This window comes from Xenopus tropicalis, chromosome 3 (assembly GCF_000004195.4).
Source record: "Xenopus tropicalis strain Nigerian chromosome 3, UCB_Xtro_10.0, whole genome shotgun sequence".
NCBI classification, from domain to species: domain Eukaryota; kingdom Metazoa; phylum Chordata; class Amphibia; order Anura; family Pipidae; genus Xenopus; species Xenopus tropicalis.
This window is the reverse complement of record NC_030679.2, coordinates 76,644,401-76,769,185: the sequence shown is the minus strand read 5'-3', so window position 1 is coordinate 76,769,185 and position 124,785 is coordinate 76,644,401. Positions and strand designations below refer to the sequence as shown.

The following is a 124,785-nucleotide window of genomic DNA, read 5'->3' as shown; positions in this document are numbered from 1 at the left end:
AGGAAAAGTGAAAATGTACAAACTCATGGCTGTAGGTCACTATCCATTTCTGTCCTAACTTTGTGAAAACCTAGAACTGGAGGTGAGGGGGGAAGGAGGTGGTAATTTATTGGCTATTAGTGATGAGAACATTTTTTTTGCCAGACATGGATTCGCAGTGAGTTTCTGCTTTTCGCCATTGTGAAGTGTTTCGCAAAACTTTTGTGAAAATTTGCTACGGAAAAATTAGTTGCACGTCAAATTGGGCACGGTTGCGTCAAAAAAAGTGCGGGCAACAAAAAGAATTGTGCGACAAATGCATTTTAGAAATTTTTTTTTTGCAGTTTCGTGAATTTTCTTGCCGTTTTGCGAATTTTATGGTGAAGAGAAACGGTACAGATTCGCTCATCACTATAGGATATGCTAACTAGTGTATGTGGCCAAAGGCTAATTACACAGAACTGGATAAATCCAGACCCCCATACTTTCCCACTAAATTTCATAAAATTTGGGGCCCATGGTTAGAGATATATCCCCTAGACCAATTGCTCAGCGACAGAATAACAGTGTTGCACTACCTTTTACTCTGCTTTTCTTTAGGGATGTCATTGTTAGCTACTGTTCCCTACAATATGTCTCTACTCTTTTATGTTAACTAACATAATCACTGTTCTTTTTTCTGTGTGCTATTAGTTATTACCTTATGACTGTACTATGTAAATTCACTGACATTGTGAATGCTTCATGTAATACACCATACTCAATAAAAACTACCTGAATTTAAAAAAGAAAAAAATACACCATTAAATATTTTAAGGTCTATTCTTACAATACACAGCATAACATCGTACAGCTAGTGGTCTCATGAGCAACAAAGGAGGGCCAACAACTGATTTTAATGGCAACCCCTTCCCCCCTCCACTGACATATTCCACCCCCACTGAATTTTAAATGTGTTTTTTCCTAGCAATGAACATTATCAATATTATACTATTATTAGCAAATAAGTAAAATAGCCAATGCTGTCATTAATGTAGTTCTGTAACAACCAATAAATCAACAAAATCAGTGAAAACTTATAGCAAAATATGTTGTCCTTAGCATTAGTCATTGTGTCTGTTACACTAAGCTGCAACCTGTGCGTGCCAAATAATTGCTTACTCACAGGGGGAGGAGTTGCTGTAATTAACAGTTGGTACGTTTTGTCTCCTGGCAACCATTGCTAGGATGATATTTTCATGTAACCCCAAAGGAGTCTCAGAGGACCAATAATAAACACTTTTTAAAATATTACCAAATAGATATATTTTGTGTGTGTCGTGTATCATGAAGATATCCTGATCAATTTATATATATATATATATATATATATATATATATATTATATATATATATATATATATATATATATATATATATGCCCATATCCGAATAGAAACTTGCTTTTTAGAGAACATTATCTTGGTCCTGTCACCTCAAAATATTAAGTGAATATGATGTTATTCAACTTACCTAAAATGGTGACCTTCCTATGTTGAGGCCTCCTCTCACATACAGTGGCTTGCAAAAGTATTCGGCCCCCTTGAACTTTTCCACATTTTGTCACATTACAGCCACAAACATGAATCAATTTTATTGGAATTCCACGTGAAAGACCAATACAAAGTGGTGTACACATGAGAAGTGGAACAAAAATCATACATGATTCCAAACATTTTTTACAAATAAATAACTGCAAAGTGGGGTGTGCGTAATTATTCAGCCCCCTTTGGTCTGAGTGCAGTCAGTTGCCCATAGACATTGCCTGATGAGTGCTAATGACTAAATAGAGTGCACCTGTGTGTAATCTAATGTCAGTACAAATACAGCTGCTCTGTGACGGCTTCAGAGGTTGTCTAAGAGAATATTGGGAGCAACAACACCATGAAGTCCAAAGAACACACCAGACAGGTCAGGGATAAAGTTATTGAGAAATTTAAAGCAGGCTTAGGCTACAAAAAGATTTCCAAAGCCTTGAACATCCCACGGAGCACTGTTCAAGCGATCATTCAGAAATGGAAGGAGTATGGCACAACTGTAACCCTACCAAGACAAGGCCGTCCACCTAAACTCACAGGCCGAACAAGGAGAGCGCTGATCAGAAATGCAGCCAAGAGGCCCATGGTGACTCTGGACGAGCTGCAGAGATCTACAGCTCAGGTGGGGGAATCTGTCCATAGGACAACTATTAGTCGTGCACTGCACAAAGTTGGCCTTTATGGAAGAGTGGCAAGAAGAAAGCCATTGTTAACAGAAAACCATAAGAAGTCCCGTTTGCAGTTTGCCACAAGCCATGTGGGGGACACAGCAAACATGTGGAAGAAGGTGCTCTGGTCAGATGAGACCAAAATGGAACTTTTTGGCCAAAATGCAAAACGCTATGTGTGGCAGAAAACTAACACTGCACATCACTCTGAACACACCATCCCCACTGTCAAATATGGTGGTGGCAGCATCATGCTCTGGGGGTGCTTCTCTTCAGCAGGGACAGGGAAGCTGGTCAGAGTTGATGGGAAGATGGATGGAGCCAAATACAGGGCAATCTTGGAAGAAAACCTCTTGGAATCTGCAAAAGACATGAGACTGGGGCGGAGGTTCACCTTCCAGCAGGACAACGACCCTAAACATAAAGCCATGGCAACAACGGAATGGTTTAAAACAAAACATATCCATGTGTTAGAATGGCCCAGTCAAAGTCCAGATCTAAATCCAATCGAGAATCTGTGGCAAGAAAACTGCTGTTCCCAAACGCTGTCCATCTAATCTGACTGAGCTGGAGCTGTTTTGCAAAGAAGAATGGGCAAGGATTTCAGTCTCTAGATATGCAAAGCTGGTAGAGACATACCCTAAAAGCCTGGCAGCTGGAATTGCAGCAAAAGGTGGTTCTACAAAGTATTGACTCAGGGGGCTGAATAATTACGCACACTCCACTTTGCAGTTATTTATTTGTAAAAAATGTTTGGAATCATGTATGATTTTCGTTCCACTTCTCACGTGTACACCACTTTGTATTGGTCTTTCACGTGGAATTCCAATAAAATTGATTCATGTTTGTGGCTGTAATGTGACAAAATGTGGAAAAGTTCAAGGGGGCCGAATACTTTTGCAAGCCACTGTAAATATCTGGAAAACAGTGTTTTGGTGGCAGTAAAAATGGGGTTAAATTAAAATTACATACATACACAAAATTAATTACACCCAGGGTCACTCAAAGGAACTCAATACATTTATGATAGAGCTAACCTCAAGCAGGTCAACCTGAATATACCAAGGCAGGTAATAAGGAAATAATCTGTGTTTACTGAACATATGTGAGGTCCAGAGGTGCCACCGTAGACCAACAGCCATTACAGTGGATAAGATGTAATAATCACTGGGGGGAATGTTAGGCATCCCCCAATGATTAAGATTACTTACCGATACCTCAGGCTGGTGCTCCTGTTAGCAGAAAATCGTACTATCCCGGGGTACATGCAGGTGATCAATCCTCTTCCTTTCTTTTCCTTTTGCTATGATCCCGGGTCCATGCATGTGCAGTAGAGTCAAAAACCTGCCTTTTTTTTTTGTGTGAGTTTTCACTCTACCGTGCATGCTCAGCTGGCAAAAAGGAAGAAGGGGGTTGCTGGCCTGCCGATCCCAGGCCAGTGCAGTCTTTTGCTAACTGGAGCACCATCCCAGGGCATCAGGTAAGCAAATACAATCACTGGGAGATGCCTAACATTTTTTCGCACCCCCCAGTGATTCTATCTTTCCTTTTCATTTAAAACACATTGCTTTGATAAAGTAAACCTTATCTAGTTTAGCATTGTTCTATGATACACTATAAATGGGGTTGCTGAATGGCTGGTATTTCACCCTCAATGCCCTCAAATTAATAAAGACTGGAAATTTTCACCCTAGTGAACTGTGGCAGGAACTAATTTCTGCATTTGATAAATATACCCACTTTAATTTTTAGATTGTACATTGTAATCAGCAGAAGCCTCTTTAAAACCTGTATAAGTTGGTATTTTTATATGCGAATATGTGTTTGATGTATATTTCTTTTTCTAATGTTAAAATACTTCATAATTCTTGCTGGTTTTTGGTTTCACTCATTCTTACTAAATAGGTTTGAGCTCATTTAGTAGTGTTTTGTTTAAAGCTGGCCACACACGTGGCGATTTTCAATCTCCACAGACGTTCAGGGCTGAATCATCGGATATGGAGGTAGAAACAATAGGATTTCTACCTCCTTCGGCCGATTCAGCCCTGAACATAGATTTTGTTTGGACGCCTTCAATGGCGCCCGATCGGCGAGCCTCCTGCGATATCGGTCGCCTCTCCGAGTTGCCATACACGCACGAGGTTTCGTACAATATTATCGGTGCGTGTATGGCCAGCTTTACAGGTCTTCTGACTAGTTCACTGTGCAAAGGCCCTTGGTTCCCACATGCTCGGCTGCTACTGTATCTTTAAGTGTTGCCGTTCTGCTCTGCCATACACTCTGCCAAATAAAAAATAATCGACAAACCATCAGCAATGCCCATTTCAAGCTGGAAGATAAACTGGCAACAGTCAAAAATACTTGTAATATACTGATTAGCACAGCTAACAAACACCACCAATACATCTATCTCCTCACAAAACACATTAAGGATATAGATGACAAAGGAAGGAGAAACAACTTGTGGATATGAGGTATCTCCAAACGTATTGCAAACAAGGCTTTACAAGAAATGGGAAAGATCACTAGTATTAAGTCCTTCCTAAAGTCCTTCCTGTCTTCTGTTTGAATTATGCACAGATGCTCCTATTGACGTAGGGGATCCCCAGAGCTGGTGTCTGGTCAGGAGGTGGTAGTAGCTTTAGGGATCCTCTGCGTCATTAGGTGCAGAGCTGTGTACAATTCAGTACAGAAGATAATAGGACTGAGCAGTATCAGGCACAACTATATACAATCCCATCAAAATCCCATCAAAGATTACAAATTTAGCTCTCTGTCAAGGATTTACCTATCTTAATACCTTAAAGGAGAAGGAAAGGCTAATAAAGAGTTAATCTCAAGCTGCAGGCATACCTTCAGTTGTCTCAATAGTGCCCTTAAGTCTCCCCATATTTCACCTGTTCAGAAGATCAGAAGCCAAACAGGAAGAAAAAACGCTGAGCTGTGTAAAGAAAGTTCCCATAATGCCTCGCTCCTGCACAGACACCCAGACCAAGTGAACATGCTCAGTTAGTTAGACTATGAGTCAGCTTCCTGCTGATTGGCTCAGATCCACATTCCTGTGGGGGGAGCATTCTTGAGGGAGGAGGGAGCAGGAGAGAGCAAAGAGCAGAGAGCTGCGTGTCTGTGGCACATGAATTACAGATACAAGAAATCTTTTGACAGAGAAGTCAGTGCAGCGTTTCTGTGAGTGCTTATGGCTGTATTTACATTTACCTTTCTGATAAAGCTTACTTAGTTTTTACCTTTCTTTCTCCTTTCAGGTAGAATAAATGTTTATGGGGCACCCAGATTGCGGTTTGACAAGATTGCAGTTTACAAAGATGACACATATTCATTATCCACTGTCCATATCTCACTAAAGTTAATTTAAAGGTAAACAGTCCCTTTAAATAAAAGCTGTCAAAATACAGAACCCCGCAGAACACTGTTTAGAACCTTAGTTACATAACAGAATGGACTGCTATTCTACTATTCATGTAGTAATTACCAAACCAACAGATCATAGTTCACAACAGAAATATTGTTGGGGCACTGTATTAAAGGAGAAGGAAACTCTGAAATTACAGGTTATAATCAATAGGGGTTAACAATAAATAAATAAATAAATAAATAGCCCCTCACAGTGATTATGCCTTTCCTTCTACTTTAAAAGCCTTGGAAAAATCTAAGTGGACCACATGTACTGCAACAGTGTAAATGATTTCTTGTGGGCCTTTAATGAATTGCCAGTCTGTCCCTGGTTGGCATGACCTTACATAAACAGACGGGTTGCAATAGATGTGATCTACAAAGCTTTCGACACAGTTTTGCATAAGTGACTGATTTCTAAATTAAGGTCTGTTGGTCTTGATAATGCTATTTGTGTTTGCCGATAACACAAACTTATGCAGCCCATTTAATTCCATTCAAGATGCGGCATCCTTGCAGCAGGATCTTGACAAACTGGCAATTTTTGCAGCTAAGTGGCAGATGAGATGCAATGTTGATAAAGTTAAGGTCATGAAGACATTTATACCCTGGAGTAAGCATGCCAGTCAGCAGCAAAGAAGATTTTAAGCTGTAATAAAAGGGGTATAGATTTAGGGGAAGATAGGGTAATTATTTCCCTTTACAGCACCGATAAGGAATATGCCATGCAGTTTTGGTCTCCAGAGCTCAAATGGGATATTACTGAATTAAAAGGAAGGACCAGTTTGTTAATATGGTAAATCTCAGTTATGTAGAATAGCTGGCCAAGTGGAAGAGGTGCTGTATTAATATATAAGGAGACAATATAATAATCTTTCTGATGCTTTATTTACAAGTTGGGCCTACCATCAGCCATGAGGGCATCCACTATGAAGCAAGGTTTCATCTTAAAGGAGAAGGAAAGGCTAGTAAAGAGTTAATCTCAAGCTGCAGGCATACCTTCAGTTCTCTCAATATTGCCCTTAAGTCTCCCCATATTTTTCCTGTTCAAATGATCAGAAGCCTCATAGGAAAAAAAAATCCTGAGCTCTGTAAAGAAAGTTTCCTGCTGATTGATCACACATTCCTAAGTGGGGGAGGGAGTTCTCAACATTATTAAGGGAGGGGGAGCAGGAGAGGGGAGAGAGGAGAGAGCTGTGTGTCTCTGGCATAGGAAAACAAAGAGACAACAAATCCTGTTTCTTTTGGCAAAAAGTGCAGCATTACTGTGAGTGCTTACGGCTGTATTTACATAGACCTTTCTGATAAAGCTTACTTAGTTTTTACCTTTCCTTCTCCTTTAAGGTTGAGGGCACACTAGGAGCCGGGGTAAACACAGGTGGAGAGAAGCTGAGCCTGCACCATGTCAGCCTAACATTTTAAAAGGGTTTTTTTTTTTTATCAATAAGAGCTAAAAAGTTGTGGAATTGTACTGACTATTAGCTAGCTACAAGAGGGGTTGGATGGCTTTTTAACAATTGAGAAAATACAGGGTTACTGAAATTAGTTCTACAAACAAAGTTAATCCAGCGACTGGTCCTTTTGCCATCTTGTAGGGAGGATTTTATTTTCCCTCTGAGGCTTCAGGTGGGTTTTTTTACTTCCTCTGGATCAACTAATAGTTAGACAGATTTCACATAGCTAAAAAGGTTGAACTTGATGGACATGGGTATGTGTTCAATCTTTATTGCTATGTTACTCTTACTTGGCAGCACCTAAGTAGCAGATGGGTTGAGGTCAGGGGCGGGCCAAGCCGTCCGGGCGCCCTAGGCAACCCGGTCGGCCACCTCGCCTGCCCTGCCCCCTCCATTGGCGCGCATGCACAGTTCGGGGGGGGGGGTGCGATGCCGTGGGTCATTGCCCCCGCCGCTTGTCATTAGCGGCGGGGGCAATGGCAAAGTAGGGGAACTAGTGGTAGGCAGCAGAGGCTTCTGCCTGGCACCCCCTAATCATTGCGCCATAGGCAGCTGCCTCTTCTGCCTACCCCTAGTTCCGGCCCTGGTTGAGGTAAATCCAAAGTTATAATAGTGGCGATAGGGAGAAGGATAAGGATCCAAACAAGTGTATGGGTACACAAAGATTAGCTCTAGCAACACCACTACTGTGGTGAAAAACATTGACATCCTGCAGCCTCACAGTTATCCCATATTTTCCTGTCAGTGACTCATAACAGAGGTATTTGTGACTCACCTTCAAAGAGATTTCAGTTGAAAGTCACAACTGGCTAAAAGCTACAGTAAATATCTCAGCAGAAATTCTCTAGTGTACCATTCCCCATGGCAGAGGTTGCAGCTCCATGGTTAAAGGAGAACTATTATGAACTACCATGAGTTTTTGAAATAATCAAATTGCTCTTCACGCTAATCTGTCCCTTCCTGTGTAGGTTTTGTGTGTTTTCCATAGTAACTTAGTACAAAGTAGATCTGTACAGTACTGTACTGTGTACAGAGTATGTACAGTAGTATCTGCAGTCTTAATCATCTGCATTGTTCACATACCTCTACTAAACTCTAGGAAGCTGATAAACTAACAAAGGGGGGTACAAACAATCTTGAGCTATACAACACAATGCTAAAGTACTGCAGTGAATAAAGGAATTAAAGCACAAAATGCTTTGTTTAGGTGGCAAAGTTCAACAAAGGTTTCCAGAAGAGCTGCAGTCTTTACATGAAATTAAAATCCATTGGGCCTTTGGTCAAAAACTTCAATGAAAAATGACACGTCAAGGCACTTCCAAAGTCCCAGGTGGGATTCCGCTGAATAATCCTGTGCAAGCTCATTTTTTGGTTACTCTGAACCAATCAAAGATCACAACTTAAGCAAGCTAACTCTGCCTGTAACATGGGGACCTATCAGAACAAACTAATGATCCCTCCTATATGCCTGTATAATAAGTTAGAGCAAACTCCCCCTCTCGGACAGTGGAAGAGAGATATCTTGATATCATAAAACAGGTTCTGGGTGGGGTACAGGGTCTGTGGTGTAAAGACGCCCAGGGTCTTTTGCTTAGTGTTTGCTGTAAATCAGTCAGCCCCAGTTTGCTGTAAAAACAGTCAGCCCCAGTATTTGCTGTTTACTGTGTTACTACTGGTAAAATGGAAATATCACTATTTCTATGTCAGCCTACATATCTAAAAAGCATACATTATGGTTTATCTATTGTTTTTTTTTTTTAAAAATGAAAGCCTATAGGCTACTTTCTTACTACTGGTAAATTGGAGATATCAGTATTTCTATGTGGGCCTACACATCTGAAAAGCATACATTATAGTTTACATGTCACATCAGAAATCATTTATATTTTCATTGCGCTACAGTAGCTCCATGTGTCATTGCCCTAAGAAGTAGATTTAAGCAGAGTTGTTCTACAGGAGAATTGTTAGACTGCAACACATTGCATGCACCAAGGCTCAGTAGAACAATGTATTGCCAAAGACACTCACATTTTAGTTGGCAGGATAAATGTGAAAATAAAGAAAAGTACAGTATAGAGATCATGCTCATATTGAACATTTTCACTAAAATTAGTTTCAAATGTCAAACTCCTGGAGGACCAGAAGCAAAAGGAATTTGCACAAACTGTACATTATATTATGTGGCACAGTATCCAGAAAAACTCTAAATATATGTCTCTCCCAGAATGCTCTGCAAGACAGAGTAGATGTGAATAATAATAGTTGTGTTCACTCAGGCTAAAAAATCATTACAGATGTAGGAATTAGCCAACATCTGTATAAAGGGGCGAGGCTAAGAGTAATCTCTATGTTCAGGAAATAGACACAGACATATTTATTGTAGTAAACAATGGTCAAAGGTTGCTCATGACTCAAAATACATGTACTTATTCAAAAAAATATTTTATTTGGAGACAAAGGACAAATATAAATGTATATAAGGTATTTGTCACTTTGTTTTTGCCCCTTTAAATTATCTGCTTCTTTATTTCCCCCAAAAACCTCAAACAAACACACACTAAAACATTTTTAAAACATCCTGAATCGTGTGGCCTCATTAAGATATAAGAACAAAGCTTTTCCAAAGTCTCCTATTCTCATCATATTTCATTAAAATTAGCATGTTTCTATAAATTGCCATCACATTCCATAGTGCTGTACAATAAATGGATAAATACACTGAAAATACAGAATTACATACAGTATACACACATATATCTTAATACAATTGTTTTGGGAAGGTGTGTTGTTTACCAAATAAGAACAAAGTAATCTTAAATAACATTTCAGAACCGTTCACTAGTATGGAACTAAGAAGGTCTTTATTCAGTTGTATTTATTCAGTTTTTTTTTTTTTAGACATACAGTAAATATCAAAGAGGGGAAAATATTTTTTTCTATTTTAAGCCTTTAATAAATATGCCCAGAAAATACTTTCTTGTTAAGTGTGAAAAGCTCTGTTTTTAACCTGAGATAACTGATGGTTTGGTGCTGCACAGTTACTTGAATTGGTTAACTGCTCTTATCACTGCCGTATTTGATAGATGGCATATATTAAAATCATGATTGCGCCCTAAGAGAAGGGGGGCCATGAAAATCTCTTTGATGTCCATATTACAGACCTCCCAGCTCTCATTCATGTTACAGACTTTTTAATTAGTTCTCTCTAATTAGTACTCTCTTTATCTAAACTTCCTTCTACATTTGCACATTATAACTTATTACTTATTACATTTTTTAAATTTTTCTTACAGATAACCTATTTATTCACTAAACCGCCCACATAGATTAGGGACTCAGACATAAACTACATATTTACTTCAGAAAATTATGCCTTATGTTCCTTATGCACATTGTATGACAGGTGTAGCCACACATCTGCCTTTCAAACATCTCATTCTGAAACCAAGGGTAGTAATATCCTTCTGTTAGTAGCATTCCGTTCCATACAGCCACATAAGTATGGACCTTAGAGACATTAGTTTACAAATGAGCTTTACCACAAACTGCCACAAAGTAGGAAGCATTAAAACCAGGGTTAATTAATAATATAAATCTTTAAAAAAAAAAAAAAAAAAAAAAAAAAACAGGGTTCATAACCCAAACCCGAAAAACAGCTTTGATTATCATTCCTCCTCCTCCTCCACCAGACTTTGCAGTCTGAATTAAGAAACATTCTCCTGGCATCAGCCAAAGTCAGATTTGTCTGTCAGTCTGTTTTTACTGAATCAGAGTCCTAATCTGCATATTCAAACTGGCAAAAAAGTTATCAATTTTTAACAAAAAATGGATACATTTAGTTTTAATTTGTTTTTTACATTTAAAAAATTATAATCTTTAAATTGATTTACTGAACACCAACAGTAAGGGGGAGATTCACTAAGACACGAACGCTCGGAGCATTCATACGAACGCTTGGAGCGTGTTCTTGCCAATTTTTTCGCGCTTGCACAACTTTTTCGCGCAAAAAATTGGGAAAGGCTCTGTCGCTATTTACAATGGTCAGTACGAAAATTTTGTGACTTTCTGATCGCCAATACGATATTATCGTGAGTAATACGATTTTTTCAACAGCATTTTCGTGATATTTGCGATCTTCAGAAATTTTCGTTTCGTGGATTAGTAAATCTGCCCCTAGGTGTTACCAGAATCCTGCAAATATTCTAGAATTTAGCCAAATCCCAAACCAAATCACTGTGTTTTCATAACAATATAGTTGCACACTTGTATTTTTTTATACATGATTCTGGCTGCTTGAGAAAGAGCAATAAAGGTTGTATTTGGACTATATGTTGACTAAATTATTAGAATTTGAGTTCTTTTGGACAGGGTAAGAGACTAAGAAAATTTCAAACGGAATATAAGAGGGAATCCCAGAGACAGGTGTAGCTCTAGTCTAGTCTTGCACGCATGTATGTGAGGTGGTAATGAGTGTTGAAGTAGATAATTATAATGCAGTACAGTTGAACAGCTTTGAATGTCTGCGTTATTAGTTTGAAATGTATCCTGAAAGGTAGCAAAATTCAATGTTAAGCATGGCAGAGTGGCATGATTGAGGTAGAGTGGTGAACTGGAGAGGTGGCAGTCCCAGGGGAAGGCAAATTAATAGAGAGTTACAGTTGTTAATAGGTGATATGAGAGATTAAATCAGAATTCTGGTGGCATCTTGTGCAATAAATGGTCATATTTGTAAATTGTTCCTTAGGTGAAAATTACATGATTTATTGAACTGATTGTATATGAATGCATGGCGGAATTAAGAGTAACCCCAAGGGGAGTCTGGGGAGAGTAGGTGATAGTGGAGCCATTAAAGGGGTGGTTCACCTTTACGTTAACTTTTAGCATGTTATAGAAAGGCCAATTTTAAACAACTTTTCAATTAGCCTTCATTATTTGGTTTTCATAGTTTTTGAATTATTTGTCTTCTTCGTCTAACTTTTTTCAGCTTTCAAATGGGGGTCACTGACCCCCTGAGCCAAAAAACTATTGCTCTGTGAGGCTACATTTTTATTGTTACTTTATTTTACTTATTTTTCTATTCAGGTCCTCTCCTATTTATATATCAGTCTTTCATTCAAACGAAACCCAAGGTAATTTGGATCCTAGCAACCAAATAGCTGCTGAAACTCCAAGCTGGAGAGCTGCCAAACAAATAATTAAAAACTACAAATAATAAAAAATGAAGACCAACTGCTAATTGTGTCAGAATATTACTCTCTACATCATACTAAAAGTTAATGCAAAGGTGGATAACTCCTTTAATGCTAACAGACACTTCTGGGATATTATGGGTCTGTCTTAAGGAGGTTTCATTTAAAGTACCATTGAATACAAATGACTAAGAAACAAGAGATCCAAGTAAACAGATCAGAGCTGAGATTGAGAGAGAAGAGAGTAAGCATAGTGGTGTTAATATGACTGACTACTTGCCCAAGGGAAGAGAGTATACACAAAAAAAATAAGGTGCCACGCATGCGCGTGCAGCGAGAGAGGAAGGAGGAAGCGATCGCTGCTACCCCGGGCTGGAGCTGTTTTCTCCATACAGGGGCACCAGCCCGGGGTAAAAGGTAAGCGATCTAAGTCACTTGGGGGTGCCTAACATTTTGGCACCCCCAAGTGACTTAGCCTTTCCTTCTTCTTTAAGGAACCTCCAACAGAGAAGTAAGGGAGAGAATGCTCAATTGTAGGACAAAGTGGAACAGATATTTGAACAATAAGAGAAAAACCTGGACAGGGCATTGTCATGAAGGTCAAGAGAATGAAGGGCCTGGAAGAAGAGAGGGTGAACAACAAGCTGGGGTCAAAAGCTGCTGTAAAGGTTCATCAAAAGATCAGAAGCACATCTACCAAATTTTCATGCAATTGCACCCAATTCATGTCAAGATGCATGCACAATTGTATCAATTTGAACATATTGGAAGGCACAACTCCCCCTGGGGATCACAATAACGCTTGAAATATGGGGAAAACACTGAATTTAGATTTTGGTGATTTTGTCCCAAAGTGCAGTTTTGACACTTTGTGTGCAGTAAATAACCCCTTCAAGGTTCCCCCACGCTAATAAGTGCAGCAGTGCTTGATTTGGAGCAGAAGGCAGGAAGGCAGCAGCACTGAGCACAACTAGAAGCACATCCATATGCAAGTATCTTTAATACATGGTTGTTTTTGCAAAGGGGAGTTTGTGGGCCCGCAACTGTATTTGCACTAGCAAATTATCTCTATTGTCTAACCTGGTAATACATTTTGCTTTCTTTTAAATCTTGTTCTAAGAGAATTAGGAACATAACCCTGCAATGGAAAATTTTCCAGCGCTACATTTTTAAAAAAATTTCCAGCAACATTACTTTACATTCTCTCAAAATGCTTGTGACATTACTTATATATGTAAATAATAATTGCATGGTTAATTAATATGCATAAGAACAGAGAAGTGTATAATATAAGGGCACTAAATTACTATAATCTGTGTTTGATTTTAAACCATTATAACTTTACATGCAAGCCTAGATGGTACACTGTGCAGCTACAGATACCCAGAAATGTATGCACAGTAATTTCTTAGAAATCCAGCTTTTGGCTAATAAATAATTTTGGGTGTAACCTTAGCCTTTATATATTAGATGGTTGTTGCAATACAGCAAATATCTCCAGCTATGGAATTGTTGCATCATATTGACTGTTAGCATAATTAACCAAAAGTTGTAGCAGTTTTAATGTGTCATTCTCTTAACCATGAGTCATAGCAATTCCTGTATTTAACTTGAGCCTTCTTTCATTCTTATCCCAACTGCTGCCTGGTAGACAGGAATTTACTCTTTCCTGCCATTTCCTCTAATCTTCCTTCCAGTATGCAGGTATACTCACATTCCTTGCAGTCAACCCCTGACAAATTCACTCATTTTGCTACCATGTTTTGCATATGTATTAATGCTGCAGATTTTATGTTTGGGGGCATGTACCAGTTTTCACACTGTGCCTTTTGCCCATTGGAGCTTTGCTCCAGAGTTTCCTAATGCATTCGCACCTCAACTTTTAAATAGTACCTGATTTTCTGCTAAATTAACTCTTACCCAAGCTTCTGTTTTTAGCAGACAGTCAACTCTGATGAAAAAGACCCACAGTCAATGTTTCCTCTAAACTATGCAAATGTATCCAATTTTTAAGGCCAACACACAACAAATCACTCAGCCTACCTACTCTTTCCATAAAACAATAACATGTAAAATCTATCTAGCATATAGACTTTATTTACACAGTGTAACCTCAGTACAAAAGCAAAGTGATTCTTTCTAAAACTGTAAAGAAACATCCAAGATAAAGTACAGACATACTGCGCCTTCATTTTACTGCAGTGTACATTGCACAGATCAGCCTGCACACCCTCTCCATATAAAATGACATATGTAGAATCCAGGGGCGGGCCGAGCCGACCGGGCACCCTAGGCAACCCGGTCGGCTACCTCGCCCCTGCACCTACATCGAGCACACCCCCCTGTGTGTTTTGAAGCGCATGCGCAGTTCGAGCGCATGGGGGAGGGCGCAGTGTGCGATGCAAAGCCCCAATTGTTGCGCCCTAGGCAGCTGCCTCTTCTGCCTACCCCTAGTTCCAGCCCTGGTAGAATCCATCCAGCGCTACATAGGGAATTTATCTAAATTGCTAATGTACTCTAAGACCTCATAACTAATACTCTTGTCTGAGTCCACCTTAAAGGTCAGTTATGGTGGGATTTGTGTGGATATGTATTTGCTGTCCTATATATTTCTGAAATGATGAATAAATGAATGATATACCAACATTTTATGCACTAAAGTGAACACTTGAAAAAGAGGAAAATAACCTCGCACTAAGGCTTGCTTCTTTGTATGGAAGCACTTGAATGTATTCAAATATAAATGTTTATTCCAGAAAAAAGCACACACTTAATCAAGGCACAACATCAAAAACGTTAAAATTTAGTTTTATTTATCTCACGTTAAAACTGGTTAAAAATAGTACACATAGGAAAATAGGGAAGGAAAGGTTAAAATAAAGAGTAACCCTGTGTTTGTTAAAGTTGATACAATTTCAACTTCAAAGGTTGTCAAACAGATTTAAATGTTACAATTGCTCCTCAGACTATATAATTAACAATGTTTCAACAATGTAACGACATTAGGGACTGAGCTTTAGACTACCGAATTGGCTGCTACTTTACCGGTTACTGACGTAAATAGGAGATTTAGTCCAACTATCCTAACTCCTAGAGAGGCGAAGCATAAAAGTCCTGGCTGCATTGCAGCCAATTCGGTAGTCTAAAGCTCAGTCCCTAATGTCGTTACATTGTTGAAACATTGTTAATTATATAGTCTGAGGAGCAATTGTAACATTTTAATCTGTTTGGCAACCTTTGAAGTTGAAATTGTATCAACTTTAAGAAACACAGGGTTACTCTTTATTTTAACCTTTCCTTCCCTATTTTCCTATGTGTGCTATTTTTAACCAGTTTTAACATGAGATAAATAAAACTAAATTTAACGTTTTTGATGGTGTGCCTTGATTAAGTGTGTGCTTCTTTCTGGAATAAACATCTAAAGTGAACACTGACCAAAAGGTGGACCTTTAATACCCTGGCCTGTCTTAAGTGGGCCATTCACCTTAAAGGAGAAGGAAAGTCATTTTTGCATTTTACAGCCAATAGATTTGCCACATTAGTTCCACCTGGAACGCTATATTTATTCTGCAGAAACCATTACTATACCTGAGTAAAGAGCCCTAGAAGCTTTCTCTGTTTTCTTAAGACAGCAGCTGCCATTTTAAATAGCTTCTTGTTTGCAGTCTAGACGTTATAGCTTAGATCACACATTCCTAAGGGAGGGGGGAGGGAGTTCTTAGCATTCTTTTGGGAGGGGGGAGCAGGAGAGGGGAGAGAACTGCTCAGACTCTGGCCATGGAACTAAGAATTTTTATGAGAGAGAACGTCAGACACCCAAACAACATGTTTAGCAAAAAGGTGACATGAAATTCTGTTTCTTTTGATAGAGGACTTAGTGCTGTGTTTCTGTGAGTGCTTATGACTGTATTTACATTAGACCTTTCTAATAAAGCTTCTTTAGTTTTTACCTTTCCTTCTCCTTTAAGATCCATTCATTTGGTGAGGTTGCTCAATGAGTGAATCTTAGCCTGACTGGCAAACCTACATTTTGGGCCATATTAGGTGGATCTGATCATTTAGCCCCAGAGCCAACGATCGATCATAATAAGCAGGCTCATGTAGTGCCCACACAATGGGATTTTCAAACCTGCCCGATAGATATCTGCTCAATTTCTAGCCAAATATCTGTCAGGGAGCGCCCATAAACTGCCAAAATCTAATCAGTTGACTTTTGATTTATGTGAACACACAAATAAGCAGACTCCATATTAATACATTTTGGCCAAAACCAGTTATAAGCCAGAAATCATACAAATAAATAGAAAAGGAAAGAACCACTGTACATAGAATAAATATTTTACATTTCTGCTTGCATGTTAAAATTGTATCTGTGTATATTCCAGTATAAAAAGAACATCTAATGAATTGCCTTCTTTAAAAGTTGTGTATAACTTTTGAGTGTGATAGCATACCTCTATCAAAAGAAACATCATTTGTCTCCTATTTTGTAAACATGTTCTTGGGGTATCTAACTTCCTCTCTCAGAAAAATTCTTTATTCCTGGGGCCAGAGTCTGCAGTTCCCTCCTCTTTCCCCTCTCCTGCTCCCCCTCCCATAAGAAATCATAAAACTCACTCCTCCCAATCTTAGAAATGTGTGATCTGAGCTATAATGGCTGAGCTGCAAGCAGGAAGCTATGAAGACCAAGCTAAAATGGCAGCTGCAATCTTAAACAAACAGAAAAAGCTTCTAGAGCTGTTTACTCCGGTATGGTAAAGCTTTCTGCAGAATAAATATAGCATTCTAGTGTTCTAAATGACTTTCCTTCTCCTTTAAGTACAAGTACATTTGTCCCACTTATCAGTGTGTCAGAAAATCCATAAAAAAAAGTAAAAAGTAAAAAGGCCACTGTAAAACAATTTATTCTACCTGTTAAATCACTCCTTCTGTCTCTCTGATCAGTTTCCTGAAGGGATAAGGGGTGGCCTATTTTGAACCCGACACACTGAGAACTACCTATATGCTTACATCATCAAGTCCAGGCTTTGCCCTTACTTTATTCCTATTGGACCAATTAATTTGTTGCTTGTGCACTATAACCAGTTGCATAAATTGAAAGGTCAATGGTTAATTTCTCCCTTGCAATTGCATAGGCAAACACCCAGAATGTCAGAATTCTAACATAGTTATGTTAGATTTGCAGCACACTGTAACGGGCATAGGACTGACAAGACAATAGGAGTTGTCTGCTGCCAGTTTGTTGCATGACATCATATAAGTAAAAAAAAAAAAAGCAACTATAGTGTTTACTTGGGTCACAGGGTCTGTGCAGAAGTTAAGACATACCTCCCAACTGTACCGATTTTCATGGGACAGTCCCAATTTTAACAGCTCAGATAAGTAGGCTTTTGGCAGAGACTTTTTTTAGCAAAACTGTAATAACACATAAAACAAGACCCCCAAAAATGTGTTCAAATTTTAAATCTGCCAAATTTTGTAAAATGGGAGTGGTATTTAGAGGGTATGGTTGCATAAACAGGCATGGTAAAAAGAAATTTCATCGCACTACACGCAGCTTTTGTCCCTCTTTACATTTACCAAATATTGGGAGGTATGTGAAGGATCAGTAGAGGGATGACTCCAAGGTAAATATCTTTTCAGTTGCAAATTTTTTGTTTAATATTTTTATGGCCAAGATTGTTCTATTAGATTTGGGAATGTTGTACACAGGTGAACAACCCCTTTAAGCTGCCATATGGATATTGGTCAGTTCATCAGTTGGACAGGTTCTGCCAGTGAACCATACGTCAGTCCATCCTACAATGAAAACAAGAAAGTGAAGAGGACATGCAGCTCTTCGCCTCTTGCAACTCCAGTTGTTCTAGCTCTCAGCCCAAATGGATCAGTAGAAAGACAATGTATATTTATCCTTGGACTAAATGGTTGATATTTTCTATTAAAAAGGTTAAAACATTACTACAAGTAGAAATAATGGACACGCTTATCATTTGGAAGGAAGTTTATTTAGATTCAATAAGTTACTAAAGGATCAACAAACCATTTTGCTCTGGCAACACATTAACTGGCCATTATTCTAGCAATAATATAACAGCTTTATGGCAATGCACACCTCCAAGTATAATCACAGAATTACAAAATACACAATTTTCAAAGTGATTCCTGGTATGCGGCTTAGTTATTTCTATACCACCAATGGATTTACTGTTACAGTGATAATAAGTCTACGCTTTGTATGAGAAATGTTTCTGAGAACGGATTCTCTTATATACAGTTTTGTAGTATGCGAGTTATTTCTGTACTGAGAGAACCATCATCTACCTTAGGCACTGTCGGAAGGAAACCATAGTTATTTTAGAAATAAAATTGTAAATTTAAAAAAAAAAAAAAAAAAAAAAAGTACACAAAATGTGGTAATTGGTCAGATTTTTACAAAGTGTAAAAATATACTATTAACCCTTAGGCTGCAATATAAGTTCAAAACAGACTAGTATGAAAAGTTGACCTAGCACCAGTATTTAGTCCATGTAGTCAGTCAATTACATTAACAGTTTTGTGCCAACACTGAAAGATTACATGTGAAATTGTAAAGGCACGTGCATTAGACAGCAGAGGCCTATTTCATAATGCTACAGAATCCTTCAGCAGTACCTCATTCATTCAGAAGAGCACTGGTCACATTTTAGGTCTTTACTGTTAATAAATATCCTTCCTGGAGTACAATATTTACAAAGTTTCACAAAACTGTGCACTGACAACAAGATATCTGCATATCCTCAAATAAGCCAGCTAAATATAAAGACTATACCCAGTTCCACTGAAGAAATGACTCAGTCCTGTTTATAGCACATGAGCAAAATGCTAAAATTCTAATAGGTTGTTCAGTAAGGCTTGATACAAACACTGTGCCACATGTATTTACAGGAAAAAAAATAGTGCTTACCAAATCATAAAGAATAATAAACAGTTATGTTGGACTTGCTTTGCCCTTGCAATTTCAAGTTAAAAGAAAAAAAATAATAATTTGCATAAGCTTGCATTTAGTTTGTCACAGTTCTTTAAGATCATAACACTTGGCAACTAGCACAAATTAAAGTGTAATGATAAAGAGTACAAAACAGAAAAGTAACTAGTCTTTGGATTGGGACTTCTGCGGAGTTAAAAAAACGGTTGAGGTAGTTGTTGCCTATATGACAATAGCCACAATATCATTGGGACATCCTCCCCACTAGAAGTCTTTGCATAAACATACAGTTTGATAACTGGCACTGAAACATGGTAGATCAGAGCCTCCAGGCAAAGGGGAGAGACAAAATAAAACTGTACCATGTCAAAAGCCCATTCAGTTACAGGCTTAACTGGTAAAGTGAAGGTTAACTACACACCTCCGATTCAGACTCAGTCAAAAGGGAAGTCTGATATTGCATTGTTATTTCTATACAGATTCATAAATAAGCATGTTCTAGAGATTTCAGGCTGATCTTTAAAATGTCATGATTCACATCATTACAGCAGTCAGATCTTAGACTAGTAGAGGAATAACGTCATTACAAAGATTCTGTAGTACCTACTCCAAGTTAGGTCATACCAAACTGAGGAGCATTTAGGCAATATAATTCCAAGTGTCTCTTACAGGGATCCCTTCCATCAAAAATGGTGCCAGGACAGAGGCAACCCTAATCCACTAGCCATCTATGCTAGGGAGGAGAATATCTAACTTAAAGAACTCCACCAGGCCATGAGCTTCAGCTCCTAGAATAGCCAAATGCCCTATGGATACAGCATAATTCAGTGACTGGAGGGTTGCAGATTGGATATTAATTGCATAAGCCCCTTTAGTGCAGCAAAACTGCTTCTTTGAGGGTCACTCTCCACCCTTCTCCCCCAGTGAGGCAGTTTGAGGCTGCACCAAGCCAACAACTGGGAAAAAACTAGAGCCATCTTCTCCTTGGGACAGGACAGCATTTCCTTTAGAGCACAAGTGAGCATACAGATCCATAACTCTTACTATTCCTTAAGATGAAAGTAGTAATCTTTGTAGTAAAGTGCAGTGGGAATAAAGAATCAAGGGGACATGTAAACAGGCTGACTTGACGCTGGGGCGAGCCCCTTCATTAGACTGAGTGCCCCCAAGTCTCCAGGGCGAGCAGCCCAGCAGTAAAAGTGCACAAGGAGCAAAAGCTCGGTCGCCTTTTCAAGAGGAGTAAAGGATGGGGAAGCGTTTGATCCGCACCACAGGCTGCAGGTTAACCTGTAATATCTCCTGGGCACGCCTGCACGCATCGGCCACTTTAGCTTTACACGACACATCCCTGACCCGTATGCTGGGGAACATGGCAATTTTAGGAGTGGCCGCCTTCCAAATCTCCTCAATGGATCTGTCCAGGTGAGGGAGCCCCGGGACGTCCGATGGGGTCGGGCTGCTACAGCCGCTACTGCCACTGCCCGTCTCCTCGCTGCCCCCTGCGCTGTCAGCCCTGTCCCGCCGCCGGCGCTTCTTACAAGTAAGCCGCATGCCTCTCCGCTTTCTCTTGACAGGCGGCTTTCTCGGCGGAGGCACTACCGCTGCTTGCGGCTTCTCTTTTACATTTCTACTGGAGAAATAGCTGGGATCTGGGACCACAGAGCGACAGGAGGAGTAGCCATACACGTCCTTGCTGCGCAGGATGACCGGCGAGAAGTCCCGCTTGAGGCTGCAGAGGAAGTTCCACAGCTCAGTGTCCGAGCTCATGAATTGCTTGGATTCCGGCACGAACATCTCCAGCGCGTCCTCCAGCGGCTTAGTGCCGGCAAACAGCAGGAGCTGCGACCTGGAGTATACAACTTTTTCTTCTTCCATCGTACGCCGCCACTACCTCACTTATTTCTATTGTGTCTATCGGCGGCCAAATAGTTAAACGACTAAAAAGTTAACCGCTGATTTAGCTCATCTGGAGCGCCGCCGCCCCCCTTCTGGCCGCCTGATTTAAAGCAGGGTGCTCCAATACGATGCTGAAAACAAAATGGCTTCTTCAAACAGTCTCTACCGTTGGCTATATAGCAGCTTCTTTGAAATACGACATCCTCAAGTCCCGCCTACTTTTAGGGATCTGGCGCACCGAGTGGATAATAGCGGTCTGCCCGCTGCGTTATTGGACAGCTGTGACTCAATGGGCGGAGCAGTCGAACGTCAGGGGGTGCCTAAAGTGGAGCGATATATGGCGAAACCAACCTGGTCAGCCAATGGCGGCCATATTGTTTCGACACCAAGAGTTACTTTGTTTAATGAATGTGTTAAGAAGTTATTTTTGTTCTTAAAAACACGTTTGCACGTCTTATATGATACTTTGTAAGCTTTTACTTTGCTATTCTCTAGAGCATGATACATATAATAGATGTCAAGAAAGAAGCCAACGTGATTATATTTGATTTCAAAGTTGCATGTACTTTAAAACGAGTGGTCTACTGTTTTGAACCTGTTTGAAAACATTTATTTAACACTTACATCTTTTAATTACTAAAATAAGATTCATGATATGGGTAGGTAATTTTGCTCTTCTAGTCATAATATGGACAGAAGAATATGAAACTTGGGTAATTATACTAGTAATGCCCAAACTCCAGCATTCAGTTTGGGGTTTGATGGATCAAAGCACTTCTTGCGGAAGTCTGATACAGGTAAGTTTTCAACAGAACCAAATCAAAACCAATAAATTCTTGTGACTTTAACATGCCTTACATAATTACAAATCCCAAAGAGGGGAATGATTAACTAGTGCATCAACATTTTAGCCATGCTGACTTTGAAGCCACACCCCCAAAATGCCACACCCAGTTACAAAACACACCCCTTTTTACATGGGGGGAACAATAGGCATACTATGGTTCCTGCATTTCATTACACCCTGTGGCCCTCATGAATTTCAAGACAGAGTGGTGGCCCTAAGGATCTTATGACAGACACAGTGGTGACCAAATGGTGATGGTCAAATATTGGTGGTGGTGGCAGCAAGTATCGCCAGCAACCGCCATGAAAAAACAATGTGGTTTTTTTTTTATTCTCTTGCAAATAGATGAGAGAATTTTTTTTTTTTCCAGGGCTCAAAAGGGGTAAGAGGTTGAACAATTCAAAGGGAGAGAGACACAACAGGGCATGGCTTATTTAAATATATGTGGTATGAGGAATGATAAAGTTAGCTGAATGGCTTTGTTTATACCATGAAGGGTGCCAAATGTAATAATGGTCTTACCCCCTTATGTAATAAAAGGCACTAAGTTTGGCCAGGTGCAGTAACCCATAGCAACCAATAAATTGTTTGCTTGTGGGTGACTAGTAAATGTTTCCCGCTGTTTGGTTGCTATGGGCTATTGCACCTGGGCAAATGTGTGTTCTTTATCACATAACCCCATTAGTGTGGAAATAAAAAATGTTTTCTTGATGCTAGTATAATGATCGTGATTGGTAGGTAGAGAAGAGGGAAGACCTGATATGGGCAACCAAATACAGGCTCACCCCTTGAACAGGTTGAACATTTCTAGAAAGGGCACTGTCATTAACATTCACAGACCCCAATCTATATGTTTCAACATTATTTTAATCTTGTTTTGTGATTATCAAACATTGGATCTGATGTTTTATATCTTCCACCAAAATTCATCACTGTCCCTTATAAATATTAAACTATTTGTGTAATGGGGACATAAATGGAAATTTATAAGGCCAAGCAGAGTTGAACTAGATGAGTTTTGGAAGCTTACATATTTCAGAGAGTTGCACTGGGAACATTTCTGGAGGTTCTAGTAGCTTGTTTGCCATCTATCACTTTGGCATCTGGAAATCCTGCCACTACTGCTGCTTCTGTGCTTGCTGACTCTTCTGACAAGGAACCTCCAAATTCCCCCTCCCCAATGCTACAGGGACAATCCTCAGTCTTGTAGGTGCTGATTCATCAATCACATTTGATTTGGACAAAAGCCAACATGTCTTGTGGGCCACATCATTTCAGTGCTGGAAGGCAAAAGAATGACCCCCTTGTTAACAATATCCATATTCTTCTCCAGACTTTTAACAAATGCACCTGATGTGGTGGCAGCCTGCAGTTTGTATCTGCAGTACCAGCAAGTATGCATTTGAAATTTTGGCCCCATGATTTTAAAACACCCTTGGTTCCACTTCATGCATGTCCATGTTCTTTCACTCCTTTTGAGGAACCACTACAGGCCAGCTAGGCACATCTAAGTAAGCAGGAAAAGTTCTTCAGAAATTCTGCTCGGTTATGCAGCCACCCGGTGCAGGTAGCCTAACACTATAGGGGGCTTTTTTAAAAAAAAAAGACCACACCTCTGGTGTGGGAAGCAATTTTAAGGTGATAGGTGCCCTTTAATAATAATCCCCCTGCCATCCTACTTCAACTTCCTCCAGAGATGCTAGTGTTTATCATACTGTCAGATTAAGAAATAAAGGGGAGCCACAGCTTCTCTTCATTTCTTGCAGTTCCAACCCTTCCAAGTTATTGGCCTGAATGAAAAAAAAAGAAAGGTGTAAGGTATTCATCCTGCAGGCCAATCAGTAGCTTACAGGGTCAGCTACTGTATAGCTAACTGTTTGCTTAGTTTGAGTGAGTGTTTGCCCCCTCTAAAGAACTGGAATCACTAATCCGCAAGTACATTTAGAGCCGAGACAGACAGGGAGATTAGTCGCCGCACAACAAATCTCCATCCCACCGGCTAGAATGTAAATCACTGGTGGGATGGCATACGCGGCTTGGAGATTTGCCAAGATCGCCAAAGTTGTCTTGATAGGAAACTTCGGTGATTTCGGCGCCCTGTATGCCAAACCACCGGCGATTTACATTCTAGCCAGTGGGATGGCATTTCAGGGAGATTAGTCGCCCGTGACTAGGGAGGTATGTCGCGCGGTGACTAATCTCCCCATCTGTCACAGCCCTTAAAGTGCATTCACTTACCTAGATGCAGTGTGCAAAGTGCAATTGTGAGAGTAATTGCCATGTTTTTTCCACAATACACTGAATTCTCCAGAATTTGCCTACAATGTATATCAGTTGGGCATGTCTCCCCCACCCTAATGGCATAATTTGTACTGCATATATCCCCTCCATTTGCTAGCACCATCACATTTTCCTAAAGCAAATAGCAGCTTTCAACCCGGTGGCCATTTTCAGATACATTTAAATCTGCAAACAGCATACACACACACAGACCCTTATTCAGCATACATTTCATCAAGAATGCAGGCTCACACAGGCAGAACTGTCTTTGATAAAAGTTCTGCTTTGTTTGAGCACTGTAGGTAAAGCTGAGCTCAGGAGAAAAAAGTTGAAGCAGACAGCTAGAGCTGAGTTTCTATGGGAACCAGCAATGCCATCTCTTCACTGGCTGCTAGACTGGAGGGTGTGTTTAGTAATCTGAGCTTAGAACAACTGAGCATGCCCACAAGCCAACAGCCAAAGCAAATTCCTGAGGGAGGGGGCCGAGTGGGTTACGGGTGGAGAAGGAAATGTAAGTGATAAAGGGGACACTGCAACCTTACTATTAATCTCTGGACAACCAGAGTGGCAGGTATTCAAAGATTTCAAAGAGGCTGTTCACTGATTAAATTTTTGTGTGTCGGGTTTACATTTCCTTTAATAACCCCCTATTTGTATTAATGTATTCTACTCTACAGTGCTGCGTACATAAGTAGCACTTTATAAATAAAAATATACATACATTTAAACTGCCTCTTAGTTTCACAAGAAACTATATTTCACCATGGAGACATTAGCAGAGATGTGCATAGTTCCATTTGACATGTAGGAACTGGTCAGGACTTACAAAAGGGAATTGCCTTATAGGGCATATAATGTATAGGGGACATAAAGACCCAAAGCCCTGCTCCTTAGGCAGCAATTGAAAAGCCACAGCAGAAACTGAGTAAGTCCATACTATTATCCATACCTAGTATTAGGCATTATGTTTGATCTACAAGGTCGACGTTTTTTTAAATAACTAAAATATGGACTAATGTTGACTTCAGCCTTTTTTTCAAGAGACTTTGAAGGCTCTTTAATAACAGCAATAGCTGTCCTTCACAGACCTAGACATTGTAAATAATGAGACAGCAATTGATTTCTTGACTTATATTTAGTTGCATTAAGTAAACGCAATGAAGACATTTTAATTAAACATGCAGGTGTGACATTCTCAGATCATTTATGATCCTGTCACCATGTATTTTGTTAAACCTTCACATAATGATGTTTTATGTAAATGAGGCCAGGGTGAAGTGACATCCAGGCCCAGATTTGTGGCGAGGCTACAAAGCCCAGGCCTAGGGCGGCAGAAATTTAGGGGCGGCATGCCGCCCCAGAATAATTTGCCCCCATGCGGTGTAATGGGGAGAAGAAGCACCGAAACCTTAGAGCTGTTCCCACAGCTCCGATTGAATAAAGTGGCGCACATGCGTGCCCGTAGGGGGTGGGGGGGACTACGTTGCACATGCGTGAAGCTTGGGTGCTGAGGTGGGCGCAAAAGGGGGCTGCCTCGTGGCGCCCTGTAGAGAAATCCGGCCCTGGTAACATCCATACTCAGGGCTGCCATCAGAAACTTTAGGACCCCACATAAGTTATTTATATGGGGCCCCCCATGAACACAAGTGTGTAGTACCAAAGTTTTCGCTACACCCCCTTGTGTGTGCAATATAAACAGCTAATATTACCCTATAATAAGCAGTTAATTGATTTATATGCTAATAAGTATTCAGTTTATAGGGGGTCAGTGGTGTTTGTCCTAAGTTGTATTGCTTAATATGGGAGTAACGTAAGTTACGTAAACTGCATAAGTTTAGGGGCACAATAACTAGTCAGTAAAAATAATATGCTAATAAGTCAGTATTTCGATTGGCGGGTCAGTGGAGTTCATACATAAGTTAGATAAGTGTCTTTGAAAGTAACATAAGTTTTTACATAAGTTATGTAAATTATGTAAGTGTAGGGGCCCAATGATGTTGCTGTGATGTTGCTGGAAAGTTCATGTAGAAGACACTGATAAAATTCAGTAAATGGATCCCAATATAAACAGCTGATGTTATTCTAATTAACCAGTTAATATAAATGGTTAAAATTAATAATTAATGTGCTAATAAGTCAGTTCATTGTAGGCAGTGGAATTTACCATAATTTTTTTAATTCATTGGTGGTTAGTGGAGCTTGTCTTCTGCTTAATACGCAAGTTACTTAAAGGACATGTAAAACCTACATTTTCTACAATGTATAATAGTTGGGCATGTCTCGCCACCAAAATTACATCATCTTTATTGCATATATCCCCTCCATTTGCTAGCACCATCACATATTCCTAAAGCAAATAGCAGCTTTCACCCAGTGGCCATTTTTCCTCTGACACATAATCAGATACATTTAAATCAGCAAACAGCATACACACACAAAGACCCTTATTCAGCATACATTTCATCAAGAATACAGGCTCACATAGGCAGAACTCTTTGATAAACGTTCTGGTTTGTTTGAGCTGAGCTCAGGAGAGGAGGTTAGGAGAAAATTGAAGCAGACAGCTAGAGCTGAGTTTCTATGGGACCTAGCAATGCCATCTCTTCACTGACTGCTAGACTGGGGGGCGTGTTTAGTAATCTGAGCTTAGAACAACTGAGCATGCCCACAAGCAAGAAGTCAAAGCAAATTCCTGAGGGAGGGGGCCGAGTGGATTACAGGAGGAGAAGGAAATCTAAGTGATTAAGGGGATGTTGCAGCCTTACTATTAACCTCTGGACAACCAGTGTGGCAGGAATTGAAAGATTTGAAAGAGGCCGTTCACTGATTAAATTTGTGGGGTTTACATGTCCTTTAAGGAAGGCTTCCTTTATATCAGACCACATTTCATTAAACTAAGCGTTGATGGCTGTTGGAAGTTCTTTCACTTTAGGGGTCTTTTCTCAGGGGGACTTTTAGTTTCCCAGGAAAACAATAAACAGTTTTTTTTAAGACAATGTAAGCTTTCAAAATATGATAGAATCTTTTGTGTAATTCGAATTTTGTAACAAGATATAGGCTTCTAAATGTCTAAAAATTAAAAAAAAAAATGTTTTCAAAATATAAATATATATACCAGAAACTAAAATTATTTTATGCACCAAAATACAACTGATTTAAAAAGTCCCATCTCTCCGGAACGCGCCAATACCAAATATATATAGTTTTATGGAGATTTCTCATTTGTATAGGTCAAAAACTCCCAGCAGTACACTACCAAATTTGCAAAGCACTTCTCCAAAAATCTGCATACTTTAGATTTCAAGGCCAAAAATTCCACTAACAGAAAGTTTATCCCAGAAAATTATACATTTTTGGAAAGAACAAATTATGGTAATTCCAGAATAGGTAAAACTGTCTGTCTACTCCAAACTACCAAGTTGCAATGCTTTCCTAAAGATATCAGTTTTATCAAAATGTGTGAAATTTTTGAAAAATCGCTTCAAAACAGTCTGTAGTATCTTATCTCCTACGGGTCATAAGGTAACCAGATGAAACATCCTAAATCTTATTTTGTACAGATCATTAGGTAACCGTAAAAACACCCTCAATATGTGTCATAAACCCCCTAACTATACAGAAACACCCAGGGAACCATATATTTTTTGAAAGTACACATTCTGACAAATCCAACATGGGTAAAGATACCTTTCTATACCAATGTACCAATCTGCAAAGCTTTCCTAAAGTTAGCGTTTTGTATGAAAATCGTTGCAATTTGCAGAATTTTTTACATTTGGGAATCTGATCAGCTATTATCCTGGCTGCTGCTTTAAAACCCAGTGGGTAAGCTTTAGCCTATAGGATAAACCCATGTAAATTGGATTTTTCTAAGAGCCTTAAGGAATTTGTTCCCAGAATTCCTTATGACTTATTTACATATAATGACACATCACCCTAGATATGAATGCCAGCAGTCTACTGAACAGTTTGATGCACAACATTCCAAAAATGCAAATGTACAGACTCCAAATGGATATTAGTGAATATGAATTTTCTCGGGTGCCAACTATGCTTCAGAAAACAAGACCCCTTGCTTGTGTCATAAGACCCCCTAAATGTACAGAGTCATATTTAAGACATGTGAGACATATATTCTTGGAAAGTACACATTCTGATGGATCCAACATATGTAAAGACACCTTTCTACACCAAAGTACCAATCTGCAAAGCTTTCCTAAATTTAGATTTTTCTGAAAATCACCTAAAGTGTTGCAATTTGCAACATTTATCTTGTACATTTTTTTACATACAAAGAAAATCACCCCAAATATGACAAAATGTATGGACCCCAAATGAAAATTATTGCATTTGAATTTTCATTTGTCATCTGTCAATTTGTCATTTGTCAATTTTTCAATTGTCATCTCATTTTCTACAAAAAAAAAGCCCCATGACTGCATATTATGTGTCGTAAGTTCTACTGATGAATAAAAATAAATGCATGTGAATTTTCTCGGCTGCTAACTCAGCATCTGCAAATAAGGCCTGCTGTTGCATATTATGTGTCGTAACACCCCCTTCCTGTACATCGATCCCTGAAAATCATATATTTTTGGAAAGTACACATTCTGATGAATCCAACACAGGTAAGTGTTCAGTATGTTCGGACCCCAAAATGAAACCAGTGCATATGGATTTTCACACCTCCCAAACAGACCCCCTATTAAGTGCCGTAAGACCCCCTAACTATACAGTGACCCCCTGAAAACCATATATTTTTGTGAAGTACACATTCTTATGAATTCAAAATAGGTAAGAAGTCTTTCTACACCAAAGCACCAAATGGCATAGCTAAGCTAAACAACAGATCAGGGATAAACATGCAATAAAAGCACAAAAATTGTTTATACATGTGTGTACACCTCCAAAAGTTGTGTGAGTGTCTATAAGTGTGCTAAAGTGATGCGGGGGGGGCAGGAAGAAGCAGGAGAAGCAGCTGACATGATGCAATCATGTCTGCTGCTTAGAGGTCAGTCCTGCGATGATCGCATCGCAGGACCGACATCACAGCCCCCGGCTCGTTGCCCAGAGGGCTGTCAGAGAAACCTCTATCTCCCCAAGAACGTATGCTGTACATGCTTGGCAAATAGAACCTTTTTTTGTCAGCACATACAGTGTACATGCTTGGCAGTGAAAGGGTTAAAAGAGATTACAACACATAAAGGCATTTAATATAGCTTACCTTCCAACTGTCCCAATTTTCGTGGGACAGTCCCTCTTTTAACAGCTCACCTGCACTTATATACATTGTTTCTCACATTTAATTAAATAAGTGGGCTTTTGGCAGCGAGCCCAGGAAGTTAACAATCTACACCTGCATTTAGATACAATTGTAACTAATAAGCTAAACAAGTCTCTTGGGGGAACTGAGACTTGTCCCTTAAAGGGCAATTTCAGCTTTTTCAGCAAATCTGTAATAACACATAAAACAAGACCCCAAAACCCCCAGAAACGTGTTCAAACGTTAAATAACCTGCCAAATTTTGTAAAATGGGAGTGGCATTTAGGGGGTGTGGGCTCAAAAATGTGCATAGTCAAAAAAAATTGCCACGCTATGCATACCATTTCTTTTTGTCCTTCTTTCCATTTTCCAAATGTTAGGAGTTATATAGTACAACACAGAAGGTTAACAATTAAATTAAGGGATGGGCCTGGGGCAAAATATTTGTACTTGGCTAGAGAACTGGCTGAAGGATAGATTACGGAGAGTGGCGGTAAATAGAACATTTTCTAACTGGACCAGTTTTTCTAGTAGGGTACCACAGGGCTCTGTCCTCAGTGGTTTGATTTTTAAATAGTTTTTAAATGACCTTGAGGTGAGCATGGCACTGTTACTATTTTTGCTGATGATACTTAATTGTGCGAAACTATTTGTTCCATGCAGGATGCTGCCACTTTGCAGAGAGATTTGGCTAATTTGGAGAGCAGGGCAGCAAAAAGACAATTGATATTCAATGCTATAAAAAATGCACTTGAGTAAAAATAACATGAATTCTAGGTATACACTAAATGGTTGTGTATTGGGAGCCCTCTAAAAGGGATTCTGTCATGATCTTTATGATATAGTTTTAATACTATATAACAATGTGTACATTGCAAATAATGAAGTGTGAGTGGTGCTCCTATATCCCCTCTTTGGTTGTCTTTCTTATATCTGTCACTAGATGGTATGGGAGAATTTTTAAAAACAAACAGTTTCTGAGTTCATTTTTTATACAATGGTGAAACCCTCTCTACACTTCAGGTTCACTTCAGGACCAGAGCCCCTCACAATATATAATGTATATGGGGCTACAGCTCCCACTGCCTCTTACTATATTTAATGTATTTAGGATCTGGAGACATTATTATTGGAAGTAAACATACCATCATTTACATATTGTGTGGGTGCATGCTTACACACTTACAGGACTTGAGTAGTAAAGTCTATATTCAGTGCATGTACAATAAACAAACCAGGTGCATATGCAAACACTTCTATTGTTTAAATATCATGTTTAAAGACAACCCTCAGTATACTGCATCCCCTCAGTGACAGTGCTTTCTTTAAGGATAGTGCCATGCCTAGTGGATTCTCTGCCTGATAAGCGCAGGCAGCACCCAGATCTGGAGATTCCCACAGACAATGCAAATGTATTTTTACAGTTATGTAAAAATACATTTGCAGCAGCATAACGAGAATGTTCCATCCCCCCACACACATTTTTCAGAGGGGTCCAGTGCGCACAGCTACCTACCCACAAGCCTCACATCAAATTTCACAGTTAAATATAAAAGGAATTATTTTATTTATTTAAAGGTATGTATAAAAAAGAGATTTCAGTACAGGACTCTGCTCGAAATGCTATTAACTGAGCATTAGGAAAAAAACATGTTTTCCTATGACAGAATACCTTAAAGGAGACATATCCTATAAAAATTATCAATGTACCAGGGAATTATACTCCTCTAGATATAGAAGGAATGTGCTTTAAAAAGTTGTGTTTCCTGCTGATTTATTGAGAAATTCCACAAAAACCCCACTAGCCCCGCCCATCTGTTCCACTTCCTGCTGGCTGAATTCTCTGGATGAGCTGGGGAGCCAGCGGCCCTCCGTACACTGCACTGTAGGATAGGAACCAATCAGCAGCTAGGCTGACCTGATAGGGAACTATCCTAACCTGTCTTTGCTTGTGTGAGTGCTGGGCTGTGATTGGCTATCCCCCTCCTACTGTGCTTTTGGCAGGGACAGTTAGGACACGCCCTCTCTTCATTTCACACTGGACAGAGAAGTGATACGATCTATAGGGATCTCCAATAAAGGGGCCATTGTTACAGATAGGATTAATGTTTAGCCCAAAGGGAAACCAGCACCATGTATTATTCATAATTGCCTACAAAATTTGCGTTTTTCCTATTTATCCAATATTTCTCTTTTAAATTGAGAAGAATTTTATTGCTACCTAGATCCCTGGTAAAACTTGATAAAGTGCAGTTTTAGACCCCAGCTAATAAGGATATGAATGAGCTAAAAGACTTTCAGAGACATGCAACTAAATTTGTTAAAGACTAGAGCAATTACATAATTTCATAAGCTTGAAAAAAGACCATCAAGTGAACCCAGCACACACAAACCTATACTGACCTATTTATGCACTCACATACATAAACTATATATAACAACATCCCAGGGCGTTTTTGGTCCCTGGGCCGCCCAAGGTGGCTCCTTCGATGCCGGCCCACCTCAGCCCCCCGCGCTTACCTTTAAATTGCCAGAGGGGCCCAGGGGAGACCGCATTGCTAGTGTAGAGAGCACAATTGTGCAGAGCAGAGACGAATTTCCATTTTAAAAAACAGAAATTTGGCTCTCAAAGTTACCAAGACCAGATTTTTGCTGCCTGTGGTAACTTTGGGGGCGCTGCCGCCTGAAGCGACTTTATCAACTCACCTCATGGTAGCAGCGCCTCGCCAACATCACTACTAACTGTATATTTTAGTATTACAATAGCCTTGGATATTATGCTTGTTCAAGAAATCATCCAAGCCCCTCTTAAAGGCATTAACAGAATCTGCCATCACAACATCACTAGGAAAGGGCATTCCACAACATCACTGCCGTCACCGTGAAAAACTATAGAAGAACACATTTACTGTGCATCAGTCTGAGTGAATGTTTGTGTTGGCATGGTCTGTGCATAATTGTGTCATGATTCATGCACCACATTGTCAGTAAACCCTGATACGTAACGGAATGAGCCAAAAGGTGCATCAATAGGTGGCCAAAATATAGGGTACATGAAAAAAATGCAAGCTTTGAGGTGATGTTTAAAATATTTAATCAAGGGATGCACCGAATCCTTTATGAAAGATTCCACCAGGCTTGTTATTTGCCTTGCAGTCGCTAATAGGTTTAGGAGGAGATGGTTAAAGGAACAGTAACATCAAAAAATTAAAGTGTTTTAAAGTAAATAAAATATAATGTACTGTTGCTCTGCAAAAAACTGGTGTTTTTGCTACAGAAAAGCTACTATATAAATAAGCTGCTGTGTAGCCATGGGGGCAGCCATTCAAGCTGGAAAAAAGGAGAAAAGGCACAGGTTACATAGCAGATAACTAGTAGATAAGCCCCATATAATGGGGGTTTATCTGTTATCTGCTAAGTAACCTGTGCCTTTTCTCCTTTGATCCAGCTTGAATGGCTGCCACCATGGCTACACAGCAGCTTATTTATATAGTAGCTTTTCTGTAGCAAAAACACCAGTTTTTTGCAGAGCAACAGTACATTATATTTTATTTACTTTAAAACACTTTAATTTTTTGATGTTACTGTTCCTTTAACCATCTCCTCCTAAACCTATTAGCGACTGCAAGGCAAATAACAAGCCTGGTGGAATCTTTCATAAAACACCATATATGAAAATTAGCTGACAAGTGTATTTTTTTAGGTGAATTAAGACCTTTAACATTTATGCTTATGATGTTGATGGAGTTTTGGTATCAGTTCACAGTGCACACAAACAAGCCAAGGCACACATACATGCAAGCCAAGGCACACATACATGCTAGGCCACATCAGCCAATTAATGGACAGAGTTCTGTCTTTTGCTTCTGCACTACTTCCTGTTACAGTTATTTCTGGTAATATGATCTCTGAGGGAGCACACAGCCCATCACTAAATGGTGGCTCAAAGGAAAGGATGTAAAAGGGCAATATTTACTGATATATATTCCAGTTTGGCGAGATTCTTTAATAGGTCACTTAATATACTGGTGGTTAAGTATTCATTCTGGGGGTATAGATTTCCTTTAAGAAATGGTATTCTTATATCTTTTTTTTTCTTCCCATTGATCCTCCTCTAGGTCTTTCAGAGTGTCCAACAATTTAAGATAGATGCGGTGAAAAAGGTGTTGTACCAGTAACCATATAATAAGGCCTACAGTTGTATATTGGAGTTTTTTGTCTTTTGGCACTAACCACCATTGTACATGATTGGGCCACTAGTTGGTAGGCCTGTAAGTATGGTAGTGCCAACCCCCCTCTAGCTAAATGGGAGTACAGTGTCTCTAGCTATTCTAGGAATTTTGTTGCTCCAAATAAATTTTGTGAATATTTTCAGTTTTCTGAAAGTGTTTTTTCAGTATGGGCACAGTGGTGTTACAGAGTAAATAAAGAAATTTAGGCAAGAAAACCACCTTAAAAAATGTCATTCTGTGCCATAATGTGAGTGGCGGGTTTTGCCACACATTTGCCATTTGAGTGAAGTGTTGAGTTATGGCTTCTTAGTTTAGTTTGGTAAAGTCATGTAAGTTCTTATGTATTTTAAGACCCAGGTACTTAAAGGAGTCTGCAATGTGGAGGTCTTGTGGAGGTGATTTGGACAGTGGTTAGATCTAGTGGGATGAGGACAGACCTTCTCTAGTTCACGCTCAGCCCAGAGTGTCAAATTCCTGTATTTGACAGGATAATTCTGGTACCCTTGTTATCAATGAAAAATCTGCTGTTTGACATACAGCTGGCTTCATATACTAATATTTGTGGCTTTTTAAGGCATGACTGATCTGACTCAAGGTAGTAATAACTTTAGCTAATCTTGTGGCCAGCATAGCAAGTACTTTGGCATCTACATTACGTAGTGAAATTGACCTGTTAGTTCCACATTGGCCAGGCTGTCTGGCTTCTTTCGGTATAGCAATTAGGATAGCTTCTTGTAAAGATTAGGGGAGGTTGCCTTTGGTGTGGGTTTCTGTCAATGTGCTATGGAGGTGGGGATTAGGTTCCAAGCTTTTGCCCTGTACCAGTTGTAATGGTATTCAATACATTCCTACAAGAATGTTAAATGTTTATTTTAATATGCATTAGCAGCTTAGCACTGGGTGGAGTAAACAGAAAGGGAAGTAAAGGAGCACATGGAGCAATAAAGCTAATCTCTCTACTTTGCAGTCTCAAACTCTGTGTGGATTCTTCAACTTTCCATACCCCCTGCACAGGGCCACCTATCAGAGCTGTGATGGAGATTTTGGACTGTTGATGCTATATCGTAGTGGGAAATTGGGGAGTCAAGGTGGGAAATTCAGAGGCATAAGATTTTTCTATTAAAAGTATTCATTTAAATGCATTTAAAAAGAGCATAGATAATACTGAGTGCAGACGACATTACACTCAGGATCCGACTACGTTAAACTGTATATACAGCAGGGAACAGGGGCATATGGTAGAATGTAAAAATAAGTGTAATGCTTGTTTGGCTATATTTAGGCAAAACCCAGGCTAGTGTTAAGGTTAGAGCATGGGTTACATTGTGACTCTCTTAAACAGGATGGGCCTTCGCTAGGTGGAAGATACCATATGGAGCAAGGGTGTAGTTGCACTACAACTCACTGTAGCTGTGTAGTGCAATTTAGTAAAGATGGACGCCAGAAGGTTCTGTGGTTGAACTATAGTACAAGTTTATTGTCCAAGACAAATATCAATGCAGGGTTATAATTACAAATGCAGACAAGATGATATATGGTAGAGTCTGGGCAGGGTAAATGTACCTTTCAGCTTGACACCCCGTTGGAGATAGTCTGGATAGATACCTTGTTCCTCGGGTTGGTAACTCCTAGCATATGAGTCCTCCGTGTGAGTAGGGATCAGGGTTTATTCTAGCCTGTCTCCTATCGCTACTCCGTGGCCCTACACTGAGGAAATATTGCTGGATGGAAGGGTACTTCCAGAACTAATTCTCCTTGGTTGGACTATTAAACTGCCCTTTCCCGCCAAGTCTCACTAACTCACTCTCCTAGATTGTGCTATGACAATTTCTACTGTTCTTACTTTTCCTCGTTCACGGGGCCCTGTCCCTGACTTCACCAGAGTGGATGGTGACACTATGGGGCAAATGGCTTGACTGGGGCCTAGTTCTGCTTCGAGGCTCAGTGGACCATTGCACTGAGAGACAGAGGCAGCCAAAGAAGAAGCCACACCTCCTTGTCAGACACTATATGAGACTGCAAGGGATGCGAACAACCAAACTAAACCAATTGGGTATAGTGACATAACTGTAAACTGATACAAAGGGTTTTGCCCAGTAACAGTGAAGATGTGAAGAGGTAGGGTTTAAAGCCATAGGGGAACTTAACCGTATGGGTCCTACATAAGAAACTGGCCACATAAGAAATATGAACTGTAGGGACCCATAGGGTTAAACTGCCTTATGGTGTTACTTCCCTACCTCTTCACACATTCCTTGCTACTGGGCAGAAGCCTATGTAACACTTTACAGTTATACCTCATCCTTTATTGGCCCATATGGTTGTCCACACCCCTTACAGCCTCATATAGTGTCTAGCAAGGAGGTGTGGCTTCCTCTTTGGCTGCCTGTCTGTTACCTGAGAACAGCTCCACTGAGCCTGGGTGCAGACATAGGCCCCAGCACAGCCAAGCATCAACCCCAGAGTCACCATCCCTCTGGAGAAGTCAGAGACAGAGCCCTGTGAACGAGGTTAGATAAGGATAGCAGTTCTTGTTATAGCACCCTCTAGGAGGAGTGAGATTAATAAGATCAAGATAGCAAGGGCAGCTCAGGCCCCAACTAGAAGACAGTCGGAAGTATTTCTTCCATCTGGCAATGTTGCCTTAGCTCAGGGCCACGGACTAGTTACAGGATACAGGTAAGTATAAACCCTGATCTTTGCCCAGCCGTAGGACCCACAAGAGTTAAAGGTTATTAAAGGAACAGTAACACCAAAATATAAAAGTGTTTTAAAGTAATTAAAATATAATGTACAGTTGCACTGCGCTGGTAAAACTGGTAAGTTTGCAACAGAAATGCTACTATAGTTTATATAAATGAGCTGCTATGTCAACACGGGGGCAGCCATTGAAGCTGGGAAAAAGGAGAAAAGGCACAGGCACAAAGCAGATAACAGATAAGCTTTGTAGAATATAATGGGGTTTTATCTGTTATCTGCTAAGTAACCTGTGCCTTTTCTCCTGTAAATGGCTGCCCCCGTGGCTACACAGCTTTATTATATAAACTATAATAGTCTTTCTAAGGAAAACACACCAGTTGTACCAGTACAGGGCAGCATTACATTATATAGTAATTACTTTTATACACTTTAATTTTTTGGTGTTACTGTCCCTTTAACCAGAAGGATTGAAATAACAACCAGACTGCTTCCAAAGTGTTGCCCAGCTGACAGGTGCTTTACCCTGCCCATACTCCAAAAGAGGTGGGATAAACGGGTGGCATCCTCCTTTGTTATCTTCAGTGGGTTCTGCTATCTCTGCCTTGATTTATGTGAGTATTGATTTCTCCCTGTGCGTATAACATGCCTGGACAGTAAAGAGTTAACAGTTTGATTGCAAGAGCTCCTGCCGTCCATTTTACTTAATCTGAGCTAACACACTACACAGAGGCAGTGGAAGTTGTAGTACAACAACATCATCATCCAGCTATTTCCTTCCACATACCGAAGGCCCATTCCTTAGAAAGAGAGTCCCAATGTACCCCATGCTCTATCCATAGTAGCGGTTTGCCTAATTATAGCCACAAAGGGGTTACAGAACTATACTGTAAGTGAAGTAGGGGGGCTCTGGGATGATGTTCATGGGGAAGTCTGTGGGATGAGGGAGCAGAGAGGATGGAGAAAAATAATTCTGTAGCCTATATGATGGAAGGCCCAGGCACGACAGCGCTCAGAGGAGGAGCCAGGGATGACATTACATTGAGGAGGGGCGAAGGATGTCATCACGGGGAAGAGGATGAATGGAGAACGTGGGACCTGTCTGGGAAAAGTAAGAGGAGATAGCGTAACTGATATCGCAGGGAAGGGAATGGGGGCCTGTCAGGACAAACCTTTATTAAAGAGAAAATCGCACTGGGAGGGGCGGGTTGCGATAAGGATTTCTAAGCAATACAGAGGTTTTACAGGGAGGAAAATGAAGGACGCACTTTAGATTTGCAGACAGTATGTGTATTTCCAGTCACCTTCCTTCTCAATGATGTGTTGTGTGTATTCCATAAGAACTTGCGGCGTGTGACACTGGTTTTGTGATGGCACGAACACTCTCTTTTGCAGATAAGAGACAGATCCAGCAGATGGCGCTATCGATCTTCCCTTTAGTTTGCAAAGAGCCCAGAAACGGAAGGAACATATGAAGAAGGAAACGCTGCTGTGTAGGGGGAATATGGTAAGTAGTTGGGGTTGGGGTAGAAACTGCCTTTGCTCAGAAGGCTGTTGTTGACATTAGCAGTTCTTTGTGGTTAAGTCAGTATGCATATGGCGAAAGGGGCTGCTAGACTGAGAACAATAAAGCACTGTGTTATACTGGCTTGCTTATGAGTAATTAGACGCTCTCTGGTGACAAAACAAAACTGGGTTGACATGTATACACACACAAGGATTGTATAGGCCAAAACTAAATGTAAGTAACAGTGGGGGACAAAGGTAGAAGCGTGGCATTCTTACATATTGTGTGCTGTGCTGCAGTTTGGCACTATATATGTTCCATTTATAATAGGGTTTTGTTATAAAGCTGAGGTATTACCATCTGTAAAACAGTTGCTGCTTTTCTGTAGAAGGAGATGGACATTAAAGTTTTAAATTGTAAATCAAAAGCTTTTTAGTGCAACAGCTTTGTGTCAGCATCCCTATACCCTTCCTATACAGTATAGTCAGGGTTTCAGACACTTTGTTGAGTGAAATCCTCAGACATTGCTTAAAGCAGAAGGTGAATGTAAATTGCAAAAGTGCACTCTGATATATTATTATAGTTTACATTAATTCATTGTTTTGGTTGAGATCCCCATTAACTCTTAAAGAGTGACATTTACATTTATTATGCCACAGAGAATTTTTGTTTTCTCTTCAGTTTGTCATTTGCTGATTGAAAGGCACCAGAAGACTGCTGCTATACTGTTTGGCACACTGTGCTTGGATTCTAGTTGTATTCTGCTTTGACAGACTGCTTTTCTGGCCCATAACTAATATTTCCAGCAACAAGATTCTTGCCAGTTTTGTGAAATATCTCACACAAACATCTGTGAGCATTTTTAGGTGCCAGGTGCTAAACTCCCAGTATCCCCTGTCATGAGGTTTGAGAGCATCCAGTCTTGTACTTTTCGGGGGCATTAAGCAACCTCTGGCAACTGCTCCAGTAAACATATTTGTATAGATAGATAGATAATTTTGCAAGTAATTCTATAAGCATGTTTATGTAGTTTGTATGCAGAGTGTGGGTACAAGTGCAACAATGCACAGTGAAGGTATTGTTGCAGTGTAACAATATCCTCTTTGTTAACATTGAAACAAAATTGGAGTCCTGTGGCTTGATATTTTTATACGCTATAAATAGAATTGCTACATTTTGTATATTTTTAAACTACTTTTAAATGCCGGGCCTTGTCTGATTGCACCCCAAGGCAAGACAGGCTGCTTATCACCCTCCCTTTTGAGTCTGCCCTCTACCCATCTTTACTCCTCCCTACTCCACACTCCACACCGCCTCTCCACAATAATTTTCTCCCACTGCCCTGCTACCCATGATACACATTGAGTGGTGGGTCAGGGGAGGATAGGGAGCACTAAGAAGCGAGTCGGGGGGAAATGGCCTGGATAATGAGGAACTGCAGAAGGGTCAGAACTCTAGGAAAAGGTAAGTGCCTAGCAACTATCAACCCCCACTCAGTTGGGCCCTAGGCATATGCCTCTTTTGCCTAACCTTAGTTCTGACCCTGCTTCTTTATTAAAGGAGAACTAAACCCTAAAAATGAATGTGACATAGAAATGACATACTAAACTGGCTGCACCAGCCAAATGTTTCAGCATCACTATAGTAGTAATAATATAAGTCTTTACAGTTGTCACAGGAGTTCCTCATCTTGGATTCTGTTCTTGGAGAACTGTTTGGGACAGTGCATATGCTCCGTGTTTTCTGAGAAGCTGTTGAGAAGCTAAGCTTAGCAGAAAATGAGGTTTGTCATATAAACTGACGCTACAGCTTTGATTATTAAATTCTGATGCTAATTGCACTGGTTTCAGAGCTGCCATGTTATGTGATTCCAAATGAATTACTAATCAGCCTGTTACAATTATATTCTATGTATACAGTATATTGTCTGTCGGGCCCTAAGCTCAGGTAACTGAGAGCAACACAGAGCATGTACAGTGAATCAGTAGAAAAAAAGATGGGGGCTACTGGGGGCATCTTTGGAGGCACAGATCTTCCCTGCTAAAGGACTGTGGTTGCCTTGGGCTGCTACAGTTGCCCAAAACATAATGTACAACATTTCTAGCCTATTTGTTTAGTTGAGCTTTATTTCTCCTTTTACCCACTTCCAGTGCTGTATCCATCTTCTCTCTTACATATTAAAGGAGAAGGAAAGATTAAAACTAAGTAAGCTTTATCAGAAAGATCTGTGTAAATACAGATCCTAACACTTACAGAACTGCTGCTCTGTGTCCTATTTCTTTTATTCTATTTTGTATACCTGGTGATCTGTGTCAGACTTCCTTTTCTCAGCAATATCCTTCAGGGCACAACACAAGCCTGCTCCTCTCTCCCCCTCCCATCCCATCCCTGCTGTAATCTAAGCTGAGAGCTGTTCCAGGGAGCACCATACAGGCAGGGAAGTGATGTCAGACCAAGCTAAAATGGAAGCTGCTAACTTAAACAGTGCTTCTAGGGCTGTTTACTCAGGTATTGTAAGGCCATTCAGAATAAATAAAGCATTCTACCTTGCACTATTATGACTAATTTATTGGCAATAAAATGCCTCGGTAGCTTTTCTTCTCCTTTAAGGACTGTATGGGTGTTGCTTAAAGGAACAGTAGCACCAAAAAACGAAAGTGTATAAAAGTTTTGTGTCGTTCAAGCGCACGGCCTGTCAGACCTGATGCAGCAATCCCCCAAAGGCTAACCGCAAGCCAAACAGCACGAAATACAAAGATGAGGAGAGCACCAATTGCAGAGTTCCTGCTTCAAAAGCTTTATTGCCAGCCACAGACACAACATGTTTCGGGCCCCTTTGAGACCTTTTTAAAAAAAAAAAAAGGGGTGCAAAGGGGCCCAAAACAGCTGTTAGGGCCCCAAAAAACAAACACTCCCGTATTTAGAGAGCTCAGACTTACTTTCATCTGGAATGGAGAAAAACTAGTGCATGATATGTAATTCCAATATTTAAAGGACGTGTCAACCTAAAAATATTTTAAAGAAAACATAATTCATAAAGCATTTAAAAGCAGCATTTGCTTAACTCCAAAAATCCAAAAAGTAGGGAAAAAAAAGCTTCAGCAGATTTACTGCAAACCATTTATTGTGGGTAGTGGTAACACAACATGTTTCGGGTCAATACCCTTTATCAAGTGTTGGTGTTGGTACACTTGATAAAGGGTATTGACCCGAAACATGTTGTGTTACCACCACCCACAATAAATGGTTTGTAGTAAATCTGCTGAAGCTTTTTTTCCTACTTTTTGGATTTTTGCGGTTGTATTTGGTTGCAGCACAGAGCAACAACTAGCTTTTTTCGTAAGTACTTTATACAGTTCACCAATAATTTTTTCTTTTTGAACATTTGCTTAACTCCTGGTTATAGCTTTTTAAACAACGTTGCAAAAGCCAGTCTTCTCCAGCAAGACAGGTCTGTTAAATAGCTGTCTTGTGTTACATTGTTTCAAAAGTCAGATCCACCAGGGCAGAGAATAGAAAAAGACAGACTAACACTGCATTTAGTAGCAATAATATTGAATGTATATTGAAAAGTTGCTTGAATTATGTTTTTTTTTGAGGTCACTGCATTTCATCTTTGACAAATAGCAAGTTAAGTGATGACTCTGCCAAGATACTTTTTCATCGGCAAAGGGAAGTGCACAGTAGCAATTCTAAATATGTAATCAAATGTTTAATCAGTGTGGTTGAAGCTTCCTTCCTGCTACTCGCAGCACTTCCTCTGTAGCTGGAAGAAAATTTGAGAGAGAAAAAGCAGAACAGCTAGATGTGACACTGTCCCAATAGTAAGCAGTACAGGCACAGCGTAGTCTGCATATTCTAAACAAATGATTCTTCAGCAGCATCAACTTTCCAGAATAAACAGGTAATTACTTTTATTTAAGCTTAACATCTGGTATCATTTCATTTCAAGTGCAAAACAGTGAGTGTGCTTTTTAGTAGATAAAAATGGCGAATATGCTTTATGTTTGGAAGGTAGTAATTTCCTAAGTGATCTATAATAACTATTACTTTTTTTTTTTAAAAAGGATGTGAATGTTTAGTATCAGCAATTAGTGGAGGTGGAAATAAGTAATATAGAGAAGAGCTTTGTATGCACAATGTGGATTTGTTCAGCATTTTCCCTATTATTTTGCCTGTTCTTGTATGGTAGATATACAGACCCCTTTGTTTACCCTTTGTTGTGACTGTTTCGTTAGCAGGAGCCCGTAACACAGGGAATTATCAGTGCAAAATTTTTCATTCATACTAAGAGTTCATTTGAAGGTGAACCACCCCATTAAGGTATGGTGATCCTAATTATGGAAGGACCCCTTTTCTGGAAAACCACAGGTCACAAGGATAATAGATTCTAGAACTTTGCTGATTTCAAGTTTGTATGTTCACCCTGTGTTTGTGTCATATTAATCTAGGTGCTATGATTTCTTCTTAATGTCCAAAAACACAATGGTGAATAAATAATATTCTTATTAAACTGATCTTTATGTGTTTTTGTGGTGAGGGAAATTAGAATGTACGCTTATGTTCAGCTGGAACTAACAGTGACAAGACTAAAGCATGATTCCATGTTTTAAAGAGATCCAGTTCCCTTAGCCAAAGTATTCTCAGGGCTCAGTGCCACCCCCTTGCCACATTGGTAGTACAGAGAGCATAATTGTGCTCACTGATATTTACATCAGAATTTAGGCTCTTAAAGTTACAAGGAGTAGCTTGTTGGCATCCCTGGTAACTTGCAGGGTGCTGCCAACTGGGGCAAGATTCTTAAGTAGGTTCATGGCAGCAGAGCCCCTACCCTTAGCAAAGAGGCCTAAGCTAATCAGCTAATCATCATTTGTGCTCAATATTCATTTTTTTTTTTTTTAACCAACAAATATGGTTCTTTTTGTTAAAGGGACAGTATGCCCCCTTGTTCAAAATTACTTTAATTAACAGAGCTTGTGTGGAACATACTTTTACCTATTGTTGTAATTGTGAAATATCTATGGGTTTTATTTTTTCATCAAACTGGGCAAAATCTGAATCTGTAAGGTCACATTCAACTTCCTGGCCATATAATAAAGGTAAAAAGAAATCACTAGTGCACAAAGAAGCCCCTCTATAATGAGCTGCTTCTTATCTAAAAGCATACCATGCTGTAGTTGTTTATGCAGAGGGGTTTTCAGTAGATTGTTGATTTGCTTTGGCTGTGCTTGTAGGGATGAGGGAGTAGAATGATACTTCAATTTTGATTTCAGTATTTGTCCTGTTAAGTGCAAAAAATAATAAAAACTATATATTTCCTAATTAAAACAGGCAAAGAATAAGTTCAGCACAAGCTTTATCTAATCGATTGATTTTCTTTACATAGCTGCCCATAAGAGCTACTCTTTAAAGGAACAATAACACCAAAAAATGAAAGTGTATAAAAGTAACTAAAATGTAATGTGCTGCTGCCCTGCACTGGTAAAAGTTGTGTGTTTACTTCAGAAAGTCTACTATAATTTATATAAATAAGCTGCTATGTAGCCATGGAGGCAGCCATTCAAAGGAGAAAAGGCACAGGCACAGGCACATAGCAGATAACAGATAAAGCACTATTGTATTCTACAGAACTTATCTGTTATCTGTTATGTAACCTGTGCCTTTTCTCCTTTTTTCCAGCTTGAATGGCTGCCCCCGTGGCTACACAGCAGCTTATTTATACAAATTATAGTAGTGTTACTGTAGCAAACACACTAGTTTTACCAGTGCAGGGCAACAGTGCATTTTTATTCCTTTATTCAGTGCATTATTATTTTTGTTCCTTTAACAACACAGCAGAATGCAGCGTTGGGTTAAATAGTACAGCCCAACCCCTCTTTTGGCAAAAACTCATTTCACAAGTTAGAAGTGTGTTGTCTGGAAAAGACCTCCTGTTGCCATCATATAGCTAAAGTTTTAATACAGGAATACTTATTACACTTCTTGTTTTGACTTGAAGCTGAAGCACAGCTTAATGCAGCCCTGTCATATACATTTAGCAGCTGCTATAAGGGAGAGAAGCTGATCTGATTCGGTGTGCAGTGAGCAAACTGCTTATTGGCAGCACTCAGTATGCAATATTGCATTTGTTGCCAGGACTCCAGGCTATGTACAAAAGCATTAGTAGTTATAGTTCCTGTTTCTGTTTTATTGAAACTATCATTTCAGTCACCACACAATGAAGATACTCTACCACCTACTCCTATATTTTTGATGTATGGAATGAATGTCAGTGTAATTTAGAAACTTCAAAAGTGTATATGACAGTATTTGGTTCTGTAATTTGAAATGTATGTTTGAGTATGAAAAGTTTTTAGCATCGTCAAACAGCAACCAAAATGGCAAAATCTGTGCAATATTATAAACTAAGCATTCACCACTGTCATTGTCAGCATCTGCTAATGACAGTGGCAGATGGATCTTAGCCCTATACAGTATTTATAGCAAAACTATAGGCATAATTTTCAAAGCCAAATGCAGCATACAGAATAGAAGAAATGGCTACAAACAGCCATTTTTTGCACTTCACATGCTGTGTTTTGCAGTCTGTAAATGGCCACACCTTTTCAGAATGTAGATCCCTGCCAAATGGCTTTAGAATCAGTGCTGACTGTGTTAGTCAGCACAGGATCCAAGAAAGGCAGGTGGGGAGAGGCACATAGGTGTACCCATGCCCACAATTTTCCATCCGGTGCTTGGTGCAGAGCTCACAACGAAGGGGGGCGCAAGTGCTCCTAGAATGAGCTTTTGTGTCTCTTAGGTCTCTTGCACTTGCCTGCCAGGGATGTAAATAACCCTTTATGTTGCATGATATTTGTCTGAATCACAAAGGCATAGGAACCAGGAGGGACAAAGGTGGATACTATGGGGAATATAAAAACAGGCAAAAGTCCAGTGCCATGGTTTCTGGACAGGGTCACAGGCCAAATATCAGGCACAGATAGTTATAAATAGGTCAGGAGTCAGTAATGAAATATAGAGTACACCCAACAATGTAGCAAGTACTGCAATTGGGTATTGAACCTGGGTGCACATGAGCTTTTTATTTTATTGATGAAAGCATCATATTGCAACATAGTCATGTCAAAAAGCAGGTACGATAATACTGGTTCCCCTACTACTTACTGCTAATAGCAGTCTTGGCTCAACAGCTCTAACAGCTCTAAGACTGGATAGTTACTGAACAAAAAGCTAAATAACCACAAATAATAACAAATGAAAAATAATTGCAAATTGTTTCAGAATATTATAATCTACAACACACTAAAAGTTAATATAATGGTGAAAAACCCCTCTAACCCTAGGGTTGCTGTTTTTCAGTGTAGCCAATATCTTCCTGGTAGTAGTCTAGAAGTGCAAGTATCTCAGAAACCACTAAAACAGAAAAATTATGAAAATTGCTCAGTGCCCAGAGAAGCATGTATCAAATTAACAGAATTGCCCTTGTTGTCCCTGTTCTGCTTCCATGAATTTTATTTTTTTTTAAAAAGCACCCTGAGCAAGTTTACCAGTAAGTGGATTGGAAATCACATTGGTGGGGAAAAGTCAGTGTGCTCCAGTCCATTGTGCCATGTCACTTCACTGACAGGCACAGAGTTGGCCTGTGGAATTTTGGAAGCATATTTATCAAATGGTGAACTCTACTGTAACTTCCACCCAGTGATAAACACGCTTCTAAAAATCCCATAGGAATGAATAGAAAGTGGGTGAATTGTTCTGTGGTGAGCTCCAGTCTCACATTTTTATAAATTGAGGTTTGCCAGTATCTGTAATCCAAATGCTGGATCAATAGTGATTACTTAGGAGCTTCTAGATACTCTTGAGCAGGGAATTTTAATGTATTTCTAATATAGCTGCATTTCATGCGTATCATGCCTTGCCCCAATCTATAAGAGGTTTGTTTTAATCCAAGTAATATTTTATGCATTTGGATTTTTCTTTTCTGCTTTTAGCTTGCATCTGGCATGGAGCTGGACAGTTATGAACAGCCTGTTGTTTTAAGAGATGAAAACCAGCGCAGAAGAAGAAGAATGAGGCCACATTCTGCAACTTCCAACATGTTTCCCATGGAGCAAATTCCAATAGAGTTTATTCTGCCCACAAGTAACAGGTGTAGTAAAGTACAGGAAACAATGCTGCTTGAAGTTGCTGGCAATTGCAGTGTTGAGCAGATGAAAGCACAGATTTGGATGCATGCTATTGAAAAAAGCCACAACAGCGATTTTTACCAGAGACTTACTCCAGACCAGTTTCTGCTGCAGTATCAAAAGAAAGGACAGTGGTATGAAATATATGACAAACATCAAGTAATACAAACACTAGACTGTATAATGTACTGGAAGGTTTTACAAAAAACTGTAGGAAAGATTCATATTGTGCAGAAAGAAAAAATCCCTGAAGAAATGATAGAGTATCAGAAAACATTAAATTATTTGATTGGATATGATGTTACAGATGTAAGCAATGTCCATGATGATGAGCTAGAATTTACACGTCGTAGATTAGTCACACCACGAATGATTGAACTGTCCAGGAGAGATGCTAGGTTATATTCCATGGACCCATGGGTGACTTGTAAATCACTTCCAGAATATTTATGTCAAAGAATTATATCCAATAGCATTTTCATCATCATACATAAAGGAATGACAAGCCACACAATTAGAGTTTCTATTGATGATACACCAGATGTAATATTGCACAGTTTCTTTACAAAAATGGCAAAGAAGAAGTCATTGTTAGATATTTCTGAGGAGAACAGTGAACTTGATTTTGTCCTGAGAGTTTGTGGCAGAGATGAATATATTATTGGAAATGCACCAATTAAAGATTTTCATTGGATAAGGCAGTGCATTAAAAATGGCCAGGAAATACACCTTGTTTTAGAAAAGCCTCCTGATCCATTAATGGATGAGGTCCAGAAAGAACAGTGGCCTTTGGTTGATGACTGCACAGGTGTCACAGGGTACCATGAGCAACTAACGATTGAAGGAAAGGACCACGAAAAAATTTTCACTATATCACTTTGGGACTGCAACCGGAAGTTTAGAGTAAAAATCATTGGAATTGATATACCTGTTCTGCCAAAAAACACTGAGCTTATTGCATTTGTCGAAGCCAACATTCAGCATGGCCAACAAGTCCTTTCACAGAGGAGAACTACATGCAAGCCTTTTACTGAAGAAGTTCTATGGAATTCATGGCTTGAATTTGATATAAAAATCAAAGATTTACCAAAAGGAGCTCTTTTAAATCTACAAATATTTTGTGGTAAAGCACCAACTGCTTCAAACAAATCTATTGTACAATCACCAGAGTCTACAGCTTCAGACTCCAAATGCAAAAACCAGTTACTTTACTATGTGAATCTGCTGTTAATCGATCACAGGTTTTTATTAAGACAGGGGGAGTATGTCCTTCACATGTGGAAAATTCCAGGTAAAGGAGAGGAACAAGGAAGCATAAATGCTGATAAACTTACATCTGCAACTAATCCTGACAAAGAAACATCTATGGCAATTTCGATTAGTCTAGACAAGTACTGCCATCCTGTTGCACTCCCTAAACACAAACTGGTGTGTGATCCAGAGCTTGAAAGGCCAAGGACTGAAATGCCCAACCAACTCAGAAAGCAGCTTGAAGAAATCATAGCTACAGACCCACTACACCCCCTTACACCTGAAGATAAAGAGCTGCTATGGCATTTCAGATCTGAAATAGTTAAACATCCAGAGGCCTATCCAAAGCTGCTAAGTTCAGTAAAGTGGGGGCAACAGGAAATGGTTGCCAAGACATATCAATTATTGAGTAAAAGAGAAGCATGGGACGATTGCTCTCTTGATGTTGGACTTACAATTCAGCTTCTTGACTGTAATTTTTCAGATGAAAATGTAAGAGCCATGGCAGTTCAGAAACTGGAAAGTTTGCAAGATGATGATGTACTGCATTATCTTTTACAGCTAGTACAGGTAGGGCTTGATTTTGCATAACTGCTGCAACACTTCCTTTTTTGTGAGTATTTGTTTGCATAAAGTACATTTACATTGCATCACAAATGTATGACAATGAATCCTTGTTCTCTTTTTCATTCTCACTTCCTACATACAGTATAATGTTTAAAGTGAAACACACAACATAATTAATGTACTAATCCTTGTGAGGGATTGTATATTTCATAATACTGATGTACTGTGCAAGTTTTGTCCAAACCAACAAAACACCAAGGCTTTACTCACTTCTCTAACTCCATTCTGGGAGCTACTATCTCCCCATTTACAAAATAATTATTAGTAACGCAAATTTATAAAGCACCAACATGTTCCATAGGGCTGTACAATTAATGGGTGTATACATTAAACGTACATGATTAAATACAAAAACAACCAATAATCAAGAAAAGAGGTAAAGTCGGCCCTGCCCAAAAGAAGTTTTGTTGGAAACTGGAATCTCAGCAACAGGTTTTGTGGGGAAAAACCCCAGGCTTTCCAGTTCATGTAAAAATGTGCAAGGTTACAGTGCAGTAAACTGCACCTGCTATATTTTTTTTTTAAATTACTTATTTGTGCAGTGCTTTACAGGAGAACAGTTAAATAATAGAACAAACTTGAGTCAATACAATAATAAATTCACAGTATAGTTACATTGAAGTGTTAAAAGCTCAAAGTTCAAAATGCATTCAATGTGTATGGTGAAAGGTTTTCCTTAATGCTAAGATCATGCACCTGAAATGCTGCTTGACTGATTTAGTGCAGATGCAGAATGCTGGGCTCATTTATAGAACCCATGGATGCATGAGTGCAATTTAGAACCTTTCCAGGAAGCACTTTTACCTATGGGATTAAGATTCTTGCTCAGGCTCCACAGTATTGCCTAGTGCAAGGAAGCACTGTACATACTACCGCCAATGGTACAGGGTTCTTTTGCACCTAATAGCATAACCTAGCTTGCAAGTCTGAATGACTTACCTCTTATGAATAATGCTTTACTGAAGTCAGATAGCACTGTCTTCATGGAAAAGAACAGCTCCATTCTGGAAGTGCATGCACCCTCAGGCAGAAATTACACATAGCCAGTTCTAATCAACATTCTGTTTATCTGAAATTCATTTGTCCATCTGTATTATTATAGTGTTACAGATGGTGGGCCTCTTTACTAAACGCAAGTAAACTTGGAGCTTTGCACCTGTTTTACTCTGGTAATATACATTTTTAAACACACAGATTATTGATCGGCATTTACTTGTGTATTTTTGAGGATTCAAAGAATGATCTAGCTTCCTTTCAGCATCGCCTTAAAGAAGTAATTCAGTGTAAAAATGAAACTAGGTAAAATAGATAGACTGCGCAAAAAAAAAAAAAATGTTTCCAATATAGTTAGTTAGCCAAAAATCTAGTGCTGGAGCCCATGTGGCATCCCCTAAAGTCACTGACTAAGAGGTTAGAGAGTTGAAAGCAGGAAGTAGTGTTCTGGTTATTATGTTAGACATCTGGTCACTCCAGCCTTTATAGATTACATTTTTGCCTATAACTATATTGCAAATATTTTACCCAGTTTCATTTTTACACTGAACTGTTCCTGTAAAGGTGAACAAATGTTAAAATCCCTGGGGAGTACCAAGTCAGACGTGCTGTTTGCACTACACTACCTGTAGTTGTACACTTTTGCATGTCACATTTGTGAGATTTTTCTTTGGAAAATGCAGATTTTGTTCTAAGTTTTACCATAATTAATTTATTTCTATAGAGGGCCTAAGGGGCAGATTTATTAAAATGTGAGTTTAGAGCGTATTTATCAAAAAGTGAGTTTTAACTTTCACCCACTGATAAATAGGCTCCAAGAAATCCCATAAGAATGAATAGAACGTGGGTGAGTTTTTATGTATTAAGCTCTAAACTCAATACCTCTCCAACTTCAATACCTTACCAACTTCAATGTACTTACAAAACTAAGTACACGGGTCCTATACCTGTACTTTATTTGGCAAATGAAATATATAACGTATACTATATACACTACTAGAGCAAAATAGATATATGTTTAAAAGGCAGAATGAAATGTCAAAGGATTCTTTAGCTTCAGACATGTCTGCATTCCTTTCCAAATGTAAGCATTATTACAATGTATTTATATAGCACCAGCAAAGTACGCAGCATTTTAAAAATGTTATTACAAACAGGGGTCTTACAGTGAAATACCATTTTATTTATATACACTAAAGCTTACAGACGAATGTCTTTACCATGTACATACACTATGCTTAAAGTTTCTGTACTTATTTTATAATTAGAGTAATTTTAGAATCCATGCCAAAGGACAGGCTTAGTGAGCAGGTTAGAATATAAAAGGAATGAATGGTTTCCCTTTGTTTCTTCTTTTTTAGGCTGTAAAGTTTGAACCATATCATGACAGTGCTTTATCCAGATTCCTTTTAAAACGTGCATTACAAGTAAGAAATTTTTATCTTAAAATATAGTCTTCAGCGCTTCTCTTTGTATTTGTGCAAATAAGCAGTGTCAGACTGGGATGCCAGGGGCCCACTAGAAAACCTTACTAAAATTAGTATTTTACTAATTATTTTTCTTTATGTACTATAATATATTCTTCTTTATATTTAGTCAGTTTGTTCCCATAGAGAATAGGAAATTACCATGAATTAGGCCAAATGGTTAGAAGCAGAAGGGCCCAATGACACTTGGGCCCACCGGGAGTTTTCGTGGTATTTCTGTGGGCCAGTCCGACACTGCAAATAAGCCTCCCTGTGGGACTAATATTTGACAAATCCTATATTTTGCTATGTAGCTAACCAATATTTTGCTAATTAACTTGCCTTCTAGAAATTGTTATATTCCAAGTAGGTTATTTCAGGGGCTTTATTAACCACAGTGTCAAAGCTCTGTGAACTGTTTCTAGGTGAAGTCTGTAGAAAACCATATTGTAGTCACAGCTGTCTTCTGTATGCTTTCCATAGTCTTTACTGCAAGACAATTCCAGAAGTTTTTTCATTATTATTATGCTTTATTTATATTGCACCAACTTGTTCCTAAGTGCTTTACAGAGATTTTTCATCATTCAAATCATTCCCTGTCCCAGAGGATCGTACAATCCAAGTTACCTGTTACATCCACACAACACACATTAAGGGGCAGATTTACCAAATGTGAAATGAGAGCTTAATACATAAAAACACACCCACTTCAATTCATTCCTTTGGGATTTTAAGAAGCATATTTATCTAACTTTTACCCGTTGATAAATACGCTTAAATGTCCCATAGAAATTAATATAACGTGGGTGAGTTTTTATGTTAAGCTCTGAGCTCATATTTTGATAAATCTGCCCCAAAGATTACATTTTACCTGCCCAATGAGGGAGGAAAGCAGAGGGGATGAAAATATATCTTCTCCTTGCAGATTGCACCCTGGTTGGTTTACATTCTCTTCATTAATAATACATTTGTGTTGTGCAATATGTTAGCCACTCTAAACAACATTTTGTAATCACCTAGAACACAAAACAGTATTTTGAACTTTTAGTATGTGCTAGAATGTCCTGTTCCTAACAAATTTGCAATTGGTATTGATTATTATTTTTTTTTTATTGTTTTTGAATTATTTGCCTTCCACTTCTACATCTTCCCAGATTTTAAAAACACTGCCTGGTTGCTAGGGTAAGCAAAACCCTAGCAACCAGATAAATGCTGAAATTTCAAACAGAAGAGCAGCTGACCAAAAAGCTAAATAACTAAAAAAAAAGTTAATTTAAAGATATGCAACAATTAAAGTTTGTATAAAATTGGCAACTTTCCTGGATTTCTTCAAGGCATGTCTTAATAGGGGACATGTTAGTTTGTGTTCAGGAACTTGCAGTGTGCAGCAGCTGATGGTTTATTATTTATTTTGTGCTGAAATATCTATATTTGTTTGCTTGGATCTCTACCCAAAAAACATTATACAGTTATGAGACCTGTTATCCAGAATTCTCGGGACCTGGGGTTATCCAGATAAGGGATCTTTCCGTAATTTGGATCTCCATAACTTAAGTCTGCTAAAAATCATTTAAATATTGAACAAACCCAATAGGCTTGTTTTGCCTCCAATAAGGATTAATTAGATCTTAGTTGGGATCAAGTAAAAGGTACTGCTTTATTATTACAGAGAAAAAGGGAAAAACTTTTAAAAATTAGAATTATTTGCTTATAATGGAGTCTATGGGAGATGGCCTTTCCGTAATTCAGAACTTTATGGATAAGGGGTTTCCGGATAAGGGATCCCATACCTGTATACTAATTGCAAATGATTAATAATTTTAAAGTTATTTGTAAATGCAGTTGAAAACACTGTTTGTTTATTCCTTGTTGGTCTCCGGGTCTGACTCTTAAAGCATGCCAGTTCTGCTCCAGCACTGGTAATCAGCTGGCTTGCAACATTGTTTCAGGAATTAGATCCAGGAGTGCAGGAAATGCAACAAACAAATCCAGAGATTGAAGTAGACTGTCAGAACAGGTCTTTATGTGTATTAAAAGGAGAATTAAACCCTAAAAAATACATGATATGCAAACAAGTTTAACCAAATATGGAAAATATCTGCATACAAGTGGTCTAATGTGCATTTATGTATTATTATTGTAGAACTGATTCATGTCAAAGATTAGATTTTTTTTCATTGTTTACTCCACTAGTGTAGCAAAAGAGAAAACAGACCCCACAGGCATGGAACACGGGGAGTAGGTGGGCAGAGGGGTCTGGGTAGTAGTCACCGTAACATGAAGATTCTTTTGCAGGGGGCCTGGTGGTGACTAGTAACGCCACTGGTTTATTCCTTAACTTGGCAAAACCACATAATCCCTGAATTGGGGTGGAGATGTAAAGAAGATAAAGCTTATTGTACAACAATTGACAGGTGTTTTTTCCAACATATTTAATCCTATTTCTAGAGCAAACGGATTGGCCACTTCTTGTTCTGGTTTCTGAGAAGTGAGATTGCTCAGTCAATGCATTATCAACAAAGGTTTGCTGTCATACTGGAGGCCTATTTAAGAGGCTGTGGAAAAGCAATGCTGGATGACTTTACCAGGCAGGTGCAAGTTACTGAGATCCTGCATAAAGTTACAATGGAGATCAAGTCAGTTTCTGCTGAGAAATATGATGTAACTTCACAAGGTATTTACAGTCTTACCACTGATTTACTAGAGTTTACAGAAAACTTCTATTAGCAAAGTAAAATAACAGCAACTAGTGAGGATATAAATAGAATTATGTAGTTTACTTACAGTATCTTTGTCCATAGTTTTGATTTAAAATTATACCATATAATGAACACTGGTTCATTTACCTGCGCAAGATAAAACAATCACACAGTGTGCAGTGGGGCCTAATAAATTAAAGGAAAGGATTTATTTTTTTTTACTGCTAGTGAATAATATATGTTTACTGTCAGGTCCCAGTACAGTATGCTTTCAGCGATTGGCCAATCGCTGCATCAATCTCAGCAAGTACTCCTGGTTTTCCTAATTTGGAAAACAGGGCAGGCAGTTTTGACTTGAACAGCCTTTCCGAAAACTGGACGGTCTGGGTCAAAACCAGACAGGTGGCAACCTTAAATTCACCAAGTGGATTTTTCTCCCGATATGCCCACCTAAAGATCAAGTTACAACGACAGAAATAGGAGTCGTCAAAGTGAGGAGCATATCAATAAGCTGATGTGGCCCTCCATCTGCTGGGAAAATCAAGCTTGCCTGATCGACGGAAATCGCTCAGATGTCAGTCGGGGTGGCCCGTCGGAGGGCCCCATACACAGCAGATAAGCTGCCAAATCAGTTTGAAGGACTTGAATTGACAGCTTAAATCTGCCCTTGTTTGGCCACATTAATGTATGCACTAATAAATCAAGAGGATTTGAATCTACATACAGAATTGATAGTGAAAATGTAGTTTTAGAACTTTTTATTACTTTTATTTCAGATATTGCATGAAGCAAAGTGTAATTAAATGTCAAAAACCAAGGTCTACATTTATGAAAAATAGTTCACACAGTTCGCACAAAAAATTGATAAAGTTAGTAGAAAAGTCATAAATCTTTCATGTTGGTAGGGTTAAGGTGGTGTGAATTTTTTTGGTAATTTTTCTTCTTAAATCACATAAAGTTGATGATCGTGATTCGTTATGTTGCTTGATATTGCTGTGGAGACCTGTGACTCTTGATTTTTTTTGTCACTTTTATCATTCATAGTCATTACACAGCTGCGCCAAAAGCTTGAGAAACTGCAGAATTCAAAGCTTCCAGATAAGCTTCCTGATAGCTTCCGAGTGCCTTATGATCCTGGATTAAGAGCTGGTTCCTTGGTGGTAAGTTATCCCTCATTTCCCCAGTGTAATGTTTGTTCATTATGCTTGATAAGTATTGTGTAATAGTGAACACTTGACACAATCTTATGTAACTAAACATTCAAATTTGGAAATGATTTATAATGTAGATCATATTTTCTTCTTAAATAGAATTATTATTAACAGTTGTTGTTTTTTAATTCAAACATTTTTTTTGATTAGGAATACACCCAATTCAGGTTAGACTGAATCCTAGCATTTTTAGAGAATTCAATTTTTATCAAATCCATAAGGGCCGATTTATCAAAATCTCATTTTACATTTTTTTCACAATTCGAGAAAAGAATGCAGCAAAAAAAGCAAACACAAATATAATCGATTGTATTTTTAAGAACCACGCATAGTTGGTATTTTAAAGAAATAATTTCATGGGAATTGTCTGTACAACTTTATTTTTTTTGCAGTTTATAAAAACATTTTAGCCCTTTTTGAGACAAAATACGCGCAGGAATATTCTGTTGTGCTTTTTTCTTAAATAAGCTAGCATTCAAGAAGAAAAGTTGCACAAGTTTTGTCACAGTTATTACGGTCACGTCTCCCTTTTTTAATTTTTTTTTATTTTTTTATTTTTTAGAATTTTGATGAGTCTGCCCTTAAAGTCATGTGGCTTTAAAGATCTAGACAGCTGAATACAATACATTTTTTGTTCACAATTAATTTTTTACCAATGTGAATATGTAAATTGGTGCAAATACATTATAATATGGGTGATATGTGAGTTATTCAATGTGAAACTATGTTTTTACCTTCAACTTTAACTTTTTTTTTTTTTATTGCAATGAAAGGTTGAAAAATGCAAAGTTATGGCTTCAAAGAAAAAGCCACTTTGGCTTGAATTTAAATGTTCAGACACAACAGCGTTATCGAATGAAACAATAGGAATAATATTTAAGCATGGAGATGACCTACGGCAAGATATGCTTATTTTACAGGTATATTTTGTATTTGCTACACTGTATATCTTTGAGTACAAAATAACAAAGGGATTTCATTGTTTATAAAAAACATAAAAGGAAAAGTAAAGCTTACAGATCATGTTTTAAGATTAATATATACTCCGCACCCATATAATTTAAAGGGAATACACTGTCTACATAGTAAATAATTCACAATTTTATTCTTGAACGAACAAATGTATTTTGTTTTAGCTGTAATGTTTGTGTGTAGGCAGCATTGCGCATGATTCTGAGCTTTCAGAAAAAGCCATTGCCACACATTAGAACTTCTTTCAAACATGCTATTGTTTCTCTTACTCCCATGTAACTAGAGGAGTCCCAAGCTGGACTTGGATTTCTTACTATTGAGTGCTATTCTGATATCTACTACTTGTAGCAGTACAGGTGTCAGGGAGCTGCTATCTTGCTACCTTCCAATTGTTCTGTTGATCAGCTGCTGGGGGGAAAGGGAGTGGGGTAATATCACTCAAACTTGCAGCACAACAGTAAACTGTGACTGAATGTAGTCTGAAACATATTGGGCATCCAACTTTTTAGGAGCCCCCTGGCATTAAAATTTGTGATTTTTTTCCTTTTCTACCCCAGAATATTTTGGAGATAATACTGTAAAGTAGATGCTTTTAATTGATTTTCAGATATTTTATAAAAAGCAAAAATGTCAGCAAAGATTTGCATATTACTAGTTTGGAGTAGAAAGACCAAAAATGTGTAGTTTTCTGGGGTCAGAGTTTTTGGCATTTTAGCCTGAAGTTACATACTGTAAGTGGAAACAGAGAAACAATTAGGAAAGTTTAGAAAGCTTATGTAGTTCTAAAAAATGTATAGTCTTCTAGATAAACAAACTATAGGTGTCATTCACTTACTAACCCACAGTTACACTTGGTCACATTTAGTTGAGTAAATAATCTTATTTACTGCTTGCATTAGCATAAGCTCCTTGCCTCCTATTCTGAATTGAGTGCAGTTGCACCTATTGATGAAGGCCACTGTGGGAAGCTTGGAGCAACCCCCTAGTTCAGTTGCCCCAGGGATTCCACAGTGGCCTGGGATAATCGCTGCTGCACAAGTTGTGTCAAAAGAATTGGCTCACTACGTCACTGTCATGTTAGACACTAGAAATGGGCTAATTTATTTTGCAGTACAATCGCAACTGTATCAGTTTTGAAGTGTAAATAATTGAAGGTTCTTGCACACTGGTCTCTAGTGCTCCACTGGGATATTATTGAATTAGAAAGAGTTCAAAGAAGAGTAGATAAGCTGTTAAAGGGTATGGAAAGTCTTAGTTATAAAGAAAGAAAAGCCAAGTTGGGGTAGATTAAACTGGAGAAGAGGCATATGATCACTAGGTATGAATAAATAACTGGACAGTAAACTCTGATTTTTTATTACCAGTAGGTCCTTCCAGTAGACACAAGAAAATACACTGAGATTAGAGAAAAGGAGGATTTATTTCTACCATGACTAAACTCAATTTTTAAAAAAGTACAAATGTCAACTTATTAAAAAACCGTGACAAAATAAACATGGACACAAAAAAATGCAAAAATCTCATATTTTTCGTGTTTGTAAGAATTTTTGTGCACTTACAAATGAAAAAGAAAAACATGAAAACCTCTAAAACCACGAAATAAATATTGCTACAATTTACCTAGGATGACTTCCATTGACTTCTACTTGACCTCAACAGCTTTTAGATGGCGTATTGTATTTTAACTTTCAGATTTGTCGCAGTTTTGACACATAATAAATGGTGACAATAAATCATATTTCTTTCACGAAAATCTCAAGTTTTAGTAAGAAAAAACACAAATCTTAAAAGAAATACAAATGTTCGTAAATGCCCCCTTAGTGTGCAAAAAATGTCTGTGCTGATATTTCTGTTCAATTTATGTTTTTTTTCTATAGATCCTTCGCATCATGGGCTCTATATGGGAAGCTGAATCACTGGACCTGTGTTTACTGCCATATGGCTGCATTTCCACTGGAAACAAAATAGGTTTGTAATTGATTCATGTTATGCCTGTCCTGTATTTAGTTACTTAAAAGAAAGGTATACCCAGTGAATAAAATGGAGTTAAAATGTATACTTTTTAAATTTAAAATGTGGTTTGACATAAATATATATTTTGGCATTTTGATATATTTTTTAGCAAATCTAATGTTTGCTCTTTGTCTGTAGGAATGATAGAAATAGTAAAGGATGCCACAACCATTGCACAAATACAGCAGAGTACAGTTGGTAACACAGGAGCCTTTAAAGATGAAGTTCTGAGTCAGTGGTTGAAAGAGAAATGTCCAATTGAGGAAAAGGTATAACACCTTTGCTTTCTGTTCCAGTCTCACATATATATAGTGTTAAGAAAAAGATGTTACAGGTCCACCAATAAGGGACATTTTACCCACTTGAATATATAATCACACTGGAAATATAATATCGTACATGTCAAATCTGAAGACAGTAATTCAACCAACATTGTTTAGATTTCGCCATTAGTGGCACTGGATGTGTTAATAATATGTATGTTATATATGTGTCACGATTGGTACCCTAAACCCAGAACTTATGCCAAGTTCCTGGTCTCAGCTCACCCTATTGCCTATAACAGCTGCCTTTGGCTTTGGGTGGAGCCCTCAGCTACTCAGATGCCGCCAGGAGGAGAGTTCTGGGCAAACAAAGGGCCTAATCAAAGTGAATAGGAAGGTGGGAGGATAAACCAGTTAGCCAGGGTATACAGATTCAGAGTTCAACACGGTCAAATAGCAGGCAAGGGTCGGTCCAGGCAGAATTCTAGCCCAGACGAATAGCAGGAAAAAGTCGGTCCAGACAGAATTCTAGCACAATCAAATAACAGGTAAGGATTGGTCCAGGCAGAGTTCAATTACAGTCAGATAACAGGAAAGGATCGGTCCAGGCAGAATTCTAGCCCAATCAAATAACAGGCAAGGGTAGGTCCAGACAGAATTCTAGCACAGTCAAATAACAGGAAAGGGTCGGTCCAGGCAGAATTCTAGGCAAGACGAATAACAGGAAAAGGTCGGTCCAGGCAGAATTTTAGCACAATCAAATAACAGGTAAGGATTGGTCCAGGCAGAGTTCAATCACAGTCAAATAACAGGAAAGGATCTGTCCAGGCAGAATTCTTGCACAATCAAATAACAGCTTGATAGATGGAAAAACAGAGTATAGTATGTAGAGAAAAGAGACTAGGAGAATAAAGAGTTTGAGGGAGGAGAAGATGAATTTTTAGCAAAAATACTGAATTCGGTGCATCCCTAGTAGTAAACATCGCCAAATTATTATGGCTAGAACTTCTGTATTTATTGAATTAATATTGCTCCCAGTCGTTGGCAACCCTGTAATGAACCATGCTTTCAAAGCTGTCCGTAGCAGCTCACATTTTTCTGACCCTGTTAGGCCATCTTTTGAGTGCCAGTGGCACCGCACATGCACATGTGCTCTGTGTGCAATTAAAAGGGTTGAGTTAACTTTTTGTATGATGTAAAGAGTAATATTCTTCATATTTCACTTTTTGTTCAGCAACTCTCCAGTTTGGAATTTCAGCAGTTATCTAGCTGCTAGGGTTCAAATTGCCTTGGCAACAACGGAAAGGTTTTTAAAGGAACAGTAACACCAAAAAATGAAAGTGTATAAAAGTAACTAAAATATAATGTGCTGCTGCCCTGCACTGGTAAAAGTTGTGTGTTTACTTCAGAAAGTCTACTATAATTTATATAAATAAGCTGCTATGTAGCCATGGAGGCAGCCATTCAAAGGAGAAAAGGCACACGCACATAGCAGATAACAGATAAAGCACTATTGTATTCTACAGAGCTTATCTGTTATCTGCTATGTAACCTGTGCCTTTTCTCCTTTTTTCCAGCTTGAATGGCTGCCCCCGTGGCTACACAGCAGCTTATTATATAAATTATAGTAGTGTTACTGTAGAAAACACACCAGTTTTACCAGTGCAGGGCAACAGTGCATTATATTTTTATTACTTTAAAGCTCTTTCATTTTTTAGTGTTACTTTTCCTTTAAGAGAGACTGGTATATAAATAGAAAGGTGAACCTCCCTTTTACAAAGTTAAGTTTAGGACTCAATCATTATTATCATTTAATTTGCCGATAGCGGGATTTCATAAAAGCTGATGCTACAAGGCATATTATTCATTCATTCTTATGAAAAATGTATTGGTTTATATGCTGCCATGTAATGTGAATCTGAATGAACTACCTTGTATTGTTAATTTTATATTCCATATAAACAGCGATCCCTTAGTTCAGGGGTGTCAAACTCAATCACATAAGGGGTCCGAAGTCTAAAACACAGGCTAAGTCGTCAGCCAAATTTTTTATTAACATACTGTACAGTCAAGCACAGTCACAATGCAGGCAATTGGTGCTGCCAGGTCAGGCACAGTCACCAGGGGCCACATAAAACAGCCAGAAGGGCCATATTTTATGGTATTCTGGGGTACATCAAATGGATTTTTGGCTTGGGAATCTAAAGTATGCCATATTTTTCTGTAACACTTTGACAATTTGGTAATTTCCCGATGGATAATCTATAGAAGTCAGAAATCTCTATAAAACTATACGTATAAGCTATTGGCACGTTCAGGAAACATGAGGCTTTCCAAATTAGTTGAAGTTGTGTCCATAAAATAAAATATGTTTCTGGCAGAAATCCCTATATCATGAAAAATTTCAGGTTTTTTTCGTTTGTTTTAAAATCTTGTTCCAGAAGTGGAAATACACGAAACCGATATATATTATTATCCTACCTAAACTAAACCCCTGAGTACATGCCCCTAAAATGAGAGAGCCCAGAATATTTACAAAACGCCTGGCACTTCTGTTGGCACTTAAAGGGTTAAAGGAACAATAACACCAAAAAATGAAAGTGTATCAAATAAATTAACATATTATATACTGTTGTCATAGACTGGTAAAAGTTGTGTGTTTGCTTTAGAAACACTGCTATAGTTTATATAAACAAATGTGCTGTGTAGCCATGGGGGCAGCCATTCAAATTGAAATGAAAAGGCACAGGTTACATAGCAGATAACAGATAAGTTGCTTAGATTCCCATTATATTCTACAGAGCTTATCTATTATCTGCTAAACCTGTGCCTTTTCTTCTTTTTTCCAGCTTGAATAACTGCACCCGTGGCTACTCAACAGCTTATTTATATTAATTATAGTAGGGTTTCTAACACAAACACACAACTTTTACCAGTGCAGGGCAACAGTTCATTATATTTGAATTACTTCAGAACATTTTTATTTGTTGGTGTTACTGTTTCATTTAAACAGTTCCATCAAATTAAGGCCATTTATTCAACAGAGATATTTGGAAATCCTGAAAACTGTTGCTATTTTCATTGATTCTGCCAGAACAACTCTGTAAAGTAATGTGTAACATGGCAATAATATGTATAAAAAGTTGACTTGCCATGGCCAGGTATTAATTAAGTGTTGTCAAAATGTTTTAAGTGTGGGTGGTGGCAGAAAGAGGCAGGATACACAGTCACACAGAAAGCACACAGTACACTAGACCATTGTGTGACATTCTTGATCATAGCAGCAAGAAAACTGATTGGTTGTTGTTTCTATCTTATATAACTGTGGATAGGTAACTACCTTCTTTAGGTTATCTTTAAAAAGGTATGAGATACTGCACAGAAACCATACATTCTCTTCTCATGTGTGCCATGTTGTTTCCCTATAGTTCAGTGCAGCAGTGGAAAGATTTGTTTATTCCTGTGCTGGATACTGTGTTGCAACATTTGTGCTTGGAATTGGGGACAGACATAATGACAATATAATGGTAACTGAGTCAGGTAAGCAAATATAGAAATAATTGAATATCAGTAGAAGTTGCAGCTCTGACGTTAGTGTGCATAGTTATTAAACTCAATCTTGACTGACTGTATAATTCAGTCTGACAACACAAAATCCACTTAAATAATTAATCAGTTATAAAATATGTAAGATTTTATAATGGCCCTGTGATGTGGGAAATAGAAAATGGGTTGAAAACTAAGCAGATGATGCTCTCTCTGGAACTGTGAAATGTATTTCTCCAAAATCAGCCACATTGGATTCTTCTGCTCCCTGTATTGTTTGGGATCTAACCTATGTTAGAGTTGCTCAGTAACAGGAAATCCTGATAATACACAGATAAGCCATTGAAAAACATAAATGTTTTGCCATGAAACAGTTAAAATCTATGAGAACATAGAATAGTGAGTTATAGACTTTTTATGATGATAGCACATTGATTGTTTATATGAAAATGTTGATTTGTTTTTAAGCCGTTTTTATCCAGTTACATGCAGTTTTATACAGTACAGGAAATTGCATGCATTTTTACTGGCAATATTTTATTATCATGGTGATATGGTGATAAATATATATATTATTTTAATTATAGTGGTTGCACATAAAGTATCAGAGAGTTAGTGACAGGGCTCATTGGGCTACTACCAGGAAACACAAAAGGGGAGAAATAAAATAAATTCATTTTCAACATGCAATTTAGAAGTATGGTTAAAAAAGATGAAAACATTTAAAGCAACTTTAAAAAAGTAATTTGTGGTGTTTTGTTTAAAACAGCACAAACTAAATATAGCAATATGCAAAATGTTATATGGTAAGCAGTGTTTACTGCTGTTGGGTTTGTATTGAAGCTGAGGAAAAGGATTAAAATGCTTATTAGCATTTGATGATGGACAGAATTCATAAACATATTTAGTTATTTGCAGATTTTAGTTTTCAAAGTAGATGTAGACAGTTTTTTCTGTAAACTCTGTATTAAAAAAAGTTTTAGCTTAAATTCAGCTGCCCCTACCTAGAATGTTTGTCATCAGTAATTGATTAAAGATAAATGTGTCATTAAATGTAGTGTCAATTTGGGGTAAAAAAAATATATATACCTTTTAAATAAGACCATTTTGTAATGGAATATTTTTGTGATTGTGATTCATGGTATAAATTTAGCTTTGTAAATAATGCAGTTTAATTCACACCAACTTATATCAAAATATTTTACACTTCTCTAAAAATATGCTCCAAAGATGTGTTACATTTCTTTATCTTATTCTGTATTTGTTGAACAAAATGTATGTACAAGCTTAAAAAAATATAGAGTATACAATATAGTGTATGTGATTTTTACTCTCTCTTTAGGTAACCTGTTCCATATAGATTTTGGTCATATTCTTGGTAACTACAAAAGTTTTCTGGGAATCAACAAGGAAAGGGTGCCCTTTGTGTTAACACCTGATTTCCTTTATGTTATGGGAACATCAGGAAAGAAGACAAGTCAGTACTTTAATAAATTTCAGGTATGTATATTACAGACACCGCAAAAAAAAGTTAAATATCTTTAAAAGAGATGGAAATGTAAAAACTAAGTAAGCTTTACCAGAAAGGGCTATGTAAAAACACCAATAAACACACAGTAATGATGCTCTGAGTCCTCTGTGAAAAGAAACACCACATTTCTTTCCTTCTATTCTGTACACATGAGCTTCTCTTTCAGAGTCCCTTCTCTCAGAGAAATCCTTCACAGATCCTGTGCAGCTTCCTCCTCTGTCCTCTCTCCCCCTGCCTTCTTCTTCTCCCTCCTCCCCCCTCACCTCAGCAGCGAGAGATACAAACAGGGAAGTGACGTCAGATCATGGTAAAATGGCAGCTGCTATCTTAAACAAACAGAGAGAGCTTCTAGGCCTGTTTACTCCGCTTTCTACAGTAAGAAGACAGATTTAAGCCCCCTGGATCACAATACTTAAGATGGCTATAGCTGGGATGAGCTAGTCTATTTAACTCATTGGCTCTTGAGTCCAATGTTTGGACACTGTGTGCTTTGGTCAGCCAAGCTGTTTAATGTTTAGGAAATGCCCTCTATACTTAAAATATATTTTTATTTTGCTAACATGTTTCTTTCCAGCAAAAATTGCTGTAAGAAACAAAATAGTTATAGCCCGGGGGGGTATAGTTCTCCTTTAAAGAATGCATATGATATTTTTGTTTTTAGTACAATATTTCATTTGCAGCTTGCATGGCCTTGAATGGAATCCCGGTCTCTATTGCTTTTAATTTATATCATTAGAGTGTGCTGTTTAACCTAGCTCAAAATGTGATGTATCCAGCATTACCAGCTATTCAGTGATAGAGCAGGGGGCTTGTCTAGACAATTTAACACTGTAATAAAATGGAAATTCTAATTTTCTAAATGCATTAACAGTTGCTCCTGCTAGGAGAAAACTGCACAGGCCTGTGGAAAAAAACTGTATTAGCACTGTGCCGGCATTTTACCTTCCGAGTGGTGTTCCAGGCATCCCTTGTGAGAATTCCTGTTTGTGCATGCACAGTAGAGTAAACCTGTGCAATCTACTCTACTGCACATGTGCAGAAAGCTAAATGCCAAAGGGATGAAGATCTCAGGTAAGAACATGACAGTGCAGTGCTTAGGTAGATTTTTCGTGGGCTGGTTTAGTTTTCTCCTAGCTGGGGAACTGGCCCAAGGAAATGTTTATTGATCTTTTTCACTGGGGTGTGCCCTGTACACATCTTTTAAGTTCAAGTTATCTGATTCCACACTTATTTAATGCATACAAGCCTGAAGGGATTATTTAATCTGCTTGTGTTCTACAACTTGTTCTGTGTGTGGTCTGGCTGCCATTAATATATTCTCTCACTGTGAGCAGTACTGTTGGAGATATTGGAAATGCAGTTTTATCATCCTTTAAGAGTCTGCGTGCTGCCCCAGTAAAATGCCTTTATCCACTAAAGTGTGTATGAGAACCACTAAAGATATTACTCATGTTATACCTACACACAAGCCAGTGATCCCGTAGTTTAGTCAAAAAATGCAGACAAGGCTGTCAGTATTAGCATATGTGTTGGTGACCTGAGCTGTACTAAGAAGAGGTTATTTAACTGTCAAACTATGGTGCAATTTGCAATGATTACAGTCTTAAAGATTTTTTTTCTTTGTAGGATGTCTGTGTAAAAGCATATTTGGCTCTTCGACATCATACAAATCTAATGATCATCCTGTTTTCAATGATGCTGATGACAGGTATGCCTCAACTGACAAGTAAGGAGGACATTGAATACATCCGGGACTCACTGACTGTTGGAAAAAATGAAGAGAGTGCCAAGAAGCATTTTCTTGACCAGATTGAAGTTTGTAGGGATAAAGGCTGGACTGTGCAGTTTAATTGGTTTCTACACCTTGTGCTGGGCATTAAACAAGGGGTAGAAAAGCATTCAGCTTGAAGCAAATTAGCCAAATGTCAGTATAAATGTATAGATGTAAAATTAAAACTGATAACTTTGATATTTGATGTGCAATATTTGCTTATATTTTATATGGATATGGGACCTTTTATTTAGAATTCTTGGAATCTGGGGAGTTATAAAACTGTACATATTATTTGAAGTACCATACTGTAAATCTACTAAAACGTATATATTAAAAAAAAAAATAACACAAAAACCAAAATGGATAAACTTTAAGTACAAGATATAGTTTTATTATCACACATGAATAACTAATCAGTCTATCTTGGGTCAATTTCCCCTTTGTTGCTCAATATTTTCTTAGGCCACCCTAGATCAAAATGTTCCAATCCCTCCCACCTTCCAGACAGCAGTGGGGCAGGACCCTAAAGGAATTATTTGTTTTTCTGTGTGTGTGTGTGTGTGTGTGTGTGTGTGTGTTCACAAAAGGAGATTTCTCAAATATGTCTGAAGTGGAGATGCATAAAAATAGGTCTTGAGACACGTTCTGCATTCTAGCTTCATATGGAAGAAGAATCAAAAATATGCTGTATTTATATTTATTCATTAAATCAATGTAATATTCACATAAGTGTTTTAGACAGGTAAAGCTCAGCTCTTATATCCAATCAAGACGTTAGAAGCTTTCCAAACTGCTGCTCTTTAGCAATTGTCAAGCTTCAGCCCCAGCAAGTTTGTCTGATGATGCTGTGCATTTGTAGATATTGTAGAGGGATGTTAAAACATTGGCAGGGGGGAGAGTTTCTATTTGCCCTGCTGGATACCCTTTAAAGCTTAATTTGAAGGTCAAATGGGGGAAAATTGCATTTGTTTTTCTAGATATTCTTGAAACTATGGCTGAATGCATTATACGGATTATCTCATATCTGCAACCTTGTTATTTGCCAAGGAGGCACAAACTAAAAAGTTGGACCTCGTTGGGGGGCTTGAACTAAAAATCAAATAACCACTACACCAGAGTATTAACCTTTAATTAATATGACTGCAACAACAAAAATATTTTCGGTAGTGTTGCATCCCTGTAGACAGCTGACCCCTTTTACCAGCACATACAAGCATGCATGACATGAAAGAAATTCTTAGGTACGTCTATTTGTCCTTTAAATGGTTGTCATGTGGTGGTTAACCAGCTTTGAATTGTGGAGAGAATTTTGGTGCACATATATACAAAAACACATCCATTATTTAAAGAATACAGAATGTTTAAGAGATTTCCTTTATACCCTTGCACTTTTTAACACTGTTAATATATACAGGTATGGGATCCCTTATCTGGAAACCCATTATTCTGAAAGTACCGAAATTACGGAAAGGCCATCTCCCATAGACTCCATTATAAGCAAATAACTCTAAAAATTATTTAAACTTTAAAATTATTTCCTTTTTCTCTGTAGTAATAAAACAGTACCTTGTAATTGGTCCCAACTAAGATATAATTTATCATAATTGAGGCAAAACAAGCCTATTGGGTTTATGTAAGTTATGGAGATCCAAATTACGGAAAGATACTTATCCGGAAAACCCCAGGTCCTGAGCATTCTGGATAATAGGTCCCATACCTGTACTTGTTTTTATACTGCAGTGCAGACAACTCTTAATATACCTAGTTGTTATACCTTAATTTTATGGCAACAGTCCCCCATGACTGTGTTTTCTCTAAAATCCAGATACTGATTCAAGTGCAGTTTTTCCACCTGCTGTATTATATCTCAAGTGCCTGCTTCCATGCTTAGAAGAAAATGTCACATAAATTTACTCTTAGTTTTCTCATATCCTTTCCAAGTAGCCTTTGGGGTAAGATCTTCCATTGCTTAGTTTATAGCACAACTCCTGTTATATACTAGGTTTATACCACATCTAGAACTTTCTTAATCATTAAATGCACAAAACAGGGAGGGAAGCAAAAATTACATTTGGAGACTCGAAAATCAATTCATGTATTTAATCTTTTTTTTTTAATTATTTGTCAAGAATTACACTGTCACAAGAAAATAAAACTGAGTTGTTCCTTATAACTGCCGAGTTTCTAAACAAAGCCTTCAACTTAAATTAATGAGCAAAAGATATTTAATTATTTGGCTGAGAAATGAGAAGATGATTATTGAACAATGGGCCATTACAGGATTACATATACATTACAATTGTCTGTCAAGATCCCAGATTTGGATTACGTTGAAGGAATTTGCCTACAAGCAGTGCTGATGAGAAAATAACCTAAAAAAAACAGTTTGGCATCAGATATTTTAGGGAGTGCATTCTATAGTTTCAGTAGTCTCCCTGTAAAGAAGAAAACCTTTCTTTGCCTGCGAGAATCTACTAAATAAGTTTGGGGCTTCTTAGACAACTGCAATACGAATCATTTCAAAATGCTCAGAATATTTTGACACTTCAGTTTTCTTTAATTTAATTTCCTTGGTCCTTGAATTCCATGATATCCTTTTTCTTAAGTGTTTGCCCAAGCTTCCACTGTGTGTTCTAGATGAAGCCTTACTAGTTCTTTACTAGGAAATATAATTCTCCTTTCCACCCTATATTTGTACTGGGGAGTGTTTTATGGCTGCAAATTAACATAGTTAGAACCCAGAATGTTAGAACCTGCAAATAGTAATGTCACAATCATTCATTTTTTTAACTAATTAAGAATGTAAGCACATGGTGCATCAGAGCCCAGATGTATGTATGTATATCTTTATTTATAAAGTGCTACTTAATGTATGTATGCATGCAGCACAGTACAGTAGAACAATAAATGTATACAACAGGGAGTTAGTACAATAAATACAAAGTATGATCATAAATACAAGGTACAGTTGCAAAGTCCTGCACCCACAGGTGCTCACCAGGCAGACAACAAAGTGTGAAAAACTTGACGGCTTGTGTCTGTTTGTACTGTGCACCACTTTCTGAACATAAATGACCATTTACGGAGAAGTCCCAGCAAAAGAGATAAAACTCTTTAAGTCACAGATATCTGACTTTATATTGGCAGGAAGAAAGACCCAGAATTAACATGAACATTACTCAGATCTAAAAGTGACCAAGAATTAACAAGGACATTTTAGCTAAATCTATACCAGACAATTCAGTAAAAATATTATCATGAACACCAGAATTATCCAGAATGTTTAGAACCCAGGGTTTTCCAGATAAGGGGTTTTTCCTGTGATTTCTATTAAGAAATTATTTAAACATTAGTTGAGTGCAATAGGATTGTTTTACCTCCAATAAGGGTTTTATTGTATCTTACTAAGGATCAGGTGCAAGGTACTGTTTTATTATTACAGAGGTGCAACATGTAGGTGGAACACATGAGGGGAACACTGTTAGTAACAGCTCCTCAAGGCTGGTGTTAATTTCAGGGCTTAAATATGAAAGCCCTGTACTTTTCACCTTGCCCTACCTAGAAGTGCATGTATAGATCCAAGTACCTTTGTGAATACTGTTTAAATGTGCACAGTATTGTGTGTATTTTGTGTTTTGGAGTTGGCCCATACCCCTTTTATGGCTGGGATCTGTGGGGCGATCAGTTTGTGCCAACCGCAATAGAAGGTACCTGGTGGGAGTTTGCAACAGAGGTGGGGGCCTCTATGGCTGGAGGGGTGGGGTTTTGAGTGATTATGTACAGTGAGCCACAGACACTCCAGAATAACACTAAGTGTATCAGCCTAAAAGATGGTCAACTAAGTATATATAGCAATGTGCTTTTTATTTGATTAGGAGAAAAGAGAATATATAGTCCTCTATGTATGTAAATTAATTAGCTGCTTATTCACAAATTGCATTTATTTTATACTACAAATATTTTAAAGAAATATACAGTATGAAAATTCCAGGTTGGTAAAGCTGGGGTTACTGCCCTTAAATAGTTCTAATTATATCCTATTAAAGTGATTGTGCATTCCATTTAAACTGCTTCCTTCCCTTTTCTGTATACTGTATTTGCCGTTAAAAAGATATGTGCTTGCTAAACTAAAATCTCACAGCTGAGCAGTTTTCTTTTCTTGCCAATGGTTTCACTCTTCATGAATCAGCCTTGGAAGAGCATATAAGCAGAACAGTGAAGGAAGCAGCCAGCTTGGCCACAGCTTTGCTTTGCTCTTACGCACACACAAGCACTAAATACATGCCAGCAAGCAAAACAGATCTTCCCACTACAGTATAATCTTCAGTGTGGTGTTACAATGAATGAATGAAGTAAATAGACTGTGACTTCAGTCCAGGCAAAATACTGTATTGAAAATATAGGCCTACAGCCCCTTATTACATGATGCATCAGATCACCTTTATTAGGTTTTAGATAATAAAACCATAGCCATCTATGGACACTGATCAGGGCTGTTTTTAAAACTCACTAGCATTTTTATTAGGCATGTACAACTTGCAGCTGTTCGACGACTGTTGAACTACATATCATTGTGTCCTAAAGAAAAAACATAATGGGGAAAATTCTTTAGAGCATTTACCCCCCCAAAAATAACATATGTGGGATATTAGCATGGAGTAGGTGACGTAGATAATAAGATGAAAAAGTGACTGCTTAGGCATTATAATGGCACTTTGCCAGCATGGACCTATCAAAATTTCTCTTAGCAACATTTCATTCTTGTGTTCTTGACAAATTAATGTTCTCTGATGCATTTTGACCAATGCAACGAGAATTTTCACCAATGTGAAGTAAATAAGCCAAAACTTGTTGCTCTCTCCTATTAGTAAATTGGTGATTTTGTGGTGAATTTTTATTATAGTGTTCTCCCTTTAGTAAATATGCCCCATGATTTTTGTTTAAGTAAAGTGAAATAATATTTCTGCATTGTCCAATGTAAAATTATCTCTATCTCAGAAAGGCATTGATGTGGCAAAACTTTTCAGAAGAAGAGGTAAACCTGCAGCTCCACGCGGAGGTGCAGGCTAGTGGCAAGATCATTTACAATGGGGAAATGTAGCAAGGCCTGAATGAACCACCAACAAATATATGTTCTTGTTGTTCTAAAAATGCTTGAACACACATGTATACTGCTGAAGCATTTTATCTGAACTGCATCATGGCTCTTAAATTTATTTTACAATATTCTGCCCTGGCCACACTCGGCAATTATTGAACTTTTTACCAGCCTGTGTCCAATGTTCCCTCTAATTTCTTCTAGACTTTTTTCCGAAGAAAATTTTTTTTTTTTTTTGTGTGTGCAGACTATTTAAACAAGTATGTGCACAGGTCAGGATATGTACAAAATAATGTGTTTTTGACACAAAATCTTTGTGCCTATTACAACTTCTGTGTGCTGCTGTCAAAATTTGAGCAAGCTCCAAAATGCAAAGTTTAGAGGGAACATTCCCTATATTTCCTGTTGGTCTACATGTGCCAGGTCTTTCTGGGGTTTGTGAATTGAAACTGGTCTTGGCAAAAACAGAGAAACAAACAAGCAATGTGTGAGTTTGAAGGTGGGCAGGTAGAAAAGGATGTAGTGTAGCACAGATTTACAAATCTGAACATAATGATGTTTTATTAGGCTAGTAGAATGAACAGCCGTACTGATTTTCAAATCAGGAATATTGGTCATCTGAGCATGTACAGTAAGTTTATCTATGTCAAGACAAATGCACTGCACATTCTTCATCAGGGCTGGAACTAGGGCTAGGCAGAAGAGGCACCTACCTAGGGCGCAACAGTGAGGGGGCACTAGGCCAACCCCTAGTCTAGGATCTTTTACCCCCACCATTGATTTCCTTTGCTCCCCCACAACGCTGCCATCTTCTTTCTTCTCTTCCGGGTTCCTGGAACGCCACCCCTGCAATAAAAAAAAAAAGCATACCTTTCCACCAATTGGCGACGGGTCCTGTGCTGCCCTTTCTTGCTTCACTGCGCGAAAACGTCATCACGCACACATCGGCGCTCAGGAACAGAGACAGTCGGGTTTGTCTCACAGTCGTGTCCAGGATTTAAGAAGCGTTTATTTAAAAAACAAGCGATTTCCGGAGAAAACGGTCAACATGAGTAGTAGGTACTTTTGGAATCATATAATGAAATGTATTATTTTGCTGTCAGTATCACTTTAACATTTTTGAAATGCAGTCTGCAGAATAGGCATTTTACAGTTAAATAATATTTCACTTATCAAGTTATGTTTTACATTAGCACTATGAAGGTACAAAACTGCAAAGCTTCTAAAAGGTGTACAGAATACCAATGACTTCTGCCTCAACAAAGGATGGATTCAGGGCTTATGTTTTTAAATCCTTCCAGTGTTCAAAAGAAATTAATTCTTTATGATGTGCTAGAATAATTATGTTGTTGTTAGCATTTTCCATTGCTGTCATTTTTGTTTCAGATATTTCTTTAATCCTTTTAAAGAGAGAAATGGATTAAGGCACACATAGATTTGAAGCCAACCACATACAGTTCCATTGCGACACAATCCAATCATTTACAGGTGGGTAATCATATTATTCCTAACCAGTCAATTGTGGAACCAATTGTGCGCAGTTTCATTTAAAAAAAATATTAGGATCATAATACGGAATGTTGTTGCTACAATGATTCCATACAATGATGCATACATATATATATATGTATATAGTTTTATGCTCCAAGATGCAACCACATTTTGGTGCAAGTTACATACCTGCCATACTATTTCATTCATCTTGCCCCAGTTATATTTATTACTAGTTACTGTCAGTGACTCTCTCTGATACCCTCTTCCTTTGTAAACTTGTCCCCCTCCTTCCAACTACCAATGCCCTGGTTGTCCCAACTTTCTATATGCATCCACCCATATAATTCAACACCTGCATGCGTGATTTATTTGGTGGGCCCTTAAAACTGAAGAAACTGAATTTTGTACTGAAAAATATTTTTGTGTACATTTTTATACATGTCTCTTTGTCTTTTTTATTTCTACTTTTGTATGCCATGTATTTTTACAATACATTGCTAGAAATGTACAATACAATAAATATACTGTATATGCTTCACAAGTGTAAAAAGGACAGTTGGGGTGGGCAAGGTTCAGACACAAAAAGGATGTGAATCTGAAGAGGCCTTATGTAAGAACTGAATAATTCTAGAAACACAGGTTAAAGAGGTTGTTGACCTTTAAGTTGACCTTTAAGTTATCTTTTGGTATATTATAGAATAATATAAAATAGCTTTTTTAATCAGTTGTTTTTATAGATTTATAATTGTTTGTCTTTCTCTTCTGTCTCTTTCCAGCATTTAAATGGAATGCTGCAATTTTTTGTTACTTTTTATTAAGGCCCTCTACTGCTTATCTGCCAATCTCTCATTCAAAACAATGAATACCCTGTCTGTTTTTAAACAGGCAACCAGAAAATGCTACCTGCTGATTGGTTGCTATAGGTGATTAGACCAGTAGCAAAATTTTCACAAGGGCATGCATGAGTATGTTAAAGACCTATGGTTGTATCTTGGCAATATGTTGAACTGATTGTGATGTTGTGTGACTAGGGAGTGAAAGGGTACAGTAAATAAATTCCCAAAGATATCATGTCAAAATAGTGAGGACTTTTTTTCTTTCATTAATAATTTATTTGACTTCATATTCTGCCTCTGTCCAACATGTGATTTATAGCACTACTTGGGTTTTAGGGTCAGTAACCAGAAAACAGAATGTGAAGCTATATTATTACAATTATGTTTCTATTTATCTTTCCTCTATTAGGGCTTTTACATACAAGCATTTTTTACTATGTTTCCCTGCGCTGGATCATTCATACATTCCAGCACAGGGAAACACAGGAAGAATCGCAGCCTACTCGTTTGTGCTCACTGAAATGCAAGGGCAGACCGCAGGTAGAACGCATCAATCTTTCTGGCTGGTGCTTGAAGCTAGCCTGAAGTTAATAGAGAGGTAAACACAAGAAACTTAGGTGTTAAATCAGACAAGTGCAGTGGCCTATACCAACATACAGCAATTAGCTTTTTAGTCAATTAAAAGTTAGAAAATAATAGCAAAGATCTGTTTGGTTGCTATAAGTAACTGCACTGAGGAAATGTAGCACATCTGGTAAATCAGTTGCAATAGCTTCTTTGTGCCTGAGACCAACAGAATGATTTTTCATTTGTCAGTAAAACATTTGTACGGCCTTCTGGCTGTTCACCCTTTTGTTGTGATGGTTAGGCCAGGCAATAGCTATCATGGCTATGATGAGGGCATTCATTTCAGTACCTAATGCCATAATCCACCTACTGGCAAACACCAGCCAGAGAGATTGTGCAGCTATCACTGCAAACCTGCACTTGATAAACAAATAGAACTATTGCTCCAGCTAATGAATAATAATCTTTACTGTATAGAACTGATGGTTTGGTAAGTACTACCATCTATTCTTGACAATATTTGTCCATATGGTGATCATTTTTTACATTATACTCAACAGTTAAGCAGTTTTTCCTTTAAAAGATTATTTAGGGAAAATGCGGCTTTAGAGAATTAATGTTACAGGGATACTGTCATGATTTTTATGGTATACTTTTTATTTCCAGATTACATTATTTACATAGCAAATAATTCACTCTACCATTTAAAATGTTATTCTTGAACCAACAAATGTATTTTTTTGTTTTAATATTGGTGTGTAGGCAGCAATCTCAGTGCACTGTGCCTGAGTCTGAGCTTTCAGAAGAAGACAGGGCTACACATTAGAACTGTAACTGGAGGAGTCCCAAGATGCACTTGGATTTCCTACTACTGAGTGCTATTCTGATATCTAGTGGGAGCTTCTGTCTTGCTACCTTCTACTGATTGGCTGCTGGGAGGGGGGGGGGTCATATCACTCCAATTGCAGCTCAGCAGTAAAGTGTGACTAAAGTTTTTCAGAGCACAGGTCACATGGTTGTGGAACCCTGGGAAATGAAGAATATGGCTAGCCCCATGTGAAATTTCAAAATGAAATTTAAAAAAACCTGAGTTTATAAAAAAATGGATTTAAATGCAGGGTTTTTCTGGTGAAGAAAACACCTGTTTCCCATGACAGTATTCCTAAAAAAGCCAAGGAAATCCTGAAAATGTGATCTAAAATATGCAGATTTTTATTGTATAGTTGGAAAATGTGTATTTTTATGTGTGGATTTAACTTAATATATTGGCTGCTTTACAAACTACTGGCTAGTAGTACTGGCTAGATTGAGGCTAATAAAGATATACTTTCCAGGACAGTACAAAAATAGATTTTCAAGCAAATATATATATATATTTATAAATAATTAAAAGCTGGTCATACAGAGACAACATATTCGTTGTAAGAAAATGGGGATACCAGTAGGAAAAATCAAAGGAAAGCGAGGGCCTTTCTAGTGAAGACAATTAGAGCCTTATAGTGTAGTATAAATAAAACAGACTGCTGCTGATAGTCTGCCATCTCTGAGCCCTTAACCCACTTTCATTCTTTGCTGAAATCGGAGTCCCCTTCGGCCACATTGGTCGTTTTCTGCGCAGCATCCCCGCCAGTCTGTATCCGCACCTGCTCCACACGCAATGCTTGAGATGGAGGGTTGCCATGGTTTCCGGTGGTCACATGCACGCTGCTGGCTCCCATTTGATTGACAGGCGGCTGCGGGCGGGAGGCGGAGGATGCAGCACTTTGTATGCTCAGTTGTATTTGGTCTGCGCCTTGTGTGAGCTTGGGGGCCTGTTAATCCGGGAGAAGTGACAAGGACAACACAACAGCTTCACCATCTTCCCCGGAAACGATAAGGGTTCGCAGCGCAGCCTAAGCGTGCCTCTCATACCCTTATTGCCGCCGACTGCGGTGTCGCCACAAGTGAGAGCCTGGGGAGAGCCAGAGCCACAGCGTGGAAGAGGGATTCATCATCATCGCTGTAATTAAAAAGAAATCTTTTAAACCAGTGCCCACTTGCATGTTTGTATTGTCGGGCAGGGACCCGGTGCCTCAGGCCGCTGGACCTCGTACACCCTGCTGCCCTATGATCACTGCCTAATTGCCCCCCCCTCTTTAGCGTGTCATGTGGGCTCGCCTAACTTTCCTGTCACTTAAACCCCATCACCTGCTTGAATGTTAATAATGCCAGTTCATACGGATGAGCAGCGCCTTTTATTCTCATGTCGGTACCCCTGCATTATGCTCTATGAGTAGCATGGTACCCCATAGTAGCCAGCTCCCTGTGCCTACTGGCAGCCAATAGAGATCTCCCAGTGACATACTGCTGCTGTGCACCAAATCCAGCTTCCTGCCCCGCTACCCCAGGAATGAGTATAGAAATCCCGGAGGGGCTGACGGAGCTACTGCAGAGCTTTACCGTGGAGGTGTTACGAAAACAGCCCGAGGACCTGCTGGAATTCGCCTTGCAGTACTTCACCCAGCTCAAGCAGTCTAAGAGTCAGGGCGGCCCCCTCAGCCATGGCATGGAATTACCTTTCAGGCTCACTAAAGGGGTCATTTTCGCCGAGGAGCCCATGCAGACTGACTCTGAAAACGGCGAGGAGGAGGAGGATGACGATGAAGAGGATTTTGTGGGTATGTGCTAATGAGGAACCCTGCAGTTCAGGTGTCCGTCCTTTTGTCCCTGCCTTCCATATGCAGGGCATAGGTTTTTCCACCCTTTTCTCTCAAGCTGTGACTGAACTAAAATTGCCAGCTGTAAGGGAATTCTCGTGGTGGTGGTTTCCCCACAAAACTCACTCACACCGTATTGTTATTATATGTTTACGTTTTAGGGGACAGAACTAAGGCCACACCATACTGTGTATAAATTACAGAAACAAAACCTATATTTTCTCAGTCATATTTATAAAGATAAGATGCCTCATGGTTAGATATTATTTTATGGTACTATAACAAACACCTAACCTTTTGCTTGATCAGCGACATTTATATGAGATCCACAGTATATACATTCTTTGCCCATCCAGGCAACATCATGAGAATATTAAATAGTGCTCTTGTTATTGTAGTATTACTATAGCTGTCCTTCACCTATTGATGTCTCTACTCTCCCCTCTATTGTCCTAAGACACAGCATTATTAAAAACTGAAATCTATGTCAACTGCTCTGAGAATTAGAACAAAATATGATATTTTTAAAGTTACAGCAAATATTTGTAGTTGCTTAAGGCTAAAGACAGACATGGCAGATAAATGCCAGTGACTTCATAAGGTATTACCTTTTTTGCTGTTTCCTACAATCACATTTACCTGTCGCTGCGCACACAGGTGGGCATCAGATGCTGAGGCTGAAGTCTGCCCCGTGGGTCAGGTGGGTGTAATTGAAGGGAATATCAGGAGAAAAGGGCAGTACAGGCAGGCTTGTGCTTTTCTACCAGAGGAGGACCAATACATGTCATTACCTTAAAGGAATGTATTTTATTCTGCTGCCTTTCAATCATAGGATTTATTTGTCTGTGAAGACCCAGGTAATTGTTTCAATTTCTACTAAGAGTCCCAAAAAATTAAGAAAATGAAAGAGACACATTCATCTTGCGTGTTAGGACAAGGGTACTTTGGGATCCTTGTCAGCCAGTTTCCACCTAAAAAACAGCTAGTGTGCCTTTTCTTACCACAGTAGTCTGACAAACATCAGTCCTTGTGCATTTACCTGATTGCCAATTACTATAAGAGGAATAAGATGGAATTGGCTCTTTAAGAGATATGGGGAGAGGGCCTTGGTATGTCAAGTAGTTCTAGAATGGAGGCCCATAGGAGAGTTTTTATAATGCAGGGTAGCAGGGCTAGAAATAGGAGTAGGCAGAAGAGTTATGTGCCTCTGGCATAGTTAAGAGGTGTGACTAGGTGAGATAGGAGTGGTTGATGGGTGAGGGAGAGCCCAGACAGTGGCAGGGTTGGTGTGCAGAAGAAATTGTGAGTGCAGGACCAAATAGTCTTTCCTTGGGCGTCAATAGGACACTTGCTAAGTTCTAAGAAATAGCTTGGTCCATGTAACTATCAAAACTTTATTACTCTAAATAAAGTGTAAAATGATTTTGTTTATTAATTAAAAAACAACAACAACAAATATGCAGTTTGCAGATGGCACAAAACTATGTAGGCCAATTAATTGTATTCAGGATATGGCATCCTTGTGCATGATATGGGCAATCTGGGTAAGTAAATGGCATATGAAATTTAGTGTTAAATGTAAGTTTATGCGGCTGTGATTTAAAAATTTGTAAGCCATTTATACCTGAAAAGGGACCATATACCCCCATCATTTTAATATGAACTCATTCAGTTGGGCTTATGTTAAAAAGGAGCATAAACACTATCTAAATAAGGATGCATTTTAAACACTTACCTGATTCTACATATTGAAAGAAAACCTTTATAGCCAACCTATATTCAACTGAACCATTTCTTCCCCCCATAGGCTCACATTTTTATACAACCTTTTTCTATTGTGAAGTGATGGATTCTGGGACTTGAAGTGCTTCTGCTTTCAAGAGAATCTGTACATCACCCACTTAGCACAAGGGACAAGAGAGCTGAAGATATACACCAAAGGAAGGAAAAATAAAATATGTTGCCTACGGAAAAGAAAAATGTAAGGGTTTCTGTAACAGTGACCAGTGAGGAGGGCCTACACGAAATATGAAGCATTAAAAGATAAAAAGTGTGAAAGATGGGGTAGCTAGAAAAGAGGAATGGGGAAAAGTGAAGATCATTAAAATGGGTAAGAACAGTGCAAATTATTGTACAGTGGAGAAAATGTGTCTGGGCAAGAAGGCACAAGTGAGAATGTTAAAAGTTGGGGGGAAAAAGAAAAGGTATGTGGGGAACAGGAAGAAAGACTAGTGAAGAGAAGAGAAAGACAGAGGCGCATACCAAGGGGCTGATTTACTAATCCACGAATCCGAATCCCGAATGGGAAAAAACCTGATTGGAAAGGAACATTTTGCGACTTTTTCGTATTTTTTGCTATTTTTTTGTCGCCGTCACGACTTTTCCGTAGCCGTTACGACTTGCGTGAATTGTCGCAACTTTTTCGTAGCCGTTACAACTTGCTCGTATATTGTCGCGACTTTTTCAAATTGAGCGCTCGTAAACGATGATTTTGGAAGCCTTCCATAGGACTCAATGGCACTCTGCAGCTCCAACCTGGCCCAAGGAAAGTCACGATACTGAAGCTTGAATGAATCTGAAACTTTCGTACTCGGCGCGACGGCTACAAAAAAGTCGTGACAATTCGCGCAAGTCGTAATGGCTACGAAAAAGTTGTGGCAATTTACAAAAAGTCGTAATGGCTACGAAAAAGTCGCAACAATTTATGAAAAAATCGCAAAATACCGATCATTACGAAAAAAATGCATTCGGACGCTTTTCGGACGTTCGTGGATTAGTAAATGTGCCCCTAAATGTACTGCATACAAGTAAATGAACAGAAAAAAAAGATCTAAAGTAGGCTTACATTTACTACTGGTAACCAAACTTTGCCTAAGTTTAGCGATGCTTGTTGTACTGTATAGGACCTTAATAAATATTGGAGTTGTTGCCTGTTGTGTCTCAAAAATGGATTAGGTGCATCTTTATAAAGACTTTATTTAACAACGTAGAAATTGATGTACATTTGTCATACAGCTGCATAAGGAGCTATATATAAGTTATTATCACTATAGTAATTGTCTTTTCTTTTTTTTGTGAAAAAATGTGAATTTCTAAAAATTACTTTAATGTTATAAGGCAATGCCTGATAACCCATGGATTTACCTGGCAGGTTCTGGCCGACACACAATTCAGGTCACGGGCAGCTTTGAGTAGAGCTCTTCCTGCCACGACGTGCACCTGCCTCGCCCCTTTTGTGGCATCAGAGATGGGGCGGGCACGGGTATCTAAATAGATGTTGACTCTGGGGGGTGGTCACAGGTATAACTACTACTGATTTTGTCCTGTCCTACTGATAGAGGATACTCTTGTTGTTTTCCATTGGAAAGTTTAAAGGGGTCAGACAGTGGTCAGTTGATTTGGACCCTGATGGACACTATATAAAGCTTTTATCTTACGAATAACCCTACCCAGAAAGCTTCAGTTTACCCCATCAAACACCTTCTCTGCATCAGTGGATAGAAGCAAAAGTGGTGTTTTATGGTGTGGGCATTCTAAAATATTGTAAAAGTGTTGTCCCTTGCTACTCTGCCTGGTACAAATCCCACTTGGTCTTATGAATTTGGCCAACATTTTAGCATATAATACGGTATCACTATAACTATAACGAGCACTGCGGACGGGCTCTGTACCAGTTTCAATATCATTGTTATGGTTACCTGAAGAAAGGGTTTGAAAGGTGGATTATTAGCTGAGACGGAGTAAAGGCTTCTGGCATAACCAGAGAGAGTGATTCCCCAAGTATTTTATATAGTTCTGCAGAACAACTGTTTTTTCCAGCCAGGGTCACATAAATAGCCTGTCGAAGCTCTTGTGAAAGAAAGAGTTGGTCCAATACATCTCTAATGGTGGGGTAAATAAATTGTGAGGGAGTAGTTTCTTTAACATACTCCCTTAGATCATAGTGAGAATAGGTGGTGGGTTTGCTGTGTAAATTGTATAATTTAAGATGGCTGCAGTTGTACTAGTAAGATGTGAGGTAGTGCATTCCAATGTTCGTATGTTTTGTATAAATGTTGACTATCATATCTTTATGCAATTGTACAAAATTTCTGCTTTGGAAAAAAACCTGGCCATTCAAATCTGCAAAAGTTACTTGTTTATGTTCATGAATATCCTTAATGCTACATAAGCGTTGAAGTCGCATTACATTTTTATGACACATTCCCCAGCACTGTGTTTGGTAAGTAAAAGTTGAAGCCCCCCCTACAGGCGTGGGATCCCATTATTTGGAATCCCGATATCTTTTAAGCTCCAAATTACAGGAATTATACATATAATTATTTCCTTTTTCTCTAATAATAAAAACATAAGTAGACTTAAGGTATGTTGATCTAAATTACAGAAAAAACTTTTATGGAAAACCCCAAGTCCTAAGCATTATGTATAATAGATCCCTTACCTAAAGGGTTATTTTTTCAGGGTGGGGTGCTAAAAGACAGACGCAGTCCAGCCTGTTGTTCACACTTTGTACCCTCAGCTCCTCTGTTACAGTGTTGTATAAGGTAAGAGGTGGGCAGGGAAAGGCACATAGGTTTCTCTCCTCCTGCTCCCTACCTGTCCCAATGTGCATGTTCCTTAACCGGCACTGTGGTGCTTTGTACCTTGTGCTAGATTTTTAATATAGCACATAGTAAACAATGTAGCAAGACCCTGGGGTAACAGTGAATGTCCCATATAGTTTATACCTTTTATGTTATTGTCTGTAATAGTTTAGTATTATTTTTCCAGTATTAGAGTGCTCTACAGTAAAATTATTCTAACTTATTAAAGTGACAATATACAGGGCCGGATTTCCCAATTGGCCGCACCGAGGCCGCCCCAGGTCGCACGCCCCCCCCCCCCCAGTGCGCATGCGTGTAGAGGGAGGCGGGGTTTTGCGCATGCGCTGTAGGCCAAATCATGCATACGGAGCAGTGGGGAGAAGTCCCCACTGCTCCGTATGGGGACAAAACTTTTTAAAATTTGGTGTGGCGGGGCGGCATGCCGCCCCAAGGTTTCTGCCGCCCTAGGTCCGGGCCTTTGTGGCCTCTCCACAAATCCGGGCCTGACAATATAGCCCCCTTTTCTACTTGAGCTGAATGAAAAGGGCTTGTGCTGAACATACTTTTTTAAAATTTTATTGTTCTAAAGGTGTTGTTCACCTATAAATTAACTGTAAGCGTGATTCAGGGACTCAGTTGTGGTTTTTAAATGATTTAGCTCTTTGGTCAGCAACTCTCCAATTTGGATTTTTAGCAGCTATCATGTTGCTATGGTCCAAATTACCAATGCAACCAGGTAGTGGTTTAAATTAGCCAAATCACTTGAACATTTAGGTGAAAAAGAGCCAGGGAATAGCTTGAGAAGTTGCTGTATGTTTGTTCTGAGCAATGGAATAATAATAAAGGCTTTTTAATTTCTGATGAGGTGCTGTGCTTTGCTGAATCGCATTTGCTCAGTGGATTGTGGCCACAATCACCGTGCACCACAACTCTTTGTGCTGAATTAGAATTTGTTCTTTCAGATCACTTGACAATTCAGGGACATGTCTAATAAATACATGTTGCAGGGCAGCACAGATGGCATAAAATAAATTGCACTGATTTCAATCCTGCTAGCCTTAGATGTTTCCCTGAATTTTCAAGTGATCTGATCAAGACTGAAAGATGAATAGAAGATACAGTTTCCACCTGGTAAAATACTACTCAGTATTTCAAATTTTCTTGCAGTATGTTTGCTTCTGACCTTCCCTTAATTCCCTCCCAATCTAACTGGAGAGACCTGAATCTAATAGGAGAGGCCTGAAGAGCATGATAAGTGATAAAAATTAACAACAACAATAAAAGCCTCACTGAGCGATGGTTTTTTGGCTGCTGGGGTCAGTGAGCCCCCCCTTCAAAAGCTGTAAAGAATCATAAAAAAAGGAAAATAATTAAACTACAAAAGTTAAAAAATGAAGACCAAATGAAAAGTTGCTTAGAACTAACATTTAGCATTTTATAGAAATGTCAACCCAAAAAATAATTTTTTGCCTAATAAAATATAATTCTAAGCAGCTTTCCAATAAAAATGTATTGAAAATTTTTAGTGTTTCAAAAGTTATTTGTAAATGTGATTCCAGTGAAACACAGTATTTGCTGAATTCCTGGTTGTTACTTTTTAAACAATGTTGCAAGTGCCAGTCTCCTCCAGCAAGACAGGTCTGTGAATCTGCTGCCTTGTGTTACATTGTTTCAAAAGTCAGAGCCAACAGGGCAGAGAATAGAAAAAGAATGGCAACACTGCTTTTAATTGCGATTATATATACAAATAACTTAAAAACCATTATAAATTTGTAATGAATGTATATTGCAGATCCTCTCCCTTCTGCCTTTTTTTATAACTCGATTGACTATCACAGCTTCCGTCTGCTTGTAGGTACACGGAGCGGAGATTGGCCCAAAAATGCCTGCTTTCACATTTTCATGTGCCCTAGGATTTGTCTCTTTGCATAATGTGTGTAGCACTTTAAATAAAAGATACAGTGGTGTGAAAAACTATTTGCCCCCTTCCTGATTTCTTATTCTTTTGCATGTTTGTCACACTTAAATGTTTCTGCTCATCAAAAACCGTTAACTATTAGTCAAAGATAACATAATTGAACACAAAATGCAGTTTTTAAATGAAGGTTTACGTTATTAAGGGAGAAAAAAAACTCCAAATCTACATGGCCCTGTGTGAAAAAGTGATTGCCCCCCTTGTTAAAAAATAACTTAACTGTGGTTTATCAATTTCAATTTTCAATATCAATTTCTGTAGTCACCCCCAGGCCTGATTACTGCCACACCTGTTTCAATCAAGAAATCACTTAAATAGGAGCTACCTGACACAGAGAAGTAGACCAAAAGCTAGACATCTTGCCAAGATCCAAAGAAATTCAGGAACAAATGAGATCAAAAGTAATTGAGATCTATCAGTCTGGTAAAGGTTATAAAGCCATTCCTAAAGCTTTGGGACTCCAGCGAACCACAGTGAGAGCCATTATCCACAAATGGCAAAAACATGGAATAGTGGTGAACCTTCCCAGGAGTGGCCGGCCGACCAAAATTACCCCAAGAGCGCAGAGACAACTCATCCGAGAGGCCACAAAAGACCCCAGGACAACATCTAAAGAACTGCAGGCCTCACTTGCCTCAATTAAGGTCAGTGTTCACGACTCCACCATAAGAAAGAGACTGGGCAAAAACGGCCTGCATGGCAGATTTCCAAGGCGCAAACCACTTTTAAGCAAAAAGAACATTATGGCTCGTCTCAATTTTGCTAAAAAACATCTCAATGATTGCCAAGACTTTTGAGAAAATACCATGTGGACCGACGAGACAAAAGTTGAACTTTTTGGAAGGTGCGTGTCCTGTTACATCTGGCGTAAAAGTAACACAGCATTTCAGAAAAAGAACATCATACCAACAGTAAAATATGGTGGTGGTAGTGTGATGGTCTGGGGTTGTTTTGCTGCTTCAGGACCTGGAAGGCTTGCTGTGATAAATGGAACCATGAATTCTACTGTCTACCAAAAAATCCTGAAGGAGAATGTCCGGCCATCTGTTCGTCAACTCAAGCTGAAGCGATCTTGGGTGCTTCAGCAGGACAATGACCCAAAACACACCAGCAAATCCACCTCTGAATGGCTGAAGAAAAACAAAATGAAGACTTTGGAGTGGCCTAGTCAAAGTCCTGACCTGAATCCTATTGAGATGTTGTGGCATGACCTTAAAAAGGCAGTTCATGCTAGAAAACCCTCAAATAAAGCTGAATTACAACAATTCTGCAAAGATGAGTGGGCCAAAATTCCTCCAGAGCGCTGTAAAAGACTCGTTGCAAGTTATCGCAAACGCTTGATTGCAGTTATTGCTGCTAAGGGTGGCCCAACCAGTTATTAGGTTCAGGGGGCAATTACTTTTTCACACAGGGCCATGTAGGTTTGGATTTTTTTTCTCCCTAAATAATAAAAACCCTCATTTAAAAACTGCATTTTGTGTTTACTTGTGTTATCTTTGACTAATAGTTAAATGTGTTTGATGATCAGAAACATTTTGTGTGACAAACCTGCAAAAGAATAAGAAATCAGGAAGGGAGCAAATAGTTTTTCACACCACTGTATGTTACTGGTATGTATTATTGGCTATCCATTTTTGTTGTACACAGGGCTTGGATTTATGATGGCTTAATAACTTACAGAAAAACAGTAAACATTTCTCATGTCAGTCACTGCAATACTTCATGTAACATGAGCGTATTTCTTTGTCTTAAATCAGGAAAGATTCCACAATTTTAACAGAATTCACTTGAGCAGTAGCCAGAATTCATCTGGTGCCCACCTGCTGTGGCTACTTTACATAATAACATATGCTTGTGTATAAAAGCATACACAAGCGCTAGCTTTCTTGCCCATCAGTCAAAAATGAGGCATATTGTAGTCTGTTTAATGTTTTCAAATAACAAGCACATACATTTTTTAACTGTAAGGCCAACATGATCTTTTAACAATCAAACCCTCATCCTGCATAATACGTAGTAAAAATTGTTTTTTTTTGTATACATAAATTATTCTTTTATGTAGACAATATGCTGAAATCTTGTCTAGAAACACATGCTCAAGCATAACAAGCTGTGTCATTCTATAGTTTGATTTACTGAAGTATGCCTAAAAATACATTTGGTACTGGAGGAATTGAGCTAACACATTGAAGATTTTTTCCTTCGTAGCCCGGCTAACTGTTTTTTAAAGCTGCAATTTGCATCTGAATTGTCATTCTGTGAGGTATGTTATTAATGAGGCTTTCTAGCCTAACATTGGCCACATCGCAGTTGCCTGGTGGTATAACACACTGTGTGAACTGATTATGTCATTCGTAGGGCAGAGGAACAACATGACACTGATATTGAGAAAAAGAGTTTAGTGATGATGCTGGGGGAATCAATGCTTTCTTCTGTTTGCATATATTGAAGATGACTGCTAAATTTGGATCTTACTGTGTGAGAAAAGGCACCCACTTTAATGGTGGTAAGAAAACATTTTGTTTTTCACCAAATTGTCATTGTTTCCACTGAATTGTTTACAGAAGAGATTGTGTGACTGTCATCTGTCAATCAATGGTTTGGCAAAATACTAGGGCATAAAAATGATGCTGAAGTTTTTTAAAGTGCTTGTCATGTAATTGCAGATTTATAGTTTTTTTTGCACAAAACAAATTAGTAACTACACTAAAACTGTAAATTATACATGTGCAACTCTCAGCCCTCCAGCTATTAATGCATGGCTACCTCTGGATGGTGGAAATTTTACATTTTAAATATAGGGGAACTCTTCTTCTGCAATGTGGCAGTTCTCAGTGCTAACCATTTGGATAATTTTGATGCAAGCATCATGTTTTTTAGAGCTTTTTGTGTTGCTGGGGGCAAAGTGCGAATTTATTTTAATGATGTACCCTTATGTACAGTGCTATGGAAAATGTTGACACTGTAGATAAATGTACAGTTATGGGTTCTGTTACCCGGAAACTTGTTATCCAGAAAGTTCCAAATTACGGGAAGGCCATCTCCCATAGGCTCCATTATAAGCAAGAAATTTCAATTTTTGATAATGATTTTCATTTTCTCTGTAATAATAAAACTGTACCTTGTATATGATCCTAACTAGAATACAATTAATCCTCATCAGGAGCAAAACAATCATATTTTTCTATTTAATGTTTAAATAATCTTTTAGTAGACTTAAGGTATGGAGATCCAAATTATGGATCCCTTATCCGGAAAACTCGAGGTCCCGAACATTCTGGATAATGGGTCACATACCTGTAATAATAATAATGCTAATTATTTGCCTAATATACCCAATAAGTGAGGTTTATATGTGCTTTTCTCTTCTTTTAATATTTACAAAAGCATATTGGAATAAGCCATTTATGCCCACCTACATTTTTGTTTTTATGATTGGAATCAGCCTCAGAGTAAGCATTTAAATGAAATTTATAGACTCCAATGAAATTATACAAAACTATTATGATGGTATATATGGTTTATGTATGTGAGTGTATAGGTCAGTATAGGTTTGTGTATGTGAGTGTATAGATAGGTCAGTATAGGTTTGTGTGTGCTGGGATTACTTGGAAGGGTTAAACTTGATGGACTCTTTGATGGTCTATTTTTTCGACCCAATGTAACTATATATCATTGCAAATGTCATAATATCTGTATATCTTTACCAAATGTAGAACAATACAAATATATTTGTTAAGCAAAACATTTACAATGTATAAGTGTATTATATATATGTTGATAGTTACACTAAATAAACCAGTCAGCAGGAAGGTGAGATTTAATCATCCCACATTTGTACATGGCCCAATTGAAATAGGTATCACAGTGTGCTTACTGTTCCCTGGAGTCCTGGTTGGTCTCCTACTTAAAGGAATAACTATTGTAGTTAAATTGTTGTACCATCCCATTCTAAAACTACTGCAACCTTTGCCTTTGTCAAAGCACTATACTTTCAATTTGATTCAATAGAATAAAAGAAGAAAATCCATAAAACTGTACAATTATGGTGCCAAAAGTAAAGGGCAATGGAGGAAGGCTGTTAAATTAACATTACTTTAAAACTGTATTTACCTCTTGAGGGTTCACTCAGACAGGTGTAAGGACCTGAAGAAATTTAAATATAAAATTTTTGCATATGTCTGGAATGGAAAACATCCGACGTTGAGTCTATTAGTGCTGCAAAGAGCCAAAGAAGAAAGGGGAAATCAGCTTCCAAATCTCTGAAAATACCTGTACTATGTAGTAACACAATTGGTGCAATTACCAACACTGATCAGTAGGTCACTTTAACTTGTATGGGTTCAAATGGAGAAAGCTGAAGCCCTGATCTGGATCCCCAATAAAGATCCCCAATACAGAGCCCATTGTTTAAAAAAAAAAAAAAATATATATATATCAACACTATGGCAATCACTTGTGGAAAAAGTAAAAACTTTTTTTACCCCATGTATCTCCTGACACACATAATCATGTATTCACTTCAGGGATCTCAGGACATTTGCACAAATGGAGAACAGAGTTTTTGAAGCATTAGAGATAACTATGCAGTTCACAGTGTTAAATATTTTGAGCCAGAACATTTTGGTACTATAAATAAGTATGTATGTATTTACAAACTGTCAAATAAACGTTAACAACATTAATTTATTGTATTATCTGAAATAAATACTAGGCCTGAGGTATCAAAGTAGGACAGTGATTGTACACATTATAGTTAGTAAGTACTGGCTCTTACTTTCTAGTGAAACCATAAAGCCTTGTTAATAAACAATTCCATCTTCTTGTATTTTAATTTGTACTGAGGGTTCCCGTCTTGCTACGGCTTCTGGGAGGTGCTCTTGGAGCCACAGAGACCATATTTTTGTAAATTTATCAGGGCAGCCTCTTTTCAGAAATGTTAGTCTGTACATAGAGACATTTGAAATTACTGTGTTTTTTCCACTGTGTGGTAATTGAGGGTGAGTTTAATTTCAAGGCCATTGCTATAAAGCACTTGCTTGTAATAAAAAGGAATACTAGAAGTGCTTGCTGTGCCCTTGTAGGGGATGTTTCTGAGACCTGATTTAAAAGGCAGATTTGTATGGTCCATTGGGTTTATGAGTGCTAGGGTTTGACTAAAAACCTCAGCTATCTTATTAATGTTTACCTAACTTTTTTATGTAAAATAAAAATTCTACAGGTTTGATCTGTCGACTACCATTGAGTCCTATGGAGGTTGACAGTGACAGCCTGTCCTTCAAGGACAAGTTAATCCCCTCATTGTTTTCAGTTTCACCCACTTTAAAGTGAAATTTAAACACATTATTGTTTTCCAAGAGTGCCAATGCTTCTAAAATGGCTGCTGGAGCAATTCCTGTTTGGCAAAATAAAGAGGATTCATGGCAATGAATGTCCATTTAAACTCACATTTTTTGGGTTTTAATAATGCTTTCAACTCGAAAATTTCGGAATTTTGAAATGTAAACTCAAAATATTTGTTTGAACAATTCAAGCATTATTGTGACATTTTATTAATACAGCAATGATCGAGTTTAATTTGAATTTATACCATGTCAAGTTTATACGACTTTCAAGGCCAGAGATAAAATTACAGGCCTTGAATTGATTACTGTGCATCAATTGTAAAGCACCCTTTCTCCTTGATTCCATTGCTGACAACCTGAATCTGATCCATAAGACAATTTCTAAATGAATGTTTAGTGATATACAGTGAGCCCCATAGATCTTAGTCCCTTGTTAGCTGTTTCTTAATACCCAAGGGACAAGTGATATTGTTCTCCTTGTAGTTTTACAATGATATAAAATATTTTCTGTAAGGCCTGCAATGATCAGTATTTGTGGAAAAACAAAGAGCCAGTGGCTTTCAAGTCTTTTTAGAATACATTTATCCTGTCACTTAAGTTTTAGTACATGACTGCGCCCCTCTCTGTTCTTGAATGTCACTCAGTGAATAAATCCTTTCTAAGGGCTGCGGCACACGGGAAGATAAGTCGTCCGCGACAAATCTCCCTTGTCGTGGGCGACTAATGTCACCAATATGACATCCCGCCAGCGATTTACATTCTCGCCAGTGGGATGGCATTTCGGGGAGATTAGTCGCCTGCGACAAGGGAGATTTGTTGCACGACTGTTTGTCGCACGACTGTTGTCTGTCTGTTGAATCCTGAGTGTAGTCTCATGGCTCTTATTTATTGAATTCTGCAAGCTGTCACACCCACCACTACTTGCTTGTTTACAGACAGTTGAACTTAGGTTTACTTTTGATTACGTTACTGTTGACATTTTCAGAGAGAGAGAGAGAGAGAATGTTATTGATAGTTAGCCTATGTCACCTGTACAGCGTTCTGTTATTTTCCTGTAAAGGCAGTGCATTGACAGTGCCTGGATATCTGGTTCTGAAATTTTGCCCAAAATTACTATTAGTACCAAAGGTAGCAATCGATAATCCATTATCCAGAAACCAGTTATCCAGAAAGCTCTGAATTATGAAAAGCCTGTCTGCCATAGAATCCATTTAATCAAATAATTCAGACGTCGAAATCGATTTTCTTTTTCTACATAATAATAAAACAGTAGCTTGTATTTGATCCCAGCTAATATATATTTAATCCTTAATGGATGCAAAACAATCCTTTTTAGTAGACTTCAGTAATGGAGATCCAAAATACATTAAGTCCGGAATACCCTTGGTCCAGAGCATTCTGGATAACAGGTCCTATACCTGTACACTGTTTGCTCTGGAGAAAATTATTGCCACTAATTCAGTGGATGTTTAGTAACTATAAAGTACAAGTTACTGTTTTAATATTACAGTAAAAAATATTTAATTTGCTTAAAATAAACTCTATAGACAATGGACAAATTTTTAATTTGGTGTCTTATTCACATGGCACCTAGTACAATGTTGGAGATTTTAAAGGCGTTGTTCATCTTTAAATTTAGTTTAATATAGAGAATGAAATTCTAGGACAATATGCCTTTTGTTTTCATTTTCTTTTATTTGTAGGTTTTGATATATTTAGCTTTTTATTCAGCAGCTCTTCAGTTTGGAATTTCAGCAGCTATCTGGTTGTTAGGGTGAAAAATATTCTAGCAATTTGAATGGGAGTCTGGAATATAATTAGGGGAGGGTCTCAATAGAATAATGGCTAATGAAAAGTTGCAATAACAGTAAAATTGTAGCCTTACAGAGAATTTGTTTTTTTGGCAGCTGGGGTCAGTGACCCCCATTTGGAAGCTGAAAAAAGTCAGAAGCATAAGTTAAATAATACAAAACTATATAAAAAAAAAGTTGGTTAGAATTAACCATTCTATAACATACTTAGGAGCAGATATATCAAAATACAGCTTAATTAATAAAAACTCGTTTTCTATTTATTCCTGTGGGATTTTTAGAAGTGTATTTATCAATGGGTGAAAGTTAGAACTCACCATTTGATAAATAGGCTTTTAAAAATCACACAGGAATGAATAGAACATGGGTGAGTTTTTATTTATCAATCTTGAATTCACATTTTGATAAAATGAATTTCAACGGTAAGCCTCCCCTTTCAGTACACCACGCAGGTGCTCTCATATGCCAACATATAAGACTTATACAGCCTTTTATTCATATTTGGTTGCTGCTCAGATACTCAACCGTAATAAAAGACTGTTAATTATTACTTGAATAGGGCATGGGAATATGTTGAGTATGCCTTTGGCATAATGACCAATAAGTGCAGGGTTCCCTTTTGAAGAAATATGCAAGGCATCAAAAAAGGGTGGATAATATAGTAATGTTGTGTTGTGTTTTGCACAGTTTGATTTGATTGTTTTGATGTAGGGGATACCATTTATTAAGTACAGGTATAAAATCCTGATTCAGGTATAGCATTCCTATTGAGTTGATTTAATGTTCTCATGATTTTTTTAGTACACTTATTCAATAAAGCACAAATTTCCGCCAATTAAAAGCACGTTTGGGAAAAAATTTGTAGTAACCACGATAATTTCTGATGTGCAAAAATTGTGCGAAAATTCTTTTCTTGGTCGTACGAAAATATTGTGGTTGCAATCCGCAATCCACAAGTCACCAAATTTTCGTGTCCGAACAATCGTAAACAGCGCAAAAACCTTTTTGGCTTTGAAACTTTAACGTATGATTTTGGAAGCCTCCCATAGGACTCAATGGCACTCTACAGCTCCAACCTGGCCAAAAGAAAGTCACGATATCAAAGCTTGAATGAATTCCGAAATGGTCGTAGTCTTTGAGAAAAATACGGCTTTTTCGTGAAATTTAACGAAAACCATGAAAATGTCGTACTATTTTAACAATATTATCGTAGTCAATATGAAACATTCTAACAATTAGAAAAAATACAAATTTTTCTCATTCGTGGTCAGTCATGCTTTAATTAATGGGCCCCTTAAAGTATGGTGATCCATGTTACAGAAAGATCCCTCATCTGGATAACAGGTCCCATACTTGTACCTCACTGTTATTCATGTACTGAGATGCCTTTAACTCTTTCTGTGCCAGCCTTTTCTTGCACTTCATATGTGGAAAATACCCTCTGATTTTATAACGGTTTTTTTACTCTTCACTTTTCACATTAGGGGCATTTTCTAGTGAGCCTTTAAGTTGTATAACTTTGCTTATATTTACTTACTTAACTTTACTTAATAGAAAAATTACTATATATATATATATATATATATATATATAAATATTTGGCTCTAAATGTAGTGGTCATTCTTCTCCACTTACTCTGTCAATGCACTGGGAGACATGGCACAGTGGCAGATGTAATTTTCCATCCTTTCAATCAACTATTTAACTTATTTTAGTAGTAAATAGATATTTGTAGGGATCATGAGGCCACCATAGATGTCCCAAAAAATGACATGATTTTTACAAGTATGTGTACAATCATATTTACAGACTTGAAAAAGTATAATTGCAAGTGTACTTCTTATGTTCAACACTTTATATATTTTTTAATTTATTATTAAATTAGATTTATAGAAACTTTTTACATGTTAACAACTTGTTAACCTTCTCCTTATGAATTATTTACACAGCATTATGCAAATATCTACTAACGCATGCACTACCCGCAGTTTGAGAAGGCCAACAAAAAGAATCCCTAAATGTAATTTCTACTTTGTTTTTTTTCTTAGCTCCAGTGATAAACAGATTTTCAAGAAGAGCATCAGGTAAGAGCTTGTTCTATATCTATTTTCTGACATATTTTGTACTTTAATAATTTTGTATACATTCTTCTCAAAAGTTCTGTTCGGCATCACAAATCTAGCCAAAAATGTTTATAACCTGGAGCAGTGATGATTTTAATTATCACTTACAATGTTTTGAACCATGCTTTGTGTCATTTCATAGGAGAAATCCTGAGCTATTTTAATAAATGGACAAAAGGAGCCTTTGCCCATGGCCCACTTTGCCCAGTAACCCACAAACCTTTAATTTGGTATGACCTTTGACAGAAGCATAAATGACAGAAGCATAAATGACAGACCACTCTTTTTATTCTAATGATCATAACCATTTAAAAAAATTTTAACTTTGTTTTCTTTTGGAACATATATTTTATGGCTTTTTATTCCTAATAAATAGGTGCTATATTAAATTGAGCATTTTTTTTAACAAAGTTGTTTTCAGTGCTTGCCTTATTTCTTTAAAGGTTTTCATGATAAGGGTAGTTTTATCACCGAATTCTGAAGCAACATCTCAAGACATCAGCTGGAAACTTGTTCACAAAATTGTCTTCCAGCATAACAGTGATCCAAAGCATGCTTCCAAAGTTGTAGGAAAAAGACAACAAAATTAAAGCTTAGACCTGAATATCATTATAAAATTTGTGGACGGAATTGAAAAACCTGAAAATCTGACTGACACCAATTCTGCCAGGAGGAATGGGCAAAAATATCAGCAACATATTGTGAAATGCCTGTAGTTAGGCTACCCCCTAAGTGTTTAATTAAAGTTAAATGAAAACTATACCTACTATATTGTTCGCCAATGCGCATGTGTGGGGGGGGGGGGGGCTAAGGGTGCCGGATAAGAAATCCGGCGCTGGTGATGGGCTGTGTGCTCCCCCAGAGATCACATGACCAGAAATAATGCAGCTCTAACTGTAAGGCTGATGGCAGACGAGGCGTAGGCCAGATATCTTTGGCAAGTGGAAAAGCGCTTGCTGAAAATACCGCCCTGCTCCTCCTACCTGTGCCTGCACCCGAATGAATGAGATACGCTTGGGTGCAGGCACATGTAGCCGAAATACGCATAAAAATGTAAGACTTTGCATTCTCTCACGTTTTTATCCTTATTTCGGCTACATGTGCCTGCATCCAAGCGTATCTCATTCATTCGGGTGCAGGCACATGTAGGAGGCGTAGGGCAGTATTTTCAGCAAGGGCTTTAACACTTGCTGAAAATATCCGCCCTACGCCTCGTCTGCTATCATCCTTACATGAAGAAGTATAGAAGCAAAAGGCAGCTCTGTACATTAATTGGCTGATGTGAGCTAGCATGTTTGCCTGCCTTGGCTTGTTTGTAGGGTTGCCACCTGGCTAGTATTTTAACATAAAAATTGTATTTATTCATACTTTTTGAAGGGTTTCTGTGATGTTTGGGGCTCTTTAACAAATTTTGGTTCAGAAGCTGGAGTTCCTCTTAAAGGAGATGTAAATGTTAAAAAAACAAATCATATATTTAGCCTTAGACTACTATTCTCTACACTTTACACTACCTTAATTTTTAATATAAGACTACCTTAATCCACCGTGTCCATCGCTCCCCTCTGGTGTTTCACAGTCGCATGTGCCATGTTTGACAGTTCTTCAGAAGGACCAGAAGCCCCCACCCTCCTGGGAAAAAAAAGCCTGCTCATGCACAGGCTGGCTCCTGCTGCCTCCAGGCATGCGCAGAAGGGCTCCCCACTTCGACTAGACTTGTCGGTGTAGTGAGAGACCTGAACAGGAAGTGGGGGCGGAGCTTTACACTGAACAATGAAGGAGAGGACTCGAGTAGCTTGTAACTCAGCAACCAGGTCAGAAAGAACAGAGGGACAAAGGTAGGCAATCTAGGAAGCTGTTTAGAGTAATTTTTTTTTTTTTAAAAAAGGTTTACTTGTTCTTTACGTTACACTGTTAGTTCCTACCATGATCTGTATTATTACCATGATTACTTCTACATTGGCCTAAACAAAGGTCTCTATAGCTTGCCTTTTAGTGGGCTATGGTAAGCTGCACTACTAACAGCACTATATTTTTTGGCTTAACCTAAATTACCAAACCACTACATGTATTGTTTATTTGACTGATCATTTGTTTGCATACTGCCTGAGAAAGCTTAAGGCAGAGAATAATTGTTGGATGCCTGCTGATTGAAGTGAACATCATTTATTATTAATCAGACAGAGTGCTCCTGCATACTGTGAATATGCCATCATGCTACCACAGTTACATGTTTAAAAGAGAATTCTCCTGTAGATGAAATGCCATTAATCACCCTGAACTGCTAATTGAATAACAGGTTAAAATAATAAGATATATTTTCATGTCTTAGTATATATTTTAAAATGCTGTTCATCAAGCTATTTATAGGTTGAGAGATAAATTATGGTATTTGTTATTTGAGGATAATATTATTTCCCAGTTTCCTTCAAGTGAATGAAAAATATTTTTGTTTTCAGAGAAAGTGATACGGTCAGGTCATTTTCAAAATGAAAATATATATGTATATATATAAGAAATATGCAGTTTAGTGACTGTACTAAAAAGTTTTACCTTGCAATATTTGCAGATTATTTTAGGGAATATATAATAAAACATCAGACTTAAACTAAAAAAAAGTATTAAAAAGTGAGACTGCAATGGTTAAAGATGAAGCAAGTTGTTTTTCAGGTCAACATCAATTTTTTTTCTTTCCTTGAGTTATAAGACCAGACAGCAGAAGGATACTACGTATCCCCAAGGAAAAGGAGCTAGGTATCTGTAAAAAGACATAAAAAGTCCAGGTTCCTTGTGTCCCAATGGGTTAGGTAGCTTTTTGTAATATTTATGCATAGACTTCTGAAGATTAAAGAAGTAGACTATAGTCACATCTTATGTTTCACTAGCTAGCTAGGTCAGGAGATACCTAAAACAAGTAGCTGTGAGAAAGTAACTTTTTAGGTTTTGTCCATGATGGAGTTGTCTTGTATTCCCTTACAGTCATGTATTTTATTGTGATTGGTTCTGATCTCTTTCACACATTTAGACCAGAATGTCAAAAAAATTATTGAGGAAAAATAATAAAGAGGTGCATCTCTTAACTGGGTGCTGTTAGACAAGACAAGACAAGACTGCTTCTGTTAGCTTTCACCCTAGTGTTTAATTCTGTTATGCCTTTGAAGGAAGAACTACTATAAAAATGTCATATACGCGTCATCTCATGAAGATAAAAAAACACTTTCTAAATATAATTCATTTCAAATACAGTACAGTTTTCTCTTTTCTATTCCCCTCTCAACAGTCTCTCTCTACATTTAGCTTTTTGTAAGTCAGTTATTTAAAAAAGCAGAACTTTGTCACACATGGCATTTTTAGGTAGTGTTATTACAAAGCCCAAACATAATGCAAGAATGGCAAAGCATTGCTCTAGAAAACACTGCAATAGGCTTGTAAAACACAAAAACATATTACATGCTAATATCTGCCAAAAAAGCTAGAATGTGCATTTTCAAATATAGGCGCTAATATGCCAGAACTAATTATATTCTATTAAAACAAATGATTATGCCTGGATTGCTGACACATATAGTGTATATATACATTGCCTATTTTAGAATGGTTTCTGATGTTTCACAAGATTTTCTTTCTGGGTGATGTGGTGTTATCATAGGATATTATTATATAATTTTGATACCTTTCTTCAGTCCTCTTTGTTCAGGTCCCTGCATTTTGGTCATTACATGAGTCATTACAGATATATAGTGAATAATGTACCCCCTATTCTAAGATATAAGGATATTATTACCAAGGATTTCCATGACTATATAAAAGCAACATACAAAAATACAGGTCATGAAACTCCAAGGTTACTTTCAATATCCTTATATTGGGGGGTACATTATTTATTAAATTACACTACAAAATATATTATTTGGGTACATTATTTATTAAATTAAACTACAAAATATATTATTTGTCACATTACTCACTAAGTGTGACATCAACAAGCACTGTTTATAAGGATATCATTTCATAATATAATATTCATGGCTCCTGTGTATTATAAACATAAAATACTTAGATATTACTGCAAATCAGATTGTAGTTATTGCACATCATGTTATTAAGTGCGGCAATGCACATGCCAAAGCTCAGATTAACATAATGTCATGATGGTTTGTGAGAAATGTGAATTAATGCAATGGTATTTGGTAGAGTCAGGGGTAATTCAGAAATATGCCTGGCTGATATACCCTTAAAAATATTCACATTTTTTCATAGGCATTTTTATGCCGCAATACAATTTTGTAGAATAAAAATGTCATTATTAATTAATTATTGTCCTATATATATATATATATATATATTTTTTTTTTTTTTTTTTTTTTATTATTTAGAAAATATCAGCAACAACAAGAGTTTATTTAAAGGACATGTAAACCCCACACACAAATTTAATCAGTGAACAGCCTCTTTGAAATCTTTCAGTACCTGCCACACTGGTTGTCCAGAGGTTAATTATAAGGCTGCAGTGTCCCCTTTATCACTTAGATTACCTTCTCCTCCTGTAACCTACTCGGCCCCCTCCCTCAGGAATTTGCTTTGGCTGTTGGCTTGTGGGCATGCTCAGTTGTTCTAAGCTCAGATTACTAAACACGCTCCCCAGTCTAGCAGCCAGTGAAGAGATGGCACTGCTGGTTCCTATAGAAACTCAGCTCTAGCTGTCTGCTTCAGTTTTTTTTCTCCTAACCTCCTCTCCTTAGCTCAACTCAAAGCAGAACTTTTATCAAAGACAGTTCTGCCTGTGTGAGACTGTATTCTTGATGAAATGTATGCTGAATAAGGGTCTGTGTGTGTGTGTATGCTGTTTGCAGATTCAAATGTATCTGATTATGTATCAGAGGAAAAATGGCCACCGGGTGAAAGCTCTATTTGCTTTAGGAAAATGTGATGGTGCTAGAAAACAGAGGGGATATTTGCAGTACAAATGATGCCATTTGGGTGGGGGGAGACATATCCAACTGATATACATTGTAGGTAAATGTAGGCTTTACATGTCCTTCAAGCAATAATGCAAAAGAAATAAAGAAAACATCACCAACAATTGGGAAATATACCCAATATGGCATAAAATAATAGAAAATTACAAAAATCTTTTCCTGAAACAAAAAAAGGTCAAAAGCTGAATTAAGATGACTTCAGGTTTCTAAATAAAAAATCCAAAATAGCTAATGTTGCAGTTGTTTATAATCGCCTATCATCTCCCAGGTCATCTTGTTCTCTATTCCCTAAGTATCCCTTAACTTTTTTTTTTAATCTAATATGTTCCTTTATCTGACAGATACAGATTCAGCCCATATGCAAAATATTACTATTTGCACATGCAAAGGGCACCTATCACACAAAAATTGCTTCCCCCATCAGAGTTGTGGCTAATACAGCCTGCACTTCAGTTGTCTGACAAAATTATTCTTTTTAAAAAAAAAAAACAAACAGTCCCCACCGGCGCTAGGCTGCATCAGGAGGGAGCTCCCAGTGTGGACAGCCATGTTGTTTAGCAGGCATGCCCATGAGAGAAGCACCCGCTTGCTCATTATGCCTATGCAAGTGCCACAACATGGCTACCCTAACTGGGAGCTTCCTGGCTATTAGCCTGCACATTCTGGTAGGGGAAACAATTGTAGGATGATAGGTGCCCTTTAATATAGCAACAATAAAAGTACTTAATAGAACAAATAACTATTCATTTATTTTGAGGTGTGCAATGATCATAAAAAAATGACAAAGATTTTTCCAAAAGATGATTCAGTAAATATTATACACAATGCAGAATACATTCTAACAAATTCTAAAAGATGTGCGTGTTCTATTGGTCAGGTGTAAGCAGCGGTTTCACACACAAAAGATTTTTTCAGAAAATTACAAAAAGGTCTTTTTGATACCACCCTGAAAATGTCTTGAGCTAATTTACACTTCTCTGTGGTCTGGTATTTCTTAGTAGTCAATCTTTTGCAGACAGGGTGCTTTCATATCAAAACAAACATTAAAGGAGAAGGAAAGGCTAAGTCACTTGGGGGTGCCAAAATTTTAGGCGCCCCCAAGTGAATTTAAGCGCTTACCTTGTAGCCCGGGCTGGTGCCCCTGTTAGGAGAAAACTGCACCAGCCCGGGGGAACCTGTAGCGAGCGCTTCCTCTTCCGTATTCCCGCTTGCGCACACACAGTAGAGCTGGTGCAGTTTTCTATGAACAGGGGCACCAGCCCGGGGTAAAAGGTACGCGATTAAAGTCACTTGGGGGTGCCTAACATTTTGGCACCCCCAAGTGACTTAGCCTTTCCTTCTCCTTTAACTGCTTTTTCTACTGGATGTTGTGACAAATGTTAATACTGTATGTGATAATTCACATCAATGTGATTTTCTATTGCAGTGTGTGCAGAAGCCTACAACCCAGATGAAGAAGATGATGACACTGAAACAAAGGTAAATGATCTGGTTAGTGCAATGGATTCTGAGGACTTTTGTTGCTGTAGCTGTAACTGCTGGTAGCTCAGATTACACATTCCTAAGGAAGGGGGGAGTGGTTTTTATGAATTCTTATGGAAGGGGGGAGCAGGAGAAGGGAGAGAGGAGAGAACTGCCCAGACTCTGGCCCCTGGAATGAAGGATTTTTCTGAGAGAGGAAGTCAGATATTGAAGAACATGTTTACAAAGAAGGGACAAGAAATCCTGTGTTTCTTTTGTGTTTGCAATTTTTGCATTGTCTGCGCAGTGGCTGTGCTTCTAGGCTGACAGGTCATCTGTTCACACTCACCTAGGTGGTGTCATGCACAGGCCCAGATCTAGGCATGCACATGAAGGGTAAGATACATCTACACAGGCACTTCACCTGTGGTACATAGGAGGAGGAGTCCAGGAGATGCCTGCTTACTTAGTTTTTTCGAATTATGATAAGATATGTTTAAAGCAGTGGATAAACAAAATAACAAAAACATCACATGGAAGCAGATGTTAAGTTTAAAGTAATGAAATCACAATTACAAAGTTAGTTATCCTGGTAGGTATATTGCCCGTTAACAGTATGGGCCAGCTGTAAGAGAGGTCTGACTATGTGCTTTATGTGTAAAGTTTTCAAAGCAACATGAGGTAAATGTGTTCTAAACTGTCTTAAAAACAACAATGCCAAACATAGAAGAAAAATGTTAGCAAAGAGCTAACTGATGGGGAGAGTTGGACACTTAACAGGATAGTTGATAAACCCAACAAAATCACAGCCTCTTAAATTACCATAGAATGCAATCTCTTTTAATAGAAACTGTATATCATGAGCTTTACAAAGCTGGAAATTATAGCAGGGCTGCAACTTAGAAAAACTTCTATCCAAGGTAAAGAGTTAAAGACAAAGAAACCAATGTAAGAAGTACAAAACTTAAATACTTGGGCAATGGAAAGAGTGTTGTATTAAGTCCACTTTTACACCTTTTCTATAAGTACAGGTGTAGTTGCATATAAAGAAAGCCAAAGCATGCCTTTAACACACAATACCTGTTGCAATCGGTGAAATATGGTGGTAGATGTGTACTGAAATGGCTGATGTGATGGCACGCGTCATCAGTAAAATGCAATGCATATCTCTTAAATATCCCTCACTTTATATTTAAAAAACATTTCAGTGTGAAAAATAAGAATTAACTCCGTATTGATTTTTGTTTGGAAATACAATCATAATTGAATGTAATTTTTTTTGATTTGTAGGTAATATATCCAAAAACAGATGACCAGCGGAATCGACTTCAAGAAGCTTGCAAAGATATTCTTCTGTTTAAAAGTTTAGATCAAGTAAGCAAAACTTGATGACTTGCAGTGTTTTATGGGGTGTTAAGTGTGTAGCCCTGCACCTTTTCTTTATATGCAGTCTTCTAAAAGATGTGGATCAATGGTAGCTAAATGGATGCTAGTAAGAATGCTATGGTAATGCTGGTGCAATAAGTTATTAACTCTAGAAAAATCCATGGTTCATCATGGTCCATCATTCATCACTGTGCTGAAACATCTGAAATAAAAAAATCCTTGTAGCTCAGTGTTTTAATAAACAAATTCCCAATACACCAGCGATGTGTAATTAAAAAAAAATACATTCCTATGATTATGGATAAAATTATCAGTGCTACTGATCATTTTATCCATGCTTATTTTGAAGCACTGCAACCACTGGAATTCGAAACCATTAAAGCTCAGCTGCAATTTGTAAGGGATGTCGATTAACCCCTGAGTGTTTCCCAGTGTTTCATTCCTCAAAGTTTGCCAACTTCCATATAGTTGCTTTTAGGGCCAGTGTGCCTGCCCAGTCTACTCTACTGAGTTCTGATTGACAAAATGTACTTATTGACACTATGGAACCTTGGACATGGACATGCTGGTAGTTCCAGGGTTTCCAGAGTATATTGCATCAATAGCCAAAATAGACATGTGCTAAACAAACGGCACACTAATGTAGTTAATTAACGATGTATGCATTGACATTTGAAAGTGAGCTCATACCTACTCTGATAATGCTAGCCATCACTTGCACATGATTTATGAACTGCTCACTAGTGCTCATCTGCAATTATGTTGATTTTTTGGGGTTTCTTTATCTTTTATTTAGTGTGTTGTAAGAATGAACCCTCCCAACTACCTCTTGCAGTTTCTGCCAGCTCCAATGGGAACAGTGCAGGTTGGAGTGCCTTTTCACCCTTAGATGTTTAGGATAAAAAGGTACTCACACATGCACTTCTGTGTGCTTCCAATTAAGGTCACATTATTGTGGTTCTCGATCCATTTGAGTTCACACCTGTTAATTCTAATAAAGAGGGGATATTTTTGTGGAGTGTCATATTTTAAATGGTGGGAGCTTTTTTTTTTGACTGTAGACTAAAGCTGGTTGGTTTTCATGGTTTCTTAACGTATAGCAAATGCTGTACCAATTACTATAATTTCAACCCTGAGGGCTAAAAAGTATAAACTGATTAACAACCCCAATAAGATATATTCAGTGAGATGCAGTTGAAACACCCTATCACATTATTTTCATTGAGAGACATTCGGTACTGGCACCCCAATCACAATACAGTGGCTTGTAAAAGTATTCGGCCCCCTTGAACTTTTCCACATTTTGTCAAATTACAGCCACAAACATGAATCAATTTTATTGGAATTCCACGTGAAAGTCCAATACAAAGTAGTGGTGTACACGTGAGAAGTGGAACAAAAATCATACATGATTCCAAACTTTTTTTACAAATAAATAACTGCAAAGTGGGGTGTGCGTAATTATTCAGCCCCCTTTGGTCTGAGTGCAGTCAGTTGCCCATAGACATTGCCTGATGAGTGCTAATGACTAAATAGAGTGCACCTGTGTGTAATCTAATGTCAGTACAAATACAGCTGCTCTGTGACGGCCTCAGAGGTTGTCTAAGAGAATATTGGGAACAACAACACCATGAAGTCCAAAGAACACACCAGACAGGTCAGGGATAAAGTTATTGAGAAATTTAAAGCAGGCTTAGGCTACAAAAAGATTTCCAAAGCCTTGAAAATCCCACGGAGCACTGTTCAAGCGATCATTCAGAAATGGAAGGAGTATGGCACAACTGTAAACCTACCAAGACAAGGCCATCCACCTAAACTCACAGGCCGAACAAGGAGAGCGCTGATCAGAAATGCAGCCAAGAGGCCCATGGTGACTCTGGACGAGCTGCAGAGATCTACAGCTCAGGTGGGGGAATCTGTCCATAGGACAACTATTAGTCCTGCACTGCACAAAGTTGGCCTTTATGGAAGAGTGGCAAGAAGAAAGCCATTGTTAACAGAAAACCATAAGAAGTCCCGTTTGCAGTTTGCCACAAGCCATTTGGGGGACACAGCAAACATGTGGAAGAAGGTGCTCTGGTCAGATGAGACCAAAATGGAACTTTTTGGCCAAAATGCAACACGCTATGTGTGGCGGAAAACTAACACTGCACGTCACTCTGAACACACCATCCCCACTGTCAAATATGGTGGTGGCAGCATCATGCTCTGGGGGTGCTTCTCTTCAGCGGGGACAGGGAAACTGGTCAGAGTTGATGGGAAGATGGATGGAGCCAAATACAGGGCAATCTTGGAAGAGAACCTCTTGGAGTCTGCAAAAGACTTGAGACTGGGGCAGAGGTTCACCTTCCAGCAGGACAACGACCCTAAACATAAAGCCAGGGCAACAATGGAATGGTTTAAAACAAAACATATCCATGTGTTAGAATGGCCCAGTCAAAGTCCAGATCTAAATCCAATCGAGAATCTGTGGCAAGATCTGAAAACTGCTGTTCACAAACGCTGTCCATCTAATCCAGGGGTGGGCAAACTTTTTAGCTCAGGGGCCACATTAATTAACATACGGGCCGGACCGGGCCGGGACAGCGTTCAAAAAATCAAAACCATCAAAAATTATGGGGCCTCTCAGCTCCTCCCCAGCGACCCGCTGCTTCCTTCGTCCCGTCCTTCTGTTCCCCGGCTCCCCAGTGCATTCTTTTATATGGTTGCGCCCCGTGCGTGCTGACGCTGTGCGCACGGGGCGCAACCAATCAGAGCCCGTCATTCTTTTAAGGGGGCTGGAGACGGCGGGCCGGATTAAAAGGGCTGACGGGCCGGATGTGGCCCGTGGGCCGGATGTGGCCCGTGGGCCGTAGTTTGCCCACCCCTGATCTAATCTGACTGAGCTGGAGCTGTTTTGCAAAGAAGAATGGGCAAGGATTTCAGTCTGTAGATGTGCAAAGCTGGTAGGGACATACCCTAAAAGACTGGCAGCTGTAATTGCAGCAAAAGGTGGTTCTACAAAGTATTGACTCAGGGGGCTGAATAATTACGCACACCCCACTTTGCAGTTATTTATTTGTAAAAAATGTTTGGAATCATGTATGATTTTCGTTCCACTTCTCACGTGTACACCACTTTGTATTGGTCTTTCACGTGGAATTCCAATAAAATTGATTCATGTTTGTGGCTGTAATGTGACAAAATGTGGAAAAGTTCAAGGGGGCCGAATACTTTTGCAAGCCACTGTATATACAGTGAGATGCAGTGGGTACTGAGACTAGGCATTTCAGCATGCCCTCACTCATAGGTTTGTTTCACAACCATGCAGTCTCATGAGGGTTCCACCTGAACAAACTAAAAATGAACAAAACAATAAAAAAGTAAGTGCAAATGCAAAAACAAAAAGTGTTAATTGAGGTCTGATAGGGATATGACTGATGCTAGGTGATAAATAAACAGTTTAATTCCAGCTAGTTAGTCGCCATTTAGGCTCATGGCCCAGGGGGAGATTAGTCGACCGCAGTTAATCTTGGCTACCACAGAAAACTAATCTCCCCCAAAAGGCTTTTTTTTTTTTACTGGCAATAAAGTGAATTGCTGGTGGAAAGGCATATGTTTTGCTTCATTTTCTGAAGTTGCCTGGGGGAGGAAACTTCATGTGACTTTCTGCAAATACTTCATATCAGTCTTTTCTTCTGCTGCCTTTGTTTGATATCTACCCAGCTCTGCCTACTTCACTGTCTATGTTAAGAGCTATGGAGAAGCTACAAGAAGAAAGAGCCAATCAAAGCGCAATATGACTATGAAGATTTTTATTCATCCAGGTCATGGTATATCTAGTATAAATAAATCTAAAGCAACTGGACTTGTTAAGTAATCATTGAAGACGTTTCACTACTCATCCGAGCAGCTTCTTCAGTTCAACTGACTGGTATGGGAAGTCCTCAGCATATATACTCTTCCACTAATCCAATCACAATTGCACTTTGTAACTCTTCAGAAAGGTGACATCTGAAACTCACAGAGGTGTGAATGCTGTGGAGTTACTTTGTATCATGCCACTCTTCAAGTGTTACTTGTTAGAGTTGCATGAATGGATGTGTGAAGAGTTTTGCTGTATTTCTACACCTAAAAGACAAGGGACACTCCTTTGAAAATAGCAACATCCAAATTTTGTACAAAGAAGACCGCTGGTTTGAAAGAGGCCATTCATGTCAACGTGGAGAAACCATCCCTAAACAGAGGCGGGGGACTTCAACACCATCTGTCTGCTACATACAATGCTGTTCTAACATCTGTACCCTGGCAGTTTCAGAACTCTTCACACATGTGAGTTTCAGATGTCACCTTTCTGGAGAGTTACAAAGTGCCATTGTGATTGGATTAGTGGAAGAGTACATATGCTGAGGACTTCCCATACCAGTCAGTTGAACTGAAGAAGCTGCTCGGATGAGTAGTGAAACATCTTCAGTGATTACTTAACAAGTACAGTTGCTTTAGATTTATTCATACTAGATAATCAAAGCGCAACTGATTACCAACTTGCAGAAATTGAAAGGAGTTTTTCCACACTGTTTAAATTATCAGCAACAGTCAGTAAGGAAGTTGTTTAGGGAGGTTTGGGAAGGCTTAGCAACCCCAAACCTTATTAAAAATTCACCCATGCCCATATGTAAAATCTAAATAAGCTATTTTCACTAAAATGTACCTTTTTAGCTGTATGTGCCATAACAGAATAGACTTAAAATATAAAAACAGCCAAACTTTTACAAAGAAAGAATCCAAGGCACTAGGAAAGTAACAACAAAGTAACAACCTGACTGTTATAGTTTAGCAATATTTTGCCTTTGCTGTTACCCACAATGGCATAATTTGGTAATAACCATTAAATTCAATTTTCAGGTCCTTTCAGGTAGACACCTTTGTGTTTTATATTTTTCAGTCACCAAATTGTCCATGCAAAGTATCTTGCCACAATAACATATCTGTAATTTGGGTTTCATTTTGAAGTTTCAAGCACATTGATATGTTTATAAAACTGGGACGATTTAGCAAGGGAAACCATCTGAAACCAGAAAAATATAATTGGAAATCAGTGGAAACTCTATATCTATTATACATTTTAATATAAAACAGTGTTTCATTTAGTTGTTTAATTAATAATGTGTTCTCTTCTGCAGGAACAGATGTCTCAGGTATTAGATGCAATGTTTGAAAAACTCGTAAAATGTGGAGAACACGTAATTGATCAGGGTGACGATGGAGACAACTTTTACGTAATTGACAGGTAAAAAATGATTTTGACTTAAAAATGTTTAAAGAGGAAAACCTCAACTATTCTGATACATTTTCAGTCTTATGTTTTGCCAGGGTTTAGAATCATATTGAGCTCTTTTAACAGGTGTCAGTGCATATATATATAAAAAAGAACTGTGTTTGGTATCTTATTGGTAGAGTTTATACCATATTCAGTACCAGTTTTGCCACTCAATATAGCATCTGCTATTGCTGGTTTCCAGAACTAATTTCTGTAATAGGTATTACATTTGGTAAAGCATAGACACAAGCCAGATGTCACATATACAGGTATGTCACAAATCTGATTATACATAAATTAAACTAAGTTGCCAGATGAGTGAAAACCATTTAGCTTTCTCTGTCCCAATAAAATAAATGTGTGAAATTGAAAATATCTGACCCACAATTAATATATCTTAGTATTTCTCTAGAATACCACACAATACACAAAATCCCTGTAATGTTTTACTACCATATATATATATATATATATATATATATATATAGCAAGAAAAGATAGAAGCCGCACTCACAGGACTTAGTATTGTGAGTGCGGCTTCTATCTTTTCTTGCTACATAACTTGTTGAAGGACTGCACCCAGGCACAATTAGATTTTTTGTTACGTGAGTGCCTGCTGTGTTTTGGTTTTCTATATATATATATATATATATATATATATATATACAGCAGCGAAGAGATCCGCACTCACAGGACTTATAGAATTAATCTGGTGTTTATTGAGAAGACTAACGTTTCGGCTACCTCAGTAGCCTTTTTCAAAGTGACTCACACAGCTAAACCAGTGTCTAATTAACATGTTAATTATAACACAGACTGAATACCTTAAACCCATATGGACTTAATGAACTGGTCTCATACTCCCCTTTTTATTTGCCCTAACCTTTCACCTCTATTCATAGTAGTGGAAATTTCCTGTGCTTGAAGGGGATGTAGTTCGTGGCTGCAGTGTCTTCACTTGTCTATACTCCACCTATGCCTTTAGCTTTATTGACAGTATTTCGCTTCCCTTAGTTTGTTTAGTTGCGTGTTCATCTGTCTTCTGGCAGGTCAGTTACTTATAGTACCTTGACATTATAATTCCTTGTGATATTCGTGTAATAGGCTACCTTGTTATATCTGGTTTCTTTTCACATGTTGCTACATTGATTAGATCCGTTACAAGTATCAATCATGTTTCTTTTCTTTTCCTGTCCATTTGTTACTTTGTTACTTGATACACATACTTATATCAGTCTCCTTACACCATGTATGTTTGGCTCTTTGATTCACCTATCCCCACCTCCAACAATACAGTGTCTTCAGCGCTGGTGGCACGTCGGTATAATTGGCTCCCCAATTTGACATTGGCAGTGGCAAAGGGCGGCACATATCTATAGTCTATCCCCTAGTGTGACAACGTATATACAATTGCAGCAGACTCACCATCTTGTGGCCTATATTAAGGCGATTGGCACCTTGGACAAAGGCATCATAGATGCTATCTAAAAATCATGAGCTTCATTACCTAGCTCCACTACTACTATGCTACTTTAGCGCATGAGACACAATAGGAATGCCGTGTTGGTCCGTGTCCCGCTACCAAATACGGGTTCCTGTGCCACATGTGCGGACCAGTCTCTCGACTCTATGTACCGGATGGTGCTTTCTTGGGAAATAATTTTTGATCATGTCTCCACTTGCCTATTGCGCACCATAGCCCGGGTTCCAGCCTCTAAGCCTGCACTTCCATCTGCGCTTCTACTCGTCAGCTGGCCGTTTACCGTGGAGCCGGTATTCTTATGTGCCTCAGGCTACGGTGCTGCCTTACAATGTAAGTGCACCGAAAATCTTTTGGTGAGTACAGTGCCCCCTTTAGCGATTTAGTATGCCACTGCCCTTGCCCTATATGCTGTAACTCTTTGGTCCGATTGCCACGATGTCACTAGGAAGCGCTTGGAGCGCCTAGCATATTTCGGTATGTTTCGAGGTGGTATTCCTTGGTGGGATTCCGTGCTGATACTTACCTTCTCCCTTTGCTCTTCACTGTACCATTTATTTGGACTTACCTTTACCGGAGATGGGTTTCTTTCTTTCTATTTACCTGGTGTCACGTACGTTCACGTTTCCTCTTGCACCGATACTCGTTTTCCGACTTCTACTGTTTTATTTGTTTTTTCTATAATTATTTTATTTTAATTTTCCCAACAATATTCGTTTGTGTTTCGTTAGTATTCGTCTTATGTAATTCTTTCCCTGTGTTCACACCCAGCACCTACCCCTTTAGTATACTTCGGAATTTTGTTGTTTGTGCGTATAAATTTTCTTTGCTAATGCCTTGATTATACATTGTCCGTATCAGGGTATCGATGTACTAACACCTTATAATTAGCATTTTAATGATATGTTAATGTGATGGGTGGGGTTGGTAGTTTTGTGCACTATACACGTCATGAAAGTTTTTTCACTTCTTTGTTTGATTTTTCCCGCCATACACAGTATTTATGTGTGTTTCTCCTTTGCTGCTACAACTTTGACAAAGGCTGGTGTAACAGCCGAAACGTTAGTTCACTCCTCTGGCAATAAAAAAAGAATTTTTTGTTTTGTATAAGTCCTGTGTGTGCGACTTCCGTGATTTTTTCCATATATATATATATATATATATATATATATATATATATATATATATATATATATATATATATATATATACATATTACAGATAAGATTCTCTTTTTTTTTTTTTAAACAGAGGAACCTATGATATTTTTGTAAAATCAGATGGAGTTGTGAGGTGTGTTGGTGCCTATGATAATCGTGGAAGTTTTGGGGAATTGGCATTAATGTATAATACACCTAGAGCTGCTACAATTGTTGCAACATCTGTTGGTTCCATATGGGGTTTGGTAAGTATTTGCATGTGCTTATTACAAATTATACTTGAAGACATTATGTGTGTGTGTGTACACTGTAGCCACTTTTTTATAGCTCAGTTAATTACATTAATATTTATAACCGTGATAAAACAAATTAAAGAGATTTGAGCTGACACATCATAGCTGTTATAGCTGTGCACATAAAGCTAATAAGAGGAAGATTTTTTTTCCCACTACACAGCATGAGATAAAAAATTCATGGTCATTTTTCAAGCTTTACAGGGGTCCTACAATTTTGGCAGACTCTCATTCCACCTACTTAAGCAACACCTGCTTAATCATTTGTTGTGGCCCTGCTGGTTTAACCCCTAGCTTTCTGAAGAAGAAATGCTAAGTTGTTTTCATGCTGTTGTGCAGTAGGGAGGTGGTAAATCCCTGAAATGTCAGAATGCAATCTTAAAGAGGCAAAAACAAACAGTAGCACAATTCTAACATCCCATTGCTGTTTTAGTATTTAAATACCTTAAATGACAGCTGCTTCTCTATAGGGTTGTTAACATTATAAAAGGTCATGAATCTAGTCATTTGATTTACATAACATCCTCTTTTCTGTAAGATTTGCATTGCACAATTTGGAAAATAATCTGAAAAATGTTGATGCAATTGGATTTATACTGTAAAAGTGCCAAACTAAAAACATAATTGTAAAGATATTGTGCTGACTCTGTTCACTCGTCTTCTTCATCTAAGTTAGGCCTCTTATTTTTATTCTTTTTATAGGGCCTACATCTTTCACAGTATTTACAGAGATTGTTCTTCATTTGCATCAGTCCCATTAAATACACATGCACACACGGCCAGTTTCTAGGAGTCTAGGAGAAAAGCCACAAAGATATGGGAAAACATATAATATTTATGCAGATAGTAATTTGGTCAGATTCAAGGCGAGAAACCCATGTGTTGCAAGGCAGCCATGCTGACCTTTGTTCTACTATGCTGCTCCATTCTGCGCCTAACCACCTGCATAACTATACCATACAATGTACAGTTGTTAAAAGGTCTAATGCAGGACAATGTACATGTCATGTGAAAGTACGCCCCATATAAATTTCTTTGTTAGCATATGTAGAGATATAAATAACTGATCTGAAACAGTATATAAAGGTGTTGAAAGGTATTGCCCCATTTGGCAAAAACAGCCGCAAGTAGGAGGTTTTCTTTTTTATATTTTTCCACTCCTCGCTGTATATGTTTTTCAGCTCTACAGTGTTTGAGGAGTTTCTTGCATCCACAGCTTCACAATCTGGTCTTTGGCCATTTCAGAACCCTCTATTTCTATTTTTTCATCCATTTCTTGGTGAATTTACTGGAATATTTATGGACCTTGCCATGCTGCAAGGTCCACTTTCTGTTGAGCCTCTGTCTTTAGGCAGATGGTTTCAAAATATCCACAAGCACACTATGATACAATGAAGAATTTAGACTGAATGTTATGATGGTGAGATGCCTATGCCCTGATGCAACAAATGAGCCCCAAACTATGTTGTCATTTTCACCACAATGTTTACAGTTGGCATCAGGCTTTTCTGTAGAAATGCTAACTTTTGTTCTCACCAGAATGTTTTAGTCTTGTCTGTTGAGAGCACATTTTTCTTTGAATTCTTGTGCCTAGGTACTGCACTGATGATCTTTCTGGACAGCTAAATTTTCCTCATGGGTTACCTCCCATGTAGATCTAGTTTCTGCAGCTTCTTTCTAATGGTAGACTTATTCACTTTGACATTAATAATGGCAAGTGCTGCTTGAAGGTCCATTCTAGGATTCCTATAAATTTCTTTTTGAATCTTGCATTCAGTTTTCAGGTAGTTGTTTGAAATCTTCTCCAGATGATGATCCACACAGTGGAATGACTGATGTCCAATTGTTTGGTGATCTTTTTAAACCCCTTCCCAGACTCATAGGCATCTATAACCTTCTTTCTAAAGGCTTCAGAGAGACGCTTTTAATTTTGACACAGTGATATCACACAGTTCAGCAATAAAGAGCAATCAAAACTGTATGCCTGAGGTTTCAATAAGACAGGTTTCTATAAGATTTTTCACCTGATATGGTGCAAATTATACTAATTTTTAATTGTTTGAGCTAATCATAAATAGACGCGTTGTGTATTCTCAGCAACCCGAAAAATCTTGCCGAGAATACACCCCCTATGCTTCAAAAAACTTTTGCCTGCACCAGGAAGCATTGTACTACTATTATATATTCATATTTAGGTAAACAAAAAGTGTGACAAAATAAGCAATTGTGTCGAGTTTCCAAATACTGCACACCCTAAAATAAAAAAAGGCATATAGGAGAAATACTACAAGATCAGCAATAAAGCAGACATATAGCATAATTGACCCCCGCCCATTTTTGTAGACAGTAATGAATACTATATGGTACTGGTTTCACTCTGGGCTAAAAATTATTGTTATGTTTGAAAATGTCCCCTTTATTGGAGCTCCTATAGATCTGCTATGATTCCTATCTGTGTTTCAAATGAGGGGTTGGCATGTTTATATGGCCCCTGCAAGAAGCAGTGGGATAGCCAATCACAGCCCTGTCAATAAATCAGCCCGAAATACAACTTTCTTTAAGCACATTACTTCTATATTTAGAGGATGGACTGGCACATACTTGGTTTTTAAACAATATGTCCCCTTTAATGAATTATCCATACAAATGACACAATAATATTAGTATTTGTTTAATGTTCAAATATAATTTGAAAAAACGTTAAACATCCCATAATATGTTTGGTAAACAATATGTATGTTAATGATGCAAGATGCATAGAGCTTATAAAAGCAAGATAAAACCATGGCAGTACATTTAATCTATATTAGGCATAAAGAAGCAAGCCAATATAGACACAAATACATTTAATAAAAAAGAAGCTATTTCCTGAAACATAATAGTTTTAAAGATGATAATTGCATATTGTGTTCAGTATAGCTTATGGACCCATTTTGCAACATAAACTTGTCCCTTTTTTTAAAAAAATGTTTACTTTTTATTTGAATTGCAACCTCTAAGCCCCAAAAGGTTATAAACATAGCATAACATCAAGCCCCTGCATTATCAGAGTAGTAGAGAAAAAGTACCATGAGAAAAGTATGTATGTACATAAATCATAACATATACAACATAAACGTATAAAAAGTTCTGTACCATTTGAAAGAACCAAAGGCTGAAATTAAGTTTGTTGGTGAACAAAATCCGCTCTGCACACTTACTAACTAAATTTAAACATTGGTGTTACGGTCTGATGCTGTCTGCAAATAAGAATAGTGCAGACATGCAGGGTCGGACTGGGGGGTGCAGGGCCCACGGGGGCTACCACCCCCGGGACCCTGTATTTGTATTTTGCAGCTTATGCTATTCCCCTTAAAAATTAGCTCTGATCACAGCTCCTGGAAACCTACAGGCCATCCTAATGTGAAAAAAGTAGGGGACTGCTCTGTACCCCACATAAAAAAAGCACAGGAATTTGTTTACTGGATTGGTCATTTGCTCATAAGAGCAAGTCAGGCACAGATAAGGAAGTGAAACATGAACAGAAATTGAAACACACCCACTCGTCATTCTGCCGCAGACACTGAGGAATACAGGGCTCCGGTTAGCTGTTTTTTAGCCCTGTTAAAAACTGCTTTGCCATCTGATTTTTTTAAAACATCTCTTAAAGTGCTTTCCTATCTTAGGGCCATATATAAACACTGAGTTAGATTTTGACTTTACTTCCCCTTTAAGCGTTCTGTCCAGCCATACATAGTTGTACTATGCCTGCACTTTTCTTATTGGGGGATGGGAACAGAAGGGAACATAGACAGTTACTGTAAAGTTTATTAGGGATGTGTACAAAATAAAATTGCCTGACAAGCTCAATTTCAGCCCTTCATTCCTGCAAACATTACAGAATTTTTATTAAGCTTATATTGCAAAATGGGTTCATATGCTGTAGTGAACACAATGAACGATTATCATTTTTTGGCTTAAGATTTTTAAGGAATGTATAATAGAACTGTTATAGCAGCACATGCAAAATCAATTTAAAGGAGAACTAAAGCTTAACAAAAACGTAGGGTAGAAATGCTGCACATAATGTTTTGGGCATCTGACCGGGCCCAAGGCTATGGTCAGACTGGGTCTGAAGATCTGTTCCTCCGTATGTGCCTACAGTTGCTCCCTATCATCCTTTTTGCTTATTCACAGCACATGCTGTATGCTGCTGTCAGTTACCTAAGCTTAGGGACTGACGCAAAATGCATTTACTATATATAAAATATAAATGTCTTGATAAAAGACTGATTAGTAATTAACTTCGATTCTCATCACATGCAACTAGTACAATAAGCATCTGAATTTAATAATCAGCCCTGTAGTATCAGCTTCTATGAGAGGTGAACCTCATTTTGTGCAGGATGATTTGCAAGGACTACTAAGCTTAGCCTCTAAACAGCTGCCCAGAGCATACCGAGCATGTGCAGTGTCACTGCACTTTTAACAGAATCAAGATGGGGTGCTCCTGTGCACAACTTTGAAGGCACCTGTTGAAGAGATACTTTAAGGGTGGTGCTGGAAGTCGGTATAAAAAATACCACAGTTTTATTTTTTTAATACTATCTCTTACGGTGCCTATCTCAGTATTGGCTCACATAATTAACTATGTCTCTCCAACAAAAAGTTTACTTATGTGATCGAGCACGCGTTAATATATTTAGGGGAAACATTCCTTCCCTGGGCCGGGACTGTGTTTCCCCAGGTAGCTAAAGGATCAATTATGTTCCAGTTCTCTTGCTTCTGCTGAGGTGCCCCCAGTATCCATACTTAAATAACAGGTCTGGGACAACACAGATTTAGACTCCCTCAGCTTTAGTACTTTCCTTAGTATTGTGGAAAATCTGCTTGACTACATATATACTTAGTACCTTTTTGTAGTTTATATTGTAACTGAAATAATTTATATAATTAAATAAACCTCTTAGCCTAAACTGTCAAACTCTGTTGATCTCAACTTACATGATTCTTGTTCAAACTTAAATTACTACTTATACCCGAAAAACCAACACTGCTGCTAACTAATGTTCTTTCCAAGAAAAAAAATTATATACCAATTGTATGGGGGTATAAAGCTAATTGCTCCACCAGTGGAGACCAGTAGAGTGCTCAACAACACCAGATTTGTTTAGGATATACAAATTACACAAAAAATGTCAGAGCCTTGCAATCAGTTTACATCATCCTTCCTGTATGTGTGTGTCTATTTCAGAATCAATACGTTTTGGATTTTATAAGCAAAAGTTGTTTGTGTTTGGTTGCCAAGAGCTTTAAAGTTACATGACTTTAAGGGTGTTGATTCAGTTCAGTTAAACACTTAACCAAATCAGAAAAAGTGCTTGCGTTCTGCTGAATCCCACTCTGAATTTTGGATTTGGTGCATTCTACTATTTATGGGTAGATCTCATCAAGTGTTGGGTTGTTTGCAGGGTAAGTGTAGTCTTTTGAGCAGTCATGCCACCAAACATATTCATTTCAACTGTGGGTCCTTTACTGGAACTGACAATGCATTGTCTTGGGTTCCTTCGCTCTTCCTCAAATCCTCCTCCTTTATGAATTTACTGGGCACTTTTATAAATTGCTGTTTACTAATTACTGTTGCAGAACAGACTATCTACTTCCTACCACACTTTTCTCCAAATTACACAGGAAAAAAATAAATTATTTTTTTCTCTTTCTTTGAACCGAAGGATAGGGCAACTTTCCGAAGAATTATTGTAAAAAACAATGCCAAAAAGAAAAGGATGTATGAAAATTTTATAGAATCATTGCCCTTCCTGAAGTCATTAGAAGTAAGTCTGGTATACTATCCAAACTACAAATCTCTTCATTGTATTTGCCATTAAATACACCATACAATGCATCTGAAAAAGTAAATTATTTGTGCTATGTCTTAAGTTTTCAGAACGTTTGAAAGTGGTTGATGTCATTGGCACTAAAACATACTACGATGGAGAACAAATCATTGCTCAGGTATGATACTACTTCCTAAAGTGATCTATCTTTTCATCATGTATTACGAATACATGCAACTGAACAAGCTACTGAATTAAACAGTGCTGCTGATACGTGGCACATCCTGTGTCAATTTAAATTTAGAATATGGCTTCCAGAGTGATTTACCTATGGAATCTGTACAAATAATAATCTCCTACTATAACTTTAGTGGGTGTTTTTTGTCTTGATAGTTCACTTCTATATATTTTTGATACATTTCTAGGTATTTAAAAATGAATACACCGCCATATGACAAGCAGACTGATAATGCATGGTCATATACATACTTTCTGACTTGTTTCGTGCATGTGAGTTATCTTCAGAGAGGTTGTTAGTAACATTTGAATTTTATTGATTACATTTGCATGGCAATTAATATAGGAGATATTTTGTTTTCACAGGGTGATGGAGCAGATAGTTTTTACATTGTTGAATCTGGAGAAGTGAGAATAAATATGAAAAGCAAGGTAATAAAAAAATAATTAATTTGTAATATTTTTACAAATGTTTGCCCTTGAATTTGGTAGTTGAATTTAGATTGGATGTTGGTAAGCATCAATATGCACTGCAATACTGTATAATTAAAATGTGTTTTTGTTACTTTAGTGCAGGCATTTATGCAAAAGGAAAAATAAAGAAATAAAGGCTAAATGCCAAATAACTAAGTAAACCTAGTAAGTAGCAGCAATGACACCTACAGCATACAAAATTAGAAATTAAAAATTAAAAATATGCAGTATCTGTACCTAAATCTTTTATTGGCCCGGGTGTATAAACCCCGGGCCCACCACTTAACACGTGTACCGCTAAGGTATAATCAAAACAAAATTTTTATATTAATAAATTAAATCTCACCAAAGTCGATGTGTGAGATCGTGCAAATCACAAAATGCTCACAAAACTGCATCTATTAAAATGCTATTTACATATCTATCTGTCTAGCTGCAACTAATTGCATAGTAATGCTGGTTGCAGTGCTGCGAGCATCACTGGGCCTGAAATGATGCAATTTCCCACAACATGCACATGATTTACTAGGGATGCACCAAATCTAGGATTCGGTTCAGGATTCAGCCAAGATTCAGTCTTTTTTTAGCAGGATTCTGATTAGGCTGAATCGATGCTTCTGGCTGAACTGAATCCAAATTCTTAAAATCACGTCACTTTTTGTCACATAAACACGGAAACTGAAAAAATTCACCATACGCATAGCGCACAGTTGTCTTTATCCCTTCTTTGTCGTAATTTGCATCTTTTGCAAAGGATTTAGATGATTTACTCATGGAGACCTTAAATGGCTGCATTGGTAAATCCCTTGCAAGAATACCATTTGCCTGTGACGCTGGAATTCTAGAAATTAACTACATTGTGGGTTGCATTCATTTTGCACATTGGTCACTGCAATTGCATTACTAAATGAGTTCTAGGGTATAATTTCTAAATCCTAAGTGTCCAATAGTCCTAACATTTTTATATAGTGTTTAAGCAAGTTCCCCATTTCTGTTTATACAAAAAAAGATTATAGGTGTATATTATGTTATTATGTTGTCTGGAGAGCTTTCTTTATCTTCTCATATACTTAGTACAAATAGGGCTAGTTTTTCTAAAAATGTGCTCCAGTAACCAGTCATGTTCTGTATAACTCTGTCATGAAATATTATCACATTACTAGCAAATTAATAAGACCGTAATTGGCAGAGAATCAGGTGTGTGTGTGCGTGGGGGGGGGGGGCACATACTTAAAATATTTTACAGCCATTTCAAAAGGTAAGTACACCATGTCATTTTTTTCTTAACGTATGTGGACTTTGCCTGACTTTTCTGAGATTGGTTATACGACAAAACTGCAACAATTCTGAATCCGTCCTCTAAACCTGTTGAGATTGTGTAGAAGTCAGACAAGTGTTCCTTTTACAGTTGGAAGATCTGATAATTTTTTTATAATTACTGTTCAGATTATATCAATTTTATATAAACTCAGATTATATATTTAATAATGGAAGCGGCTTAAAAAAGTCCAAAAAAGTCCCCCATAGAGTAATAGGGTATTGTTTGAAAAAATATCTAGTGGAGCAAACCTATAACTTAAAGTGATACTGACACGAAAAAACAACTTTTTAAAATATGAATCTACATAAAAAGTTGCCTATAGGTCGTGTTGATCATTTTTTGCCGATAGGGCTGCTTTTGTAAGTAATTGTTATTGAAATCCCAAAACCTGACTGTTTTGCCAACCTGACTGTCCCTTCTCATCCTGAAAGTTTCAGCTCCTAATGCTAACGGCCCCCTGCTGGACAAATATGGCAGCCCCCTCATAGAGGGACATGGGGGATCAGATAGGGAATGTAAAAGCTTGGACAAATACTTTTATGGCAAAATTATAAATAGCATGCAAAGGCAATGTTATGACAATGTTATAAAAAAGGTTTAATTTCTGGTGTCAGTATCACTTTAATGAACAAATATAACATTCTGCAGTCTCTACATCTAATCTAAGACTGCACCGTGTGGTTTCTTCATGGTGGCATTCTTAACATGATGTACTGCATTGTTCTGCTGTTCTAAACTAGGGCAGAGAATGTACAGTATAACAGAATGTTACAGTATAACAACAGTTTTTCTGTCTGTTTTAAGTTATATTAATAGTTGTTACTAAAGAAGGCCTGTGTATTGTTTTTACCTATAGTTTAGTAATGTTAAGCACTCTTTTTGTTTTGTTTTTAATACATTGACAATGGGTTATAGGGAGGTTATAGGGAGGTCTTCTGCGTGATCCTTTAAGCTCTCAGTAGCTTGTTATTATATGATATATCAAATGGTTCCTTAATTTCTTAACAGAGCAAGCCAGATGCTGAAACAAATGAAGCTGTTGAGATCGCTCGCTGTACCAGAGGGCAGTATTTTGGAGAGCTAGCCTTGGTAACCAACAAACCTAGAGCTGCTTCAGCCTATGCTGTAGGAAACGTCAAATGTCTTGGTAATAAATGCAGCTTTTCTTTCACTAAATATAGATTACAGTTGTATAGTTAGAGACCTAGATATAGTTTTCCCTTGCTAATGTATATAATTATAAAATAAAAACTTGGGGAAATGAAACTGCTTTCTAGACACTACAATAGCTGATCTGTCACAGCTGAGCAGTTCACTTGCCTTTTGGCCATGAGGATCTCCAACTTCTTGTCAGTCCAAAGCACTTCTTTTAAAATGTAATCCTAGTAATCAATGTAACACACTTGTCTTTTTATTTTTTTGTGATGAGGAGCAGGAGATGGGTGAAATAGGTTGTGTGGTTCAATTTATGCAATAATCATTCTTCTGTATTTAAAAATATTTTTGCCACTTAGATAATGTCAATGGTGACAAAAAAACAATACTTTTATATTTCCTTAGTCATGGATGTGCAGGCTTTTGAAAGACTCCTGGGACCATGCATGGAGATAATGAAAAGAAATATTGCAAACTATGAAGAACAGCTTGTTGCTCTCTTTGGAACAAATATGGACATTACTGATCCCAGCACATGAATGGCGAACACAGAAGAGGTTGGGAATGAGCATGAGCAAAGAAGTGGTCAGACCACTGAAGATGTGTTGATTATTTTATACAGATGCAAAGCATTTATGTGATTTTTTATGAGCCCCTTAAGCCAACCCAAGTTTATAATTCTGCCATTAAGCAAAGATTACTATTGAAATTAGTTTTTGCATTTGTCTGCTAGCCAAACTTAGGATCCTTAAATCTAAACTATTACAGGGATAGGCACCCAGCTTTTGCAGAATTTCAACAGTGCTTCTGTGTGTGATAGTATGGAACATCTGTAGCACAAGTGATCAACACAAAATATAACTGTTGTATTAAGTCATAAATGATATATTGGCTAAAACTTCTCTGGAAATGCAACTGCAGAATTAAAATGAGTTGCCAGGAATTTAAATCCTGTAAGTTTTATTAGATACGCATAAAAATGCAATTGCATATAAATTCAGATGCTAGGCAGCACTAATGTCAGTTTGTACATTCATTTTTAATTTCTAGTATGGGTTTTTACCATAAATACTGGTGGACACACATTAATATAATGTTGATTATGCTGCAAATTCAGTAGAATGATGCTTTCTTTAATAATACATCCTGAAATCTATCAATGTTAATGATCCTAAAATGTGTAAATTATCTTTTATCTGGAACTCTTTTAACCAGAAAGCTTTGCAAAACCACAATGGCAGTGTTTAAATAAAACTGTTCTTCATTTTTAAATGATTTACCTATTTTTTTTCTTTTTCTTAAGGAATATTGCTCCAAATTATGAAAATAACACTGTGACCCAAGCATTCTTAATATAACACATCAATTCTGTAAACAAAATTATATTTTGTGTCAGATGGGTTCATTATAGAAACATAGAGGCTGGGAAAAAAAAGACACATCCATTAAGTTCAGCCTTTTTGCTTAAAGGGGACCTGTCACCCTAAGAAATAACTCCAAATTATTTTCTATATTGTTAGTTGAGCAAAATGAACTTTACTTACTCTATATAAATAATAGAAATCTTGTTTCCTTCAATCTTAGAATTACTCAATCAAAGCAAGCAGGCAGGCACCATTTTGTGGACACTGTTATGAAGGCAGGCTTTGTATCATGCCAAAATCTTGTTTATGTGCCTGGGGGACCAGATGCCCATGCACTGGCTACACAAATAGATGATGAGGCGGGAGGGGAAAAGTGATATGTGCAGTGACATCTAGGTAGTGCTGAGCATAGAGGCGAGGCAGGCAATATATGATTGACAACTGGGATTTTTAAATGCCTTTATAATGGGTTTGGATGTGTTAATATAAAAATGAATTTGGTTTCATGTTTAATTTGAAAAGGACTTTTATTATACAGCTTTTTATGTCTGGGTGACAGGTCCTCTTTAAGTGAAAGCTGCCTAACTGCTACAATCTATTTATCTTTCTTCATCTTTTTTTCTAAATTCATTTTAACTAATGTACCCATAGGGAGAAGGTATTGCATCAGACTTTTATGTTTTATGTAGAATTTGGTTACAGAATGCAAGCATTCTTATTTAGAAAATCAGCAACTTATTTGGTTTATTTTCTATGGCAAATTGAAGACATTTAAGCACATCCACTTTATCCCCTTGTGGTATAGCTAGAGTTATCCAAGCAGTGTGCATGCAATGTATGTATATCTTTATTTATTTATTTTTTAAACATTCGACAGTTTGTCCTTCAAAAAGATAAGAAATGAAGAAAATAGAATACTTACAGAGAAACAAAATAAGTAATTTAAATAGAGAAAAACAAAACAAAAACAAATTAACTAACTTTGCCCAGTGGATAAACTATAAAAAGAAAAGGAAAGAAAAGTTTCCTAGAGAGCAAAATCAAGGATAATTTTGCTTATATGTTCTTGAATTATTGAAGAAAAAAAAAATCTATATATGCAGCATTTTATAAATCTGATCCTTATTACTTATCTATCTATAGCATTAAAGAAAAATGACCATGTATTTTTAAAAGGAATCCTGGATTAGGTTCACTTGTTTTTGCTTTGATGGCCTCTTGCCAGCTAAGCTGATTAAGATAAGAAACTATTTCTGTTATAGGAGGGGTTTCCTCTTTTAACCAATAATAAAATAATGCTTTTTTAGAGGCAGCCATAAACAAAAATAATAATTTATAAATTTTTTGTGCTAAGGAGACTGGTAAAATGCTTGATAACACCTCATCTTTTTTAATGTGTAATAGAGCGAAACTAGGAGATAACTTTATATTTAAATTCAACCTGTGGTTCAAGAATCTTTCCACCATGTTCCAGAAGTTACCAATCTTCGGACAAGACCATAGGTAGTGGAATAAATTAACACCAGTCTCGTTACATTTGGGGCAAAAAGAGTTTGTTTTAAAGCACTTATTACGAACAAAAAGTTTTCCATATCCTAGATGGACAAGTTTGAATTGCTTAATCCTCCAGCTTTCAGCAAAAATCAGATTGTTGAATTCATGTATAGACTTAACCAATTGCGAAGGGGATATAAAGTGTTGTAGATAAACAGACCACTTACACATCCACAAGGGATGATTATCTTGGGTAAAAACATCCCAGAATGTACCAGAAAGTATGTTGATTTTTATATTATGTGGTTTGTCTTTAAATTCTAATATTGCCTCTGCCAGTCTATGTTTAGCGACAACAAAGTTGTCTTTATTGTGAGTCACTGATAAACCACATTGGCAGGCTAAGTAAAAGTATTTATCAATTTCAAGTAACTCGAATTTTTCTTTAAACAATGGCCAGGGAATATCTTTATTTAATATGCATACATACAGTCAAATATAACATAAAAAGAATGTGGAAGTGATCCACAGAAACTTCAACCTTCGCTAGCAAGGACTATCTTTTATTAGGTCATTAAAATTGCATAGTAAAATCTAATAAAATAAATCCATTGTGAATAGGATTTAGTGTATGGAAGCAGTTATTTCTCCAATACCAATAAAACATCACACACGTATCATTAATTTCATTTCCAAAGTCCCATTCTTACACAGTAGTTATGTGCCACCTTATTTCATTGAATATATCTAATACATCGAATAACACTTGTACAAAACATACTTTTTACCTATCTTAATCATTTAAAACTGTATGGTATTTCTTGAGCAAAATAGAGCAAATGGAATTTAATGCTACGCCATGTTTGGTTCTTGCAGGGTAGATAATTAGATTACAAGGGCACATATAACCCCCTGCATAATGGACTCCTGCTTATCTGTAAGCCAAAACTATAGTCATAGTAAAGGGAAAAGTTTCTCCACCCAAAAACTGATTTTTGTACAGTGAAAGATTATGTAATTTTTCTCTCAGCCTGAGGGTAAAACACAGGGCTGAGAGAAGCAGATCTACGCTTCGTGTGACCTTGCCCTAAGGGTCAGACACAGAGAACACCGCTGAATGAAGAAATACAGGTATAGGATCTATTACCTGGAATGCATGGGACTTGGGGTATCCCACATAAGGAATGTTCTTATGACATTGATTCATGTAGCTACGTTACCCTCAAGTACTATATTTGTTATTATTACTGAGAAAAAGGAAATCATTTGTAAAAATTAGAATTCCTTGCTTAAATTGAACTCTAGGGAAGATGGCCTTGTCCCAATTTGGAGCTTGGGTTTCTGAATATCCATACCTATAGTGCTTTCAGTTGCAATTATATTTACAATTAACTGTAAAACCATTGTCAATTTGCAATTAATTTATATTGCAAAGCTGCTTTGCATTATCTTTTGCAGTGTCGGACTAGCCCAATCACAAACCTTCCCCCCAAGGGGGGCCCAGCTGTGCTACACTTACCTATTTAGCTGGGGCCCTCGCTGACCCAGTCCTGCTCCCAGGGCCACCATGGGGGGAAAGGGAAGTCCTGGGGCTGGTGGCTATTTAGATGTTACGAGGGCCCGGCCATGCTGCAATTACTTGATTAGCCAGGCCCTCCTGCTGTCAGTAAGCTGTAGATCTCTGGTGGAAGAGCAGGAGCTCCTGTGTCTGTATGGTATGTTCTGTATTGAGCTTTGGGTACTGTGTAGTGGATTGGATGGGCTGGAGGGGAAGTTCAAACTTCACCCATACAATCCCTGTGTGGCTTTACTAGGACTTTCCTCTACACAATACGAAAAGCAGGTGTAGGGTACAGAACATAGAAAAGAAGCGGAGCACCAGATGGAACTACAATTGGAATGGTCACTTGCCAGCTACATTTTACATATATATTAGAGGCTGGGATGTTTTATTTTATATGTTTTTGCTCAATAATTACACTCAATTAAATGATTATGCCCATGTTCTATTCTAAATGATCCTCACTGACAATATTGGGGTATTTTACCCCAAGCAAGGCTATGGAACATGAGGCTTTTTTATAGCTGTTTCCTGTGTCTCAAAGATATAGTACATGTATCGAGTACCTACTACCCACTTAAATAGGAAGTATGGGTTGGTAGATAAATATATAAAAGATACATATTGTGAGCATTCAGCTTAATAATAAAGTAAAGCTCACCATTAGAGTTGGGGAATCAGAGTGTGCATGCCCTAGACCTGCAGCTTAAGGTGGCAATTCTTACCAAGGATTATAGCAGGCACTCACAGACTCCATGGACAGGTGTATAAGTAAAAGAAAAACTTTATTGTGAAAACATAAGTTATACTGGCATCCTTACACATTTTGTGCACAGGTGCACTTAACCATAGGCTCAACATGCATTTCAGACTTATAAAATGTTGTACAATAAACTTTTAAAAGTGATGCTTTCTTATGAAAACCATCTCCCTAACCTTACTGGAAGCAGTGTAAAGTTGCCCATACATGGACCAAGGTAGGTTGCTAATTTGATTAATTTTAAGTTGGTCTGATAGCTTAAAAACCTGATAGTTCAAGGGGCATGGAGTAATATATGTTGCTGATACATTTTCTAATTGTAATGCAATTTTTAATGGATGTGACATTCAGCTACAGAAATGTTTATTATATTTATTTAATGTTTAATTACTGTATATACTAGAGTATAAGCCTAGTTTTTCAGCACCCAAAATGTGCTGAAAAAGTCACCCTCGGCTTATACTCGAGTTGGGTGCCATGGGTCCCTCTAGACTAGCACCCTCTGTCCTTTGTGTGCAAATTAGGCCACCCACAACCAGACCCTCCAGTGCCCTGGCCTAGGCTCCCAATAGCAATACTTATTTCCCCTTACATCTCCTCCGGGACTGGGTCTGCTGCCAGTTTGCCAATGTGCAATGAGCGTGGGGTAGTACTCATATTGTTTGTGTTGACCCTCTTCTCCGCTTACAGAGCTAGTCTACTGTTTTTCTTTGAAATAAATATTGAAAAACATATACCCCACTGATGCCTCAATTTATGTAATTTTATTGGTATTTATTTTGATTATTAAAACTTAGCAGAAGCGGTTGCATTTCCCACCCTAGGCTTATACTCGTGTCAATAAGTTTTTCCAGTTTTCTTAGGTAAAATTAGGTACCTCGGCTTATATTCGGATCGGCTTATACTCGAGTATATACGGTAGTCTATATTACCTTTTCTAAGTTGCTGTTAGGTGTTTTGGTTGTCTGAGTAGTAGTCAAATTTTAGAAAGCAGGGTGCATTACTATTAGCATAGTTCCATTGATACCCTTGTTCAAAAAATACACTGTGCAGTTGCCAACCCACTTCCTGGTTTTGCAAATATCCTCTGCTGGGTAACTACATCTTGTGACTGTCACCAGTTATACTGAAGAAACAACAATGTAAGTACATAAAAAGCTAGTGAAAAAAATAAGGTAGGTCAGTGATCAGAATGGCAATATGCATGTTATAAGAGAAAGCACTTAGTCTGCTGTCGGGCTATAAAACACTCCTCCGCTTCAGTTGTTTCAGCTGGACATAACCTATGAGAATAGGTACATCAGGTCACAGAGTGCTCTGTGATAGTTTTTTTCTTCCAACAGTTAACAATGCAGAATCCTAAATTGTCAGATGCTTTCCTTACAGGTCAGCTTCCAGTTCCTTCAGTGCTGAACCTTGGAAGTTTATGCTGGAACCTTGGAATTATGGCAGATTTACCAAAGTATGTTGCCCGCAGGGACCCCAAAATGAAAATTATGCACATGAACTTTCTTGGCAATTCTTGGCAATTCAGCTTCTTCAAACACAGCACACTGTCTATGTATTGTGTGTCAGTACAAATAATCCAAAAAAACATATATTTTTGAAAAGTACACATTCTGTTGACTTCAACACAGATAAACATTGCTTTGTACTCCAAGCTACCAAACTGCAACGCCTCAATAAAATGAAAGATTGTTATGACTTTTCTTAAAATCATTTAAAAATATAGCAATTTGCTGCATTAATCTCAGTCTGCTACTCATTCACCTTTCTTTTGTGAAAGAGTAAGAGTCGTGAAGGAAGTTGGTGCATACAAATTGCCCTGGCGATTCAGATACTGAAAAGCAATACATTTACTGGATTTTTGTTTGGTAAAAACACAAAAAAACACATTGATCCCCCAAACGAATATATTTTTGGAAAGTATACATTCAAGTGAATTCAAAATAAGTGTCCATGTCTTTCCATTCCATACTACGAAGTCACAATACTTTCCCAAAATTGGTGGTTTTGATAAAATACCTGAAAATAGCCTCAAGGCTTCCACATTTAAGTACCTAATCTTATACATAGCATTAGGTGCCAAGAAAAAACATCCCAAATAAGAAAGCAAAGGGTCCAATGATGCTCATTGTGCATAGGATTACCAAAGTATCTGGTATTTAGAGACACCAAAAGTTAGTGCATACATATTTCATGGCATATATTTCTACTATTCTGTTATCTACAGTATTCTGTTATCCAGAATGCTTGGGACCTAGGGTCTTCCGGATAAGGGATCTTTCCGTTATTTGGATCTCCATGCCTTAAGTCTACTAAAAAAATAATTTTATCATTAATTAAAACCAATAGGATTGTTTTGCTTACCATAAAGATTAATTATATCTTAGTTGGGATCAAGTACAATGTATTTTTTATTAAAACAGAGAAAAAGGAAATCATTTCTAAAAATAAGAATTATTTTTTTAAATGGAGTCTATGGAATATGGCCTTCCCATAATTCGGAACTTTCTGGATAACTGGTTCTATACCTGTACCTGTAGAGTATGCGTTGGTAAAAGTGGCAAATAATTAAGTCAACCATAGAAAACCTCATATTTTCAGAAAAAACACATTCTGCTGAATCTAAATATGTTTTTGTATCGTAAAGCACCAAACCGCAAAGCTAAGCTAAATGTAGCAATGTTTAAGTAATTTCTGAAAATTGTCTCAAAGCTTGCAATTTACAACATTATATTCCCCACATTTCGCAACATTCCAGCATAAAACATCCTAAATATGAACACAACGGGCCTAGTGAAGAGTTTGATGCCTGATATGAATAAATTTACTAAACTATGTGGTGTACAGAGGCACCTAATAAAATAGTGCATATGAATTTTCACATTTTCACTGGGTGCTACAATATAAGCACCTGGTAAGAGTATTATCTACCATAAGTCCCCCCAGAAACACATTCTGACAAAGCCAAAATGGGTAAATACATCTTTTTACTGCAAACTACAAAACTACAAAGTTTTGCTAAATGTAACGATTTGTATGAAATTTCTGAATATTCATGATTCATGATATACCCCGCATTTCATAACGTACCTACCTAAAACACTCTAAATATAAATACCAGGGGCCCTAGAAAACCATATATTTCCTAAAGTACACATTTTGATGAAACTAAAAGCTCACTATATACCCTACATCAGTGCTGTCCAACTGGCGGCCCCCACACAAAGGCAGCATAGGGCAGGCAGAGTATGGCACACACAGGAGCATGCTGATGTGTGTGCCATACTCTGCCTGGACTACCCTGCCTGTGTGTGCCATACTCTGCCTGGACTACCCTGCCTGTGAGCACCAATTATTTGGGTTTTTGCTGTGTTGCCACCATTAATGTGGGCATGGTCTTAAAAGCTCTTGTGATAACATGGGTGTGGTTTGAAGTGGGTGCAGTTTAAAAAGGGGAGTGGTCAAACATGGCTTTCATTAACAGCCCTCCACTATGTATGCTAGAGAAATGTAGGACC

The 124,785-nt window shown here is 37.9% G+C and overlaps 3 protein-coding genes and 1 long non-coding RNA gene across 9 annotated transcripts; 2 read left to right on the top strand and 2 right to left on the bottom strand.

Moving 5' to 3' along the window:
- Positions 1–18,261: 18,261 nt before the first annotated feature.
- On the bottom strand, positions 18,262–21,284 carry ccdc71l (coiled-coil domain containing 71 like). The gene is given in 1 exon segment (NM_001254942.1): positions 18,262–21,284. A coding segment is annotated over 1 exon segment (645 nt). The 5' UTR covers positions 21,118–21,284; the 3' UTR covers positions 18,262–20,472.
- A 13,448-nt stretch (positions 21,285–34,732) lies between these two features.
- pik3cg (phosphatidylinositol-4,5-bisphosphate 3-kinase catalytic subunit gamma) lies at positions 34,733–66,666 on the top strand. Of its 5 annotated transcripts, none has more exons than XM_031897660.1 (12): positions 34,733–34,848; positions 37,853–37,964; positions 45,956–47,971; positions 50,383–50,448; positions 52,936–53,161; positions 54,231–54,346; positions 55,171–55,317; positions 57,247–57,337; positions 57,521–57,651; positions 61,074–61,185; positions 62,534–62,691; positions 64,349–66,666. In XM_031897660.1, exons 2-12 carry the CDS (start codon positions 37,929–37,931, stop codon positions 64,628–64,630), a joined length of 3,381 nt encoding a protein of 1,126 aa, XP_031753520.1. In that variant the 5' UTR covers positions 34,733–34,848; positions 37,853–37,928; the 3' UTR covers positions 64,631–66,666.
- A 7,176-nt stretch (positions 66,667–73,842) lies between these two features.
- On the bottom strand, positions 73,843–75,019 carry LOC105946848. Its single transcript, XR_001170333.3, has 2 exons — positions 74,931–75,019; positions 73,843–74,490 (listed from the first exon to the last, which is right to left on the bottom strand). It is a non-coding gene; the product is annotated as an uncharacterized LOC105946848 (long non-coding RNA).
- prkar2b (protein kinase, cAMP-dependent, regulatory subunit type II beta) lies at positions 74,482–117,357 on the top strand. Of its 2 annotated transcripts, XM_012959995.2 has the most exons (12): positions 75,062–75,148; positions 84,104–84,251; positions 90,950–90,985; positions 97,427–97,479; positions 98,752–98,835; positions 104,010–104,116; positions 106,878–107,031; positions 112,791–112,892; positions 112,999–113,073; positions 113,499–113,564; positions 115,936–116,074; positions 116,488–117,357. In XM_012959995.2, the coding sequence occupies exons 2-12, from the start codon at positions 84,197–84,199 to the stop codon at positions 116,619–116,621; spliced, it is 1,005 nt and encodes a 334-aa protein (XP_012815449.2). In that variant the 5' UTR covers positions 75,062–75,148; positions 84,104–84,196; the 3' UTR covers positions 116,622–117,357. The 2 variants fall into 2 exon arrangements, with proteins under 2 accessions (XP_002933139.3, XP_012815449.2); XM_002933093.4 differs by lacking the exon at positions 84,104–84,251 and having other exon boundaries at positions 74,482–75,148.
- Positions 117,358–124,785: the final 7,428 nt, after the last annotated feature.

Coding starts and splice junctions, on each gene's coding strand:
- pik3cg (XM_031897660.1), top strand. CDS start 37,929: ATGAAGAAGGAAACGCTGCTGTGTAGGGGGAATATG. Junction 50,449..52,935: donor TTTTAAAACGTGCATTACAA/GTAAGAAATTTT, acceptor TCCTATTTCTAG/AGCAAACGGATTGGCCACTT. Junction 53,162..54,230: donor ATATGATGTAACTTCACAAG/GTATTTACAGTC, acceptor TATCATTCATAG/TCATTACACAGCTGCGCCAA.
- prkar2b (XM_002933093.4), top strand. CDS start 74,881: ATGAGTATAGAAATCCCGGAGGGGCTGACGGAGCTACTGCAGAGCTTT. Junction 75,149..90,949: donor CGATGAAGAGGATTTTGTGG/GTATGTGCTAAT, acceptor TTTTTTTCTTAG/CTCCAGTGATAAACAGATTT. Junction 112,893..112,998: donor CCTTCCTGAAGTCATTAGAA/GTAAGTCTGGTA, acceptor CTATGTCTTAAG/TTTTCAGAACGTTTGAAAGT.